This window comes from Phyllostomus hastatus, unplaced genomic scaffold (genome assembly GCF_019186645.2).
Source record: "Phyllostomus hastatus isolate PE091 unplaced genomic scaffold, TTU_PhHast_1.1 phas_scaffold_39, whole genome shotgun sequence".
Taxonomy (NCBI): domain Eukaryota; kingdom Metazoa; phylum Chordata; class Mammalia; order Chiroptera; family Phyllostomidae; genus Phyllostomus; species Phyllostomus hastatus.
In genome coordinates this window covers 13,965,207-14,109,385 of record NW_025334028.1, presented here as the reverse complement: position 1 = coordinate 14,109,385, position 144,179 = coordinate 13,965,207, and the positions used below count along the sequence as shown (strand labels likewise).

The 144,179-nt window shown below is 36.3% G+C and overlaps 1 protein-coding gene across 1 annotated transcript; it reads right to left on the bottom strand.

Annotated features, from left to right (window-relative positions):
• Window positions 1-46,257: 46,257 nt before the first annotated feature.
• Window positions 46,258-112,724, bottom strand: MMRN1 (multimerin 1). Its single transcript, XM_045819942.1, has 8 exons — window positions 112,070-112,724; window positions 91,996-92,115; window positions 86,883-86,989; window positions 75,096-75,206; window positions 73,668-73,841; window positions 66,923-68,905; window positions 48,252-48,398; window positions 46,258-47,109 (listed from the first exon to the last, which is right to left on the bottom strand). The coding sequence occupies exons 1-8, from the start codon at window positions 112,648-112,650 to the stop codon at window positions 46,688-46,690; spliced, it is 3,645 nt and encodes a 1,214-aa protein (XP_045675898.1). The 5' UTR covers window positions 112,651-112,724; the 3' UTR covers window positions 46,258-46,687.
• Between the last annotated feature and the right edge of the window lie 31,455 nt (window positions 112,725-144,179).

Here is a 144,179-nt window from a genome sequence, read left to right as displayed (position 1 = left end):
CCATGATGACAGTACAAAGATTCAGAACCAGGTTGGCCTGGCTAAAGGTCCATGGTTTCTCAATTGCTGAAAAACTTTGAAATTTTCTTGTCAGTTATGATAAAAGGAAATGATAAGTCAGATATGTTTCAGCAAAATCCTTTGTAGGATATAAATGATCATGAAATAAAGAAACAGAAGATGAAGAACAAGAGGATCCTTACAGAACACTGTTAGTCAATTGAAGGTGTCTTCAATGCCTAAGGGAGAAGCTATTAGCAATTAGCAAGAACTGTGTTGCAATTATACTCACATATTATTTGAATTAGTCTTCAGACACTTATTCTGTCTAGTTGACTATAACCTGTTCATTCCATAGTGCTTCATCAATGATTACAACATTCCATTGATCATAAAAGAGATAATTTGAGCTCAAGAGCCAAACTCATATTCATATACACAAAACTGGTGTACGATGCACTGTCCAGGCAGGAGTGTCTTTACTGAATGATAATCTGAATCTGATCTATGTTAGTTCTGCTATACCTTAAATTGATAGATGTCATAAAGACCTTATTTTGAAGGTGTCTCTTAATAACTATATTAAGATCAAATTTACTTTGTATGAACAGTTAATCACACTATAGCTCTATAACTGCTAGACAAATCTTTTGTGACATCATTTGGGGCAGGTTTTATTTAACCTGGTCCATAAAAAGTGAGCCCTTGCATTATGTATATAAAAAGTAATATTTAAATTATAAAGAATTAGTGATGGAATTTTTAGAAAGGAAGGATGGATATACTCTTTACAATTTTTATAATACTTCCCCCCCCAATCAGTGTTTTTAATAGCTATCTGGTGCTGCTTATGCAAATCTTTTGATTCTTCTGCATTAGCCACCACTCCCACTTTCGTACAACTCCAATATTTTCCATCCCCCTTTCAAGGAACTACTCAGTAATTCTGTTTTCTATGTGGACTTTGCCTTTGTGGCTTTATCTTGTTCTATTCTGCAACTCATAAAAAAAAATTAGGTAAACAAGTGTAACACTACAATAATTTCCTAACACAAAGTCAGTTTTAGTGTGTTCGATAAAGAATATATTATTGCACAGTTTAGAGAGAGCAGATATTTACCTATAAAATCAGGGCTGCTCCCTGTAGGTTGTAGTATCACAAAAGCTTTCGTCTCCAATTACCCAGAGTCTGGTTTCAAATATGCTTTCCTTCTAGGCAGGTTTTCTGTAACAGATCCTGTGCCCATGAGACTCTCCCTTGGGTAAAAGCAAACACAAAGGTACTTTTGTCTTCCTCTTGAACAGGATTCAAGGCAACAGCCCTAGTTTCTTTGCTTGTGGGTTTGCCAAGCCGTTCAGCATACCAGGAGGAAATAGAGTGTGTCTGTGTTCCTCCCACCTGCCAGACGATTCAGAGTCAAGTGGTAGTAAACCTCTGGGTGCCCACATCAGGCTTTCGAAGTCCAGTGTAAAGTCCTTAAGGGGAGTTTCAAAGAACCAATTTTTCCTTTGATTATATTTCTATGGGTTACCTGGTGTCACTTCCTGGTAAGGAAGTATATCCTGTATATCATATAGTGAAGGCTCATTACATCTCAAAGAAGGAGACTCAATTAGGAAACATGAATAAATACATAATAACATATTTGCACAGGTTAGAAGAAAATACTTTTTTTAATTTTTACATATGTAGATATCCAATGTAGTATGCCTTTCTTTCTTGTAAAATCAACAAATATTGACTGAACTCTTATAATAAGACATACACCACATGCTTCATATAGAGAAGGCATTTGTTCTATCAGTGAACTACAGCTTTTAGCAATTACTGCTTTGTTTGTGTGCAACTTGTGTTTCCTTGGTTATTTCTGCTACATTGGGCTTTATATCTTCTACCTTCCAACTTGTTTGGCAAAGATTTCCAAATACTATGTGCTTTCTTCTTTGTGATTTTCTGAATTTGTTTGTTGTTTATTTAACTTACATTATCCATCATGCTATCTGCTGTTTGCAGTTTCTCATTCTAATTCTGAGGCTAAACACTTTACAATTTTTCTCTCCAATTGTCATGTTTTTATAATCTTACAGCAATTACTCCTAATTTTTAAAGTTTTTATCCTGTGCTTACTGAATTCCATCCTTTATTCTCTCTTTTTTTCTTTCTTGCTCTTAGGTTTACATTTCTAGACTCTGATCCTGCTGGGCAACTGCCTGTTACAAAACACAGCACAGGAATCTCTTGGGAACAGCCTGTCAAAATTGTCTACTTGGCGATCGGTTACACTGCTTGGCAGGTGGCGTGTGACTGATCATTGCTTGAACAGAAATGTATTAAATGAATACGTGGCCACATTAGAGTCGCCTAAACAACCTTCTAGGTGTAAAGTAGCCACAGAGCAGAAAAATAAAATTATATTAACCAAAAGAAAAATTATCAGTGAAATCAAATAAAACAATGATAAAACCTCAAAAGATGGGCAAAAATACCCATGTTTTTGTTGTTTTGAGACTTAAATTTTGGGGGGTTATGAAATAATTTTGTATATACATGTGAAACAGCAGATAATATGGATATAACTATTTAAACTGTGATTTTTCAAAATGTTTTCTAATTCTCATGTTGTGTTTCTCTTCCATTTTCTCTCCTAATGTTCACTACAACTGACCTAGATACCCTACATCAAAAGCATTTAGTAGAAAAGAAAACATATGGCATTATGGGAGTAAAGTAGTAAGTGATAAAAACAACTAGGAATGTTACCTGGGCTCCTAATGAATGCTGGTGTTTCATTTTAAAAAAGTAGGTCCCAATAGTGTAACATGGTGTTCTACATTTATGTCTTAATAAAACCAGAAACTATTTTTTTATATGCATCGAATGAAGAGGAGTAAGGAATTCAATTTTGGAAAAACAGCAAAGCAATTATATGAAAAAAATCCTTTTTTGAACAGTGATTCTCTTATAAAACCAATAATTATATTTAATCACACAAATATTTGATTAAAAGTCAGCCAGATGGAAAACATCAAGTGTTGGTGAGGATATGGAGAAATTGGAACCTTCATACTTTTCAAGGAGAAATGTAAAATGGTACAGCAGTTTGGCAGTTCCTCAAAAAATTAAAAATAGCATTACCATATGATTAGCAATTCCATTTTAGATATATAACCTGGAAAATGGAAAACAATTACTCAAGAAAATAGTTGTACATGATTGTTCAGGGCAGCTCTATTTGTATAGCCATCAACTGATAAATGAATAAACACAATGTGGTATATAGACACAATGGAATATTTTTAGTAATAGAAAGGATTGAGGTACTGACGCATGGTACAACATGGATGAATCGTCCTGGCTGGTATGGCTCAGTGGATTGAGTGCTGGCCTGTGAACAAAGGGTTACCAGTTTGATTGCCAGTCAGGGCACATGCCTGGATTACGGGCCAGGTCCCAGTTGGGAATGCACAAGAGGCAACCACACATCAGTGTTTCTCTCCCTCTCTTTCTCCATTTCTTCTTCTCTCTCTAAAAATAAATAAATAAATAAATAAATAAATAAATAAATATGTATGAACCTAGAAAACATTATTATGCTAAATGAAATAAATCAGGAAAAAAGTCACATACTGAATGATTCCATTTATATAGAATATCCAAAATCAATAAATCCATGAAGTCAGAAAGCAAACTGATGCTTGCAAGGGCTGGGAGGAGAGGAGAATGGGGCGTGACTTGGTTAATCAGTAAGGGATTTCTTTTGAGATGATGAAAATATTTTGGAACTGGGGACAGGTGGGAGTTATACAACATTGTGAAGACACTAAATCCTACTTGTTCTTCCCTCTCTTTCTTTTCTTACTTAATTTTTATTTTAAAATCACCAAATTAGATATATGAGAAATTTTTAAATGATAGCTATAAAATTTTAAAATACTGTGGTTATGATCTTATATAGTATTTAAACATAGCTTCGTGATATATTTTAAAGATGTTCCATTATTCTCTATCCTAACAAGACCAATGGTTTTCTAATTTCTTTTAGCACATAATCCTGGTTTTAAATTTAATCTCATGGAAATAGAGATCCAAGATGGCATAAGAGTAAGTAGAAGCTATGCTAACCTCCTACCAGGACCAAACTGAAATTACAAGTAAATTTTAGAGAAATCATCTGCAATAAACAGCTAAACAATGGCAGGAGAGAAATCTTATAACCATGGACAGACAGAAGAAACAGCTTCACCACAACGTGACTGGTACTGAGTGCAGAGGAGAGTCAAAAGGGCTGGCTGGGCTCCCACAGGTGGCAGCTGAAGTGCTAGAGGAACATTTCAGTGGCCAGGGTGTTCCCTCTGAGAAGTATGGGGTCCAAACCCCAACCTAGCATCCCTAATTTACAGTACCAGAGCCTGAGAAGAACCCAGATAACATCCAGCTGTGAAAAGCAGCAAGATTTCTCTCTGCCAGGGACAGACAACTGGAAACTCAGAGAGCCTTTCAAAGGGAAGATGCGTAAAATTTCATTTTCAGCCAACTTACCTTCAGCTCTGGCAAAGGAGGGGCAGACTAGACTAGAGACACTTGAGGAGATACTAGGGATGGTGGCTTTGGCAGAGAACAGAGTGAGGAGCCACCAGGATCCTGGTGCAGACTCATCCACCATACTGCAGCAGCCATCTTGCTCAGGAAGCCCACTCCCCTCCAAGTAATATTAGCCTGAGAGAAGCAATAGCCCTGCCCACAGAAATTAATCTGCCCTGTCCTGTGGTGCTTAAGCCTGACTGCTGATTACAGAGTAAATAGATTAACAACTGAAGGAGTCAGCCATAGGTGGTACATCACTGATAGTCTTGAATAGGCTGCCTGAAGCCAGACTGGGACACCATCTGTCATCACCAGAGGCAGATCCAGGAAAAAAAAAAAACTGCACCTGCACAACAGCATACAAGATATGGTGGGCAGGATGACTCTCAGTCAGTGAGCCAGAAGGAATGATCCACCAAAAAACAACCCCCAAATAATAAAAACCCAGTTACAACTAAAGAGCAAACTTAAACAGCATGAAGGGCATCCCAAGAGCATCAAGTTCAGGAGATCAAGGAGAATGCACCACTGAATCCCACAGGTGTCCTACCACAGAAGGTAACACCATGAAGATAGGGAATCAAAGCAGATCAATCTAAGAAGGATAAACAAATAAGAAGAGTCTCCCCTAAAATGAGAAGACAAAGAAACAACACTCAATTTAAAGGAAAGGTGAAATCCCCAGAAAGAGTGCTAAATGAAATAGAGGCATGTAAACTATCAGACATTGAGTTCAAAATAATGATTATAAAAAAGCTCAATGAGCTTGGGGATAACTGTAAGGAACTATAAATAAACTACATGGAATTTACTGCAAACTACATCAGCATGAAATAGAACATGGAAGCTATCAATAAGAGCCAGGAGGAAATGAAAAATATAATTCCTGAACTAAAGAACACAGTAGAAGGAATTAAAAACAAGCTAGATGAAGCAGAGGATTGAATCAGTGAGCTGGAGGACAAGGTAGAAAAAATTCCCAGACAGAGCAACAAAATAAAAAAGACTCAAAAAGAAAGATGGGTTTAATGGAGCTGCAGAACAACATGAAACACAATAATATTCATATAATGAGAATACCAGAAAGAGAAGAAGAGGACAGCAAGACATAGAAAACCTGTTTGAAAAAGTAATGATGAAAACTTGCCAAATTTGACGAGAGAAAAAGGCACACAAGCCCTTAAAGTACAGAGGATCCTAACTGACATGAATCCGAAGAGATCCACTTCAAGACATCATAATTAAAATGGCAAAATTCCAAAACAAAGAGAAAATCTTAAAGGCAGCAAGGGAGAAACCGAAAGTAACATACAAGGGAGTCCTGATGAGGCTACCAACTGATTACTTAACAGAAATACTACAAGCCAGAAGGGAATGGCAAGAATTATTTTGAGTAATGCAAAGCAAAAGCCTGCAACCAAGACTACTCTACCCAGCAAGGCTTTCATTTAAAATGAAAAGTGGAATAACGAGCTGCCCAGAAAGAAAAGAGAAAAGGCTACAAGAACACAATCCACCAAGCCAGTGTTGTAAGAGATGCTAAAGAGACTGCTCTAAGAAGATGAAGAAATAGAGGAAGAGAGAGGAGTACAAGTACAAAATGTAAAAATGGCAATAAGTACTTACTAATAGTAACCTTAAATGTGAATGATTAAATGTTCCACTCAAAATACATAGGGTAGTTGAATGGATAAGAAAACAGGACCCATATGCATGCTGTTTATAAGAGACCCACCACAGAACAAAAGATTTCCACAGGCTGAAAGTGAAGGAATGGGAAAAATATTCCAAGCAAACACCTGAAAAAAAAAGCCAGGGTATCAATATTTATATCAGACAAAACAGTTTTCAAAACAAAGGCCATAGAAAGAGACAAAGGAGGATACTATATATTACTTAAGTGAACAATCCATCAAGAAGATATAACCCTTATAAACATATATGTTCCCAACATAGGAGCACCCAAATATGTAAGAAAAATCTTGGAGGACTTCAAGAAAGATATTGATAGCAACACACTCATAGTAGGGGATTTTAACACCTTATTGTCAACAATGAATATATCTTCCTAGCAAAGAATCAACAAGGGTATTATGGCACTGAACAACACTCTAGAGCAAATGGACTTAATTGATATTTACAGAAACTTTCACCCCCCAAAAGCAAAACATACATTCTTTTCAAATGTACATGAAGCATTTTCAAAGATAGATCACATGGTTGGTCACAAAACAAGCATCAACACATTCAAGAAAATTAAAATCATATCAAGCATCTTCCCAGATCATGGCTTGAAACTGGGAACCAACCACAAGGGAAAAACTCAAAAACATTCCAGTTCACGGAGAATAAATAACATGCTATTAAATAATGAATGGGTTAATAATGGGATCAAGGGAGAAATCAAAAGGTACCTGGAAACAAATGAAAATGTATGCACAACAGTCCCAAATCTATAGGACACAGTGAAGGCAGTACCAAGAGGGAAATTCATAGCACACAGGCCTATCTAAAAGATAGAAAAATCTTAAATAAACTACCTAACCTGACATCTACAAGAACTGGAGGAACAATAACAAACAAATCTCAGAGCAAGTAGAAGGAAGGAAATATTCAAGATCAGAGAAGAATTAAATGACATAGAGACTAAAAGAACACTTCAAATGATCAACCAACCCAGGAGCTGGTTCTCTGAAAAGATAAACAAAATCAACAAGCCTTTAACCAGATTCATCAAGAAAAAGAGAGGACCCAAGTAAATAAAATCAGAAACAAAGAGGGGAAATTACAACTGATATCAAAGAAATACAAATAATTGTCAGAAACTTCTATAAACAACTATATGCCAAGAAATTTGACAACCTGAGCAAAATGGACAAATTTCTAGAAATATGTAATCTTCCAAAACTGAATGAAGAAGCAGAAAGCCAGAATAGACTGATAACAATTAATGAAATTGAAACAGTAATCAAGAAACTCCTTGCACACAAAAGCCCTGGACCAGATGGTTTCACAGGAGAATTTTATCAAATATTTAGGGAAGAGCTAACTCCTATCCTTATCAAAATTTCCCAAAACATTTAAGCAGAGAGAAGACTTCCTAACCCTTTTTATGAGGCCAGTTATCCTAATCCCAAGCCCAGGTAAAGACAAAACAAACACAGAAAACTACAGGCCAATATCGCTGGTGAACATAAACAATAAAATCCTAAAAAAATATTGGGAAACTGGATTCAGCAATACATTAAAAAGATCATATACTATGATCACGTGGGATTCATCCCAGGGATAAAAGGATAGTACAATATTTGCAAATCAAGAAATGTAATACATCATGTAAACAAAACAAAAGGCAAAAATCATATGATCATATCAATAGGTGCAGAAAAAGTATTTGATAAGGTACAGCACCCATTTATGATAAAAACACTCAGCAAAGTGGGAATAGAGGGCACATACCTCAATATAATAAGGCCATATATGACAAACCTACAGCCAACATCATATTCAATGGACAAAAATTAAAAACTTTCCCACTAAGATCAGGAATAAGACAAGGTTGTCCATTTTCACCACTTCTATTCAACATAGTACTGGAAGTTCTAGCCACAAAAATCATGAAAGAAAAAGAAATAAAAGGCATCCAAATTGGAAAGGAGGAAGTAAAACTGTCATTATTCACAGATGACATGAAAACCTTAAACATAAAAAACCATATAGGCTCCACCAAAAAACTACTCAACCAAAAAAGTGAATTTGGCAAAATAGCGGGATACAAAGTCAACATTCAGAAGATGAAGGCATTTTCATACATCAAAATGAAATATCAGAAACAGAAACTAGAAAAAAATTTTCACTTACTACATCCACAAGAAAAATAAAGTACCTAGGGATAAACTTAACCAAGGAGGTAAAAGACCTATACTCAGAAAACTACAGAACACTGAAGAAAGAAATTAAGACAGATACAAACAAATGGGAGAATATACCATGTTCATGTATTAGAAGAATTAACATCATTAAAATTCTCATAATTCCCAAAGCAATCTATAGATTCAACACGATCCCCATTAAAATATAAAGGAGCTACTTCAATATTTAGAACAAAAATTTCAAAAATTTATATGGAACCAAAAATAACCCTGGATAGCCTCAACTATCTTGAAAAAGAAGAACAAAGTAGGAAGGATGATAATGTCTGATATCAAATTATACTATAAGTCCACTGTAATCAAAACAGTCTGGTATTGGCATAAGTAAAGACACACAGATCAATGGAACACAATAGAGAGCTCAGAAATAGACTCATATCTCTATGGTCAATTAATATTTAACAAAGGAGTCAGAAGCATAAAATGGAGTAAAAATAGCTTCTTCAACAAACAGAACTGGGAGATCTGGAATGATGCATGCAAATGAAACTAGACCCCCAATTTACACCATATACCAGAATAAACTCAATATTGATAAAAGACTTAAGCATAAGCCACAACACCATAAAAGTCCTAGAGGAAAACATAGGCAGTAAGTTTCAGATATCCCACATAGCAATATTTTTGCCAATACATCCTATAGGGCAAGGGAAACAAAGGAAAGAATAAATAAATGGGAACACATCAATATAAAAAGCTTCTGCACCACTAAAGAAAACATCACCAAATTGAAAAGAGAACCCACCATATGGGAAAACATATTTGCCAATGATACTGTGGACAGGGGTTTGATCTCCAAAATATATGAAGCATACGTAGAACTCAAAAATAGGAACACAAACAGTCCAATTGAAAATGGGCAAAGGACCAGAACAGACACTTCTCCAAGGACATATAGAGGGCCCAGAGACATATGAAAGGATGCTTAGCATCACTAGCCATCAGAGAGATGTAAATTAAAACCACCATGAGATACCACTTCATACCAGTGAGAATGGCCATCGTGAAGAAATCAGCAAACAGCGAGTGCTGGCAATGATGCAGACAAAAGGGAACCCTGGTGCACTGTTGATGGGAATGTAGACTGGTGTAGCCACTGTGGATAACAGTATGAAATGTCTTAAAAAAAACCACAGATGGAACTGCCTTTTGACCCAGTGATTTCACTGCTGGGATTATTCTCTGAGTCCTGAAACACCAAATCAAAAGAACCTATGCACTCCCATGTTCATAGCTGCATTATTTACAATTGCTAAGTGCTGGAAATAGCCTAACTGCCTATAAGTAAATGAGTGGATCAAAAAATTTTGGTGCATTTACACAATGGAATACTACATAGCAGAAAGAAAGAAGGAACTTCTACCTTCTGGAACAGCATGGATGGAACTGGAAAGTATTATGCTAAGTGAAATAAGCCAGGTGGCAAGAGACAAATACCATATGATCTCACCTATTATAGGAACCTAATGAACAGAACAAACAAAAGAGCAGAATAGAACCAGGGGCATGGAAACAAGGAACAAACTGACAGTGACCAGAGAAAAGGAGGGAGGGGGATAAGGGAGGAAAGAAGGGGAAGGGCCTAGTTAAAGAACAAGTATAAATGACCCGTGGACATGGACAACAGGGTGGGGAGTGAGTGTGGGAATGGGGGCCAGGGGGTAGGCCAGGCAGGGGAGAGCAAGGGGGAAAATTGGGACAACTGTAATAGAACAACAGTAAAAAAAGTAAAATAAAATAGAAAAATAAATAAATTTAATTTAATCTCATGGAGAAACCCAATATATAAAACAGATAAAAATGGAACTGATCTACTTGTATCTGCCTTTTTCCAAGTGTCCTCTCACATCAGAACACAGTTTGAAAACCACTACTTCAACCAGTTCCATAGAGTATTTAATAACATTTCTTGTTTTACTATTTCTACATAATTTGTTGAGACTATTACTACAAGAAAGGAAAACATATCTCATTTTTAGTGATACATGGACTCAGGAATTCCTTTAGAATACATTTAGTAAATTACTTCTAGGAAGTAAATTATACTTTGGTGGCATGAAAAAGATCATGTAATTCAAAAGAAAAACAATCTATGTCTTATTCAATTTTTCTGTTAGGTTTTGGGCATTCTGTACAGTTCGGTTCTTTTAAATATGTTTTTATGTCCATCAGGATAGGTCAGAGACCCATTTTTGGTCCCTTTCTCTGTTTTTCTCTATTTTTTTCACTAATAACCTCACAGATCATCTGCCAGTTATATCTTCAACTAAGCACATATGACAGCAAAACTCATTGTTGGGAAATTACCAGATAAAACATAATTAATCACAAGAGGAAAAGGCAAGGGCTGCATTCACTGATCTAACTGGAGCCACCAAGAATTCATTCTAACAAAATAAATCTCCATATGGAAGAGGACAAAAATTGAATTTATTGTGACTGTTTGCATGAAAATGTAACAAGGTGTCCTACCAAGATACTTATGCCCTAATTAAAAATTCAGAAGCTGACCAATATTTACTCTGGTGGGGTCCAAGACATCTAACTTCTGCAATCATTAGAGGCTGTAAATCTTTCCAAAACTTAATGGGAGCCAGGAAATTACAAATGACATTACTTGCTGCCCACCTGTATTATGGTTAAGCCATAGATGAAATTATTTAATACAAAACAGGTAACTTTGGAGAAGTCTACATCCTTCTGCCCTCCCACTCTCTTTCCCCTCACCCCTCCGACAGAAGACTGCTTTGATGAGTACCTCTGGAAAGCTTGTGTCCACATTATCCTCCTGCTGTGCATGCTCCTCTTCCACCTAGCTTCTTTCTTATCACTATTCATAATACCCATATGCAATGATCTTTTTATTACATCCATTTGGCAAAATGACATGCCTAGATCAATATAACTCCACCTATTTTTTTCCCAAATGGGAGATACTAAATCCTCACAATTGCATAAATTGGCAGTATGGCAAATTTATGGTGTCCAATCTTGGTAAAACAAACTCTCATTGCTGACTGTCAGTCACTCTAGGAGGCATTCTCTAAATCTGTACCATGTGCCAGGGGACATTCCATGCTCTGCTAATGTAGCTCTAAAGGAAAGAGTCCCTTTCCTCGTGATACTGACATTCCAATTGAGGAGACAGAGTATAGTCAAGTGAACCTATATAAACAGGTAATTTCAGTTACTGTTGAGTGCAACAAATGAAGTCACCAGGATGATCTGGTAGAGACATGTGGAGATTGTCACTTTGTCTCAAGGTTAGGGAAGCCCTCCCCCTCTTGGAGGAGGTGACATTTGAGTTCAGCTAGCAAAGTCAGGAACACATGGAAGCCACCTGTGAGAAAATAACTAGATTTGCAGTAGAATAGGGGTATGTAGGACAGGGAAATGAGGCCAGTGAGCTCACAGTAGAGTATTCAACAGTAAGAATGGAGTGATCAGAAGTGATCACACAGGGTTTCCTTGTAACCCATGGAAACAGTATTCTCAGTATAAGGTGTGAATCATGAGGATGAAAAAGGGATCCGGGTGGCTAACTGGGCTCAAATTTAACAACAAAAGCAGAACATAGCAGCCATTTCTGCATAGGAGTCTCAAGCAAACTGGCAGCAGAGCCTCTGCACTAAACTCTACTTCTGCCATCTGAGCCAGCCCTTACAAAGGAAATCCTGGAGACCTATTTCAACTAGTACGACTGAGGCTTTCTCCATCAGTTGGAGCTGCACAGTTCTGATGAATCAGAGCAGCTCTATTGGGACTAATTAGAGACCAGGTATGAAGACTTTTGTCTTTAGAAGCCTACTCCCCTCTGGGTAGGAGGCACAATTTCCACTGAAGACTCAATACTGTGCTGCTTCTGCTGGAGCTGAAACACTGAAGACATACATACACATAGTTCATACACATACTATATGTACATATATATCGTAGCTCTAAATACTGAGAGTGTTTAGAAGCAGTCACTAGCTCATTATTAAAGAAGACAACTAGCATCCAGATCTTGGTTTTTAAGTATATTCTTCCATTAAAGAAACCAGAACCCTTTGGAGAAGCTGTGATTCTAGGGCCATGACAGGAAAAATGCAAATGAAGTCTAGAGCATCTTGTGATGCCAGAATGTACAATCATGTTAGAAGAAAAAAAAAAAAAGAAAATAAACATGGAGATCAGGTTGAAAAGAAATGAGATCCAACCTGAACAAATTTTTTACTGAATTTATAGGGGTGAGACTGGTTAACAAAAACACACAGGTTTCAGGTACACAGTTCTACAACACATCATCTGTACACTGTATTGTGTGTTCACTACCCCAAGTCAAGTCTCCATCCATCACTACTTACACCCCCTCTACCCTCCTCCACCACCGTCCTGGCAATCCTCACTCTGCTATCTGTGCCCATGAGTTTCATTTCTCTTTTTTCCCCTCAATCCTTCCACTGTCACCCTCCCAGTGACCTACCCCCTCTTCTGACAGCTGTCAACCTGCTATCCATCTATAAGTGTCTATTCCGCCTGATAGTTCATTGTGTTCATTAGATTCCACATGTGTGATGTTATATAAAGGAATTTTTAATGGTCATATTTGGATGTATTTTTTTTTGTTTTCCAATAGAGCCACCTCTACTTATTCTGAAGTTAGAGAACTAGCCATCCATAATTTCTCACTTTTTAGAGTGTGAAATTTCTCACTTTTTAGATTGTGACTCAGGATCTTCCCAAAGTTCTGCATGATACAGTTCAAACACTCATCAGACTCATGGGAACAGGCCAATAATCTGATATCCTCTAGTCCTCTGAGAGAAAAGGGGAAGGGAAGTGAAAATGCTGTAGTACTTCACCAGAGTTTCTCAAAGAAACTCTTTCTTTCCTGTTCATTTATCTTCAAACCTTTAAAACTCAAATGGGGATGATATGGGGAGAGGTACTAGGCTAATGTTCAAAACTGATTATTGATTACCAACTTTACATACCCTGACTATATATCTAGCACATCCCTATGAAATATTAAAATACTTATAATCTGTTATGATCTCAAACTAGCAACAAGTTCTCAAACTTCGGGCCCTTGGTTAAACTTGAGGCCCAAAGAGTCCCATTTTCTTATTTAGTGATAAAAATAAACTTGCCTAATAAGAATCCTTTTCGGTTCTCCACAATAGACCTGAAAACTTTCCAAAAATTCTTGTGGGCCTCAATAAAAGCCCTTGCTTTATTAGAAAAATTAATCTACCAGAAACTACCTCAATTTTGCCAACTCAAATACAAATATACCTACCTGCCCCCACTTTCATTCTTCCTTTCATGGAGCACCTAAATTACAGGATGCATGTAAACCCATACCTAGATACATAATGACTATTCAGAAGACTACAGACAAGGAAAAACTTTTATGAGATTCCAGAGAAAAAAACACAGAAAGGAGGGATATTAACAAAGGACGAAGGGTCAAAACAACTTTGAATTTCTCCATAGTCACATTGAAAGCTAACAAGGTCATAGATAATTTTCTAAGATTGCTGAAAGGAAATTATTTTAAATTGACTATTTGAAATCAGTCTGTACTTAAACAAGGGTGAGGATAGAAAAAAGATATTTTAGTTATGCAGAATAGAAAAGAATTATGTTCCTGTACTCTTTCTAAGAAAGCTGGAGAAGGTGATCTATTAAAACAAATAACTAAAAAAATAGTAGAAAACATGGAATAGATTGTTTGGAAAGACATGAAGGTAATTCTGACCATGAGAGTAAAAAGAGCCTCTGGATGACATCTGTGATTCTGGCCAAGAGAGTAATGAAACTAGATTGGAGGGAGAAAAAAGAAAACCCCTGAAATTGACAGAGTGATTCATGAATCTGATAATTTAGGACAACATTTATACAATTGGCAAAGGGTTTGGGGCTGAATTACTGATGAATAGAGAGAAAACTAAGCAAGCAAACAAAGATGATTTTTCACTCCAGAGAAAATTCATCTGTGACTAGCATTTGCATAATTATCATAATAAAAAAAGAAATGAAATATTAATTTAATCAAACACATGACATAGCTGTCACTGGAGGTTTGATAGTGGGGTGGGTATGTGTCTATGAGCACAGGTGAAGAAAGTTAAATACTCATCTTGTACAGTAACCAGTGATCAAATAATTCCTAAAACTGATGGTATCAGGAAGTAGGAATGCAAACATGTCCTTGAGACTACGGAGTTAAGTACCACAGTCATCAACTTTAACTGACTAAAAGTGCCTATCGGAAAAAAGAAATGTGATAGAGGGGGTCAAGGAACTGCTTTTCAACTGTTACCAAGCTTATGCATTTGTTTGTCTTTTAAAAATTTCTGAGAGCAGATGACAGCTGGTGGGAAGGTGGTTAGCGGGTAGAAGGATTGAATAGAAAGGAAAAAGGACTCGTGGACATGGACAACATTGTGGAGATTGCTGGAGGGGAGGGGGATATAAGGGGACTAAATGGTCATAGGAAAATATACAATAAAGATTAAATAGAAAAATTTTTGTATATGTAAAATTTTAATGAAAGTGAAAAGCAAAACATATTGAAAACAAAATATTACCGAAGACTTACAAGGTTTTATTCCTCATAGGACTCACAGGGAGTAAGGGAAACAAGCAAGTCCTAAGCGCGTAGATAAGATCATGAAACAAGTTCTGTAAAGCCCTACAGAGGAAACAGTGTCTGATAGAGACCAACTGGAGGAGGTCAGAGAGAATTTCTCTATTTCTCTAAAGAGGATAAATGTAAGTTAAACAAGAATAAAAAGTCATGCCTGGAACATAGCAGGGGGTGGGGTTGGAGGAATGTTCCATGAACAAAGAACTGTCAATTAAAGACCTTGAAACAGGAAAAACTTGATGTTTTAGAGAAATTGAGGGAAAGCCTCAGTATTCATACTGGCTGTAATGGAAAGTTTGAGGGAACTTCCGGCAAGATGGAGGCATAGGTGGACGCACCGTACCTCCTAGCACAACCAAGATTAGAACAAAAATTTAGAGGCAGAATAACACCTAGAACTGATAGAGAATTTATCTGAATGGAAGGCGGACAGCCAAGAAGTTGAAGTAGACCCATTCACCCAGACAGGTCGGCAGCAGCGCTCGGTGATCAGGGAGAACTTGGCGCGAACTGGGCTCAAACTGGGTGCGAACTTGGCGTGTAAGCCATCCGGGGCACACAAGATCGCAGCGGTGTGAGTGTGCAAGCAGTGGCTGGCGGACCCAGTGAGGCAGTGATTGTGGACCAGGGCAGAGTGCACAACCCAGGATCCCAGAGAAGGGACTGTGTTCCCGGGAGAACGGAACTACCGCCATTGTTCCCTCCCACCCCCGCCCCCGTCTCCACATACAACGTCACAATCTAGTGACTGGGGTGCCCAGCCCAGGTAAACACCTAAGGCTCCGCCCCTCACCATAACAAGAGCGACCAGACCCAAAAAAAAAGAAAAAAAAAAAGGAGAGACAGGGAGAGACATGTTTCCAACAAAAGAACAGATCAGTCCCCCAGGACTCATCCTTTTGAGCGACTAAGAAATAGCCAATCTATCAGATGCACAGTTCAAAACACTGGTGATCAGAAAGCTCACAGAATTGGTTTATTCTGGGCACAAATTAGATGAAAAGATGCAGGTTACCATAAAAGAGATGAAGGAAGATACACGGAGGAGAGCCAATAGTGAAGGGAAGGAAACTGGGTTTCAAAACAATACAGTGAACCAGAAGGAAGATAGAAACAATCAAGCAGGAAAGCATGAAGAAATAAGAATTCAAAAAAAATGAGGAGAAGCTTAGGAACCTCAAGGACATCTTTAAACGTTCCAACATCCGAATTATAGGGGCACCAGAAGGGGAAGGGAAAAAGCAACAGATTGAGCACGTATTTGAACAAATAATAAAGGAGAACTTCCCCATTCTGGCAAAGGAAATAGTCTTCCAAGAAATCCAGGAAGCTCAGAGAGCCCCAAAGAAGTTGGACCCAAGAAGAAACACAAAGAGACATCATAATTACATTAGTCAAGGTAAAAACGAAGGAGAGAATCCTAGAAGCAGCAAAAGATAAGGGGACAGTCACCTACAAAGGAGTTCCCATCAGATTGTCAGCTGATTTCTCCAAAGAGACCTTACAAGCAAGAAGGGGCTGGCAAGAAGTATTCCAAGTCATGAAAGACAAGGACCTACACCCCAGATTGCTCTATCCAGCAAAGCTCTCATTTAGAATGGAAGGGCAGATAAAGTGCTTCTCAGATAAGGTCAAGTTAAAGGAGTTCATCATCACCAAGCCCTTATTTTATGAAATGTTTAAGGGACTTAGCTAAGAAAAGAAGATAAAGAAAAAACGTGTATAGTAAAAGGACAGCAAACTCACAATTATTAACAACCACACCTGAAGCAAAACCAAAAGAAACTAAGCAAACAACTAGAACAGGAACAGATCCACAGAAATGGAGATCACATGGAGGGTTAGCAACAGGGGAGTGGGAGGAGGAGAGAGGGGGAAAAGGTACAGAGAATAAGTAGCATAGAATGTAGGCTGAAAATAGATAGGGGGAGGGTAAGAATAGTATGGGAAATGTAGAAGCTAAAGAACTCATAAGCATGACACATGGACATGAACTAAAGGGGGGAATATGGGTGGGAGAGGGTGCACAGGGTGGAGGGGAGTGAAGGGGGGGAAATGGGACAACTGTAATAGCATAATCAATAAAATATATTTAAAAAAGAAAAAAAGAAAGTTTGAGATGAGTTAGGATAAACAGGAAGAGATTATATAAGACATGGATTTTATTTAAGATAATATTTAGAATAAATTAAGACATGGATTTTATTTAAGATAATATTTAGAATAAATTAGAAAGTTAAGTAAAACTTAATATTATTATTTGACCATGAGAGTAAAAAGAGCTTGGTACTTATTATCTTAATATAGATACAATTTAGAATAAATTAAGAAAGTTTAAGGCAAGTAAATATATCTAAAGATCAACCTGGTGGCCATGTGAAGGATGAACTGAACACAGGCAATACTGAGTTTGAGAAGACCACCTAGGAGGAAGCCCAGGCTAAAGGAAGCAGTAGCCATGGAAATGGAGAGACATTATAAAATATGCTTAAGCCAGAATGTCCCAAGTTAGATAGTGGATCCAAACTGGTGGCTTAAAGAAAGGAGTGTATTAAAGGAGTGTATTAAAGAGAGCCTTCAGACTTCAGGTTGGAGCAACTTGGTAGTCACCGTTTATTAATATAGGGAATGCAGGAGAAAGAACACCTGGAGAAGGGAGTGTGCAACTAGAAAAATAGAGTCCTTTCTGCACAATTTCAATTTCAGATGCCATTAGGTACTCAAGAGGAGCTTTGAATCTCGCAATTGAATTTGTGAATCTGAAGTTCAGATAAACCAGTCATGGAGCTACCAGGAATCAGAAGGCTTAAAAAGTCATGGAATAGGTATGAGCTGCTAGACTGAGTGTGTAAAGACAGAAAAGAGGAGGACTGTGTTTGAGCTCTGAGCAATTCTATAAATTAGAGTTCAGAGGTAAAAGAGGATCAGAAGAAGACCAATAGGAGAGTACGGTGATGTGGGAGTCAAAAGAGGAAATTGTTTTATGATGGAGAAAAGGAATCTGTTATGTCCAATGCTGATCAGTGGTAAAGCTAAGAACAGGACAGAAATGTTCCCTTTGATTTTGGCAATATGGAAGATCTTAGTGGCCTTGAAAAAAATAGTTTTATCAGAGTGGTAGATGCAAATAGGTAGCTAGAACTAGGCAGATTGGAGTGAGAAAGAGGTAAACAATTGTAGACAACAATGGAACAAGGAGAAAGAGTGAGTTACTAAAAAACTGTCTGTTGAATGAATTGGATATCCAAATAATCAACTCATCCCTCAGTAAATGGAGAATGGTGAACAGGCCACAGGATGAGCTGTGAGGTGGGAAATGACAAAGATCAGGAAGGGCCCATGTTATAGGGGACTTTAGTGTAAGTATCATAATTTAGACATTAGGTCAGTTGCATACCAGTAACAAATGCCTTGTTTTATTTTTTAAGGAAAAACATTTATATAAAGTAAAAAATTCAGAGCCAGTATCTTCGCTAGAGTTTGAGACATCGAAGCCCAGAGCTGTTAACACCCAGTTGTACTTTAGAAATTTAGTTTGTAAAAGCAAGTTATTCTGAGTGCTTCCTGAATTTCACATCTTCATTTGTTTCTGTGAGTTATACAATTTTAAAGCTGCAGGCAGCCTGTATTTGTTTCTTATGGCTGTTGTCATGAATTATCACAAACATGAAGGCTTTAAAAAACAAATTATATTTACTCTGGAGATCAGAAATCTGAAATCAGTATCACTGGGTCCAAATACAGTGTCAGAGGGCCATGATCCCTCCAGAGGCTCTAGGGAAGAATCTGTCTCTTGCCTCTTCTAGCTTCTTGTGACTCTGACATTCCTTGGTTTATGGCTGTATCAATCCCTGGTCACATTGCCTTCTTGCTCTTCTATATCATGTATCCATCTGTATTCCTCTTATAAAAACATTATGATTGCACTTAGGGCCCTTCAGGTAAACCAGGGTAATCTTCCCCATCTCAGGACCTTTACCTTAATTACATCTGACATATTGGGTAACTTGCACAGGTTCCAGGAGTTATGTCTGGGGAAGAAGGGCGTCATTTGGCCTACACAAGTGCTCAGAGAGTGTTTCAAGTAACTCTTATTTTTGATGAGGGAAAAGCAGGTGGAATTGAAGTGACCTGCTCAGGCACATACCTAATAACAGACAAGGCCGAGGCCAAGTGCCAACCTCCTTGCTACAAAAGTCTCACATAAAATTAGAAGCAGGACTATGCTTTTTTTCTGTTTTATGAAACTGGGTGTGCATAGGCAAACTGGAGATTTATGAATCACAGAAGCTGAGAATCAAAAATTCAAAAAGAAATAATAAATTATGTGGTTTTATTCAATGATAACCCTAAAAATTATGTTTAAGTTTTAAAGATGAAACTTCTTATTTATAGTGCTAATTCATGATTTAAAATGTTTTATTAGATTAAGAATTTAGTGTCTTCAGTAGGTGTTTATTGACAGGAATTTATAGACAAATTTCCTGACAGTTATGGAAAATTTTTGCCTGAAAAAATAATGTGTGAAAATAGTGGTGTAGACCAGCATTCCAGTGTGTTAGTAATTCATATAATTAAATATTATTTCCTCTCAATCACCTGGAGAGACTGAATTAAGCATTGTGTGGCCAAGATCCTCCTTGTTGAGAGAGCTGGGAAGGCTACTGGGATTTTTATGCTTCACAAATGATTTTTACAGTCAGATCAGTGAGCTCTATTGCACTTCATGTGTTTATACTCCACACGTAAGTTTCCTAGGCAAAGCGACAAAAAAGTTAAAAAACACTATATTAGATGATTAAGTTATACCACAGAAAGCATTGTCAGATATTGTTGCAAATTTTCCAAGTGTCACATTAAGTGAAAACACATAAAATATAAGAGAACATTCAAATTAAAGTTGGTTATTCCACAGTCACTCAAAGCTCTTATAGGTAAGGGTAATATTGGTGTATCTTGAAAATAATTGGGGTGGGCTTGATGCTATTTAGAATTATCATATGTGAATATGAATTGAGTAAGCTTTTCCAAATAAACATGTTTAGCCCCACTACACCTTGTCTGAAAGATAAGCTTTGACAAATATCATGTTAGATTCTTGCTTCCTCATTTTATGCTCAGAAAAAATTTTAATTTAATTCCTTTACATCCTGACCTTTGCTTGTTCTTTTAATCATTTTATTTTTAGTAATTCAGTGGCATGCACATTTATTTTATTGTGCTTCTATTTTGTATTTCCTTATGTTTTGCACATTTTAAAATGTTCATTGTCCCCTTGAATATCCTCTTTTATCAAGTTTCTATGGAAGACTTATGCCTATTTCTCTTTTAATCTTTATTATCCTTATTGATTGGTAGTTCTTTATATGTTCTAAATGTGAGACTATTTCTTCTATTATATAGATTATTTCTTCACTATCTTAAAGCTATTTTTGTACATGGCTCAATTATTAATTTTAATATCAAACATAATATCTAGTATTTAATTACAGTAGGCTATACCAACAATTTTTTAAAGGTTTTACTTATTTATTTTTAGACAGAGGGGAAGGGAGGAAGAAAGAGAGGGAGAGAAACATCAATGTGTGGTTGCCTCTCATGCACCCCCTACTGGGGACCTGGCCTGCAACCCAGGCATATGCCTTGACTGGGAATTGAACCAGTGACCTTTTGGCTCACAGGCCAGAGCTCAATCCACTGAGCCACACCAGCCAGGGCTATATACCAACAATTTTAATGCTCAATTTTAATCACATAATCAACCAGCTGAATGAATTTACATAACTATTTTGAAACACCTGGTTTATTGAAGAACATCAATCTTAAAATAATAAGCCTTCAGGTGTGGAACCAAGTTAGAATTCATTCACAATTATTTTAGTGAGCATTATGTGTTAGTGGAGCATAGTATGTAAGAGAGTGGATTTTGGCATCAGACATGGCTCACACCCCCACTCTGTCACCTAGTTCAGTTTAGTGAATAAGTTAACATAGTCTCTCAGTAACTTTTTGGCACAATAAGGATAACAATGTCTACCTGGTAAATTCATTCCAAGTTTTAAATTGTTAGTATATATAAAATGCCATTATATGTGTTATTAGCTTTAATATGTCACTTTTATGCCCTGACTAGTGTGGCTCAGGTGGTTGGGTATCATCTCACAAAGCAGAAAGTAGTTGGTTCAATTTCTGGTCAGGGCACATGCCTGGGTTGAGGGCTAGGTCCCCTTTAAAGGGCACATGAGAGGCAACCACACATTGATGTTTCTCTCCCTCTTTTTCTCCCTCCCTTCCCCTCTCTAAACATATATAAATAACAAACTTAAAAAAGTCCTTATAGCTGTAAAATCAATAAATTCTGTAAATTCATATGAAAGTGAGAATTATAAAGCACTATTCATGTGATGTATGGACGTTCACAATTTCACTTTCTAAATGACACTTGGGTACTTCATTTTTTAATTGCTTTTTTGAGAGATGAAAAATAAACTCACATATCATCAACATAACAACATCAACTAAAATATACCTTTGAGTCAACAATTCTGGAGACACCTTTATTCAAGAATTATATTCTATGGGTCTTAATAGTATGTTTAAAATGAATAGGCAAATGCTTGGCAATACTGACAATATGGTACTGTATATTGCCTGAGCAAATAAAAGCCATATTTAAGGCAATAACATATGCTGTATAAGAATGTGAGGGCCCATGACCAATCACGTCAAATACAATAGACAGGTCCAACAATGGGGAAGTTGACAGCATGCTGTTATCAGCATACCTGTGCAAGTGACTATATAGTACTCAGAAAGAGGCAGCCATCATGCTGTGTAAAGATCAAAACACAGATAAAAAGTTCTCATTAAGGTTTTTATGTTGGAGGCAATTGTGCAAGTGTGTTACCAGCACTTTTAAAAATGCTCTTGGCTGGAGAAGGCAAATTGCTTGGTAAGAAAGTAGAATTACACATTCCCCACAAACTATCCACTAGGAATGTTTTCTGCATGCTATTTTTTAAAATCCATAGTTAGTGTTTTCCAATATATACAAATGTAAAAAATGCACTATAAACAAGTTATATTGACCTTAATATCATCTCTTCCAAAGAAATTCACTCTCTTGGAACAATTATAGGTAGAGATAATAAGGATATAGATATAATGTTATCAATGTATATTAACATATAAATTAATATATATTAACTAAGATGTATATAATTGGCACATATATGTATACATACACATATGCATATAAATAATCATATATAGGGTGGCCATAAGAAAATTCTACAGGCTGAGTGGATTAAACCACAGGAATTTATATTATCTGGAAGGAAGGTGTCTAAGATCCAGATGTTGGCAGATTTTGTTTCCTCAAAGTCCTCCCTTTTGCCTTTGGAAGAAAGTAACAGGAGAAAGCCTAAATAAGCTGCTTTGCTCCTTAGAAAAATTATGGATAGGAGAGGAGTGAGCCAAGGCAGGGCTGCCTTCTGTTAGAAATACATGAAAAATAGAAGCAGGAGGAACCGGGTGATCTGATCCAAGTGCCTTTATTTGATGTTGCAGAGGCGGGCTGAGTTGGGTTGACTTCAGGACAGGGGGAAGGCAAGAATGGGGTTTTTAAAAGAGAAAGTGTGGGGTTTGTGAGGGGCAGGGGAGGCGATAGTCTCTTGTTCTTCCAGGCAGGTGCCTCCGGGTTCCAGGATGTGAGCCCGGACTGCGGGTTAGGTAAAGGGTGGGCTGACCCCCAGACACCTTCATAATGCCCCACTCACGCAGGGACTCCCAGAGCTCGGACCAGAGGGAGGATGTGTGTCTTCAGTGTGCAGAGCCCAGGTGAACCCAAGCACTTGTTTTAGATCTTATCCTTGTTTCTGCCTCCAAACACAGACCCCACATATCTGAATACCCCTCCTCTACAGCACAGCTGGGTCTCCTTTAACGCTGATGGTGAATGGGCAGTAAAACATTGCTGGTGAGGCTGTTACCGTGATCTGAGTGGCTACAGACAAAGGGTGGAATCCAAGTCATGATCAAGTCACGACACTAAAATGTGGATGGGGAGAGAGATACCTGAGACAAAAGGCCACATCCCTTGTCTCAGATCTTGGCTCACTTGTAAGAGAATAATTCAAGTTGGAGACAAACACGTATGGTAGAAATGAGATAGCAAGTTTATTTATGAAACACACGAGCACAAAGCTGCAAGCAGTTACTCAGCTAGTCTGAATGCCCCACACATAGAGGAAATGAAGTTGTTAGTAAGTTTGTTCTATACACTAGAGCAGAGCTACAAGTGGGCACTCAGCTAATCTGAATGCACAGACTATTGGGGTTCAGGGGTTATATACCTCAGCTGGCTTCTAGGTTCCCCCTTCTTTACCCTTGGGAATAACATACAGCTACAAAGCCTTTCTAACGCCTTCTTCCTGTATTATTCCCTCCTGTGACGTTCAGAGCACCCTGCAATCTTAGTAAGGTTTGTTACAAAGGCCCCTTTTCTCAGCACAGTCTCAAGGACTCTCCCCTTCTCCTGTGTTACTTTGCTCGCAATGCTCAGACACCAGCAGTCTTGCCAAACCCAGCTCAGGACTGCCGAGTTAATTGATAAGACATGTCTTCCTTTTGCTTCCAGCCTCCTGTATGAAGTTCTTTGTTAGATTGTAATGGTGAGGGCCCTGCCTGTATTTCCCCTCTCGCCTCTCATTCCTAGCTGCTGCCTAACATTTTGAAGTGGATGATACACTGGGAGAACTGTGTGAGGTCCCAAGGTGCCTGCTTTGAAGGGGACTGAGGCATCATTGTCCTATGTACAATGTTTCTTGCATCTTGTATCTTCTTCAACAAATGCCTATATTTTTCATATTATATGGCTAGATATTTTGGTCTTTAATCCTGGTCTTCTGGAACAGAGCTTTTAAAATTCTTATAAGTTCCTAAATGGTCAAGATTTCAGGAATGTGTGGTTTTTCATACACCACTTTTAACCCTGCCTGAATGTGTGTTAATTAGATGACTGGTGGCTGGAGCCCCTACATAGCCCAGGATGGGGGCTGGTTGCCAGAAGAACCAGCCATGTGATTGGAGGGTTGAAAAATCTCATCCCCACCTGCTGGACCTCTAGGGAAGGAAGAAGGGGGTTGAGAATTAAGCTAATCACTAATGGTCAAAGATTAAAAAATCACACCTAGAAAATGGAACCTTCATAAAAACCTTTAATGAAGGATTTTGAAGAATTTCTGGGTTACTCATTAGATGAAGCAGTATGAATCTCAGTCCACAAATTCAGGTGTCAAATCATCTCCCTTTCCCCTAATAATGGTACCTCCCCTCCCCCCAAGCAAAACCTGATACCTGAATTTAAGATCCCATACAGGGCACACAGTACCTTGGGAGATGGAATTCAGTCACTCCACTCAACCCTCTTCCGTCATTTCTGCCCTTGTGCACCTTTTTCTTTCTCTCTTGGACAGCAGCTCCCCCAGGCAGAGGCCTTTCTAAATCATTGGGAATAAAAATGTCTTCACTTAGTCCCGGATGGTGTGGCTCAGTGGATTGAGGGCTGGCCTGTGAACCAAAGAGTCACGGGTTCTATTCCCATTGGGGCACATGCCTGGGTTGCAGGCCAGGTCCCTAGTAGGGGGCGCCCAAGAAGCAACCATACATTGATGTTTCCCTCCCTCTCTTTCTCCCTCCCCTCCTCCTGTCTAAAAATCTTTTAAAAAATGTCTTCACTTAATTTGGTTTAGTCACTTGATTTATCATGGATTAAGAGACAATACAAAGAGTAGATATATCAGAACAAGTGAACTATTTTGAAATTGTTCCAAAATATCCACTTGTATACCATGGTAAGCTATCATGGCTCCTAATCCATGCAATGGATTGCACAGTTAATTCTCTGAAACAAATAAAAAGGATGCACCAGTGCATGGTTGTTTTTATATTGAGGAGAACTTACTGCTTTACACCAAAAAAAATCACTATAAAGAAATTAAAAAAAAATTATTGTTGACACTGTTATGGATAGACAACCCAGACCACTGGCCCACCCTTTCCCAGGGAGCTGAGGTGCCTGAAGCTAGGCAGACTGTGCCAAGCCACAGGGAGGAGGGGTGTTCCCCTGCAGGTGAGGCACAGACCCCCGATGCTCAGCTTATGGCATTGCCTGGTCCAGAGACATCATGAACCCTGATGGACACCGTGAGCAGTAGGGCACCACCTCCTCCAGTGGAAGCGCTGGTTGGGCTCAGTTGCAGTGGAGCATTGGCTCAGAGACGGGAGAGCTGCCTCTGTGCAGCCCCAGGCCTTGAGGAAGTGAAGCTGGGCAGCTATGGATGCAGCAGAGTCAGGGGAGTCTCTCCCAATGGCCAGAGGGTGATGGGGGAGGTTCTTACACGGAGCACACTGAAAGCTAGGAAAAGGAATGGATAGGACCCAGAGTGTACCTAAAGCTAGAAAGATACTGGTAATTGGATAAGGGAAAAGGCCCATTCCCCCTGCCCTTCTAGTACCTGATTCTCGGGGGACCACAGGAAGGCAGGACGTGCGCCATTGAAGTCAGAATCATGGCAATGGGAGGTTCTAGACTAAAGAGGCCTGGTAGTCTAGCCTGGGGAAAGAAGGGATTGGATGGAAAGTGGACCCACCTAAAGTGTGTGAAAGTTTAGGGAGTTAGTTTGTCATACTGAGAAAGCAACGCATCGTCCCACACTCAAAACATATAGTCCAGGGAAAAAGAAATGGGCTCTGCTCCTGCCTGTCACCCATTGTTCAGGACCTGTTCGTGGGGGGTGCACTAACTTGTCCTCTGCATGGGCCATGCAGCCTCAACAGCTTTATGGTCCATGGCCTCCAGGGGAAAGTCTCTCTCTTTGTCTCTCTCTGATCTGGTGAAGCATTCGTTGATGTGTTCATGTGCTTTCTCACCCAGAAGCATGTGACCTTGTGCCCCTAGCAGCAGCATAACCCATGGTGCCCCAGCTCCACAGGCAGCCTCCAGAAGGGAGGCTGAAGATGCACAGCAGCTAGGGACAAACTAAGCTGCCTGGGTGATCACTTAGTAGCCACCCACAGGCTCCAAAAGATGATACTTTGAAATGTAGCAGGAATCTGGACACCGCCTTTTACTTTGGTCTTGCTGAGGATGGCTGGGCTTGGTCTAGGTTTTGGGGAGAAGAGCTATGAGACAGGGCATCTCCCTTTCTTCCAGATTGTGCAGCATCAGAGTAGAACCTCTTCCCTTTTGCATCAGCACCTACCTCATGAGTTTGGCTTTTGTGGCAGTGGGCAGACAAACCTCCTTTTGTTGTTTGGTAACCACACTATTACAGATGTCCCCCACCCCCCGCTTTGCCCACCTCCACCCATCCTCTGATCCCCTTTCCCTTGGCCTTCACCACACTATTTCTGTGTCCATGGGCTATGCATATATGTTCTTTACATGATTTTAAATTATTAATTTTATAATTAAAAATTCTTAAAATGTTGAAAAGCTGAAGGAGAATGAGATGCTAACTATTTCATTGTGTGTCATAGTCTTTGGCCTTCAAGAAATCCTGAATGCCTCTAGATATCAAAAGGGCCCTCAGCTCTTTACTTATTCACAGGTTTCTCTTCTCTGGGAGGAAACAAATCAGGAATTATATGTTGAACTTAGACAATGTGCCAATCATCCAATTAATGTACATTAACAACAGAATTAAAAAGACAAGAGTATTTCACAGAGGGCAGTCTGGGGATTATCCTGCCACTGTGGCAGACTCCGGCCAGCAGAGTCTGCCTGTTGTGACTGAAGGCAAGAACAAATGCACAGGCTACAGCAATCCTGTGGAGAAAAAGGGGATGGCATGGCCACTCGCTCAAGGGGAGAGAGCCTCTGAGTGCATTGACCACTTTCTCAAGAGAAAAGCGCACAGACACTTGCCTAGACAAGCTTTTATTGTTTTTCTCAGGTTTTATATCAAAGAAGGATTTATTATCTATAACATAGAATATTGTTGTCTACATTTTAGGTACAATCAAGGAAATGAAAATAGCACATGCAGAAGGGAAGGGCGGTGAGCTGATTAGCTCCGTCCTTGGGAAAATTTACTCAGGCTTTGGAAACTGCCTTGAAGACAGGCAATAAACATCTACTGTTTCAGACCAGGGTGAGGGAGTTTTAGCAAAAGCAAGCCATAACAATCTGTATGCATTTTCTAGGCCCAATTCCCACGTGAAACCCTGGTTTGAGGGTCTGGCTCTTACCCACCACATCACTTCTGTAGGTTTTCTATACAGAGCTGAGTCACATTTGCCTGACCGAAACAAACCAGTTCCCTACATGCCACTGCGAATTTTATTAGATGGGGAGGGGAGTGGCATACATAAGAAGAAGTTAATCCTAAGGCCCATATAGTATTCTTAATATTAAGGTAAATGTATTTCCCCGTTATTTTCACCTGTGAGTTTAGTTCTGTCATGGAGAATCAGATAAGAAAGGCAATCTAAGGACTTGCTGCTGTTTATCGACACCTCCTTAAGAGAGTCACATTCAGGAGGGAAGGCCGTGACTCACATGGGGGGATGCTGAGGAGCCCCCCCACGAGAATTGTCAGGGGTGTTGGGCTCGTGGCAGTGAGCACGCCACGCCCAGCCCTCAACACTTGCAGTTTCCTACCAGTGTCCTCCAAGGAGGATTTGAGATAACAGTGTAGACCTCTTTCCCTACCACTGTCGCAGGTGAGATCTAAGATGAGTCTAAAGCCTTTTCATATTATTTAAGACACTCTATAATCTAAAGTGAAACACTGAAGTTAATCAGCGGTAAAATTTAGCAAATATAATCCAACTCTATCAATTATGCAGGTACTCACATAAGAAATATAAATGTATTGTTATAGGCTGAATTGTGCTCCACCCAATAAATTCATATGTTGAAATCCTAACCCCTAGTACCTCAGAATTGACTGTATTTGAAAATCAGGTACTTAAAATGTGGTTAAGTTAAAATGAAGGTCTTTGGGATGGGCTTTGAGACACTGACTGGTATCCTTGTAGTAAGAGGAGCACACACTCATAGAGGGCACAGCAAGGGGACAGCCACCTGGAAGGTGGCCCAGAAATTGGTCCCCTATAGGCTGTGGAACACGTGGGGCCAGGGCACTTTTTTATACACATTATAGGGTCTCTCGTTCCTGGTTTCAGAACATTTTTTAGATTCATTAAATATACTTTTAAAGCTCTCTCTCTCTCTGGAAACATCTGGAAGATGGAAACAGAGAATGCTTACTTCATCCACAAGATGCTTACTTCATCTCAGATTTTAGGGAATTAGAAGAATTGCCTCTTTGGGTGTGGACCAAGAGGGGAAGGGAGGAGACTCTGAATGGCAGGCTCAGGGAACATAGTGGAGCATGCTGGTGTCCCTCGTCTGCAAGAAAGGCCTCACCAGCTGCTCCCCACCCAACCCCCCACCGGCGGCCAGAGGCTCCTCTAGTGCAACTGGACTGGGGCGCATGACTGCTTCCAGCGTGAGCCCTGCGATGGCAGTTACTGTCATCGCTGCCTGTGGGAGCAGCAGACCCTAGGACTTCTATGGATTTAGTTCCCACACACTTGAAAGCCAGCTCCTCAGAGGTAGAGACTCACGATGGGTTGTGTGCATTTCTGGGCTCCAGTCTCTAAGATGCTACAGTCTGATGTAGCATGGGACGTGGGTCCTGACCTGTTTCCACTCTCACTACCAGAGATCTCATCTATGTGGATCTCATCGCAGATGTTGCTTCCCCTGCACAACCTTGCAGGGGTGTCCAACCCGCAGCCTGTGGGCCACCAGCGTCCCAGGATGGCTATGAATGTGGCCCAATGCAAAATCATAAATTTGCTTAAAACCTTTTTTTTTGCTCAACATTTTTTGTTAGTGTGTTTGCTTAATGTGTGGCCCCAGACAATTCTTTTTCTCCAGTGTGGCCCAGAGATGCCAAAAGGCTGGACACCCCTGGTCTAGAGTGATCTGGCAGTGCACCCCAGACGCGGGGCGTGGGGGTGTGTAGGGGGAGAGAGAGCAGGAGAAAGAGAGCTGATGGGAGATGACGGTGACTAAAAACCCACATAACACACCCCAGAGAGGATGGAGGCCTGTTTGTGTGACTGGTGTAAGCTCTAAGAGGACAGATAAGCAATAATGGAGAACTTCTGGGCGTGGTTTTGGTGTGCTATCTTTTTGGAGCAAGGGAGGTTCTATACAAGGATTCAGAGCAAGAATGCTCCCAGCCTCCCCCACCCCCCTGCAAATTGGGAACCCTATTTATAAAAACCTATGCCCTTCCATACAAATCTTTGTGTTATGTGTATACACGGTGAAAAGTGACCAAACCACATGCTATCCTGTTACGTAATCTTTTAATTAATCTGCTTTTTCTTTAGTGTCCTTTCCCGTGTGCTAGGGTCGAGGAAGGATATTTTTAATCAGACATTTGAAAATTCTAACTTTAGATAGATCAATCAACTTTTAGGGAAGCATCTTATCATTACTGAATCAAATGTTTTTTTTTAGAAATATAAAATGATTTCCTTCATTTTCATGCAATCTTGATACATTAGAACAGCTTATGAAATTCTATAGCTTTAACTTCTGCTTGTTTCATGTGATCTGTTATTTTGACATGTATCCTTAATATAATACTTGAAGCATCTATGAATACTATGTTAAAAGTGATTTTAAAAGGCAATGATCAAGATAAAATTGACTTTAAAATTGATTTATGTGAGAAATTCTCTTTTATCTTGGCAATTATTTTTTTCATATTCTTTTGTAGTTAACACTTCACACCCCAGCAAGTTTTTGTGTCCTAATAAACAAAAGTAAATAATGTAGCAACTGAAGTTCAACAAACAATTTCCTGTTGTATTTTCTTATTTACATACCCTCTTTTCCTATATCTTTCCCCAAACACTAATGTGCTAACTCAGAGCAGGGACATGTGCCACTTCTGAAGTACACAATCCAGTATGTAAGACTATTTTTATCTTTTTCTCTCAGTTTTTCAATCTGTGAGTTGATGCTGTGGAAGTAAGTTTATTCTGGCAATGAGATACCTTTTGTTCTATTGTTTCTGAACTCCACTATTTGAGCCTCTCTGTCTTCATGCACTGGCTTTGAGAAAAGCATGAACAGGAGTTTTCAGTATAGAAAGGTTTATTAAAGAATCGGCTAACCTGTAGTGCAGGCAAGCTTGTACTCAATAGATTACCCCATGGCGTGCAAGTTACAGGTTATTTTGAGCAATATCACAAAGGAGCATAGTTTAGGGTTTCAGAGCTGTGTTGGGGGCCAGTTGGTTGAAGGTGGGGTAAGGGTAATAAATCATTTCTTCAGGTCTTGAAGGAAGCTCTGAGGTCTTCTCTGGCATCCCTCTGTCTGGTCTCAATGGGAAAAGAGCCAGAAAAGAGTTTCACTTTATGACTCAATAGCTGAAGCATAACTTAGGTCAAATTGTTATCTTTAACCTGCCAGAGGTCCAGACCTTGTGGCCATTGGTCAAATTGTAACAGGGGAACCCCCTGGGAAATGGGGAAGGGTGGAAAAGTACCAAAGACATGCATTGCTGGGGGAACCGGGAGGATACATGGGCGACTCAGCAGAAAAGAAGTGCAAAGGACTGATGCTTGAAGATAGGGAGGTGACAATGGGAGGGATACACCTTCTCATCTATTTCTGCCACAAGGGACTATAGGGGTGGTTTTTCAAAGTGAACATGCAGAAAACACACAGTTTTTCTCTCCCCTACTGGGGCTGGTTGGACAGCAGCTGAAGGCCCAGGCTCTTGAACCCGCGTGCCTTGGGGGAACTGAGCCATCAGGAAGCATTCGCTGTGTCTCTCCTGGAGGGCTTCAGAACCTGCCCAGCCAGGGGTGCTGTGGGCTCTAGGCTAGTAAGAAGGGAGGGGAGGAGGCTTGGGCCAGGAAGGGTTTTGTGAGGTGGCTTGGGGGCAAGGCCTGCACCCCTCCTTCACACTGGAAGCCATCAGCGGCGGCCAACCATCCATAACCTCTGGAGGGACGCCCTCTCTCTGGCAGCCATCCACCTGCCTCCAACTTGAGCATGTCAGCAGCAGGCCCTGTGTCCCTCCCTTGCATGTCAGTAGCCTGTTTCTAGCCTGACACCTAGAAACTGCAGTTTCTAGCCTGACACCTAGAAACTGCAGTTTCCCGACTGCCACCCATGCACTCGTCCAGCAGAGAACCCCTCCCCCTCGACAACCCCCGACAATAGCAGTTCCTGCTATCATGGCCATTCCACTAGCTCCAGCCCAAGCAGAGCCTTAAACCCACCACATTAACATGTGGAACAGGGCTTAGCAGACCACCAGAGGGAAGCCATGAGAGGGAGAGGAAAACACACCACTAGTAGGACACCTGCATGCACAGATCTGAAGGATGAAAAGGATGGTGCTGTGAATGGGAGGAGAGATTCTTTGTGCAGCCTTGACATGAGCTGGCAGAAGGTGGCAGGGTGATTTTCTCTGAGGTGTTTTAAAGGAAGTGGGCTTTGAGGCAGAAATCTGCCATCATTTCAAGCTGTATATGAGATCTGTCCAGAAAAAGTCCAGACAATTTTAATATAACAAGAACAGTTTACACAACATTGATATAAACCTGGCAGCCAAAGAGAGTGGACTGGAATGTGCATACATGAACAATGATGACTTCATTGTACTAGTCGGTGGGAATGATAGATGCCATTGAGTGAGCATGTGTATTGTGTGGCCATGACATTCAAAATGACTGAGCAAGTAAAGCAATGAATCTGCATCAAATTTTACATTAAGCTTGAACATTACTCCATGGAAACTACTTGGATGATTCAGAAGGCCACAGCTATGGGCAACTGGTGATTGGCAGCTTCATCATGGTAATGTACCTGCTCAAGCATCATGTTTTGTGCAGAGTTTTTTGGTGAAACATCAAATCACCCAGGTAACTCAGCCCCGCTATAGCCCAGATTTGGTGTCCTGTGACTTCTGGCTTTTCCCAAAACTAAAATCACCTTTGAAAGGGAAGAGATTTCAGACCATCTATGAGATTCAAGAAAATATGACAGGGCAGCAGATCGTGATTGGGAGAACTGTGTGTGGTCCTGAGTTGCCTACTTTGAAGGAGACTGAGGTGTCACTGTCCTATCTACAATGTTACTTGTATCTTCTTCAATAAATGTCTCTATTTTTCATATTATACGGCTGGATAACTTCTGGACAGACCTTGTGTACCTTAATTAAAGGATTCCCTTTCTTTTCCACCAGAATGTGTCTCCAGAGTTTTTTCCTATGGTTGGCAAGCAGTAGGACCTCACTGACTATTCTGGAATAGCATGAGGTTGTCTGGTAACAAGATATTGGCTTTTGTTTTCTGCTTCCTCAGAGTTGCTGATTACCCAGGGGAAAGGCTGTATATGAGGGGTGTAGAGAGAGAAATATGATTCCTAGAGCTAGAATTCACAACTAAATTTAATCGAAAACCTTGATTTGACTATGCATTTTCATAAACTTTCTTGCTCTACTACTTATATTCATTTTGTTGACTCTTTTTCTTTGTTAAAACTCAAATCCAACAATAAGCAGTTATTGAGAACTTGCTAATTATGTCCTCTTCTTCTCTGTGTATTCCCCTTTACCCTTCACAATCTTCTTTCTAGCATAAAAATGCTAGGCAATTATTGAATATTTGCTAAGTCTTAAACTTCATATTAATGTTTGTGTGCATTGCCATATTTAGTCTAATAAGAATGAGTGCATAAAAAAACTATGGTACATTTACACAATGGAAACTATACAGCAGAAAGAAAGAAGGAGCTCCTCCTCTTTGAGACAGCATGGGTAGAACTGGAGAGCATTATGCTAAGTGAAATACACCAGTCACTGAAAGACAAATACCATATGATCTCACCTATAAGTAGAACCTTAATAACAAAACAAACAAGTGAGCAAAATAGAACGAGAGACATGGAAGTAAAGAAAAAACTGACAGTAACCAGAGAGGGGAGGAGAGAGATAATGGAGGAAAGAAGGGGGAGAGTCATCAAGGAACATGTATAAAGGACACATGGACAAAGACAATGGGGGGAGGATTGAGCATGGGAGGTGGGGATGGCTGGGGTAGGGGAAAGTGGTGGCGGGAAAATGGAAACAATTGTACTTGAACAATAATAAAAAATGCAAAAAAATGGCATAATTGAAAATAAGGAAAAGAATTCTGATACTAAGCAGGAAAACTTTTTATGCCTATTTATAGATAAATAGAATGAAACACAGAAAGGAAAATGTCAGATAACTTGTGATTGGAATTTGAACTCATTTGGCTCATCCCCATTTTGATAACAAACTCAGGTTCAGTTGCTTTTTGCTTCAAAAGCTCATACTTGAGAGGCAGGTGCTGATGTAAGGAAAGATGGTTTATTCAAGTATGGGAAGCCTTAGAACATGGAGGACTCCCATCCTAAACCCATCGTAACAGCACAGTGAAGGCAGAGGTTTTATTAGGAGGGAGAGGGAAAGCAGAACAAAGAAGTCAGGGAGTGGGAGGTTGAAAGTTCTCTACATGTAAGCCAGCACAGTCGATTCTGATTATGATCTCAAAACTGGTCCAGCAGAAGTCTGGTTTTCATGGTTTAAAGTCAGCCAGTCTGCTGGAGCAAGAATGTCAGGTATTTAGCTTCGTTTGACGTTAGTCCTTGAACTCTTACACAAATATGCTGTTTGTCTATGGGTTACATATTAGTCAACAATTTATCTTTTACAAAAACACTTTTAACAGAAATCACATTAAAAGATCGGGGGGGGTTGTGGGAGTAAGATTCCCCACCCTTCATGGAGTGCCTATCATTGTAAAATGCCTGTGAAACCTTGGGTGTGACTGACTGACAACTGATTTCAAGCTTTGTTAACAAGCCTGTTAAACCCTGATTAACCTGACACCTAAACCTGTAACTAATTCTGGCTAGAAAAATCGATTTAAGGTAAATAAATAATGGTATCAGAACTTTTAGCAACATTCAAGTTGTCAAACTATAGTTTACAAGTGATTCTTGTAGCTTTCTATTAGGTGTTAACCAAGTTCTATAGATTTAATTTAATCGTTACGCTAAATAGGTAGGTGGCTACAGGAAAGCCCAGTTATACGAGGGAGATGGTGTTAATGAACATTCAATATTACTCTTACTATTCCACATACTTGCATGTATAAATTATGCAATTATTTATGGAACCTTTCTATTTGGAGCAATTTTAGTTACTTTCTCAGGCAATATGATATATGCATAATTGCACATACCTATCACATACATCCATATGAACAATTCCCTCAGATTTCAGTTTAAGCATTAGCAATCAAACACAAAATAAATGTCTGCTGTATGTTGGTCATTTGGCTGTACCCTGCAAACACTGCAAACAACAAGAAAACCATTGCTAAGTCCTTGTGAAAAAGCTTCAATAAGTATAAGAAATAAGTGAGTATTGTAGGTTTCTGAGTCTGGAATTCTTTTTTTCTCCACTGCAGTAGCTGTGCCAGAATACAGATACTGAATGCCAGCATTTCATTGTAATAAGACGCAATAGGGAGAGTAATGGAGGAAAAATGGGGACAACTGTAGTTGAACAATAATTAAAAAAACAATATATAGGGTTTCAGAAATCTTTTCTTTTTTCAAATTTTAGTCATTTGCAAAATAGATTTGATTATTTAGAGGTCTACAACTTATTCTTTATTCAAAATGTCTATAATTTTAATCATGTTGTCTTAATTGCAATAGGTTGTAAATTTGCAAATAAAATGCCGAGAAGGGAGGCTGTAACAGATGTTCTGCCGGCACATGTGATTTCATCTGAGACAATTAAGCATTCGTCATACTTAGTCTCCATCGGTTGAAATGCACTGGTTTTCAATAACATGAGGTCTGTACATTCAAAAGGCTCTCATATCTTTGGTAATTTTATTTCTTACTGTGCCATTATCTTTAAATAGTGGCTAATTTCCTTAATTCATTATTATAAATAATTTTATTTAGTTGTGCATTATTTTTATGTTCCTTGGTTATAAAGATAGCCATAGTTTTTTATAGATGCAGTCAATGTAAAATTTATTTTTTGGTCATTCATTGTTTCTTTGGACATGAGAGGTATTTCACCTAATAAGTAAAATGCCATCTAGGTTTAAGCTGGATGCAATTTTTAAATAATGATGTTAAATTATTTCTTTGAAATGTACTACTCAGATGGCAATTTAATTTAATTTATTCAGATAGTTTTAGAATCCTACTGAGCAGCACATTAGCAATAACATTTTTATTAAAAAATACAATTTAGTCCAGATTCAGTACCATATACAGTGAAAACAAAAGTCACTGAAAATATAGTACACCCTGGGGAATGTTTTTAATTATTATTTGATCTTAGAAAATGTAGGTTAAAAGTGAAAGAAAACAGAACCATAGGACTTTATAATCAGTACATTTTTTAAATGATGGATCATAGAAATGTGTAAGAAACTGAGGGTGAGAAGGGGAAAGAAAAGTAAGAGAGCAAAAGAGACAAAATGAAAGTAAAAGAAGAGGAATTCAGAAGAAAGTAGAGGAAATACAGATAGAGACAAAAAGAAGGAAAAGAAAAGAGGAATAAGAGGAGGAGAAGGAAAACAAGAATGAGAAGGGCAAGTCACAGGGAAAAGAAGGGAGACACAGAAAGAGAAGCAGAAATATAAAACTTAAAAGACTAAAGCTTTTTCTTTCACTTGCAAAGCTAGACATTTTCCAGTTGACATTTAGAGGCTCAGGTAGAGAGTCAAGTTGTTGGTGAAGGAAAGGTGAATCCTGCCTTGAGGCTTGCTTTCACAGAAAGGAGTGAACCTGGGGGAAGAAATGAAGGGAGGCTCCTGCCAGTGGGTGACACATGCCCACCTGCCTGCAGTGAGCACGGAACGCTGTGGATGGTTCGTCAAAATATGAGAAAAACATATACAGAGACAACCAGGTTCTGTGGGAGAATAGGAACAGAAGGGCTACTCCTCACATGAGGAGTGCCTTTGGCCACCCTCTCTCCTGGAGGGAGCCCCGTGTCCATACCCAAGCAGATTTTTATTGAGAAAACAGACTTAGTTTGTGGATTCACAGTCTGGCAGAAAAGATCAAAAGACGTAGGCAACTTACAAAGGTGGGGACAGAACTCCTGCTGTGATTCTGGGCAAGGTTTGTGGTTTTTAACATATAAAAGGGCTACAGGTTCCAAAAGTTTCCTGCCTATGCTTTTAAATTCCAAGTTAATAACATCCTCCAGCAAACAGATCTTATAGGATCTTGCATATTCTATGTTCCAGGCCTGATCACCCCGGGGGTCCACCGTTTCTGGTCTGGGCTGCACCACCCCTGCAGGCCTGAGAAGGGCAGAAGACAGAGGCAGCCAGGAGACTTGGAATTCTCACATCTAAGAACAAAGACTCAGGCTTTGACAAAGCCGAGGGGACAGGGGTTGATGTTCATCACCCCTTCATTTACATAGCCCTGAGTCTCCTCTTAGAAGCCTCCATGTGATCATGCCTGTCTTAGACGTTTCCCTCCATGGGAAATCTTACCCGTCATTGGCTAACTGATCAAGCTTAGGAGGTTTAGGCACAGAACAGGCAGTGTTGATGCCAGGGAAATAAGTTTTGTCTCCTTCAGTGGCTCCTGATCCGGAGGTCTTTCACTCAGTCTAAGTCATGGGGGGTTACAGCTTCCTGAGACCAGGCAGGGTGGTCCCCAACAAGTGGGCTCTGGAGAGAAACAATTAGGTCTTGGCTAGTTCTCAGGTACTGCACACGCCATTTGTCTTCACATGAAATAGTCTTGGTTGTTGGCTAAATGATAGCAGTTGAGAAGCTCCAAAGGAATGCGAGGGGTTATGGAGAAACACAGGGAGCATGAATCTAGAGGTCAAAGTAAGATGTAAAGTTGGGGGTGGGGGGAGAACAGAATTGCCCATATAGTGTAACATCCAGAATATCTTGCTATTCATTCTAAAATTTTTTCATTTTAATCTTGGATGATAGGAAGGACAAACTAGAAGAATGTGCCTCTGATACATGTTCTGAGATTTTATAGAGTCTTTTCTCCCAAATCCACCCCACAGTTTCATATATATGATGTTATTCTTCTCTTTTCCAAGAGATGCATATAGAAATCAATGAAATTTTACTTTAGGTCTGAGGGGAAGTATGTTTGCCACCCAAGAGACTCCTTTTAAGATATTGATTATTTTAAGGTGGTTATTTTAAGAAAGAAAAGACACAGAAAGAACTTTTAACCTCTCCCTACCCTACCCTTTCAAAACTGGCTAAAAATTTTTATATAGATGGCCTGCTCCAGAAAGGGAGATAGTATGATAGATAACTATAGTTTAATAGGAACTCGGTGTGATAGGCAGGAACCTACCAAGGCCCTTTAATCAAAGTCTTCTCTGCATCTCATTGTAAAGATGGCCCAGCAACCATCTATTTACCAAACATTGGTTTTTCTATCTCCATGCAAATTGTCTCCTGACCTTTGAAGTCCAAATCTTCTACCCTTGCTTTCTTTTTAGCTCAAGATGGCATATACTGCCTCTGTCCTCAGGTCCCATATTCTTGGAGAACCTCTGTACATACATACATCACAAATTTGGTCATTTTCTCCTGTTAATGTATCTTGTGTTAATTTATTATTACTTCCAGCCAGAAGAATTTAGTAGAAGATACTCCCCAACAGGTGGAAATTTATTTTCCCATACCTTTTAAGAGATTTTGAGAGAAAAGCATATATTATTACAAATTGTTTTCTGATTAATATTTATATAGAACATATTTTATAATAAGGGCAATTTAAATTCATTTCAAATACACTACTTTAAGAAAAATTTTAAAAAATTATTGCGTTTTCTTTATGTTTAGAGCTCAGAGAACACATTAAACATTAAATATATTTGCTAACTTCCCACATTTATGTAGCAGCAATGCCAGTGTAGAAATTTGGCAATTCCACTACTGGAGCTTAAGCTGTACTTATTAAAAATGTGTCCATTTTACCCATGTATGCTTTTCATTTTAATGTATAAAGCTGCCTTTTAGGACTTCAGGAAGTACAGTGAACAACCACATTGATTATCCCTTTATGCCAGGAAATAATCTTGGGATCCCACTGAAAGAAAATTTGTGAGAATGCTATGATTTTTTCTTTGTTAGATGAATTGTCAAGTTTTTTTTAAAGATTTTATGTATTTATTTTTAGAGAGGGAAAGGAGGGAGAAAGAGAGAGAGAGAGACATCAATGTGCAGTTGCTGGGGGCCGTGGCCTGCAACCCAGGCATGTGCCCAGACTGGGAATCGAACCTGCGATGCTTTGGTTCACAGCCCGAGCTCAATCCACTGAGCTATGCCGGCCAGGGCTGAATTGTCAAGTTTCATGAAACAAGAGGGGAAATAAAATGAGAACTTGTAACCACAATTTTTGGAATTATGAAGAAATTATTGTCCCTTTCCTTCCTGGTTTGTGATGCTAATGTTAACATTTGCCAGAGAATGGCGATCTGCAGAGCACAATACAAGTCCTAAAATTTTTTCAAGACCTATTCATGATTTTCAAAATGGCAGCTGGAATGAGTAGAGACAGTAACAATTTCTCTACCATAGATTTACTCTGCTAGTGTTTTACATCATCCAGGCTAGATGGAAGTTGATTAAATGCTATCCTTATCTAACATCTCAGATGATTTTTGCTCTTCCATACTATTTCATCCTGTGTCTGGCAGTATTCTTTCTCTCAATACTGGCTAGTTTGACTTGAGTTTTTTCTCCTTCACCTTCTCACTGCCTTCCTCCTCCAGTTAGCATTCTCTTCCTCCTCCCACTCACCTTCCCCTTCCCCACCTGATTTCTGTTTTGCTCTTTCTTCTTCTTGTTCATCTTGTCTTTGCCATGCCTTCCCTGCCAGATGGCCGCCAGAAGCAATAGGGAAGGAAAATATTCATGAGTTTTCTTTCTAAAGTTTGTTTCTTTTGATTTTCTAAGTGTTGGGGAAAATGATTATGACTTTTAAACTGTAGTGACATAGGGAAATTAGTAACTTGTGGTTATGCACACTTCAAAAAGAGAATGGCAGATAACATTCTACATAATTATTTACTGTTGAAAGGGTCTTCTTCCTGAGGCAGTGACTATTTGGCCCTATTGCAAATAGGTGTTCCACTAGGTCTCTTGTCAAGATAATTTTAGTGCGAAGGTATGAGGACTGTCTTGCTGGAAAAACCGCATCAGTGTATTAAGTATTTAGCTGGTGTATGTAGCAACTGTTTGCTACAGCCAGAATGAGAATATTTTAAGAAATTTTGATGTCTTCATCAAAGGCTTAAAACCTCTAACAAAGATAATAACATTAACCAAATATAGTAGGTGTCACATTCTAATTTTCTATATTAAAAAATGAGAAATAAGGAATAGTTTTGGGTTGGTGATTATAAATTAAAAGTCTCCATTAAGTTGAGTAAAATAAGTTTTACTAGGAAATTTTTTAAATTTTTAAAATTTAATTAATGAACTTAAGGCATTTAATTTTTTCCCATTTCTTGCATGTTTCCAGCATTTACTGATCTCAGTGATGTTCTACTGGCTTCAATAGAACTTTATCTGGGCAATTGGGACCTGGCCTCGTGGAGTTCTAAGGGGCTCTATAGGTATCTGAGTCTTTCCATTGTCTAAAATCAATTACAGAATCAGTTTTCAGATATCTGTATTGCTCCAGTGATAGCTACAATATGTTTCTTAAATATAAGACTATTGAGTGTCTTTTGTGACACTCAATAATGCCTTTAGGGTATATGGGTGTGTGGTTCACAATGAGGTTGTTTCCTCAAATATGTTCTACTTGGAGTGTACCATGTGGGAAGAAACAAACCAAAATGATACAAAAATGCAATGATAGCTTTTGTTTTTTGTTTTCATTAATTGTATGCAGTAAAGTTCATTGTATGCTGTTAATTCCATTCATTGTTTGCTGTTAATATAGGACCCTATGATTGGCTAAAGCCCACTGATGACCAGTCAATGTGTTGACCATTTAAATGAAATAGAAGCAGAGATTATGAAATAAAATCATGATTCAAAAGTGTAGTAACAAGATTGAGAAAGGGTAATTAAAGTCACATTAAAAAGACATGCAATCTCTGGAAGGTCTTTTAAATTTCTATAAGTGGAACCTAATCAACAAAACGAACAAGCCAACAAAATAAAACCAGAGACTTGGAAATAAAGAACAAACCAACAGTAACCAGAGGGGAGGGGGGAGGGAGATAACGGAAGAAAGAAGGGGAAGGGTCATCAAGGGACTTGTATAAAGGACACATGGACAAAAACAACGTGGGGGAGGGAGACTGAATGTGGGAGGTGGGGGGTAGGTAGAGAGAGGGAGAGTAATGGGGAGAAAACAAGGACAACTGTAACTGAACAGCAATAAAAAAAAAGAGAATATGAAGGGGAAGACAGCATAAGGACTGAGGCCTTAATAGAAACAACAGAGATCATAATGCTACCAAATAAATACAAGCATAAATTCTGAAAAAAATAAGTTTTATTTACCAAATAATTTCCATACTTTTATCTTCCTCCTCAGTAGAATTAAAGGGATCTAAACATGTTAATTAAATAGCAAATCTACAATGGTACAATGAGAAATGAAGTATAGTGGGGAATCAAAAAGGGGTCGAGAATATGGCTGGCCTCTCTGTAGGATATTCTTTGTCAACAGCAGATTACTTTCTGGCAGCTCATGAAAATGAGTGCACATAGATATATCTGTGAAATTAGGATAAAAAAGAGCACATGGTCTTCAAATATATTTGGTGTATAAGTAGGAATTATCTTTGTGAAATTTTAATATTCTTCTTACACATTATCCATCTAGCCACATCAAATCATTTTGGAAATGGCTAGAGGTAGTGTAAATAAATGAATTTTTCTGACATATGTTTTCTGACCAATTACTGTCATTCTTAATTCACAAATGTCATATAGATCTTTATACATTTTAATAGTTTGCACAATTAATGCTTTTTAGATAATGACAGTGACAGCAAGGTAAATGAGGAGAAGTAAATCACAAAAAACTTTGGATACCATCTGTAATTGTCTGTATTCTGGTAAAAAGAATTTAGGGAGTCAATTTCTTCTTAGTTGCTAGAGTAAGCAAAGTAGTGTAGTATGTACAAGAACATGTACCCATTGGCTGTGTCATTTCATGCTTTCACTATTACCCTGAGTGGAATTGATATTTATTTGAATCTGAAAAAGAGAAAATCAAACAGGTGTTTGAATTCAAATTTTTGGATTTGGATTCAAATGCACTGAAAATATAATGAAGAAACCCACTGACTTCCACGCTGTGTCATGCAGCACTTTTAACTGATCTTCAGTCAGGTTGCTGTGTGTCTCTGTTTAAAGCTAATTACTAATAGGAGAGCATGCTACAACCAGGGTCTGCTTTAGGCTTATATTTTTTAAACTATGAAAATAACATTTTAAAATATTCTAAATATTATGGCATTCAACACTTGGTATCTGTAAAATATTTGACTAAATCCTGGGCTTTGGTAATTCATAAAGCAATCCGTGAATAATAAATGTAATAAAAACTCAAAAATTTGACTTTTTCCAGAGTTTGCGTTTGCGTGATTAAGATGTCACCCCAGAGAAGTGAACATGACTTTGTGATTGTTTTCTCTAGGCACAAACACAGTATAACTTGTTGAAGATTGTCACTGAGCTGAGGTAAAAGGGCTCAGCAGAAAGAGCTTTATATCGCAGCTTGGCTCACTGATGAAACCCTGGGTTCAAAATCACTGGGGCAGCCCACATTCTGCTGTTAACAGGGGAGATCAAGCCAACTGAAAGCACCGCCTAAGAAGGCCAGGCCTGACATTTCTGCTTCAATGTTTCTCACGGGTACCTTGCAAGGAATGAAGATAGGCAAAAAGTTTTGACTAATAAGATACATTGTTACATTAAAAATTGCTTTTAATAAAGACAAAAATATTGCTTGACTAGTTTCTAATGTGAAAAAATTGACAATAAACCATAACAATGCTTTTAAAAAAGGTACCAAAGTTCTCTACCCATTTTCTTCATACTTAAAAGTGCATAAAAAACCTTGTTTTTTATATTGCACTATATATAATTTTTATGTATTAGATAAATATGTTTATATTAGATATGTCAGATAAATAAAAACTTTGTTATATATGTATATAACTAACTGAATGTATACATAATGATATATTTTATCTATAATGTATATTATATATATACTGCATATATAATATAACTAAACTTCTACAAATTAGAAATTCACTTGATTAAGTAAATTTATATTTTGAAACAGATAACCAACAAAAAAAAACTTTCTCTAAGAGGATTAAATAGGCCTATCAACCAAATATCAATATGGCTTATTTTAATATTTCATAATCCCCAAATAATATTAGCCTCTTCTTCCAAAGTGAAATTTTTGACTGGTACAAAAGTGTACAGATGAGCAATATAGGTACACTTCGCTTTGAATATGAACTTCTCACTTCCTGGAGGTAACGAAAGTTTGGTCAGAGGTGCAGAAAAAGAGGGGCTAGTTACTAAAGATTCATTCCCATTCTTACTGAGCTACTTATAATGTTGGTAGTAGTAAGTACCCTCACGTCCCTGAATAATGTATTCCAAATGTAGCACCTGTCTGTAATGAGTTACTTGATATTTTAAAGCTATTTCTATTGGGATTTCTCCTGCATGTCACAAAATAGGTGATCATTAAATAACTGATGTGTGAATGGATGTGAGATTGTCATCAGAATTAGGGCCTTAGTGTACTTTAAGAGTTTGCTGGACAGGAACGTCTGGTGAGAGAGAAGAGCTCTGGAATTCAATCTACAAAATAAAAATTTGCTGTGTCTACAGGAAAAACATCTAGAAAATCCTGGTGCTATATTTTTCATTCATGGGCAAGTTTGATCACAACAATTAGAAATACATTGCTAAACTAATTACCTTACATTATGTTGAGTGGATTTTTTAAAAAAATAGCCAAACAATATCATACCAACTTAAAAATTATTTCAATGCTTTTTAGCTGTTAATGGTAATTTATCACTTGTGTACTTCTAAAAATATTTATAAAAGTAAAAATAATATTAGTAATTAAAATTCCAAACACCAAAGCATCATTAAATACTAAATGTTTTCATCTAATTACAAAACCAATTAACTAAATTGTGCGTGGCAATGACAAACACTGTCAAACTATTTACTTCCTTCTACTCTGCTAATATTAAAGGATGAGCAGGACATTGCACTCACTGGAATCTATGATGAAATGTATTTTTATAAGACAAAAATTCTGTTTAGTCTATGAGTCCTTGGAGAAAGAAGATGCAAAACAGTTTAGATTATGATACAACTTTAAGCAGGAACTAAATAAACTATCAAAACTTGCCAAATATTTTGAAAAGCACACATTTTCACATAACAAAATAGAAATTGTCAGTCATCCAGCCTCCACTCGTCAGCATCTAGTGCACAGCTTCCTGGATGCGTGAGGCTGCAGAGTGAGGCTTGGACATCAGAGCCTAGCTATTTTGACTCAGCATGGAATATTCTAATGGGTAATACTCCAGATAACAATACTGTATTTTACATTTGAAAATTGCTAAGAAAATAGATTTTAAAAGTTCTCACCATAAGAAAAAACTATAATTATGTAAGGTGGTGGTTGTTAACTTACTGTGGTAATCATTTCACAATATGTACATGTATCCAATTATCATGATAAGGTTATAACTGTATTAGTTTTATTACCTAAAACTAATATAATGTTTTATGTCAATTATATATGAATTTTTTTAAAAAAATTGCTCACTGCATATAGGAGACTGTCCTGCATGATGTGGGCCCAGCTCCCACTCAGAGATACACAGGACCCACGCCCATGGATAGGTTCTCCTGTGGGGAATCAGGCCTGCAATGTGCCTAGGCCGCTTTGAGTCTTCCTCTTGCTAAAAAACTCCCTCACCCTGAATTGAGGACATTTACTGCCAAGTAACCTCCTAAAATCCATGCTAAACCTTCCAAGGATGAGTGTAACAGTTTCAACCACTTTTGCCTTTTCATTTGCAAATATCCCTCTTCTGCGATGTGGTTAGCAGCATTGGCTCTTTTGTTTTCTGTAAAAGGTAACCACCTAAAGTGAACCTGTGCATAGTAAACCTGTAAGCGAACCTGTGCATTACATGAGTACCATCATGTAATATGCCAAGAAACCCAATAAAGGCCGGTCACGGTAAGGGCCGAGGCTTTTCCTCCCCTTGAGAGAAAAGCCATGCTGTCCCTTTTCCTCCACCAGACTCAGTAGTCCGTTTGAATGTCTCATTTCATCCATAATGACGTGGACACTGTGGTCCGGTGTCTGCATCAACTGTATACTTCCCTGCAGGGGTGGCTAAGGTTCATCAGGTTGCAGTTTGAAACCTCCTCCTAAATGAGTTTCTTACCTGTTGCAGGGTGCTCATTCCTCTTGGTGGTTGGCATCTTCCAGTCTGTGAATAGCCCGAGTTTGCTTACCCTTTCATCTGCTGCTGGACCTGTCTGTGGCACCTCATTTTGGATATTACAAATAAGCCTTCTATGAATATTTCTGTACAACTCTTTGGACATATGCATTCAAATTGCAGCAAATTTGAAAAATTTTCAAGCTTCTGTTTATAAGTAAATTCCATTTTCACCCTCAAGACTGGTGGCATTTAAAAATTGTGAGTTTTGCTGAAAGCATGTAGGGGATAAAAAGCACTATGTTACATGAACAAAATAGAACTATGGATGGGGAGAAAATATTTTGAGGGCAATTTAATAGTACATATCAAAATAAAAAAAAATCCTTTGTTCAAGAAATTGCCCATAATTTGCTGTTATATTAGGAAAATTACTTAGCCTATATATGCTTATTTCTTATCTGTAAAAAGCAGATGATAATATGCAGTATATATTTCACAGGCTTAATATGTAATTCATAGGATTACTGAGCATTGAACAAATTAATTAAAAAAATGCTTGTATACCAGGCCCTGGCTGGTGTAGCTGAGTGGATTGAACACAGGCTTGTGAATCAAAGCATTGTTGGTTTGATTCCCAGTCAGGGCACATGCCTGGGTTGCAGGCCATATCCCCAGTAGGGGGGTGCTAGGTGCAACCATACATTGATGTTTCACTCCCTCTCTTTCTCCCTCCCTTCCCCATCTCTCTAAAATAAATACATAAAATCTTTAAAAAAATTCCTGTATACAAAAAAATTTCATTATTATTTTTATTATTACCTATAGAAATCTATTCTTTGGAAATACTTTGTCAAATATATAGGAAAGTATTTTTAAGGATATTCACCACAACAGTATTGTCATAATAACACACTGGACAATTTCAATGGCCTTTGCTAGGGATTAATAAATAAATGGTGGTGTTTCCGTAGGAGGCAATATAAGGAAAGGGTAGATATGTACGCTGAACAAGATATGGCCTCATTCTAAATTCTGCCTCCATCCATAGTAACTGGAAATTGGCCCATTGATTAATCTCTCTGTGTCTCAGTTTCTTCAGCTATAAAAATGATAACAATAATACCACCTTATGAATCTTTGTAAGGAATTGATGAGACAGCACATGTAAGTTTCTTAGAAGAGACTTAGCATAGTGAGCATCCCATACATTGTAGCATCACTTTAGAGTATTTTGTACCCTGTTTAAAAATCCAGGCAGGTCTGCATGTGCTGTTCAAGAAGGACACCCTGAGGGGAAAGTTTCCTTTTCCCCTGTAGATATTGTATAATGGAGGCAAGTGAAAGAGTCACTTATATATCCTTAAACTTGGGTATAAATGTTCAAATATTTGTCAATTATTACTTTATCCTCTAATTACAGCAAGAGAACAATAGTTCTCTTTCTTAATTTTGATTACAAATAAAAATTTTAATATGTAAAATTGATTAACTCAACAGTAAATAATAAATATCAAAATAAAAAATGCTTTTTAGTCTTTGAGTAATTTATTTAAATTTGTGAGTTTAAGAAATACATGTCAGTATTTACATATGCAAAGAATAACACAAGTTAATGCTTTATTGGAAAGGCTACTGTGACTGACAGTGTTGGGTGATTACCATTTTATATTACTTTATATTGAAATGACTTAATATGAGAAAACAAAAGTAGTTATGCTAACACATGCACTTTGTTTTCTGAGCCACTGAATCTCTTTAGGAGAAAGAACTTCTTCATATTCAGATCATCCAAAAGATATCCAAATGACTTTATGAAATAAACAAATTTACAGCCTCAGACAGATTTAAAAAGTAGATTTTCACTTTATGTAGAAAAACTAAAAATAGAGCAGATGTGCATGCAAAGGTAGATAAAAACACTGGCTACTCCTGAGTAGGAGTGATAGTCACTCTTTCACAATGATTATGTGCGGTATAGCAAGTAACCGCTAAATGTAGTAGCTGGGGGAAATCTGGCTGGAATCTTTCCTTTCACAAGTCGTAGCCACACTTCCTGCCCATAATTTAATGCCAATAAGGCATCCCCAGTCAAAACCCTATCACAATGTATTTCACTGTTAATATTTGCAGATTCAAATGCAAGCTTGTCTCTTCCATCAACCACTAAAAATCCAGAAATATGACCACTAAATGACTCAATACTATACTTAAAAACATATACCCCAAGATATGGAATTCTGAATTTCCCAGTATTTGGAGTATATGAAGATCCATAATTGACATCTAAATTATTAAATAGAATAGGACCAGGTGTAGTCATTCCATATGTATGAGATGCAAAAAATGCCACCATTGGTGCGTATCTGTAAGATCCTTTGGAAAAATCTGTTAAAGGGAAAAATAGAACAAGTTAATTTTTGTTTTTATCTTGTTTTGCCTTTCTTTATATCCATAACATTTTACCTCAGGTACAGAAAGGGTGAGCAGGAGAAAAAGGTCATTCATCATATTTAACAAGGGTTGGTGTGTCTGGATGCTTCCCTGTCCTTTTGACTGAGTTACCTAAAATCACTTAGCATCTCTGAGCCTCAGTTTCTCCATTGAAATCAGGAAAGAATAATAGTAACATTCTACCTCTCTCATAAAAATATCTCAAAGATTAATTTGCATATTGCTTTGTTCTCTCCAGAGATAAAGGAATTCAAAGCCCCTTGAAGGAATTGACGCTGACATGATGTAGAAACAATTTTTCCAACACCTTGTCAAAGAGTATCTAGAGGCTACAAGGAAACCAAATGAAGTCGTATGCACCATAGAGACGTGCACCATAGAGATGTAGACAAAAGGAATTCTCTATGTAATTAATGCCAAACGTACTAACAAAGGCTGAGATTTAAAAATAGACTACAAACTTTACTTTTCACTTTCTGGCATATTAAAAGCCTGATTTGAATATGTTTTTTGTTCTCACTAAAGAGAATACATTTTAAATGTTGCATATATTTTCTTGTACAAAAAATCAGAAATGGTATATTCTTGAAGTAACTTTATAGCAACCAATAATTGCAAAAGTAAATGGACAAAAAAAAGACATCTTATTCTACTCAATTAATTCGAACATGTTCTAACAGTCCTTACCCAGTCAAAAGGTGAAGAGATGCTTTAATAGTAAGCACTTAAGAAAGCTTCATTTAAATGACTATATCTGATATGAATGAAAAGTATATTGTTTAACAGCTTTTTTGAGGGGAAAGCATTTATATTATATTTTAGGATGCCCAGGGGGTAAAAACTTGTCTCTATTACACTAATATTGAAAATTTCAACAAGTGTACATCAGTGAGAATTTACTAGACAAAATGATGTTTCTGCTTATAAATCCTGTGCATTATTCAACTAAGTTTCAGAAGTAACAGGTATTAATGCCCGTGAGTCTAGATTAAACAGGCTTAAATATTCATTCATAAATATTTCCAAAAACGTTTTTGTATGTGACATTGAACCCAAGGTTGTTTGCACTTCCTTACCTGGAGCTAAAGCATTGTCTTCCATGAGCCTGACAGTGCAGTTGTGACCAGTAAAAGGGTGTCGGCAGGCACAGACAAAGCTAGTCCTTCCACTTATGCACGTGCCCCCGTTCTGGCATGGGGACCTGCTACACACTTCTTCTGTTACTGAAAAAAAGGTCAAGATGAAAGAGGACAAAAGTGACCTACTTTCTGTGATCTCAAATTATAGTTTGTAGCACTATGAGAAAAAAATACTAAGACATAAGAAAAATGGGTTCTCACGTCCAGGCTGGCCTTCACTGTAGTCATGGTACTTCTTGAAAATCCCTTAACTCTGTGAGCTCTCTTGTTTCTTGGAAGTGGGTATAATTCTGTGTTCTATGCATTTATTTGTGTGGGAATATCAATATTTTTGTTAGCTGTTCACAGAATCATGTAAGTTTGAAAATGGTACATGATAAAGATAATATTTCAAATCATTGGAGAAGCAAAATATCTATTTAATACATTGTGCTTAGATAATTGGATACCCATAAAAATGTACATTCTATATGCATAAAAATACTAAATGTAAAAAAACCCTCATATGATTGCATTACAGTCAAATAAAAAATATCTTCATAGAAATTTAAAATTTTGGCAAACTTTTCAAAGCAAAGCAAAACAAAACAAAACCAAGAAGTTATAAGAGGTAAAATCCTGAAGTTTGTCACTGAAAAAAATTAAAACTCATTTGTAAAAAAAGCCACCATTATCAAAATTCAAAGATAAGTGACAGATTAAGAGAAAACAAAGTAACAGGACAACAATCTAGTGACTAATATCCATAACACATGAAAAGTCCTGACCAATCCAAAACAACAAAAAAATGTAACCCCCTAAAAACAGTGCAAAATAGGCAAATGATTAGAGCTAGCAAATCACTAAACAAAAACACGAAAGCTCATAAAAAATTTAAAGCTATCAACTTCACTACTGGTGAAGGAATGATAAAGTATCACCACCAACAGTTTTATATCAGGTGGTGACATTTAAAAAGACAGAAAATGTCCTGTCATGGTGGTATGAGAGAAAATGAACATTCGCTTAGTGTTGCTTCAGCTTCAATAGGTAGGACCTTTGACTAGCACAATTAGACCATGTTTACTAGGACTTAAAAGCTTTATTTACTTTGAACCAGAAATTTCTTCTGGTAAAATATAGACTCCAGACACACTTCCTACATATTCAAAGAGAATTGTTCAGGAATGTTCTTTATGACATCATTTGCATTAGTGAAATACTGTAAGACACCAGAATGAGCATTGATGGGGGACTTATTAAATGAAGTACAGTACGTTTTCACTAAGGAATATTAGACAGCAGTTTAAGAATGAGGACATTTGATTTATTGAAGACAGGAAATTCCAGTCCATGCATTAGATATAGAATAATTTTACTTGTTTAGAAAGCCTCAAATTATGAGTATGGTTATAAACATAATAGTTATGTAAATGCAGAGAAAAGGTTAGAATACTGATGTTACTGGCCACAGTTATCCCTATGGCACCACCTTGTGGTAACAAGCAGTTACAGTATATGCATTTCAATGATTTTTTAATTAGGATTATTTGCTTTGTTTAACATTTTTCTCAAGAAGTGTGGTCTATAAATATTTTATACACATTATATTTTATATTTAAATAACTCAAATTCACATAAAAATGTGACCACTAGATGCTTCTATAATTAGAATTTTTGGCAAAGAAGATATAACACAATTAAAAAGTGATTTAAATTATATTGGTATATTCTTTGCAATATGCTATAAACTATTTTCCCAACTAAGATACACATCAAAATGTTACATATGTGATATCTTTTAACAAACATTTTATGGCCTACATTTCTTTAACATTATTTCTCAACCATGTGAATAGGTTATTAAAACGTACCATTTGCTACTAGCTATCATTCTAAAATTGAGCCTGTTACTTTCTGGCTTTAAAAACTTCAGTATTTCTCCACTACCTATACTGAATTCTTTATGTCAAAGCACTGGCTTCATTTGCTTCCCTACTCTCTGAATTCAGCACAGTGATCAACTCACGGAATAGTATTCAGTTAATGTGCTTCACTGGGAATAAATCAACTGCACGGTAGAGTTGAGGGAATATTGACTTATTTATGTAACCTGATTAGCTTTGTAATTCTTATTTTCCCAGATGGGAAAATGCCCCTGTCACCTGTAGACTCTGCACTGTCCATGAATCAGGGATAAAACCTGTCTCTAGGCAGGAGAATTTTGGGAACTCTAAGAAATTTATTTTTCTGCATTGCTGTTAGCTCTAATGCGAGTCTACATGATTAGGCCCATTGGCTTCTGTTCAATATCCAGGGTGCAATTCCATTCTTCTCCTTGTGTCCCATGACCTCTAGAAACAGTCTTGCTTTTTTCTCTTTTTTTGAGTCATTTCATAGGGTGCCATTTATTTTAGTTTCTTGTAGGGTCGTTCATCTAGAGCAGGGGTCTCCTTGAGTCTAATAAGGGCCTGTACTTCCTCTAACAGCTGTGGTAGCTCAAGTTTGCTGAGACCACACACAGTTCACCTTTCAGGATATCTGTCATTGTGCCTATAGAGAATCTGCCTGGGGTGGCTCACCCACAACTCTGCACCTGCTGCTACATGTGTTTTATATGCCTCTCTTTGCCTTCTTGATGTTTGAGTTACCTCTGGTCTCTAGGTCCTTGCCAAAATAATCTACATTACAGTACATAAAGTTGTGCCTATGGCTCCCAGAACTGGACATGCTGTGGATTTAGTCTAATCAGAGCAAGCTATGGTAACAATTGTCATTAAGAAATGACCTCACACTTCTGTTAATATCACATAAGCATTAAATATTTATTATTTATTTTTGCATTTGTATCACACTGTGTCATAACAGGATTTCTATGCTCCAATGTCACTGGTGGTATTTAATACTCCATACTTATTTAACTCATTTTAACAAGAATTCACAATTATTGCTGATAATTAAATGTATCTTATTGCATTTGACTTATCATCTCTGGTCTTTGTTTTAGTTTTGTATGCAATGTTTTAACCACCCCTCCAGGCTTTGATATCATTTTCAAAGGTATGTTTTATGTGTTCATCCAAGGCATTGATACAAATATGTTACAAATCAGTGTCAAGTAGATAGCTGTATAATACATAACTACAAATTGATTGGCAGTGATTTATCAATTGAAAATATTTGTACTTTGTTATTCAATTAGCTACAAATCTCTTAGGAATCTTATCTGACGTTCATTTTTCTACTTGATTTCTAAAATACTTAAAAATTGTTAGGCACCTTTACAAATTTCTGTGCATATCTGTACTCAATAGGTAATTTGTTTTTGAATTAACAACAAAAGTAAGACTTCAATAGAATATCGTTTGCTTTTTGACATCTTTCCTATCCCTGTCAAAAGTCTTAATTACATGTAATTTCCTTAATTATTGTATGATACTCAGAAGTTTGCTTAATAAATGTCCTTCTTAATTCCAAGTAGGTGTGAGCTTTGTGAGGTAAGGGCTTAGATCTTTTATTTCATGAACTGCATGTTCCCACTGAACAGCACAGTGCCTGGTACATAGAAGTGCTAAAATGTCTTTCTGCAGATGAATGAACAAAGGAATAAAAGACTGACTAGATGACCACATCATTCTTACCCAGTATTTTATTGCTTCTTCACAGTTTCTCAAAATATTACAGTTTTCTTTTTTTAATCAACAAATAGCATTTATTGTGCAATTCCAATAGTTATTTGTGGTGTCTTAGTTTAGAGTGAGTCTTCATAGCCATTTCTACTGCCTAGTTTAGGCTAAAAGTAGCAATCTAGTTAGAGATCTATAAATTTCATGATATTTCTTCAAACATTAAAGGACTAAAAGTACTAAGGATTTATCATTTTACCAATATTCTACAATTACACAAGTCTGATATATTATTCATTTTATGAAATAATCAAAGTGATTTGATTATCGGGAAGAAAATTACTGAAAGAGTCCTTCCAATACAGCTATGACTTCTTTAAAACTCTAAACCAAAAGTAGAATAATGATGAAATAAGGATTTCTCAATGACCAGGAATGTGCCAACTTTAAGATAAGGCACGAACTGGTATTTTTATCTTTTTTTCTGTTTTCGCAGCATGCAGGTGGTATGATGCCACCAGCATGCTTTTCTAGAGACAGGGACTCATTTCAAGCATACTTTCCACAACTTTTCTACTTTTGGCTTCAAACCTTTTAAACTCTTTCTAATCCATTTATTTTCTTTAATGCAGATTAGTGCAAGTAGTTGAACAGTTCTGCCAACTCCACATCCTGCTGTCTGGTGCAGTAGTATAACTGATCTTTTAGTATTCATTTCCCTGCTCTGAGCATGACTAATATTACTTTGCCATTGTCTTGCAATGTTTCATGGGTCTCAGTTTGTTCTGGATTTTGCTTTCTGGATCCTGATAAATGTGCTCAAATCACACTTTTCCATTAATTCTACTTCCGTATTTCATAAATATCCATGTTAAATTTGAAATGGAGAGCTCTCTAAATTTTCAAATCCTTCTGCCTTTGCTAACATTTGCCATTCTTATTATATTATCCTTACTTGCTTAATGCATAAGCTCCCGGAGAAGAAACACTGTGTTGAATTTACCACTCTGTTTACTCATTCTTTCTCAGTGCCCATTCAGCATTTACTCAATAGATATTCAATAAATAAAATGAAGAGACACATAGTATTGATAGCTTCTACTTCATTCATATTTCTATTTATATTATAATAATGTTATATATAATACAATTTATATATTATTTTACTTTTATTTATTATTTATTTGAATTAATATTTAATTGACATTTTATTGTTTAGTTCTGTTTTAGCAATAAGATGTTATTTTTTATTTCTTTATTTAAACAGTAATTTTTCAGCGGGCAGATAACTGATCCCTGCCTGTGGCAGGATAGTTTCCAACAGATTAGTGAGGGGGTCTGCCATTGCCTCTGGGTCAGCTGTGTCACGCGCAGATGAAAGCATATTATACAAATCCTCTACAGAATTCTGCTCCGGCTAGTGTGCCTGCATAAAGATGGCACTTTGTTTATCTTTCATCCCGAGTATTTTGACTGTTAAACTATGACTCCATTAATTTTCAGTGCTATTATGTCTCCTCATTTATCAAAATTGTATCTATTAAATAAGGCTTATCCTTTTTTTAATATATTTTATTGATTATGCTATTACATTTGTCCCATTTTCCCCCTTCCCTCCCCTCCACCCTGTACCCCTTCTCCCACCCACGTTCCCCCCTTTAGTTCATGTCCATGTGTCATGCTTATGAGTTCTTTAGTTTCTACATTTCCCGTACTATTCTTGCCCTCCCCCTATCTATTTTCAACCTACATTCTATGCTACTTATTCTCTATACCTTTCCCTCCTCCCCTCCTCCCACCCCCCTGCTGCTAGCCCTCCGTGTGCCCTCCATTTCTGTGGTTCTGTTCCTGTTCTAGTTTACTTAGTTTCTTTTGGTTTTGCTTTAGGTGTGGTTGTTAATAATTGTGAGTTTGCTGTCCTTTTACTATACATGTCTTTTCTTTATCTTCTTTTCTTAGATAAGTCCCTTTAGCATTTCATAAAATAAGGGCTTGGTGATGATGAACTCCTTTAATTTGACCTTATCTGAAAAGCACTTTATCTTCCTTTCCATTCTAAATGAGAGCTTTGCTGGATAGAGCAATCTGGGATGTAGGTCCTTGTCTTTCATGACTTGGAATATTTCTTTCCAGCCCCTTCTTGCCTGTAAGGTCTCTTTGGAGAAATCAGCTGACAGTCTGATGGGAACTCCTTTGTAGGTGACTGTCCCCTTATCTCTTGCTGCTTCTAGGATTCTCTCCTTCGTTTTTACCTTGGCTAATGTAATTATGATGTGCCTTGGTGTGTTTCTTCTTGGGTCCAACTTCTTTGGGGCTCTCTGAGCTTCTTGGATTTCTTGGAAGACTGTTCCCTTTGCCAGATTGGGGAAGTTCTCCTTTATTATTTGTTCAAATAACTTTTCTACTTGTTGCTCCTCCCCTTCTGGTACCCCTATAATTCGAATGTTGGAACGTTTAAAGGTGTCCTGGATGCTCCCAAGGCTCTCCTCTATTTTTTGAATTCTTATCTCATCATGCTTTCCTGCTTGATTGATTCTATCTTCCTTCTGGTCCACTGTATTGTTTTGAGACTCAGATTCCTTCCTTTCACTATTGGCTCTCCTCCGCGTATCTTCCTGCATGTCTTTTACGGTAACGCGCATCCTTTCATCTAAATTGCGCCCAAAATCAACCAATTCTGTGAGCTTTCTGATCACCAGTGTTTTGAACTGTGCATCTGATACATTGGCTGTTTCTTGGTCTCTCAAAAGGATGAGTCCTGGGGGACTGATCTGCTCTGTTGTACACATGTCTTATGTCTTTCCCTGTCTCTCCTATTTTTTTTTTCCAGTCTGGTCGCTCTCATTATGGTGGGGGGCGGAGCCTTAGGTGTTCACTGGGGCTGGGCGCCCCAGTCGCTAGATTGTGACATTATAGTGGGGGCAGGGGTGGGAGCAGGGACAGGAGGGAATCAATGGCGGCAGTTCAGTTCTCCTGGGCCCAGACCCTTCCCCGGGCTCCTGGGCTGTGAGCTCTGCCCTGGTCCACAATCACTGCCTCACTGGGTCTGGCAGCCGCAGCTTGCGTACTCAGGGATCCCTGCTGCGTTCTTGCGCCCTGGATGGCTGTCGCGCCTATTCCGTGCCAAACTTTCCCCAATCTCCGCGTGCCGCTGACCCACGCCAGCCCCACACCCACTCGGCTCGTCTTCTCCTACCAGTCTGGATGTACAGGTCTACTTCAACTTCTTGGCTGTCCAACTTCCATTCAGATAGATCCTCTATCAGTTCTATGTGTTATGCTGACTGTAATTTATTGTTGTTCTAATCTTGGTTGTGCGAGGAGGTACGGTGCGTCCACCTATTCCTCCATCTTGCTGGAAGTCTGGCTTATCCTTCTAGTGCTCTAGAAATACTTCATAGGACCCTTCCAGCCATTTCTAGAAATACCAACATTTGTTTATGTTAAATTTTTTAATTCATTGATTTAGTTACTCATATTCTGTTCATGGGTGTACAGGTGGATGAAAATATTATTTCCAACTGTCTTTGCAACTTTTTCTTCAAATTATCACTTTCAATTTAGTTCTTATTATATTCATCTGTTGTTATTGATAACATTTTCTGGGATATTTTCCCAACTTTTTTAATCCAATCAATCAGCAATCTTTACCAAATGTATTAGCCCTGTCTCAAAAAATTTACCCTTCTCATCAAACTATTATTCTTTTATCTTAAGCCACGACCAAGGAGATTCAATATTTTTGTATTTGATATTATCAACTATTTTCACCTTTTTCTTCAGAGTCATAACCTTCAGTCAAAAGAAGAATAAAAAACACTGGCAAATATATCCAACATAATTAGTCATTAGAAAATGCAAAATAAAATCACAAGATACTATGAACCTATGAAAATGGTATAATAAACAATATTGACAATGCCAAGTGCTAACAAGATATGAAGCAATTTAAACTTCTCATGTATTACTAGTGCAAATGTGAAATGTTGGCAATTCCTCATAAAATTAAACTCTATTTATCTTGCAATCAAGCTACACAACTCCTATATATTTATTCAAGAAAAATTAAAACTTACGTTCACACAAAGTCTTGTATGTGAATGTTTATAACAGCTCTATGCATAATCCCCCCAAACCAGAAACAACCAAAATGTCCTTCAACTGGTAAATGGACAGTCTGCAGAATGCCCATACAATGAACTGCAGTAATAAAATGGAATACATGCAAGAACATGGATGAATCTCAAACATATATATACTAAATTGAAACAAGACTCAAATGCCTACACACATAGTATATGATTTCATTTATAAAATACTTTGGAAAAGATAAAACTGTAAGGGAAGAAAACAGATCTCTGGTTGCCAGTGACTGGGAGTAGAGGAAAGGGTCAGCTACAAATACACAAAAAGAAATTTGGGGGGTGGTGGTCTCTATCTTAATTGTAGTGGTGATTACATGACTAAGCATTTATCAAAACTCATAGATTTACATCAAAAACAGCACATTTAACTATGTAAATTATACCACAAACAAATAAACTTGTCTCTTTCAAGTCCCTCAATTTCCTACCTAGGATGTCAAAATCAGTGAAGGTGTATGCCAGGCTCTTTATTTTTTTGACTGCAGTATTCATATTTATTTATTTTTTAAATAAATAAATGGCCCTGCTCCTTGACTCCCATTTCGTCCCATTAACACTCATAGTTAACATTCTCATTATATCAGGGCTAGATGATTGTAGTAGTTTCAAAATCATTTTTCCTGACACTAAACAACCTTTGTCCATATAGTTTTGAAATGCATTTCCCTAGCACTATACAATGTAAACATCAGTGCATGTTAAAATCTTGTATTTTTAAGTTTTTGAGTGTTTCAGGCAAACTTTTCAAGAGAATTCAAAGTGTGCATGTGTTTACACATACACACATATAATACTCAGACACTGTCACAGACTGTTGTAGGTGATATACATTGATAGTCTCTGAAGAGAAATTTGGCAATACTTATAAATTTTGTTAAAATGTACATGGGCTTTAAACTATTATTTTACTTCTTGGATTTATCTTAAGGAAATAAAATTAGAGATAAGCACAAAGATTTCTCTAATAGTGCAGCATTACCTAAAATAATTTTGAAAGTGCCCTAAATGTTAAAAGTAGAATGCAAGATTGGAAATGTTGGCACATTCTTTCATGTGGTGAAGAGACAGTATAATCATCTGGGACATGAGAGGAGATAGAGAGCCTGGGTTCACATCCCGGGGCCAAAACTGAGGAACTCTGCAACTTTGTACAGGTTAGTCAACCCTTCTGGATACAGTATCCTCATCTGTGAAGTAGAAATAATAATAGCACCATGGACAGAAATTGTTTTGAAACTCAAATATTAACTATATGACGCAATATAAGCCTAGTACATAGTTTTAGAATACATGGGAAAAATATTTTGGATGAAAATATTAATCATATAGTAAATGCTTATGATAAATTGTAATTATTATAATTATTACATAATATGTATAATAAGATAAATAACTGACTTTATTTGAGGGCTTACTATGTGCTAGCCTATTTTCTTTGTATTTTAGGGATATTCCATATTTTCCATAATGAATATATATTACTCATAGAGCCAGAAAAAACATTTTTAACCCCTCCCAAAACTCCAATTGCCTTCTCAACACTGAAGCATAAGTACCACTTTGTGGACAGACATTCTGACGTTCTAATCATATTTGTCATTAGTCCCTGAAGTGGACCTTATGTTCTATTCCGCTCTAGTTCTCATTTGCACAATTTTTTCTATGTTATTTTGTTTACACAAGTCCTCCTTCTATCTCTATGGGATTATCCCACCTTTTTAAAAAAGAGTTTGAGTTCCAGGACACATGAGTTTTCCTTGTTCCAATAATGATTTCTTTTTATTTTTAAATGAGATCTCTCTCTCTCTCTCTCTCTCTCTCTCCCCCCCTCCTCTTTCACCTGCTCTCTTCCATATAAGAAATCTTCATGTTTATATCTTAAGTTTTATTCTTTTTCTCTAGCTATCTAATTTACTTCCATGCCCACAAGTAATCAGCCCTGGATACATAATTTCCAACTTTTATCTGATCCCAGATCCATATTACTAATGGACTTTTGAACATTTCTGCAGGGATAATAAATCTTTAATGTATCACAGACTAAGATTCTTTTTCTGTGTACATCTGTGCTTCCTCCTTGACCTTCCTATTTCTAATAATAGAATGATTAACTTCTCAATTGCAGGTACTTTATTTAATTTTTGGGGTTATTCTTTATTCTGAGTGTGTATTTTCAATTAGTTGTTTTTTTCTACTAAGGATATGTTCACATTTAACTAACATTTCCACATTCGATTTTATTCCTACCTCGGTCACCTAGTTGAGGTAATGATTTTCTCACTGCTCAGTCTGAATAATGTGCCTACATAATTATACCATGCTCTTGCATAAAAAATTCTTTAACTGTTACTAACAGAATGAATTTAAACATACTATACTCAACACAGTGTGAAAATGGTTGAATGAATGAATGCCCAGCTCAAGACTGCTTCTTGCATGAGATTTGCCCAAACACCCAGAGAAAACTTAAGAAGACACTAACCTTTTACAATAATGAACTATAACACTTATCCAACATTTAGTATAGTCTGTGGCTTCTTACTCTTTCACATTCAGAATAGTTTTATAATAACATAGCCTTCATAAACACATGACAAAAATTAAAAACATAAAATACAACCAAACATCACATTGCTCCACAGTACATCTTCCACTATCGAATTTTTCTAAAGCAAACTGACAAAGCTTCTGAGCCAGGGCCTTGCTTTCTGTCCCTTTCCTTCCCCAGTTTCTTGCAGATTTCACTTGTTTTCTAACAAATGGCATCTATCCCATTATCTTGTCTAATAATGCTGCAATCTGCTCCAAATACACCACAGTACCCTCATTTCCCTTACTTTTCTCTGATTTTTCTTTAGTGTGTAGCATTTATCACCTTTGAACCTACTAAGTAATTTATATTTTTATTCAGGAAGACAGGAATTTTTTTAACATTCTGATACACTGAAAGCATTTAGAACACTACCTGATACAATGTGGCACTTAATTAATACTTGTTAAGTTGAATAGTTATGAACTGTTATAATTTTCTAAAAAGAATAACAACATTAAAGATAGTTTATTTTGATTCTAAGACAAAACTGCTTAAATGAGTTTAAGCATTATATTTTGAGCTAATATAACATTGTATAATAAAAATGATCTTGTACTTTTCCTATATCTTTCTTTAATCAAGGACAATGTTTTAAAAACATTTTGAGGCAGATCTTTTTCTTTTTAAAAAAATCTTTTATTTTATTTACTTATTTATTTTTAGAGAGGGGGAAGAAACATCAATGTGTTGTTGCCTCTTACCCACCCCCAAATGGGAACCTGTCCCACAACTCGGACATGTGCCCTGACTGGGAATCAAACAGAGACCTTTTGGTTCCCAGGCCAGGGCTCAATCCACTGAGCCACACCATCCAGGGAATAACAAAAATCTTTTTCAAGCAAAATTCTTAGCTTACTGTTACACATAGTTTTATGAACACTTAATTTGCAACAAAGGTACCAAGCTTAGATTATATTTGACAGGTAATGCTGATGTTTCATTATTTTCACAGTTATTTATTATTTTTCATAACTTCTAATTTATGCTGGTAGTGTTAGAAAATACTTAGATGCTAATGTCCACATAAACCACGCTCATCCCACTACATCTTTGTCTCTTCTCAATATTCTCTCCTGACTTCCTTCTCCCCAGCTACCCTGTAAAGGTTGCTGTTGGCCAACTCTGCTCCTTTTTCTGGTCTCTCTGCAGCACGCTTATTCCCCAGCTTATCTTAATTACATCCAGAGTTTTAAAATACCATTCTTCTGACGATGTCTCTTAAATCTTAATTTCAAAATTTAACCCTTATTTAAGATGATAAAACCTAGAATATACAGAATTCTTAAAGGAGTGTTGATTGCCCATAAAAAATGACTTATTTTTTTGAAAATTTAGACATGTATTTTGTTTGCTATATCATTCTAACACATGACATACATTAACTTTCTCTGAATTCTTTAGTTCTCCAGTGTAATAATTTTATTGGTAATTTATTTTTGGAGTTGTAGAGATGTGAGTTTAGATCAATCAACAGTGATAACAATAAAATTCCATATGATTTTTCTCCTAAAATGACATTCAAAATAGAATAATTCAAATTAAATTTATAGTAAAATACTTATCTCTTTCAAAATCATTAATAAGCTGTGTATAGAAAAAGCTATGTATATACTATGTAAAAAACCTGTTAAAGTATGTTTTTCAAATTTCATATGCAGTTAACTTATGGCACAGCTATTATTTTTTAAATTTTATTTTCATTGTTTATGCTGTTACAATTGTTCCTGCCTTTTCTCCCTTTCCCTACCTCCACCCAGCCTCATCCTTTCCCCACCCCAAGCCAACCCCTGTTTTGCTGTCCATGTCCATGTGTCATGCATAAATATTCTTTGGTTAATCCCTTCACCATTTTTCCTCCTGTCACCTCCTTCCCCAGCCTCCTTTCTGGCTGATGTCAGTCTATTTTATGTACCCAAGCTTCTGTCACTTTTTTGTTCATTAAAAATACTGTAGCATAAAAAGACAGCTATTATTTTTATGCTACTTTTTCTTTGTCAAGATGCAAGTATCATGTTCACTTACATGGCTGTGCAACAAGTTCCTACTATATGACAATAATCCATGCACCTGCATTTTCATGTTTAATAATCAATACAGCACAAAATAATATCATTTTGAATTTATAATGTTCATGGATTGAATTTAATAATCAATACAGCACAAAATAATATCATTTTGAATTTATAATGTTTTTAATGTCCAGTAGAAAGACATTTATTCATTGCATTTGATTACATGCTAGTCTATAATCAAATTTTGTTTCAAGTCTTTGTTGTCAAAAAAAATTTTAAAAACCAAAACAGTTGAGAAATAGCTCGTGTGATTCTTGTTAGAGAAAACAACCCAAGCACATGCAGTGATGATGTAAACAGAGCCCAGTGCTCAGTCCCATTTCCTTCTATTAGAACATGTGGTATAGATTTTTTTGAGCTATGAGCATCAGATGCATGGGTTTCTGACTGTTCACCTTAGATATCACGGCCACTTCATCTCAAGACAAGGTTCAGAACAGGGTTGTCAATTTGTTGGCATTCTTTCTTCAACTGTCATCTTTCCCATGAAGGGGAACCTTATGAAACACTAGGGGAGTCTTTGTTTTTCTACCAGGGAACCATGAACAAAAAGTAGTTCATTTAATATTTGCTTAAACACCGATATGCTTTATTGACACAGCTGGGGAGGCTATCCCCAGCAGACAGGCTTGCTAATCAGTTTGACACAAAGAATATCTTAAAGATCATGAGTAAAGCAAAGGGTCAATATAGCAGGCCTGAGAACATAAGTAAGTACATAAGGAAGCCTGTATGTGGATTTCCCCAGACTCCATCTGTGTCATTTTCCCTTGCTTAGCTGTGCGCAGAACTATATGCTGAGTTCCAGGAGTGCTTCTATCAGGCCACCAAAATTGTGTGTGGCTTTGGAAACCTTATAAAACAGATCATAAATTCTAAATTCAAGCAGATATCCTTCAAAATTTAATTAGCTTATGTTAAACTGTTTTGTACAAGAGGCAATTTATTAGTTTTCTTGAGGTATATTTGAAAATATTAATTTTTATAGTATGGAAAAGCATATAAAGAGTAGAAAATATCTTGGGGAAAAATCATAAATTTTTGTAGATCTTTTCAATGTTTGTCAATGCACATGCACTTTATACAGTTAAACCTTTACATTTTGTATCCTATTCTTCTTGATTTATCATTATATAACTATAAGCTCATTTATAAGTGGTATGTTGAATTTAAAGCAACAAATGATGAAAGTAAAGATAGGGAACTACAGAATACCCTGAGTCTGTAAATGATGTTGATGTATGGAAATAATTATATATGAAATATTAAGTAATAAATAATATTACAGAAATAAAATATAAACCTTAAGTACAGCTAAAAAACTGCATCAGATATTAATAATGAACTTTCATGCTGCATGCAGGTTATTTCCTTTATCCTTAAAGCAAACTTGTAAGGTGGGTGTGTTATTCTTATTTTATAAATGAGGAAAGTAAGGTTTAGAAAAATTACTTATTACTAAGTAAATAAGTTGCCAAGCAAGCATAAATATGTTGCCAAGCAAGATTTGAACTTGGTTTCCTGATTCCAAATTCAGTGTTTTTTAGTCATCCCAACTGCTTTTATGTAGAGTTACAAAAATTTAGAAATGGTTTCAAAATCATATAAAACAGCTAAATATCTACTAGGTTCTTATTTTTCTTTTAAACTGCTTATATTCACAATAATTATAATTTAAAAATTTGTTTTGGGTACATGACCAAAGCTTTTACAGAATGTAATCTTTCTTAGGAAGAGTGAGGCAATAATTATGAATAAAAAATATTTATTAAAGCAGCACCAAATACATTTGGTATTTTTTGGGAAATAGTTGAAATAAAAAGTCAATTGTTACAAGCAGGAGACACGCATACCCAACAGTGACTGATGATAAATTACAGCAAGATTCAGCTCCTCCTGGTATGCAAGCAGCCAGACTCTCTGCAGAGACAATTCTGACAATTGCTATACAAACAAACCTTCCAAGATGAATTAAAACCCTCTTGGTGTCTACTGGAATATTATTTAGAAAAAAATATTTAATGAATCAACTGGAACAGCTTATCAGCATTGGCCTAGGGAGAATTATAATTAGTATAGCTGAATGTAGGAATGCCTCAAATGGAAGTGATAGGGAAGAATGCTCTAAATTGTGCCTTTCTGAACCAGTCAGAAGGAGATCTTATGAATAATTGATGGTGACTTTCAATGACAACTGCTTATTGGCTGTATCTAGAAACTTCAAACCAAGAAGTAGCAGCTTCACTTCCTCCTAATCAGTGTAGAGACAACGGGCAATGTTTGGATCCTCAAGAAAGGAAACTCCAGAGCTGGGAGTATTTACTCTGGCTGTATGGAATATTCAGATATGGTCAGACTCTTGAATAGATGTAATGCATCAAACAGAAGCAAAGGGAAGAGAACAACAGGTGAATATACTCTGCAGTGTCTTTGAGTACAGTGATTGAGGACTGAGTGCTGAACCCAACAGAACAGGAGGCAGGCTTAATCATGTACTAGTTGCAGGACCTTGGACAGGATACTTCAGTTCACCTATCCAGGGGTCAGTTTACTCATCTTCAGAGTAAGAATCATAACAGTCAGCTCATAGGTATTGTTAAATAATGTATAGAGTATAATTGATACAGTTCTTGGGATATAGTAAATGCTAAATAGTATCCAATATTATGTTATTATAATATTACTATTATTAGGCTTCAAAGTAAATTAGGTATTAAAATTAAGATTAAATTTTTAAAATACCATGTTCATGAGACTTTTCTTCCTACAAATTGTACTTATGCTGCAAGTGATGGTGGCTATAATCTGAATAATATTATTGAGAGATTTGTAAGATGATGATGCATTATCTTGTATCATTTGTTATATAGGGAAGCAATGTGGCTCTATTGTATTCATAACACAATAGCAAAAGTCAAAGGAAATGCAGCCAAATTTAGCCAGTGTTTCAGTGTGCTCCACCCCTGGTATAAAATGGGATGTCAAAGGAAGTAGTTGAGATTGCAACCGATTTATACTTATAGGAGAACTTTGCCTGAGTCCACTGCCTTCAGCTCTGTGCATGGACTTTACCTGCTCAGCTGTCCAATGAATGCCATCAGTTTTATGGTGTACAGAAGCAGAGGTGGCTTAATTAGCATGCATACCTATGCACCCACTTAAAATTATGTTACTGGTCCTACATAAAGTGAATATCTACCCCACATGTGAAAGTAGGTCAATACATCTTTACTACCCTGATATCTTTATTATCTTCACTGAGATAAAAATAAAGAACTATTAATTTTTAACTTTTAACCTATAAAAATTCTACTTACAGTAAATGAAGAATTAAGAAGCAATATTATCAGGGCATCATTATAAAAAAGAATCAGAACTGAGTTAATTATTAGGCCATTAGGCCCAACAATTATAAGTTCCTAACTGTAGGGAACCAATTTGTTTGAAGATGTTGATTGTGACTCAGCCCTGTAACAAAAGCTGACAGGAGCAAAGTGGTGGGCAGGAGTCAGACCCTCAAACCAGTTTTCCTATGGGAACCAGGCCTAGAAAATGCATACAGACTGTTATGGCTTGCTCTTGCTAAAACTCCCTTGCGCTGGTCTGAAACAGTAGGTGTTTATTGCCTATCTTCAAGGTAATTTTCAAAGCCTGTATGAACTTTCCCAAGAATAGAGTGTAATCACCTCACCACCTTTCCCTTCTGCATTTGTTATTTTCATTTCCTTGATTGTACCTAAAATGTAGATAGCAATATTCTATTTAATAGATAATAAGACCTGATAGAAATAATAAAAGCCTATCCAGGCAGGGGTCAGGATGCTCTCCCCTTGAGAGAAGTGGCCACAGGACTCTCATCTTAAGAGAGTCCCTGTACTGTCCCTTTTCCTCCACAGCACTTCTATAGTCTGTGTGCATTTGTTCTCACCTTCAGCCACAACACACAGACTCTGCTGGCCAGAGTCTGCCACACCTAACATGCATTCTTCATGCTATATAAGTCTACAAGTTCTTATGTTCTATTAAGCCTTTTAACTCAATTAACTTTGAATTAATATTCAAAATTTTATACTTAACTGCATAGACCCACGTATTTTTTGGTTTAAGAAAGAAAAAGATGCAGTTTGACTGGCATGTGATTACACATCCTGTAGATTTAAATGAAACTCCTTTGTAATAGCCACAGGAAGAGCAAGGATTAACATAGTAGGAAAGAGAACTATTCATTATTTTGTCTAAAATTATTATCATAAGAACTTCTAGATATTAAAGTGCCACCTTTCTCTTAGAAACACATATATCTAAACAATTTGTTCTATGATTCCACTGGGCAAGGTTAGTTCTCCTGGGTCAGATTAATTTAAAGGTAGTCATAAATAAATACAAAAATTTAAATACTCAAAAGACAATTCAATTTTGTGTATTTTGTGACTTTAAGTACTATCAAAACTTTTAGAGATTAAATATGAGTTATGTTAGGATAATGATCACCCTTTTATAGTTGAAAAGCAATAAACTTGCTTTTTTACAGAAATCTACCCAGAAAAGTTACAGAAATCTACCCAGACGGGTATAGAATGGAGCAGCAGATGCACATGAGAGGGGCACTGCAGTTTCCTGTAGTGGGAATCAGTAGCTATTCTCTGCACTGCAGAAGGCTATTCAATATTACTCGTGTACCGAACATGTTCATAAACCCTTCATACAGAGACTGTTAAGTAGTTTATACGCATTGCGTTGAATTTCCCTTCTCCCAGGTTTATGCCCCTTCTTTAGTGTTTATAAACAGCTGTTAATAGTACTGCTGCTCTCTCATTTTCCAAATTCAAAACCTGAGAATATTCTAGGTCTCTCCTTCCCCAAGTGCCAAGCACTGAGGCTGTGAACAGCTTATTTTTTTGTTTTACAATGATGCAGTCTACACCATATTTCCACCAATAAACTCAGTAAAATATCTATCACATTCCCATTACATAACAGGAAGACACAGTTTCTTCAGAGAGATGAATTTACTGAGGCCACAGGGAAACTTACCGAAACAATGAGGACCAGAACCGTGGTTGGTTGAGCCTCAGGTGATTAATTTTTCCACCTCCCTCTACTTCTGTTGTTTTATTTTCACAACATTTCTCACAACTGTTTCAACTACCTCTTCCTTTGATCTGTCTCCTATTGTTTTTGGCAGTAATGCCCTGACTGGTGTCTCTATTGTTTGCAGGCAGGCTATACACCACTGCTAGCTTCTTGCTTTTGAGGCCATTCTCACCTCCCTCAACCCTGTGTTCCAAATTTTCAAAGACCACTTTTTTACAAAATCATGTTTAAATGCCTTAAATGCCTTAGTGTTACAATGAGCATCCCTCTAAAATTAATATTTTGAAATCCTAACCCCCAAAGTTGATGACATTCAGAGCCAGGGCCTTGGGTGGTGCTTAGTGCATGAGGGTGGAGCCCTCATGACTGCAGTTAGTGCCTTGATGAAAGAGACCCCACAGAGACCCCTCGCTGCTCTCACTATGTGAGGACACAGTGAGGAGTCACCAGCTGTGAACCAAAAAGGGACCCTTACCAGAATATGACCAGGTTGGCACCTTGATCTTGGACCTCCTGGCCTCTAAAACTGTGAGAAATTTCTGTTGTTTATAAGCCACCCAGCCTGTGGTATTTTTTTTGACAGCCCAAATAAACTAAGATACTTAGCTGGGTGCCCATGGCCTTCTGTAATCTACCAAATTCAATGCCTGCTTACTTACACATTCAATTTGTCAGTCATTCAACAGATGCTATTGAGTTGTTTTTGTATACCAGACATTTTGCCAGGTAATGCCAAAATGAGTAAGATATAGTCTGGTCTTATTCATCAAGGAGCTTTCTTTAATTACCTATGCAGAGAAAAATGTTCCACAGAGGTGAATTTGATTGTTTTATGAGGGTCTTATTGGAAAAAATGTTAAGAAATATGTGGAAAAATATATATACTATAAGCACTTGTTTTATATTGATGACTAATTTATGTAAGACAGGATTCCTTGAAAAATTCAAGCAATATTTCAGTGATCTTTGAATTACTTAACTATTTACCCAAATTCAAATAAGTGCTTTTTATATCTTATGGTCTTGCTAAACTGTACAGATCTACTAAGTACCATTTAAATAGAAAGAGAGATTAAAACTTATTTTTTCACTAACTTACCAGGAGATAGAATGTTGTCGTTGTCTGTGTTTCTTTGGGTGCGGCTAATGAGGAGAGTGGTAACATTCACTGTTGGTTTCTTAAGTGCATTGGGTTTCTTCAGCAATGACTTGACTTGCTTCTGAGACTTGAAAACATTTGCAAGACTAGACAATGATTGATTTATATACAAAGTTAAATTAGATAGAGCAATTTGAGTTTTTATTTCAATTACTGATTCTACAAATTCTGTCAGACCTTTCTGCAGAAGCTGAACATCTGGTAGAGAACCATTTACCCACTTAGGTATGGTAGCGTTCAGTTTTGATACACGTGTGGAAGCATTATGACACACTGTTAAAGCTTCATAGAGAGTTTTGTTAAGCAAAGACAAGCTAATTGAAAGGTGAGTGGATTTTGTTTCCAGGGCCTTAAATCTAGAATTTAATACCCGCAGTTGGAGAGCCTGGTCTTTCTCATTTGTTGCCACACTACCTGGTTTTAGTGAAGTGTAATATGGGGTGAGTGTCCTGGTCACTTTAGACTCGATGCCTTGCAACCGCGCTTCAAAACGTTTGGAAATCTTTGTGGCTGAGAGCACTTTCTCCTCCAAATGACTCATATTTTCCTGGTATTGTTTCACTTGGGAAGTGGTTTCATTGATAATTTCATAAATCTTTTGTAAATTGAACTGACTTAGTTTTTCTTCTTTAGGAATCTCTGCAAGGGCCTTGGCAACTTGTAAAACAAAGTTATATCTCTGATTGTCATTGACTAAAATCTGAATGGAATCATTCAAACGTTGGAACTGAGGAATAAATGTCAAAATAGCTTCCATATTTTGGGTACATTTATCATTGGCCATGGGGTTGCACTTTATTGTACTTAAAGTCTCTTTTAACACATAGTTATCTTGAATGAAATCAATGGCATTATTTATAATAGTCATTGTCTTATTTAGGCCATCTTCCAATTCTGAGGCATATTCATTGATACGTCTGTCTAAGATATCATTACGACTCTGTGCTTCATTTCTCAGTAAGTTGTATCTCTTTGTAAGCTCTTTGATAAGAAAATGTAGACTGTTGACAGCACTAGTCAGGCTTTCCACTTTTTTCCTTATAGCTGTTGCTTCTTTTGGTTGTTCATATGCCATTGTCTTTGTAAACAATGCTCCCTGCTCCAGCAAGGGTTGAAGGATCTCCATATCATGAGTCAAATCATTTAGTTGCTCATTCATTTTATCAATTTTATGGGCCATGGGAAAGAGAACCTCAGCCAATGTTTGGTTTAAAACTTGTAAATTCTCTTCTGTGTCCATAATTTGAAATTTAAAATCATTTCTGCATTTGAATAACATGTCTTCACATTCATCCCTAAAAAATTCTTTCTCCATTTCAAAAGTAATGGTGAGATTGTTAATCTTGCTCTCTTGGATGTGCAAATCATCAAACATTTGGAGCATCATCAAACCTTGCTTCTTTATATTCTCAGGCAGAGTAGACAGGTACTCGGTGACATTACTGCTAACTGATTCAGCAGCTGGAACGCTCTGATGTGATACTTGTTCTGTTGATTCTTCATGTACTTCCTTCATTTTAGAAAGACTCTTATTGAAGGATTCATAATACAGAACATTCCTCCAGTGTTCCTGTTCTAGAGCATCTTCTAAATGAGTCTGTTTTGCTTCTAGTTCTTTGATAGGCTTCTCACATGTAAAAGACATTTCTTGCCTTAGATTCACAATGCGATTTTTAAGATCTAGTATATCAGTCAAAGTGGGCCTATTTTCTTGCATTAAAATAGACTTTTGCTGGACTGCTATTGAGACCATGGATTCATTTACTTGTCGAATGACATGTTTGGTGTCTTCAAGGTCCTCTGATAGTCTCGACACATTCTGGAAGAGCTGTGCTATAGTCTCTTGCATGCCCTTTTGGAAAATTTTAAATTGTTGTCTAACTATGTCCTTTACCAGATCATTAATGCTGTTGGATTTTAGATCTAGAGAAAGAAGTAATAAAAATAAACAATAAATGACATATGATTTTAATGATGTAAACTTTAGACATCTCTAAAAAAGATACATTTGAGGCCAAAAACTAATAGCATATAGTAATAAAAATACTTCTTGACTACACTTATAAAATTTTTTAACATTTCTGCAGTTTATAGAAGGTGATCATTTTCTTAATTGATAAGTCTGAAGGGGGAAATCAGTTGCAGTGCAGAATATACCAGAACCATAAAACTAAGTTTCTTTGGACAAAATACATGAGACAGCTACCACTGTCCTCAGCTAACAGGCTCTTGTGTGCGATGATTCTAAGTCTAGTTCTAGTCTTGTATGAAAAGTAACGACTTTGGGCTTTCTGCCTTAGTACATATTACCTGATGTTAGGTCATACTTGTGTTACTAGGTTTCTAGCAATTAAATTTCTGAGTTTATGTTTTGAGGTTATAAAAACTAATAAATTGACTACAGAGAATAATTTTATAGATTCTCAAATGAGGAATAATATGAATAGTCACAATATTCAACAATAGTTTATAATAATAGTAAAATAATAATAATAGTAATAATAAGTTTAGAGATCAATAAATCAAATGAAAACAGAAATTCAAGATATACCCTGATTATTATAATATGACATTAATTCTTAACCAAAAGAGAAGAGGCCTCTGCCCACTACTGGAACACATAGTAGCATCTCCAGTATTAGAAAGCATGGACTGATCACAGCCATGGATAGTTCTAAAAGTAGCATTAAAAAAAAAAGGAAATTAAAAAGAGCCCATACTATTTAGAACTATTTAGAATAGGAAATGAGTATTTAAAAATTTTAAAAATCAAAGTAAAACTGAATGAAACAAAATATATGTTACAAAAAACAGAAAATGAAAAAAAAAACATATCCTTGAGGCATGTTTATAATACACATGAAGCACATACAAATGGAAGATATGTCCATTCTGACATGTAAGCAATGATGCCAGCAACACAATACAAAGAATTTTAAACAATGAGGTCTGGACAGTGGGGCTTTATGAAATGAGTCATGGCTACTATGAAGCGTATTCAAAAAAGATGATTATAGGGCTAAAATATACAGCCTCTACGTATATCATTTGTTAGGGAGTTTCTAAAAATACTTAGAATGCAAAAAAGACTTACAGAAAAATTATTATGAAAGACAATTATACCAAATAAAATGTATTGCCTGAGCATCTTGATATTATTTAATCTGATACTAAGACAAAGTTGTAAATGTTTATCTGGATAAATATTTTCCTGGAAATACTAGATCCTAAATATCAATGTTGGAAATCCTAGACCTTTAATCTTTAGGGTCTAGGATTTCCAACATTAAAAAATATTATCATATATTTCTAAACCTAGTGAACACTGAAATAAATTTAAAAGGCAAAAAAGTAAGTAATCAATTTGTATATAATAGAAAATAAAACATGAAGCATGAAACAGCACTCAATGACACATAGCAGCAAAGCACTGAGGAAAGGCTAAATTAATTAGAGAAGATTACATAGCCACAATTAAAGTAACTTCTACTGAAATAGTCCTAGCTTTTGTATTTAATGACATAAATAATTATACCAGAAAGCCTTTCTGAAGTATTTTTCTCCAAATTTTACTTAGCAGTTAACCAGTCACCCATTTGTAAAACAAACCTTGAGTACATTCTATATGCTACACATAAATTGAGAATTGGAGAATTTGATTTCTGACATCATAAATAAAATATATTAGCTCTACTGAGTGTAGGTGATTTTTAATAGCAAAGTTATTTTTATTGAACTTTCTACAGGACCATTTAATTATTTCCTGTTTGTTAACATTATCATTAATTCTTATGATAACTTGATGAAATACAATAAAATACTTATGGTTAGAAATCAGACTTTCTTGAAAATTATAATCTTATTATTTTGGCTTTAAAATGATTTTCAAGATTGCAAAGGTAAAATAAAACTTAAGCATACTTGAATTAATGAATGAATTGTGGACAATAACAATAGGTGTTCAATTTCAGCAACTGAGAAATGATGTGATCTGAAAGTCCAAAAAGGAATGATAGTAGGGAAAAACACTATAAATAGGTAAAGATTAGTACAGAATCTTGATCAAAGTAATTAAGAAAATAGTAAACATTGAAAATGAAAATTAGGAGATCCTTTAGCTGTTATTTAATAAAAAATATATTGGGTAAAGAGTAAGAACTATCTGAAAATAGATAAGATTATTAGCTTAAAAACTTGTTTCAGGGTAAGAAGCTTTTCAGGTAACATATCCGTAATTTATAACCAAAGAAAGGAACATCTGTGCCAGGATCAGGTTTTGCAAAAATACATAAAAGTGATTTATGTTAATAATTTAATGGGCACATCATTTTAACCCTATTTGGTTCTCATGTGTTTCTTTTACTTTCTAAAAATGATATTGTATTTGGTGACTTAACAGATACACTTGATATTAGACACCTTGACCTGCCCCTTCTGTGGCTATGATTTATAACCTATCCATAACATTCAAACACCTCTTAAGGAGTGGGGGCATTTGATTTTGAACACTTTGTAGGGCTACTAGCAGATAAAGTAGTGTTTCTCACCTCAGAATTAGACTAACCAAGAGAAGAGGTTGTGGTTTTGCAGGGAAGCACAGTGCCTGGAAGAGTGAGTTTAGTTTTTGTTGCCCGTACCAACATTCATTAACTATAAGCCCTCTGATTCGCATAATGGTTATGCTCAGTACACAATTAATGCATCCTAATGAGGAAGGAATTTTGTTGCTTTATAAGTGTATACTTTTTTTCTGTGTTGCTGTCATATTTTTGTTAGTAGGTTTACAAGACGCAGGTGACAGGCCTAATTCTCTCAGGTTATGCTGTGTCTTTTTGACTTCCTTCTCATGCTATTACTTCAGGAAAAGTGTATTTCTCTCTTATGCTTGTCATCAGTAAATTTTAGCCATAGGGTCCATGCCAGAAATGTAGGACAGGGCCTTTCTCTCCATGGCTTGCTTACTAATACCAACTATTTACATGATTAAAAACAATCATGGCTGATTCTATACTGGTAGATGATATGAAATAGAAAATGCCAACTTTTTAATGTTTTACCTGTAAACCACAGGTGAAAATAGAAAAAAAAGTCGTGAGTGACAGAAATGGAGTTATACAGTCAGTATTTGTTATGTATAGAACAAAGTGAAAGGGACCAATAATCCTGAAACTTCAAAACAAACAATAAACCCAGTGAACTGAGAAGTTCCTAGTAGCCAAGATACTTTATTAGTATATCCATGCTTTACCTGAAACCACTCTGGCTAATTAATTCCCCCTGATTAATTTTCAATTAGTTGAGATGGTTTCTCTTCAAAAAAGCCTTCCCTGGTCTCCTGACACTGGATTTGTTGAAATTATCAATCAGACCTATTGTACCCTGTGCTTAGCACGACCACAGCAATTACTCACTATCTACAGATATCTATGGGGGGGGGGGGCAGAATTATGCTGCCCTGTCCAAGATGTCCACACCTAATTCCCTAGACTGGTGAATATGTTATCTCATAATAGTTGGCAAACAGGCTTTATGAGATGTGATTAAGGTTAAGAACCGTGAGATGAGGAGATCAGCCTGAATTACACAGGTGAGCCAATGCAATCCTTTGTGTCCTTAAAAGAGGAAGAGGAAGGCAGAAGAGTGGGTCTGAGAGATGGTAGAAGGACTCAACAGTTGTTGCAGGCTTTTGAAGGTGCAGAAAGAAGTCCACGAGCCAAGAAATGTAGTGGCCTCTAGAAGCTGGGAACAAACCTCAGTCCTACTACTGCAAGAAAATGAATTCTGACAACTTGAATTGTCCCATTGAACCCCCAGAAAGGAACACAGCCTGCTGCTTTAAAAGCACAAAATTAATTTAGTGGGTTGTCTTTTTGTTGATGGTTTCCATTGCCGTGCAAAAAAAACATTTTAGTTTGATGCAGTCCCATTTGTTTATTTTTTCCCTTTCCTGAGGAGACTCATAGATAGAGAGCAGACTGATACTTCTTGTGGAGGAGGTGAGTTGGGGCGTGGAGGGATAGAGCAAAAAATGAAAAGGGCTCGTGGACAGGGACAACAGTGTGGTGGTTGCAGGGGAAGGGCATGGGTGGAGGTGGCAGAGGGTGTATGGGGGATAAATGGTAATGGAAAAAATACAATAAAAATAATAGCTGTTAAAAATAAAAGCACAAAATTCAGGCAAAGCTGATTCACATTTATAAAGAAATTATTATTTCTCTGACCTGAGATATTTTAGAATATGTTTTATTGATTATACTCCAGGAGCTAAATATTATATCTTCATCAATATTACTGAGACAGCCATGAATCTAGCTATCATGTTAATCATCCCTTAATCTCATCTGTATCCTGAACTGGAAATGACAATAAAAATAGATTAAATATGGCTCATAGTCATATTTCTTTTAAATATATAGGAATACCAGTCAGTTAAGCTATAACTAGGTACATAACATCAATAAATCAGATGAAATATTTAGTCAAAGATCTGACTATATAGTGAAAAATATTTAGTTTTTTAAAAATTATTTTGGAAACTGAGTTATTAAAAATAACTTATTTAAAAATGTATATCAAATTAATATACCACCCAATCTAAAGCAAAGTTACCTAAGTGATAAAAGGTAAATGAGTTATTTGCCTTTTGTCTGAACTGAATGGATGATTTACTTGGTTTTACTTTTACCTTTTAGAAAAGATTGAAATTCCCTGCCTTTATTTTCATTGATTTTCTCTTCTAGGGAGGAGAATGTGTTCCTTACATCGGTCACAGCCAAAGAAATGTCGTCAATCTTGTTCTGCAAAAGGGTCAGTTTCATTGCTTGGTGGTTCATTTGGTCAGTCATTTTTTGTGCCACTGCTGTATGTGGAGAAAGAGAAAATTGAAAACATTAAAAAGACATATTTAAAACCTTTCAAATATTATGATAGGTTTAAAGGTAATTCAAACAAATAATGTTTGCACTATATATTTAAAAGTATAGGCCATATGCATTTAGCGAATGGCAACCAGAATTTTATACTATTTAGGGGTAGAAATTTGTAAGAAAGTTGTATAATAGTTTAGAGTTCTAATATTTTTAACTAAAATAGCTCAGTTTTAAAATCTTTTCTTCTCAGTAGATGAAGACATTCAGGGTCAGAAAATAAAAATAACTCAATTGAAAATAACTTGCTTGAGGTTGCAGAGCTAAGGCCTCACCACCTGCCTTCAGAGCCAGTGTGCCTGCATTGAGTATGTTTAGCTGTGTACTTGCATGTATGTGGCTGTATCTATACTCCGAGACCTTCGTCCTTTCCTGAGGTATTCTTTAATAGGAGATAGATCTCAGTTTAAATAACTGTATATAGCAATGATACTTTTAATGCCTTTTGAAATGCACTTCAGTAATTCAAGGATGATTTATGATATTTGATGAAGATACTGAATTTCCCTTAAGAAATTTGAGTATAGTTTCTAAGCTATATTCACCTGCATTCTTAAAGAAATCCCCTTAAGTCACATTTCTTAATTTGTTTGCATGATTTTGTATGACTATTCCAAATACAGTAAAGATGTTTTATCAGTAAACAAACTATGTTTCTAACAGATAAAATGAAGCCTAAAAGAAATGGTATTTATGACTAGAAATATAAGAACATATGTAATAGGACAGTTTTGGATCAACAAAAGATTCTTGTTGGTTCTTAGTCACAATTCTCTCCAGTCAGTGATCACCGTCCCTTAGTGATCTCCATCAGCCAGCAGAAGAAGCCTTCTAGCTCTCTTAAAAGAATCAAGGCATTCCTTCCATGTCAAGTGTCTCCCATGATTGCACTCTTTGGAGGATAAAAGTTTGAATTTACTTTGGAAACCTATGATTTCCTAGTAACAGCATTTGTATTCTGTGTCTGTGCACAGAGCTTCAATAATTACACAGGGTCTCTTCAGGCTGGGAACCCGCAGCTCAGCCAGAGGTTCTCTCAACATGCAGCACCAATAGCCAGGGGTTCAGAGGTATGTTAATGTATCACCAACAAACATTTGACAGCCAAGTGATTTCTTGTTTGGAAGTTGTCGTAAATAGCGTTGACAAGAATTGGGTTAGGGATGATAGTAATTACAATCCGTGACCTGGGTCACAACAGTCTTGTTGCTGCTGTCTCTGCTGCTCGGCTGTCCCTCCGCCAACGGCTTCGTGACTCTCAGCCTGGTGACTGTGTATCAAGTGCTGCTGTTCCTGGGCTAGACAGAAGCAAAAGAGAGGTGAGAGAGTTACATATTGAGACTGCCTCATTTTTTCCAGTCCTGAGCAATAATGTGGCTGACATGCATTTTCACATTTACTGAAGCATGCCCGGGTGACTGCAGAAGAAGCGACTTCGCCAGGACCCATAGGGCAACGCACAATTTCATTGATTTTGGAAGTGCAAGCCTCTCATTGTGTTCTGAAAAAGTATTCAGGTCTCCTTGCAAACGAAAGTGGTTGGTAGTTTGGGGAAACTGCAAACTGACAGGAATAAACTGCTGCATAATGGAGGCGACTTTAAAATTGGCTGTGTTAAAAGTCATAGCAGTTTTTTAAGTTGTCTACCCCAAAGGCTGCTTGTTTAACAGTGCAATTTCCAACTGGTGTCTACCTGGAAATGAGGGAGAGCTATGGATTCCTGTAATAGTGCCACGTAAGTGGTTTTTCCCAGATATTTAAGAAATACATGGGCTCAAAACCTAAGAACTACGAGTAAACTATTATAGGACATGCTTCAAGGGGATCAACCTGTAAAATCAGTGATATTTCAAAAAAAATAGAAAGCTTTATAAAATAAATCTCTCTGTTAAAAAAATTGCTTTCCATTTCCCATGAATCAAGTAGTATTTTATATGGCAATATAATTTTTCTTCGGGGAAAACAAGTAAAGGAAGACATTAAAAATATTCAACATATAAAGTAATATATATCTATAATTTGTAGACTTCTAATGAACAATTTTATTTTTTGAAGTCTGCATATCAGACACGAGAAAACAAGTGTTTGGTGTCTGTACTTCTTCCCACATGAAATTATGTACCAATGAAACAACACCTTTGTCACATGTCAACTATGCTCTCTAAAGCACATGGAGTTGTGACAATAATACTAAAGCATCTCCACTCCATAGAAACTACAATATATTTAACACTAATTTGAGGTAGTCTATTGTCAGATTGAATTTTGTGTTGCTTTTCTTCAGAGCATTGAGCTAAATCAATGAATTTCCACTCATATCCAAGGTTTTTGTTTTGATTTTGTTTCTTCCTGCCTCCCTTCTCCTTGCTATATTATAGATAGTCCTGCAGAACCGTGTATTTATTGGGTTGAATAAGACAATATGCAGCTTGGGAAAAAGTATACTTATTTGGGGGCTGCTGTATGTGGTAGAAAGTGTTAATTTTCTGCTAAGTCCTAGCAATAAAATTCTTCTGGTCTAAATTCAAGTTAACTCTTACAAATATATCCACTAAATAATTATACATACTTTTTAAAGGTTTTATTTATTTATTTTTTGAGAGGGGGGAAAGGGAGGGAGAAAGAAAGGGGGAGAAAAACATCAACATGAGGTTGCCTGTCACATGCCCTACACCAGGGAACCTTGCCCACAACCCAGGCATGTGCCCTGACTGGGAATCGAACCGGCAATCCTTTGGTTCACAGCCTGGCACTCAATCCACTGAGCTACACCAGCCAAAGCTAATTGTACACATTTTTAAAGTCAAGATTCCTCCTTAGATAATGTAATAAAGCATTTTTTTCTGGCAGCTAAAATCTGCCTACCCTAGAGGATACTTAAAGCAATGAACGGTTCTGGAACCAGGGTCCTTCAATCAGCCATATCAGCATCACCTGGGATCTTTTCTATATGCAATTTCTAGGCTCCACCCCCACACCTGCTCATTTAAAAAACTGAAGTGGGGCAGCAAACTGTGGTTTAACAAGCTTTCCAGGGGATCCCGATGTACACTAAAGTGTGAGAACCACTGGATGAGGGTGTAAAGATTAATCTTTCTTAGCAACTTTCCACCTCCCTACCTTCCCTGTTCTTCCCTGTTTCCCTCAGCAATGAAGGAGTGTTCATGATACAGACTTGTATGTATTTACAGCAAAGGAACAGGTGGGTTTATTGGGATGAACAAATGTTCTTCTTACGTTCTTACCGTTTTGAGCTAGATCACAGGAATACAAAAAGAGCTGGTGTTTTAAAGGCATACCATCACTTAATAGAGAGCAGGCTCTTTGTTAGGAAGCAACACATAATTACAGTAAAAACAGAGACTATATTGTTCTGTGGCACACAAACAAGGTTACTAGGAAGATTTCCTTTTCTTTTATTAACTTCACCATGTTATGGATTTTTTCAACATTTCTTAGCAATAGTGGTTTTTCATCAGGTCTGGAAGTCAGAAGCACCAGTGAACTTTGAAACACTAGAAGTGTGAAATGTTCTTTCCATTCCCCTGCTTGAAGATTCTGATTCAGATCAATTCTGGGGAATGGGAATATATATATATATATATAATATTTTAAAACTTTACAGGTGATTTTGAAGTACAACATTGCTTAAGAAGTCTGACAGAACAACTTGCAAGATTTTCTAGTTCTAATAAGTAAATTCATTGCTTAAAATAGCAGATATTTTTATATTAAAATTGCAATCTAGAAATTGATCTTTATAGATTTTTAAACAGCCACACACACTTGTTGATAACAAGAGCATATGGTAACGAGTTTATTTAACTCCAGTGAGTGAAAACCCAAGTCTCCCACCACCCACTCCATAGTGAAGTAAGCCTTTATGGGGAGGAGGTGAAGTAGGCTGAGGTGGAAGGTGTTTTCACAGTTCCATGATTATTCCCTCATACAGACAATTCCATTCTCTCTCTTGTTTTGACACAAGATTCCTGAGTATGTACTGCTAAGCCAGGAAGCATGTGAAGAGAGTTTGAGCCACCTTCCCAGCAATCAAACATAGAGCCCACTGACAATTCTGAATGTCTCAGAAATAAAAGGCCCTTTCCATGAAAAACCTAGGTTATCACTCGTCACTAGCATCTAGCAATGTTCTACATACCTCACCTTCAAGGTCATATTTAGTCAGTATGCACTAATGTGGTCTACCAATTATTTAAATGTTCAAATGAAGCCATACCTGTTGGCAAATATGTAATAATAAAGTATGATAACTGATAAGTTATTTATAAATATAAAATTAACTTGTTGCTAGTTAATTGTGGATGCATAATAAAGGATATGTCTTATAGAATAGATGCTTACTGGAATTCCTATTGTGAAATATCTGAGAAGTAAGTATTCTCAGAACTAACAATCTGCTGGGCCAGGCCCACAACAGGCACTACACCGAGTCCATGAAACATGCAGTGTTTTAGCAGAATCATCACATTATTTGGTGCTTACTTTAGTTTACTTGTTATTACATACTAATTGTTTTTAGTGCACAGTTTTTCACAAGTATTATTTGAGAAGTTATAATAAATTATTAAAACTAGTTAGCATGGAACAACTTTTGATATACAAAGTAACAACTGAATTCATTGTTCAGTGTTTGAATATGGCCCCTGGGCCTTACTACCCCGCCCTCACAGTCGAGGTGGGTTGAGGTATTCATGACCCTGACTGAAACGGAGAGATGTCAATAAAAATCACAAGCATTTTAAGTAGAGTTTATTTCTAGAGGTTCGCAATACTTTGCTAAAGTTTATTATAGCTCATAAGGTATTTTTATATTGTATTATTATATTCTAATGAAAACAAGTCTCTTATCTCACCATTTATAAAGTACTGCATGTTGTACATTGAAATGAATGTGGAGATTATAACACTATTTCATTTAGTTTCCTTCTCCCTTTGAGAAAGACTGGAAAAGCAGGGAATCACACCACACACTCACCCAAGAGTAGGCAGGGGTATTATAACTCCTCCAGGGTCGTATTTGGGTGGGGGCACTTTATCCTCACAGTTCTCTGTGTGCTGCCCAGTTGAGGTAAGATCCTGCATGTGCAGGAAGTGAAAACAAACCTGGGCACAAGGTCCAGTGTCAAGAATAGAAAGGCGGTAACTGAAGAGTTAAAACCTAATTTTCTAATGACCTTAGGGTCAAAAGAATTTAAAATAAATGTCATTATGTGATCTGGAAAAATGCTGTTTCTTTACAAACAAGGGAAAAGAAAGTGATATACTAGAGAAAGTCAGATTAGAAATAAAATCTAAAGAGATTAGAAAAAATTAAATCAATGACAAGTCATTTTCTTTTTTTTTTTTAAAGATTTTATTTATTCATTTTTAGAGAGGGAAGGGGGAGAGAGAGAGAGAGAGAGAGAGAGAGAGAGAGAGAGAGAGAGAGAGAGAGAGAGAGAAACATCAATGCGCAGTTGCTGGGGGTCATGGCCTGCAACCCAGGAATGTACCCTGACTGGGAATCGAACCTGGGACACTTTGGTTCCCAGCCCGCGCTCAATCCACTGAGCTACGCCAGCCAGGGCTGACAAGTCATTTTCTTTAGAAAGAAGAAAAAGAAATTGAAAGGGATAAAGAATAATATATAGAAGTATTGAATGAAAATCTCTGGTTTTTTGGTTACTAATTTTTGGTGATTCACTCCTCATTATGTGGATACATAATATATATGAAATAAAAAAGTTCTCTGTAATGTAAACTTTTGAAAAGACTAATTTAAAAGAAAATAAAATCAGAAAAAAAATAAATAAAAGAAAACAATTAGAAAAATACTTCAAATATTGAATGACAAAACTAATGTGATTTAATGCATGCATTAAACTTTCCCTTTGCTCTTAGCTATAGTTATGTTTAAATTAATTGCTGTAGGAGGAAATAGGTTATGGAACTCTTAACTTTAAAAAAAGCAGTAAACATCACACAAAAATCTTTGGGATTCAATTGTCATATGAACTTCTTTTCTCTGGAAATCATTGGACGGGGTCCCTGCCAAGGCTGTTAAAAACTTGAAATGTCTGTTTAACAAATTCAGTAGTTTGTTATCTTTTTCCAGCTCTGTTTGTTGACCTGGGTTCAATGCTTGCAATTATCCCAATTTACTGCTCGGGATTTAGCTGGTGGAAAAGTGCTGATAGAATCTCTGACAGTGGAGTCACTTTCCTGGAACTTTATCCTGGATGATTGATGCTCTTTATTTTTTCATTTAGCAAACTTTCTGTCTTCCCAAATGTATTCTCTACCACAAGGACTGCCACAGGTCCTAGGTTTTTGAGGCAATCTATCGCTTCGTGCACTTAAGCACAGACCTTTGCTTTGTCCCATGGGGCATAGATTTCTGGTCCTGCCTAAGAAATAGGAGCTGAGACAAAAAGGCATTTACTTGTGAACTTCAGATTTTTAAATAATTTGATATATTTAAAAAGTTGGATGGCTTTTTTCTCTTCTCCTAATACAATTACTCTTTTCCTTGCACTATAGACTTAGAGAAGAAAGCAAGGTTGGCAAATGTCAAGAGCTGCAGCTTACATATTAGGTGAATTTTTTTCCTCCCTCCTCTCCTTGGTTCCTTCCCTTCCTCCTTCCTTCCTTCCTTCCTTCCTTCCTAATTATACAGGTGTTATTTGTGAATGCTTTTTTTCCCCAAACCTTTTAGACAAATGGAGGAAGTCATTAATGGCAATTCAGTAATGAAGAAGTTTGCTCTCTCTCCCTTAGAACCAGAAATGTTCCTGTGTAACGACGAGAGGTTTCCAGCTGATCCTGCAATATTAAGTGAATGCTTGCGTGGTAGAGTTCAGTACATATATCTTTACTGAGATTTAGTAGTTAAATTGAATAAGGCAGTTTGGAGCGACAAAGACTTAAGGTACATGGGTTTTTTTTTTATGAAATCTTGTGATTTTATTGAGCAATGTGTTTACAGGAGGTGTTCTTTCTTAAAGGACATTAATCACCACTTGGAAGAATCAGATAGGCAAAAATACAAGAAATATAGGGCTTTTTTCTGTTTTAAATATTATAACTTTCATTTCATATTAATTTAAGTAATATTTTAAAATAATCTTATTGGAGAAACCCTATTTTAAAAGTGTTAGTTAAAATAATTGTTACATAATTTATTGAATTTTTCACAGTACTTGTGAAATGAAATGTTTTCATACACTCATAATGTATGTTAGGGATCAGTTATTCCAATAACTGAACAATTACATTTTTTCAGCATTTAGAATATCTGTGATAGACTTTATATAAGCATAATTTTATAAAATACTTTTTTTACTGTTTCCTATATAGATGATCTGACTAAAGCTGACTGGATTATTTTTTAAGAGATTTGCAAAGAAGTCTTTCTTTTTCCTCTCTAATCTAGCATTATTTGAGCTTAAATTCCTGTTCTTCATGGCATTAGAAAAAGCCACAATTTCCTTGTTCTACTTCAATACAGTATAGAGACACCTACTAGGAAAGCACATTATTGTAAATTTTATAAAGGGGTTTAAAAAGTGTTGTTACTAACATTTCAAAAAAAATCTCAGGTATTATATCACCAAATTAAATCCCTTTCTGAAGACAAACAATCTGACCTTCAAAAAGTATAACAAATGTAAAATACAACAAAACTATTACATTGCCATTAGATTGATGTTCCTCCTTTCAACAAAGTTCTATTCACTTAGACTTTTTAAAAATTGGTTTCCTTTTGAAAGTATGACTAATATTTTAAATAAGCTAACCTAGAACTTATTACAAGAATTTGGTTTTCTGAGTTACAGCAAAAAGGTCATATGTGAAAGTTCAGTAATCTTATAAACAGCACATTGTAGAATAAGACACAGGAAAGTTGTCCCATGGATTTTGAATTACCTTGTCCCTTCCTAACAGGTTCCGGATGGACATATAGAGGCAGAGGGAGAAAGAAAAAGACAGACCGGTACTGAGTAGAGAAGTAAAAGAGTATAGTTGTTAGCAGCTCCAATTTATTTCTATCTATTAATCACTTTTTATATAATTAAAAAAGATCTTCCTTCTGCAATATAATTTTAAAGGGAATCATTATTTTTATTTTGTTAAATTTATTTTGTTTGTGAGGAGGAAACTTGCTGAGAAAGCAGGGATTTGTGAAATTTATGTAGTATTTTATGATTTTCTGTGAATAAACTAGTCTCCTGATGTGAAGGACTAGCACTGAAGTAATTATCATGATAGTTACATAACCAGGCTATTCCACACCCTTGAGGGCTCTGAAGAGATTTAAAGATGGATCGGCTACACTGGTTATTCTTGCCATACATGGGGCCACTTGTCATTTGAGACAGCTTGGAGAGTGTTGTCAAAAGAAACCTGACAAATTTTTCTCCCGTATAAGAATAAAAGACTGTTGACACATATATAAAGTGGATAAAAGGGGGGGCTTGATATGTAATTAGATGAGAATCAGAAGGGGAAAATGTACAAAAACAAAACAAAACAAAACAAAACAAAACAAAACCCTGGGATAGATGAGATCATGAAGAATTGTTGAAGGGACAAAGGCATGCAGGAGTATTTGATTCTACCAGTGCATCAATCACACTAATTAAAAATTCAACAGCTTTTACTGCAATAAAATTGAAGAGCAGGCTGGTCGGAATATTGTAGGGAGCAATTAGGTTCTTTTGGAATTGCAATGATATTAGAATTAAGTGCATGAGAATATCACATAATGGGCATACTTGTCATCAGAAAAGGATTACAATAGAAAAAAAAAAGGAGCTTTCCACAGCAGATTAATCAGAAAAATACCTGAATCTGAAATTCTAATTATAGTATTGTAACAGAAGATCACAGTCTTGGACATTATTGTTCATGGGGATTCAAGGTAACAATTTATAAATCTAGTATTAAAGAATTCATAGGTTGCTGCCACTTAGAACATAAGGTGTCACTAAACAGTCAAAACTAAACTATTTGAATTCAATTTAAGTATTTCACATAATACTGTGAGAAAAGGGAAATGACAGTACATAGTAGACATTCAAAACTGTCAACCAGTCTTGCTTCTTGTGTGTACATTTATAATACTGAAATTCTTATTTGTTTCCTTCCTTGGTGTAGATACTCTATCATAGTGATTAATAATCGATTAGAGTTGACGCCTTTACAATATGGGCTTGAACGGTGCAGGTCCACTCATAAGTGAATTTTTTTCAATAAATATACAGCTGGCCCTCTGTATCCTCTGTCTCCAACCAACTCACGTGGAAAACAGTATTTCTGAGTGGTGCAGAGGGCCCACTGTATGCATTTTATTACTCCACTTCACATAGGAGACTTAAGCATCTGAGCATTCAGGTATCTCTGTGGGAGTCCTGGGACTAATCCCCTTGGAGTACTGGAGAGATGACTCTGGTTCAGTTAGCAGGGGAGTCAAAAGTTATACATGGATTTTCACCTATGCAAGGTGTTAGCTCCCCAAACCCCTGCATTGTTCAAGGGTCAACTATAGTAAGTATAAAAAAACAAAACCTGAAGCAGCAGCAGTCTCTATCAGCCAGAGCCTACCACATCCTTTGCCATGGACTTTGCTCCCTGCCACGTATCTGCATTCAGCCTCTCTGCACAAGGATGTGTAATGACTCTAAATCCCTAGAAACCCAGGCTGTGAACAGAGACCTGAATTTCTAGAAAGCATAATGGAATTAATATTTCTAAGAAATCTTTCTTCATATGAGAAGAGAAATATAAAAACCAATTTTAGGCTTTAGAAATATAATTCTAAGTACTGCCCAGACCTTTTAGCCATCTGTCAAATAGAGACTATAAATAAATATGTTTTACCACTGTGAGCACATCTGCACATCTCATGGAAGTCCAGAGTCCTATGAACATAGTGTCATACTTGGATTTGTTAAGAATATGCTAAATGATATTGTTCCCAAATATTTTGGTATAGATAATGTTTTCTTTAAATGTTTATTTTACCTGATTATAAATGAAGTACATATTCATGCTACACTATGAAAATATATTATTTTTTTAACATCTCTGAAAATCAGGCCAGACCTGGAACAAATAGCATTGCAATGAAATTTTTCTTTAGATTCTCATTGAATTGGGCTAGAAGAACCATATATATTATACCTACTGAACTGTAGGGTTCCTATTGCTTTTGTATTACAACTTTCTTTTTTCAAAATATGAATCATAATGGTTTCTCCACAATTACATTAATTGTTAATTGCAGTCTCCTAAACAGCTGATTAAATTCCCCACCATTGTTAATGGCCTTTGTTGTAATATTCATCCATTTAAAATATGAATGCTGATGCCATATACTATTTTTCAAAGGGAATTTGTTTAAAGCCATAAGCAAAGTACTAGTCACACGGATATTAGGTCACAGCAGGTTACTGTGTGTTTTATCAGCTTTGCCACCGGAAAATCCTTAAAATCTCAGTTGAAAAATGGCTTCATTAGGATTTTTTTTAAAAACCAGAATAATTCACACCATATTTGTATGTATTCTTTAAAACTGGATTTCATTTATAAACAATATTATTTCAAAAAATTGAACTGGATGAAAAAAGAGGATAGCTTTTTTATTATATTTTTAAAGGGTCATATTGAAGACTATACTTCCAGGGATAATTTCTATAGTTTATTACTAAAATGGATCATGTCAACAGAAAATCAAACTGTATGGAAGTCCAACAAGCAAGGAATTAAAGAAGAATCATTCGTCCAGACTGACAGAAGGGGTGGAGCCAGGAAGTCAGTGGAGAGGACTCTTGGCAAAGTTTCAGCTAGAGGACTGGGGAAGGTGAGGTGGCAGCCAGAGGACCCAGTGAGGTGACAGCTGGCAGACCAGGTGGGCCCACATTCACATGCAGATAAACTAGGAGGAACGACAGGGGAGTGAGACAGACCATGCAATCCAGGGTTCCAGTGTGGGGAAATAACACCTCAAAACCTCTGACTGAAAACACCAGTGGGGATTGAGGCAGCAGCGGGAGAAACTCCCAGCCTCACAGGAGAGTTTATTGGAGAGACCCACAGAGTTCTAGAACATTCACAAACCCACCCACCTGGGAATTAGCACCAGAAGAGCCCACTTTGATTGTGGGCAGTTGGGAAAGTGACTGAAAACTAACAGAGAGAGGAGCAAGCATCATTGACCCCTCTTGGACCCCTCGCCAACATACACCTCACAACACAGACATGGGTTGCCCCACCCTGGTGAATACTTAAGGCTCTGCCCCTCACTATGTAACAGGTGAGGAGACAAAAAAAATGGCCTAAATGAAAGAACAGATCAAAGCTCCAGAAAAAATACAACTAAGTATAAAAAGGCCAACTGATTAGATGCACAGTTCAAAACTCTGGTAATCAGGATGCTCACAGAACTGGTTGAATATGGTGATAAATTAGATGAAAAAAATGAAGGCTATGCTAGATGAAATAAAGGAAAATGTACAGGAAGCCAACAATGACGGGAAGGAAACCAGGACTCAAATCAATGGTGTGGACCAGAAGGAAGAAAGAAACGTTCAATCAGAAAAGAATGAAGAAACAAGAATTTAAAAAAAATGAGGAAAGGCTTAGGAACCTCCAGGACATCTTTAAATGTTCCAATATCCAAATCATAGGGGTGCCAGAAGGAGAAGAGGAAGAGTCATATTGAAGAGTCAAATCATTATTTGAAAAAATAATGAAGAAAAACTTCTCCAATCTGGCAAAGGAAATAAACATGCATGCCCAGGAAGCTAAGAGAGTCCCAGATAAGTTGGACCCAAGAAGAAACACAAAGAGACATCATAATTAAGTTACTCAAGATTAAAGATAAGGAGAAATCTTAAAAGCAGCAAGAGAAAAGGAGACAGTTACCTACAAAGGAGTTCCCATAAGACTGTCAGCTGATTTCTCAAAAGAAAACTTACAGGCAAGAAAGGACTAGAAAGAAGTATTCAAAGTCATGAAAGACAAGGACCTACATCCAAGATTACTCTATCCAACAAAGCTCTCATTTAGAATGGAAGGGCAAATGAAGTGCTTCCCAGATAAGGTCAAGTTAAAGGAGTTCATCATCACCAAGCCCTTATTATATGAAATGTTAAAGGGACTTATCCAAGATAAAGAAGAAGATAAAAAATATGAACAGTAAAATGGCAACAAACTCAGTTATTAACAACTGAACCTAAAGCAAAAAAAAACAAAACAAAAGTAAACTAAGCAAACAACTAGAACAGGAATAGAGCCACAGAAATGGAGATCACATGGAAGGTTATCAGTGGGGGAGGGGGAGAGAGGGGGAAAAGGCACAGAGAAGAAGAAGCATAAATTGTAGGTAGAAAATAGACAGGGGGAGGTTAGGAATAGTATAGGAAATATAGACTCCAAAGAACTTATATGTATGACCCATGGACATGAACTAAAGAGGGGGAATGTGGGTGGGAGGGGGTGTGCAGGGCAGAGAGCAATAAAGGGGGAAATGTGGGATAACTGTAATAGCATAATCAATAAAATATATTTAAAAAAATAAAAATAAACAAAATCTTTAAAAAATAAAAATTAAAAAATTAAGAGTCATGTCAAATAACAATTTGTTTAAAAATTAAGATTTCTGTTATTTTACTAAGCCATGCTTCTATAGCATATACTTAAGCAAAAAGTAACATATTTGATCAGATGTCCATTCATTTATCATGTAAAACTAACAAAAGTGAAAGGGGAATTTTAAAGAATAGCTTGAGATTTGGGGGTGTGACTATTACCTACTAAGTTAGGAAGCTCTGAAAAGGACCGGTCCTAATAGTTTGTTTAGATATTAATTAACTGGTTCAAAGAGGAAAATGCAGCTTTACTGGAATCAGTTGCATATTCTTCAGAAGTTTTATGCTTCTAATTATTATAACAAAATTCATATTAGATGATACCTTTTAGCTGACATTTTACTCCACTGAATCCAGGACAACACTTCCATTGCAATGAGGTAACGATTTTATGTTGCATCCTGTAGACGGTATTTGATATCCTTTGAGATCTAGAGAGGAGAGCAAATGGAGGAAATGGATTATTTGTCTCACATTAAATTATCAGCTGGAATAATGAATGTAAAGTGTTTGGGATGGTTACTGGAATATATTCAATAATAAGCATTCTCTGTTATCTGTTATTATTATCATTACTATTATTATTATATTTATCATTAATATTATTTTCAATCTTTGGTTTCTTTAAACACACTACAAAATATACTAAAGATCATATTCTTTGGTATTTTTAACTTATACCTACCATTATATTTCTAAAGATATAACTTTTCCCTTGATAATGGTCTTAATGAAACCAATATTAAAAGTTATTTTACTTTCAATTTTTAAATAGTTTGTGGGGATAATTTATTTCAATTCTTGTTATTTCTTATGTTGTTATAGTTAAAAGGATCCTTTTTACTTCTGATCAATATCAAACAACTTATAAGAAACTGGATATTAGCGATCTAACTGAAATAATGATTCTCACTCTGACTTTCAACCTGAACTTTCTCATTTCTCAAGTTTTTAAATAATACCATCTATTATTTCTTCCATACAGTACTTCTCTCTGAGAGAGAATGTGGAAGGGAAAGAGAGAAAGAGACAGAAGGAGATAGGGAGTAGAGAGAGGGAGGTCTAACATGAGAAAACATTTCTGAGAAGAAACCATGAAAGGGGAAATCAAGAAACTATAAGATTTCTTTAGCAATATATAAAAGGGGACACATTTAAAAATCTGAAACTATCTTCTGGAGGGCAGGCCCCTTGTAGTACAGGCTTTCCCCACTATGTGACTGTTCTAGGAACCCATCTGTGGCCAGCTGGCATTGTAAAATGCCACATCCAGCTTCAGTGATTTTTTTGAAGACTCTTTGAAAACATTTGCCCATTTCATGATGGGTGACTTATGAGCACACCTGCTCACGCCATGCTGAGTGTTCAGCAGTTTCAGAACAAAAACTGCATGACCCCCATGCTTCCCCCTCCCTATTTGCTTAGTCTCACCCCAATCGACCATTCTTGCTATTGTTGCCCCAATGAAAAAAGCCCTCAAAGGGAGATGTTTTACTGATGTAGAAGAGGTGAGGAAAAAATAGCAAAAGCACTAAAAGGCATCAAAATTGATGAGTTTGAAAACTGTTTTGAGCAGTAAAAAAAAGTCTTGATAGGTGTACTGCATCAAATGGAGAGTACTTTGAAGGTAACTGAAGTTTAAACATGTAAGAATAAGTGCACATATTTTTATAAATAAATTCCATTTTGGGGTATCTCCCCTCATAAATAGTGACTGATATAGTGATTGCAGATTCTATGTACATAAATGCAAATATTTTTATACTTATGACTTCAATATTTAGCTAATATTTATCCAATGAGTCTATGAAATTGGTATACATTATTTTGTTAATGTTCATATGAGTTCTATAAAGAAAACATTATTATTACCCTGATGTGCTAATGAGGAACCTGAGGGAAAAAAAGATGAAATATATGCACAAAGTTTCATATCTAAGAGATCAAATGGGGGCTTTAATTCACATGGTGTGGTTAACCTCTCCTGTGTGATCTAGAGTTTTCATGTACATGTGGAGATGCTGTTGCTACTTTCCTGAATGAATCTTGATTAAGTGGAGGAAATGTTTTATAACAGATTTGGCTTTGCTTTAGGATACTTAGATTTTAATTTCTGCTTCAGACTTGAGAGGTAATTAAAAATGTGTGAAGTTATTTAATTTTAAGATGAACCCTAAAGTTCTGGCTAAGAGAGGGGTGTAGGTAGATATGCTTCACTTCCTTGCACAACAAAAAGAAGGATAACAACCAATTTAAAAACAAAAAACAACCAGAACTGCCAGAAAATCAAACTGCATGGAAGTCCAACAACCAAGGAGTTCAAGAAACATTCATCCAGACTGGTAGGAGGGGCAGAGACAGGCAGCCAGGGCAGAGAGGACTCACAGCAAGGCCGGGGCTGGACCAGGTAGCCCCATATTCATGTGCAGAGAAGCTGGGAGGAACTATTTGGGAGCAAAACAAACCACACAAGCTAGGGTTCCAGAGTGGGGAAATAAAGCCTCAAAACCTCTGGCTGTAAAAATCTGTGGGGGTTGTGGCAGCAGGAGAAACTCCCAGTCTCACAGGAGAGTTTGTTGGAGAAATTCACAGGATCCTAGAACATACACAAAACCACCCAGCCAGGAATCAGCATCTAAAAGGGCACAATCCACTTGTGGGGAGTGAGAGAAGTGACAGAAAATGGGGCAAGAGCTGAGCAAATGGCATTTGTCCCCTCTCTGATCCCTCCCCCACATACAGTGCCACAGTGCAGTGAGGCGGGTTGCCATGCCCTGATGAATAACTAAGTCTCCACCCCATAACTATAATAGATGTGCAGAGATAAAGAAATATGTCTCAAATGAAAGAAAAGATCAAAACTTCAGAAAAAGAACTAAGTGATAAGGAGATAGTCAACCTACCAGATGCAGAGTTCAAAACACTGGTAATCAGGATGTTCTCAGAAATGACTGAGTATGGGCACAAAATAAAGAAAGAAATCAAGGCCATGCAAAGTGAAATAAAGGAAAATATAAAGGAACCAATAGTGATTGGAAGGAAATTGGGACTCAAATCAATAATTTGGAACAAAAGGAAGAAATAAACATCCAACCAGAACAGAATGAAGAAATAAGAATTCAAAAAAAAATGAGAAAGGCTGAAGAATCTCTGAGACAACTTTAAACATTCCAACATCTGAATTACAGGGGTGCCAGAAGGAGAAGAGGAAGAACAAGAAATTAAAAATTATTTGAAAAAATAATGAAGGAAAACTTCCCCAATCTGGCAAAGGAAATAAACATGCATGCCCAGGAAGCTAAGAGAGTCCCAGATAAGTTGGACCCAAGAAGAAACACAAAGAGACATCATAATTAAGTTACTCAAGATTAAAGATAAGGAGAAATCTTAAAAGCAGCAAGAGAAAAGGAGACAGTTACCTACAAAGGAGTTCCCATAAGACTGTCAGCTGATTTCTCAAAAGAAAACTTACAGGCAAGTAAGGGCTAGAAAGAAGTATTCAAAGTCATGAAAGGCAAGGCCTATATCCAAGATTACTCTATCCAACAAAGCTCTCATTTAGAATGGAAGGGCAAATGAAGTGCTTCCCAGATAAGGTCAAGTTAAAGGAGTTCATCATCACCAAGCCCTTATTATATGAAATGTTAAAGGGACTTATCCAAGATAAAGAAGAAGATCAAAAATATGAACAGTAAAATGGCAACAAACTCACAACTATCAACAACTGAAGCTAAAAAACAAAAACAAAAGACAAACAAAGCAAACAAGTAGAACAGGAACAGAATCACAGAAATGGAGATCACATGGAGGGTTACTAGTGGGAAGGGTTGGTGCGGGGAGAGTGGGGGAAAAGATACAGGGAATAAGAAGCAAATTGGTAGGCACAAAATAGATAGGGGGAGGTTAAGAACAGTATAGGAAATGGAGAAGCAAAGAAGTTATACGTACGACCCATGGACGTGAACTAAGGATGGGGGATGCTGGAAGGTAGGGTGTGCAGGGAAGAGTGGGAGAAAATTTGGAAAATGGGACAACTGTAATAGCATAATTGATAAAATGTACTTAAAAATATGATCTCTAAGGTTCAGTCCATCTCTAAAAGTAGGCTAATCATTTATTTCTACTTATTTCAGTAAATTATATTCAGTAAATAACTGTCCAGTGAAATATCATCTCCAGTCCTGTAGCTAGAGATAAATACAAAGTAAGGCAGTTGGAAAAAGGACTCTTTGGAGTTTATAAGGACAGATTCAAACAATTAGTTGCATTATTGTTGGAGTTAATGTCCCTGTTTTGGCAAGTGAATTTCTGGTATTGTGGCTCAGACATAACGGATGAGAAAGTGACAAACACTGCACACAAATTGAAATAGTGAGCAAATGGAGAGATGCCTTCAAAGGTGGAGAAAGATAAGTGTTCTGGTTGTTCCAAGAGATTAAAAAAAAAAAAGAAAGCTCACCTTGAACTCAGAGGGGTGGTACGATACAGGTGTCTGTGGTAATATTTTCATTACTAAAGAATAAACAAGGTACTCTTTGTACCTCATGTTGACAACGAAATTGTCACAAAGGGATTAAATGCTGAAAGCAGAACTGGAGCTCAGCTCTCCCAAATCCCTGAGATGTGCTTAGCTCTCTGGACCACGAACTGTAGTAGCTATTCCTCCAGGGACTAAGAAACACCTTGACTTTATATATTCTTACTGCACGATGTTCCAGATTGCCGATGTGTCAGATTCATTGCCTGAGTTATTTGTATGACAATTTGCATAACATTAGTCATCATGAGCTGAATAATAATTTTAGTTTTTATTGCAGGTTCTTCTGAAATATGCCCAGCTGAGCCACTGTGACTGTATGAATTTGGAGAATTTATCAGTTACTCAGCCTTACATTTTAGGACAATTACATAGATTTAAAGAAAAAATTTAAATGAAAACTAAACAACATGGGTCATTAAAATAGACACAAGAAGAAAGGCCCCACTGAGCTGCTTTGTTATACATACTTGCAATTGGTGGCTTTCCAGTTGCTGTCTTATCTGTATATAGAATGAAACGGAAATCAGGGATAAACCTTTAAAACCGTATATGAATTTCAAAGGAAATAAAGGATATGATAGTTGATAGAGGTATTGAGTACAAGTAATAGTGGTCATAAAAATAGAAACAAGCATGAGAATTAACATTTATTGAAGGCTTACAAAATACCAGGCACTAGCATAAGCATATTCTTGCATTATTTCAAATATTCTAAAAACATGCCCAGGAGGCAAGTATTATTAGTATCTATATTTTACTTATTCAAGATCATACATCTAGTTTAATGTGATGAACCTACTATACATGTGTATCTGGAATGATTAACTTTTTCTCTATATTTCAGGCCCTACATGATTATGATGCAAGAAATTACCATTTTCAAAAACCATGACATACCTCTGGGGACAGAAACCACTGTTCCAGCCACAGGGCCCTCTTGCACTTGGAACGTAAGTAACTTGGTTGTCCATTATCACTGTGGGAGACAATCTGGTATGTACATAAGCACACCAGTTCCTAAGGAAGAGAAAATTTTTATTACAAAAAATAATGGTCAAACAATTCTTTTTATCAAAATTATTTTCATAGGACCATATCTATTACTACAGTACTACAGATCAAATACCTTGAAATATTTATAAAATAGCTTAAAAAATAACTAGAGATGTTAAAAAACACATTTGTTACTGCATTACTGTACTCATGAAAAGTAAAGGAACACTGGGAGATCGAAGTAAGTTAAAAATAAATCACCCCTGGCTGGGTAGCTCAGTTTGTTGGATCATTGTCCCATACACCAAAAGGCTGTAGGTTCAGTTCCCAGTCAGGGCACATTACTAGGTTGTACGTTCCATCCCTGATTGGGGTATGTATGGAAGGCAACTGATCAATCTCTCTCTCTATATATTTCCTTTCCTGCTTCTCTAAAATCAATTAAAAAATCCTTGTATGAGGATTTAAAAAAAAAAGAATAACTCAGAAATAAAATCAGAACCTGTGTGATTTAGCTGAAGCTAAGTCAAAATCCAAGATTGCCCTTATGGCAAGTATCAGTATTATGACTGAGATTGACAATTCAGACCTAAGTTCATTATTTCTATATAATAACACATTGTATGTAGTGAGAGAGAAGTAATGAAATAAATTGTGTAAGGATCAAAAAGAGGAAAAAATAACTGTTTTTAGCAGCAGAAGATATGATGATGAAAAAAGAAAATATGAAATAGTCTAGATACAAATGATTATCATGAATAAGAGAGTTCAGCAATGTAGATAAGATCAATATAAAAAATTTTATAACTAATACAAAATGTAGCCATATCTTTAAGATCAGTACAGTTCCATATATGAATAAGAAATTTTAAAAAATGTTTACAATAACAAAAACAACAATATTATCTTACTAAATCCACCAAAAATTGTAAGATTTAATATATGAAAATTTTAAGCTTTATTGAAAAGCCAAAAAATACCCAATTTCTTATGTTCATTTATAGGATAATCCAATGTAAAGATATCAATTATCCTAAATTTAATAATTGATTCAATGCACTTTTATTTTTATTTTTAATGTGATCATTTCATTTCCTTTTTTTTATTATGGTATATTATATTACAGTTGCCTCAATATTTCCCCCTTTGTCCTTCTCTATCCAGTCCCCACCCCTGCTCCCACAGTCACTCCCCACACTGTGGTCCATGTCCAGGGGTCATTCATACATGTTCTTCATCCAGTCCCTTCCCCTTCTTTCTACCACTCCCCCCTCCCCCACCACTCTGGTGGCTGTCAGTCTGTTCCATGTTTCCATGTTTCTGGTTCTATTTTGCTCATTAGTTTATTTTGTTCATTAGATTCCTTTTACAAGTGAGATCATATGGTATTTGTCTTTCATTGACTGGCTTATTTACATCAACAGAACAGAATAGAGAACCCAGAAATAACTCAGGTCTCTATGGTCAATTAATATTTGACAAGGCATAAGCATACAATAGAGTAAAGACAGTCACTTCAATAAATGGTGTTAAAAGACTTGTACTGGGTCATGCAAAAAATTGAATGTAGGCCACCAACTCACACCATACATCAAAATAAGCTCAAAGTGGACAAAAGACTTAAAAATAGGTTGTGATACCATAAAAGCTCTAGCAGAAAACATAGGCAGTAACATTTCAGATATCCCACGTAGCAATATTTTTGCCGATACATCTCCCAGAGCAAGGGAAATAGAGGAAAAAACAAACAAATGGGACTATATCAAATTAAAAAGCTTCTGCACAGCTAAGGAAACCATTATAAAAATGAAAAGAGAACTGACTGTATGGGAGAACATATTTGCCAATGAAACACCAGATGAGGATTTAATCTCTAAAATGTAGAAAGAACTCATATGACTCAACACCAGAAAGACAAACAATTCAATTAAAAAATGGAGAAAAGACCTGAATAGACATTTCTCCAAAAAGGACATACAGAGGGTCCATAGACACATGAAAGGATACTCAACATCACTAGACATCAGAGAAATGCAAATTAAACCCACAACGAGTTATCAACTCACTCCTGTCAGAATGGCATCATTAACAAATCAACAAACAAGTGCTGGTGAGGATGTGGAGAAAAGGAAACCCTAATGTACTGTCGGTGGGTGTGCAGACTGGTGCAGCCATTGTGGAAAACTGTAAAACTTTTCTCAAAAAATTAAAAATGGAACCACCCTTTGACCCAGCAATTCCACTGCTGGGAATACACCTGAAGAATCCTGAAACACCAATTCAAAAGAACCTATGTACCCCTATGTTCATAGTAGCACTATTTACAATAGCCAAGTGTTGGAAACAGTAGATGAGTGGATTAAAAAACTGTGGTACATTTGCACAGTGGCATACTATGCAGCAGAAAGAAAGAAGAAATTCCTACATTGTACAACAGCATGGTTGGAATTGTAGACTATTATGCTAAGTCAATGCACTTTTAATCAGCCTTAGTCTGATACAAATTTAATAAGCTTATTTTATCATTTTATGTGGAATAAACTAAAAACATATTCTAGAAATTTCTGGCTCTGTCCATACAAAAGCATCAGATTTACCTCCCCTTGGTAAAGATTATAAAGCTGGACAAGATATATAAACCAACAGTTTTCAGATATTAGACAACAGACAAAGCAGTGATGTGATTATTTCACGAAGGGACACACATGCAGGATTTTAAATCCATATTCAATTTAATTTTCTGCCTGGGAACAATTTTCAAGTTGCATCTTTGGGCAGACCCCAAAAGAGAGAGAATACTGGGTGAAGAAAAGAGAGACCTGAGTTTGGGCCTGCTGAAGTGGTTAGAATGTCTGGCAAAAGTTATGTGAGATAGGGGCAGGTCATTCTAAAAGTCAACACTGGTGTTCCTTACATCTTGGGCTGAATACTGTGCTTGCAAAGAGTAGCCTTTACAAGGCTTGCAGAGAACATTTTAGGGAGCTGCATGAGCTGAACTGAGGTCTCAGATATCACTAAGTAGTGGAGAATTCTGACCAGCCAAGGAGCAAAGTTCTTACTGAACATTCCTCACCATTTACCTCAATAAATGAAAAAATTATAAAATGTTTTTGAAAGAATTTAAAGGCAGTCTAAATGAGTAGAAAGTTTTCATCAATTGGAAGACAATATCGTTAAGATGGCAACACTTCCCAAACTAATCTACAACTTCAACATAATTCAGATCAAAATCCCAGCTACCATTTTTGCAAAAATTTAATGTTGTTTTGAAAATTTATATGGAAATGAAAGAAACTCAGAATAGTCAAAATGGTACTGAAAAAAAAGGACTAACTACTTACATTAGTAGTTAGAATCTTACTGCAAAGCTACAGTAATGGAGACTGTATTTTACCTGCATAAGGATAAAGTACAAATCAATGGAATAGAATTTAGGGTTCAGAAATAAACTTTATGTTTATGGTTAATTGTCTCTTGACAAGGGTGCCAAGCAATTCAATGGGGAAAGAATTTTGTCAACAAGTAATGGGATGACAAATGGATAGCTACATGCAGACAAATGAAGCTGGACCCATATCTCATACCAAATATACACATTAACTCAAAAAATGGATCAAAGACAAGTAAGAGCTAAAACTGTAAAGCTCTAAGAAGAAATCATGGACACACACAACAGTATGGTGATTGCCAGAGGCAAAGGGGATGGAAGGAGGGAGGTGAGAGTAAAGGGGGGTAAATGGTGATAGAAGGAAACTTGACTTGGGGTGGTGAACACATAATACAATACATAGACCATGTACTGTAGAATTGTATACCTGAAACCTACATAATTTTATTAACCAATGTCATCCCAATAAATTCAATAGCAAATAATGTCAGTGTTATAAGACAAGAGCCATAAATTCGTGCAGTCTGAAAACTAAGAGTCAAAATTATATTTATTTGCAGAAAAGATGAGCTTTATGAGGAAGACCATAATCTACAAACAAAACTACTGGAGGTAATAGGTAAAGTTAGCAAGGTTTTAAGATATAAGGCCAATATAAAAAAATCAACTCCTTTTTTAAGTAGTAACTAAAATACAAGAATATGTAAACCTGACAGATTTTTGTTTATGTGAAGACATCAGTAGCAATTTGAAAAAAGAGGCCATATATCTGGAGAAGATATTTAGCACATATGAAAGTATGTACCAAATTCCTATCAGTAATTAAGATAAAAACAAGAAAAAATAGAATAGAAAAATGGACAACCTATTTGAACACGCATTTTACACACGGAAATACCAATGGCCACAAAAAGCATAAAAATAAGACCAATTTTGTTAGTATCAAGAAAATTCAAATTAAGATTACTACAGAATAGTATGTCATACCTCAACATATGCAAACATTGAGAATTTGACAATCTCATTTGGTCAGAGGATATACAGAATTGAAATTTCTTATATACTATTGGTGAAAGTATAAAGTGGTACAACCCCTCTGAAAAAGCTATTTGTTTATATCATGTAAAAATAAACATACATACGCTTTTGACCCAGTGGTCACACTTCTAGATACATACTTACTACTGCACTTGTATACCTGTAATCATGTATCTGAATATAGCAGAAAACATTATCCATCATTAACAGAACTGAAAGTAACTCAAATGTTCATTTACCATAGAACAGAGAAAGACATTGTTATGCTTATTTAATGGATATTATTCACCAGTATAAAAGAATAAACTGTAGAATTACCCAATAACCCAAACTTATAACAAACTTTGGTGATACAAGCAAGTTACAGAGGAAATACAGTATGATGCTTTTTATATAAAGCTAAATAATAAAAGTTAATGATATATTGTTTAGTGGTATATGTGTAAATGGTAAAATTATATTTAACAATGCATCTACTTTGTATGTATCAAATATAACAGTTTACAATATGATTAAGAATAACAAATCCTATCTTATAGATTCAGCTGATTTTCTGTTCTGATCCCCATTTTTTATCAATTAAACCGTATCATTATCTATAACTTTCTCAAACCAATTTCTGAAAGTTTGGTTATATTTACTCATGAATGTTCATCCTGTTCAACATGTAAGGTGGTGTAGGAATATGATTTGACCTCATTCCAAAGAAGCTGAGGCAGCTTCTTTTGCAGCAAAGTCATTTGCCACAAAAATGTTATGATTGGACAAAAAAAGCCTTTATTAGAGCACCTGTGTTTTAGATGGTATTTTGGTGGAAGCCATGCAAAATGATGTATTTACAGATAGCCCACATCTTAAGAAAGTTTAAATTGAAAACATATATTAATGCTACACACAGAGTTGTAGGGAATGAAGAGGGAGTTAAATGTTAACTATTAAATATGTGCCAACACAGAGCACATTATTTGCTACTGCATAAAAATACTAAAAATAAATCATATAAGAAAGTAAATTGTCAGACATAAATGGATGAAACCTTGTGGTTTTGAGAGCATGGAAAATTTTTGTACTGTGCTTGTGATACATGACATAAGTTACTCCTCTAGCTCAAGGCAGACAGTAGAATATGCAGACACTACTTAGGAAAGAAGGAGCATCCTCATTCCTGGTTGCAATACCAGGTATTTTATCACCTGAAATATCCTATAATGAGTTAGAGAAAGTCCTCAACAACTATAGGTTGAATGAATAATTGGATATATACGGGGCTTTTATCCTCCTTTTCTAGTTCTATGACTATTTTTTGCATTGTGAATACATATCTTGATACATTTAATTTGTAGTTTTTTCTCTCATCTATGACTTAGATCCCCCTGCCCCGCAACCTGGGGATCAGAGATGATTTGCAGAACATAGTACTAAAGGAAGTGTTATGTGACTGAAATCAAACCACTACAAGTTCACATCAGTATGAGATGTATGTCTCTGATTCAGTAGAATGTAAGAAATCTACTCTGCTTAAAACTAAAAATAACAAATAAAATGATGCAAAAATCAACCTGACTGTTAAAGACCAAAGAGAAAACACACCAGGGTAGAGCCACTAAAGCTAGTAATCATCTGCTTTAGGATAGTTAGGCTTCTTAGAACCCAATGTTCTTTTACAAATAAAGCTGAATGTGTCATTCATCCCTCTAAGACAGGAAAATTGAGCAGCATCTATCTTACTGTGCAACATTCTTTTGAGTTAAAGGTTTAAAAATTCAGTTCCATAAAGACATGAAAAGACCCTTTGGCACATTTTGTTAAAGCGTGGTGGTACTTGCAAAAGTAATGGAAACAAATAACTGGGAAAAGCGAGAGATAAAAATAACAAAGATTTGAAAGTAAGAGACTACATAAAAAATAACTTCTTTTAAATAATTAGATTCTTGGTGCAAATCCACTGATTATCCCAATTACAGTGAGTGACTAACTTCCAGAGAAGCATAGTTAAACTGTATGTCACATGGACGTTGGCTGAATGACTGTGGGGGGTAAAATGTGAAGCAGGGAAATGAGCAGTACCGCTCTCCATACATATGCTTGGTTTTGAAAAAGAAATAGATGGATGTACACATACTGGCAGACAGGCAGACATATATACATTGCACACATACAGATAATGTGTGTGAGCATAAATAACAGGGTCATCTTCAGAGATCTTTTAAATCCTGAGTAGTAAAACAATCTCAATACTAAAACAGTAGAATAGGCAAAAAGCCCATCAGCAGATTGCTCGTGGTCCAGCAACCTTTGATCCAGTATAAATGGAAGAACTATCCACAGCCAAAGATCCCCTGGTGTGACTTGTAATTAGATTTATGCTATGATGCAATAAGCTCATTAAGGGATGTTAAACATGTAAATACAATTTTAAAATCAAAATATCCAAAGATAAAAGTTTAAAAATAGAAAAATACGCATGGTAAAATGGCAACAGGCAGTATAAAGACAAATGTAATGATCCAAATGAGAAATGTGCTTAAATCTAGAAATCCTTTGTAGCTTTCCAATCTGATTGTGGTGGATGGAGAGCAGTCACTTTAAAGTGGTTAGATTTCCATGGGGTTGTAACCCTCCAACAGCAGCCTGCAGTGGGGAGTCTCTGTAAGTGTAATAGCACTGTTGCTTCTGTGCAGCTGCATGTACTGAAAAAGGCTGTGTTGATTTCTTGGTTTTCCAAGTTAATAGGTAAAAAGTTTTTCCTAGGGCAGTGATTTTTCAACCTTTTGCATCTCATGGCACACATAAACTAATTACTAAAGTTGTGCAGCACACCAAAAAATACACTTTTTGGTGATCTGCCAAAAAACTAGGAACAGCTACTCTTGTGTTGGCTGTTGTCATTTTTTTTTTTTTATTGACAATCTAAGGGAAAATAGGCTAGTGCCTCTGACTGAATACTCAGGTACTGCATGTTTTAAAAATTCTTGCAGCACACTAGTTGAAAATTGCTGCTCTAGGGGAAAGCAGACATCTTTGGTTATTGACAAACTCGAGCTTGCAAAACACACAAAACAGAAGGTAGAAAAAGGATTCTTATCTGATTTATACTACTTGAAATCTTGTGGATAATGAACTAAGAGAGGGGTTATAAATACGTAATCTACTGTACTTTTGATTGACACGTTTTAGAAATCCCATCTTCCAGGGAGGTAGTGAAAAGATTAAATTTACAAGAAAATTTCATAAATTGGTCATTTGCCACATGAAGTGTACACTGATTTCACAATAGCTCAATCATATCCATTCTCATCTTTAGCACAGAGGAGACCAAAGCAACAAATAATTCATTTAAATAGTGGCCATAGCAAATACCTTCTTTCAGACAAAAAGACAATAATTTGCACTGTTCATTTATACTAGTCCTTAGAACTCAGACTGATAAACTGCTTGTCATCCTGTTGGTAAAAGGTTGAACATTTAAACTTTGATACTGACAGCCTGTGGCTTGAATTGACAGAATGTCATAAAAACACTAGGTTCTGAGGATACTCACTAGAAATCTCAGTAAACCACCAAAATTCCACCATAAACTAGCCAACGGTATGTAATTTTCTCTTGGAAATTGGATTTACAAAAGAAGTAAAAACTTATTAAAAACATGACCACCTTTGCTATATTCAGATCATGTTTATCTCACCATCATTGAATTTTGTGGGGATTTAATTGCTGTGTACAGAGGTTTAGCACAAAATTATGTGATACACTGAAATTTCATAATTTTGCTGTTAGTAATAGTCAGGTAGGTTTTTTTGTTGTTTGATGCATTTCCATGCCTTTATAGCTTTATAATAGCTTATGAGGAACATAAGATAAATTAGTGACAACATAAATTAATTATTCTTTTTTTTTAAATGTTTTTTTTAATTAAATAATTTATTTTTAGAGAGGGAAGGGAGGAAGGGGCGGAGAGAGAGAGAGAGAGAGAGATAGAGAGAGACATCAATGTGCGGTTGCTGGGGGTTCTGGCCTGCAACCCAGGAATGTACCCTGGCTGGGAATCGAACCTGGGACACTTTGGTTCCCAGCCCACGCTCAATCCACTGAGCTACGCCAGCCAGGATAAATTAATTATTCTTGAAGGATTAATTATTTTTCTATTTAAATTAAATTCCATGGGAAACTTAGTCCTTTCCCTTGGGCATTTATTAATTCATTAATGCATATATAATTGTTAGATTTGTAGCCAGCAGTTATCTTTAGGTACAAAGAAAAGAAATGGTTATTTCTTATAAAGATCTCACACCTTTTTAAGTCAGAGAGGCATGGCTGAGTGTTAAGTAAAGTCCGTGAGGCTGATAATATTGAAAAATTCAGAGAATTCAGTAGGATCTTTAACAAAGAGAATAGATGTATGTATCTTCCCAATTTTTTGCCTCAGAGACATGGTTCCATTTTGACTTCTTTCATAACATGATAAATTTGTCTTAACCAAAACTATGTGTGCGGGTGTTTGTGTGTATACATCAGGTCAATAAAAATTTCAGAAAATGATTTGAGAAGATAATTATAATCATTTATATTCAATTCATATGATGAAGCTTACCTCTCAGAAGAAATATATTCAAAATGTCTCTATAGTCTTAAGAAGTTACAAACATAAATATTTCCCAAATGTTATAAAATCTTTATAAGAATTTCAATTTAACTAAAAAGGGAAGACATTTATCAAAGTATTAATTTGAGATACTAGAATTTACATGTAGCTTACCAGTCATAAATGAGAAAGTAGTCCAAAGAAAATATATACAATATGAAATAATAAACATCAGAAATAAGTACCAATTTAATAAAAAGAATCTGGATATGTAAACAACACATCAATAAAGTATTAGATTTGTTTATATTCATTTTTGGCTAATGGTCTAAAAGCTAAGTTTCTACAAATACTAATCTCCTTAAGAAAATTAACTATTTGCAAACAAAAAAATCATGTTTGGAATTTATTTTACTTTAGTGTTAAGTCTCCTTATACAGTCTGTCTTTTTCCAAAATGCTACATAATATTTCTTTTAAATCACATAAATAAATATTTGAAATAAATTAGTTTTATAAAAGAATCATGTTAATAAATATTTGAAACATTTTGAAAGGCAATCATGCAAAGCTCAGACCATGGGAAATGTTGATACTTTAATTTGCTGGTTAATTAAGGTTTTAAGAAGAAACCTCTTTTTATACACCATGTTTTGCAATTAAAGTCTTTTGTCAGCCCTCATTAATTAATCTTCCATAGTAGGCACAGTGTGATGAATATAATTGTGTTTTTCAAGATAGATGACTGTTCAGTGCCTCAGAATCACAAATTCTTGTGCATGTACCATATTCTCTGTAGAACTGTAGGAGAATGAGCTGAACGTATCCCCATCCCAGGGTGTACATAAAGCTTTCTTTTTGGATCCAACCTATTTTCCAAGTTAAAGCCAATAATAGCACATTTTAAGAGGTACATGAAATTAGATATGTACAACATATACACAGGGAACAATTTTTAAAGTTACTTCAATACAATCTTTCTCACAAATTTGTCTTATTTCACCTAGTTTCTTCCTTCCTTCCTTCCTTCCTTCCTTCCTTCCTTCCTTCCTTCCTTCCTTCCTTCCTTCCTTTCTTTCTTTCTTTCTTTCTCTCTCTCTTTCTTTCTCTCTCTCTCTCTCTCTATTTCTTTTTTTGTTTCTTTCCCACACATTGTGACTTGCACATATTCAGGGACAAAAGTAAATTGTTTGCTCCAGCAGGTGTCGGGCTTTCCCAGTGTGCAGACCATGAAGTTTCCAGAAAGGCAGGCTAACAAGAGGCTGTGATGCTTACTTCTGTACATAATCCATTTTTTTCCTGAAAATGGACTCTTTCAGCATTTTCCCCTAAATTATACATTTTTAAATAATATTTTCATATTAAAAAATAAGGTATGGAAATATAAAAATTCCTCATTTCATTACCTGGACTAAATATTTGTGCAACTCTAGCATGTTTAATACAATATGTACTTACATATTCAGTAGTCATTTATTGAGCAGAAGTATCAAAGGAGTAAAATAAAAGGGAACTGAAAAAATTGAGATACGTAATATACTCTATTAAGTATTAGTTTTCACTACAGTAATACAAGGGATGCATTTATTTCCCAAGGAGATTTAAAAAAGACTCTTTAATGGTATGGTTCTCTTCAGAATTTTAGAACATGGGAGAATATCCCCCTTTGGATGCCGGTAGGCCTGACAATAACTTTGCAAGCTGCACCTGCTATAGATCAAATATTTGTGCCCCCATCCAGTTCATATGTTGAGATTTAAATGCCCAGTGTGATAGTGTTTAGAAATGGGTGCTTGGGCATGATTCGGTCATGAGAGCACTCCCACGTGATGGGATAAATGCCCTTATAAAAGAAAGCCTAGAGATTCCCCTCACCTCTTCTGCCATAAGAGATTAGAAAAGCTTAGAACCTGGAGAAGGCCCTCACCTCTCCATGTTAGCAACCTGATCTCAGACTTCCAGGTTCCAGAACTGTGAGGAATAAATTTCTGTTGTTCACAAGCCACCCAGTCTGTATTATTTTGTTACAGCAGCCTGAATGAACTAAGACAACAGAAAAATTTTATTGATCACATTTTTATATCTAAAATCTACTCATAATTCACAGAAATAAGCAGAAAAGTGCATATTCTGAAAGAAGAATTAATTTAAGGTTTTTATAATTTCCAAGCATTAATTTTAAAAGTCTGATATTTAAATTTTTCCATTTACATATAGTCTAACAAAGACTCATAGAACTTATAATTTTACATATTATATTAGAAGTCATAGTTCATTTAATTTAAGCCATTACTTGTACATACAGCAAAATATGTAGCTTGTAGAAAAAGAATAAACAAATGAAATTTTAAAAGAAACCAAATTACTAAACTCAGCAAATAAAATATTTATGTTGTTTCTTAGCTAACTTTTATTTTTCTTCTGGCCCTTTTCATTAACTTTTTACCATATTTATGAAGATTCTGTATATAAAATTAAAAATTGGAAACCTCTCTAGGCTAGCCCTGGCTTTTGCCCTATCTCGCTTCTCCCTTTTATTAAAAAGGAAAACAAAAAGAAAAGCAAAACAATAACACCTCCTCAGGAGTGTGCAGATTTCTATATTGCCCAGATTTGTAGCTCTGGTTGATCCCTACCCTAAACTCCAAATCCATCCAGAGTTTTTTTGAGCTCTTTCTGTGTGACTGGCAATGCTGTAAGCAGTGATAGAATAGCAAATAAGGAAAGTAAGGTTCCTATTTTCAGGAAATGTATGTTTTGCTGTTGAAAGACATAAAATACACAACTGTTTATATAAATAGACCTAATAATTCCAAATGCTTTTATGAAGAAAAATAAGGAGGATGAGATAAGGATGGCAACTTCACATTGACTAGTCAGAGGAGGGTCTGAAGAGGGACATCCAAGTTGCAATTTCACGAGGAAATGAAGTCCCTCATTCTAAATGCTGAAGGAAGAGCATTCTAGCAAGAGCAAAAAGAAAGTTTCCTTGAGATGCGTGTTAACTTGACCTGTCCAGAAACTCAAAAGAAGGCTAGTGTGGCTGGAGGAAGTGAAGCAGAGTGAGCTTGGATGGTAATGGGAGAGATCATAAAGATAAGCAGACTCGTGTCAAGTGACACAAGTGGGCCATGGTGAGGATTCAGCCTTTTATTTTAAATGTAATAGAAAGCTACTGAGTGATTTTGAGCATGTGAGTAAAATACAATATTCCACAGATTTTAAGACACACATCTCTGAAATAAAAAATATATCTTGAAATCAATGGTATTTTTCAGTATCCATTAATTTCATTTACATTTTGATTTTTAATATGGAAAAAAGTGATATATAGTAAAAAATCCCTAAGTCTAAGAGATAATAAATCTAAAAATTCTAAAAAATAATGATGACATACTTCCCTTTCTTATTAGCATGTAATATAACATGTCACAATAGATAAGTCTGGCCCTGGCCAAGTGGCTCAGTTGGTTGGAGCATCATCCTATATACCAAAAGGTTGCAGGTTCAATTTCAATCACAGCATATACCTAGGTTGAGGGTTCTATCCCCAGTCTGAGTATATACTGGAGGCAACTGATCAATGATTCTCTCTTATATCAATGTGTGTGTGTGTCTCTCTCTCTCTCAAATCAATAAATATATCCTCAGGTGGGGATTAAAAAATTAGATAAGTCCTACATCCAATGAAATGCATTAATAAAATGATTTAAAAGTTTAAACACCTTAAATTTAACAAATGTCATATGTCAAACCTATTCAATAAAAAAATTAAAAGATCTCTTAATTGGGTGGAGCATGGTAAGAGAGGGTTCTTACAGAAGGTAAGAGTAGACATGTGGACAAGTTGGGAGACTAGTGGAAAATAAGGGAGGCTAGGAATAGGATGGTGTGATGAAGGTGGAGAACAGCTGAGGAATCTGGAATATACTGGAAAGGGCATCAAGAATAATTCCTGATGAAACACATCAAGGCTGGGAGGGAAAGAAAAATGTCAAGAATACATCCAAGGTTTCTAGTTATGAAACTAGCCATTCACTGAGATGGGGAAGATTCAAATCCAAGTTATGTGTGTGCAGGGGTTGGGGTTGTAAGAGAAGTTAAGTAAGCAGCTGATGTGTACCGATATCTCATTTTACCTCTTATCCTCTCAAGGAAGGCTTACTTACCTCCAGTGTAGGCCATGCACCTTGTTACATATTCTCATGAGCTTCATTCAACATCAGCATTTGTTATTACTGTTTTTCCTCCCCATGTCCTTCCTACTGGTCTGTAGATTCCATGAGAACAGAACACTGGGAGTTTTTGTTCACTGTTCTACCTTTAGCACAAGCACAGTTCTGGGACAGATTAGGTCCTCAGCAAATACTAGTTCAATGCATAAATGCATTAATCCTAAATTCTTCTTTTAATCATGGTTAGTCAAAGTGTTTGATCACTGACAAAAACCCTGCTAGACAGAAAACCACATCTAAGGTGTAGCCAGGAGTCACTCCAATGACTCCTAAGTCATTCCTAGCTAAGACTCCTGGCTAAGATGAGAAAGAATACAAGATGAGCCAAAATATTCCCCCCAAAAAACCTATAGAAAAAAGTATTTATTTAGAATCATTATAAAATTTTAAGAGCAGTAGGGAAAAAATATGTTATTTTCTAAATCTCAAATTATCTCAAATGAGTTAACTCAAATTAACCAAGCTTTATCTTAGAGAAATAAAAATATTTCTTTTGGAAGGATTACTCTTTATATTCACATATTGATCCATAAATTTTATATTCAGTTTGTTAAATATTGTGTGCCTATAAGCCAGAGACTGCGCTGGCACTGGAAATATGTCCCTGTACTCAAGAAGATCACAGGTTTATTATAATACACTTTTGTAGTGCAGTCACAGAAGAATTCAAAGAGAGCTATATGAACAGTTAGAAGAGTCACCTAACAGCCTGAGAAGGCTCCTCAAAGTATTACTATAAGGTGTAAAAATGTAGGTGCTGGGAGAAGAAGACCAAAGAGGGAACAAAAGTAGGTCTAATAAACATCATATTGTGAACCAGAGAACTACAAATTTTAATGACCACAGAAGATGAGGCTGAGGAGGTAAGCAGGAACCAGAAAAGGATGGCCCTGTGTGACTAACAGGGTAAGAAATCTGGCCTTTATTCTGGAGGCAAAAAAATACCTTCTAAAGGCTCATAAGCAGGGAAATAAACTAGTCATCTTATTTTTCCAGTTGGGTTAAAATACTGTACTTGCTAAAGGAATATAATATAGGAATTGTGAGCTATGTCTCTTAAACCAGCTAGCCTGGATTTGAATCTTTGCCTGAAATGGACTAAGTGATCTTAGTTAAGTTACTTAACCTCTCTATAAAGAAGTATGTGGCTGCTGTGGCTTAGTGCATTGAACATGGGCCTGTGAGCCAAAAGGTCTCCATTTCAATTTCCAGTCAGAGTACCTGTATACATGTAGTCTGTACATGTTCTGTTCTGAACATGTTCTGTACTGTACTCTGAACATGTACATGTTCTGTACATATTCTGTACATGTTCTGAAAAAAATTTAAAAAATTCAGAGCAGAACTAGGAACAAATTCCATAAAGTGGTTGCTTTTAGTATTATTATTTGCTAATCAAATGAAAATATGAAGCCTTTTGACCTTAAAAGGCTTCTTTGCATCAACACTGTGTCCATAAAAAAGACTGAAGCTTTCTATAATATTATTATTAATTGCATGTTCTAATTAGCAAGAAGTCTTGAAGACTTGAACCTCATGGAAAGGATTACCAAAAGAAAACCTCAGGCTTGCCCTGGCTGGTGTAGCTCAATGGATTGAGTGCCAGCCTGTGAACCAAAGGGTCACTGGTTGATTCCCAGTCAGGGCACATGCCTGGGTTGCAGGCCAGGTCCCCAGTAGTGGGTACATGAGAGGCAACCACACATCGATGTTTCTCTCCCTCTCTTTCTCCCTCCCTTCCCCTCTGTCTAAAAATGAAAGAGAGAGAGAGAGAGAGAGAGAGAGAGAGAGAGAGAGAGAGAGAGAGAGAGAGAGAAGAAAGAAAGAAAGAAAGAAAGAAAGAAAGAAAGAAAGAAAGAAAGAAAGAAAGAAAGAAAGAAAGAAAGAAAGAAAGAAAGAAAGAAATCCCAGGCTCTTCAGCACCTCAGGCTATAGAATCTCTCAGTAGAGTTGGTACTTTTCTCTAGAAATAATTTAATATTATTTTCATGGGAAAATCCATGGAATAAAGTGTAGTTTAGTAGGTTCCATCTTTAGTAACTTGTTTCCTCTTAACACTACATTTTAAAAAATGTGATTTATATGTTGGTGCTTACTTTTTATATAACATATTCCTTGAAAACAGAAATTATTCCTATTTTTAAAACTCTGTATCCCCAGAGATTAGCATAGTGTTAGGCATATAGTAAGCAATGTATAAAGAATGATCAAATAAATAAGGTTTCTCTTCAAAATTTTAAAAGTGAGGTTTTTGAATTAAATGACTAGAATTTACTTAATACTAGAATTATTTAGATAAAATCAAAGGCATGGATACATGGAACAGACTGACAGATCTTAGAGAGGAGAGGATGGGGAGACTAGAAGAGATTAGCCAAAGGGCATATATGCATATATGCATAGCCCATGGAAGCAAATGACAATGCAGTGAAAGCTGAGGAGGGTGGAGGGACTGGAACTGAGGTGGAGGGGGGCAAAAGGAGATGAAATGGGGGACGTCTGTAATGGTGTCAACAAGAAAAAAGGAAATCAAAATAAAAAAACTAGCATTATTTTAAGTATCAATTATTAGGTTTAACTATGAAACAACTATATGCAACTTTCTATAGGCTATGTAAATTTTAATATTTCAATCTGAATCATCTTCTCTTGATTATATTTCTTATTCAATTGAAAAATCCCTTGAAGACAACATCCCTAAAATTTTTTCAATAATTTCTTGAGTACCTAAGAGTTCTATATGATTGGTTTAAAATATTATATTATAGAGTTTAACAAAATATGGTTAATAGCAATAATCATGTAAGTGACTTAGAAAAAGCTCTCCATAAGTGACATTATTATTTAATAGATCACACTCACTCATCACTAAACATGAGAAAGTTTAATTTATATCTATTAAAATGTCTATTATAGACAAAAACTACTCACCCAAGTTGAACATTTTGTAATTTGTAGCATTTGTTTCACAGTAAATTGGGATTTTTCCAAATTCCACCAACTACCAGTATATGTTTTGGGTTAAAATTTACTTAAATATTTTTAAATTTTCTATAACCACTGAAATACAATGAATGAAAAATACATAAATATGAATCAATTGGCTTGTATTTTCTCCCAGTGTTTCTTCACCATTAGATCAACAGCAGCTTGGACACAATGTCTTTCACATAGCAGGTGTAAACTACTGTGATTAGTTTGAATTATGTGTTATAGTTAATAAGGGATTTAACTAAAACTCCTAAAGCATTTTTTGATATCATAAAATTATTATAGGTAAAAGGTATTTGAAAGGTTAGTTTCATAACACTAAACTTTTAGTATTCTAAATACACAGATAAATTAGATGAATAATAAAAGTAAAATATTGACCTGCATTTTTCACAGTTTTTTTGGGGGGGGTCCTTTTGAAAGTCTTTAATTATACTCTTTTAAGTTTTGTTTTATAAATTCACTTCAATAATTTAATTCATTGCTCTAACTTCAAATTGAAATCAATTGAAAAACTGGCTTTTCTATCCCTCGCATTCATGATGATGTCATAACTCAATATAACAGCACTAGTAAAATAGGATTTGTTGAGCATCTCTCTCTGAGAGGAATGCATCTAAGCATGGTTTATCAATTTGAATCTTGCATGATTAGCCTGCAAAGTTATATTTTTTTACTTGTACTCCTGATACCACACCTGTATTTTCCATATGAAGAAACTGAAGTTCAGGAAGATCAATTGACTTGCTCAAAGTCATGGGTCTAGATAGTACTAGAGCCAGGGTTCAACCCAGGAGTACATAGCTTGATTTTGATAACAGTATATTTTCCACAATACCAGGTTGTTTCAATTTTTATATCTGTTTACATCCCAACCATATTGATATTTTTTCTTTCATGTTGTGGGTATAGTTCTGAGCAAATCAATATACCCTTGAGTTGAACTAACTACACTAACAGTCACTGTGCTGTTACATTCTTTGTTAGTAACTATCCCAACTAAAAGCACCTCTGCAAGTGACTGACAACTTCAATTAACATAGGATTGCTGACTTCCAGTTAAGATGGTGGCAAGGTAAACATGGCTTGCCTCCTCGCACAACCACATCAAAATTACAACTAAATTACAGGACAAACATCACTCAGAACTGGCAGAAAATGAGTTGAATGGAAGTCTGACAACTATGGAATTAAAGAAACCACATTCATCCAGACTGGTAGGAGGGGCAGAGACACAGAACAGGCTGGTCCCACATACATATGTGGTAGATGAAAATTCGAAAGGGATATCTCAGGAGCAAGAAATCCCAGCCCCATACCAGGTCCCCATCCCAGGGTACCAGTGCCAGGAAAATAAGTCCTCGTATCTTCTAGCTGCAAAATCCAGCAGGGATTGAGCCACTGGAAGAAACTTCTGGAGTCTCTAGCAGTTCCTTTTAAAGAACCCATACACAAACTTACTCAGACTCACAGCCTTTGAGCTCCAGCATGGGGTAGCAGCTTGAAAGGTACTAGTGGCATTCAGGAAATGCCTGGCATCAAGGTGGGAGCCAGAGTCAGCTCTCTCTGAGACAGAAATGTGGGCAGAGCCAAGAGCTAGCAGACAGATGCCATGTCTGAGACTCAATCCCACCCAATTTACATCTGTTAACATTTGCTTTTCCATATGAATGGCTGGTCTTGGCTCAAGCTTCACAACTTCCTAAACCCTTTCAAACAAATAACAGCTGGCTTCAATGAGCCTCCAAATACTGTACCTCTTGCTAAGTGGCCCAAGGCACAACACTAGCAGCAGCCAGCCTAGATTTACAGCTTGGATTCACCTGGGAATCTCCAAGCCCAGCACAAGTAGCAGCTATCTCAGATGGCCTAATACCTCAGGCAGGGTGACCCCAGGCAAAACACAGGTGGGCTGACCTTGGCCTGCACCACATGGGAAATGCCAGAGCCTGTGTACCCAGTGGACAGCTACAGAACATGTCAGAGCACCACCATCCCTCCCCCGTACAGCTGATCCTCCACAGAGGGTAGAGGTTGGTGGTCAGTGGTCACATCAATCCTTGCAACAGACTGGCCTGGGGAAATCCCTCCCATAGACCTGCCAACAGCAATGAAGGCTCAACTACAAGAAGAGGTTGTACTCAGACCACACAAAGGGCACACCTGGAGAAGCCAGCTTGAGTGATAAGAGAGCCTGTGCCGCTGGGCCTTTTAAGACACCTACTACATTAGGCCACTCTACCAAGACAGGGCATCATAGCAGCTCTACCTAATACATAGAAACAAACACAGGGATCTGCCAAAATAAGGAGACAAAGAAACATGTCCCACATGAAAGAACAGATCAAAACTCTAGAAAAAGAACTAAACAAAATGGAAATGAGCAATCTATAAGATGCAGAATTTAAAATATTGGTTGTTAAGAAGGCTCGAGGATCTTAGTGAGGACCAAAACAGCAAAAAAGATCCAGTCAGAAATGAAGGATACACTGATTGAAATAAAGAACAATTTATACAACAGTAGAGTGAATAAACTCAAGAATCAAATGTATGATTTGGAACTTAAAAAAGCAGAACACAACCAATCAGAACAACAACAAAAAAGAATCCCCCCAAATTAGGATAGTATAAGGAGCCTCTGGAACAACTAAGTATTCCAACATTTGCATCATTGGGGTCCCAGAAGGAGAAGAGAATAAGCAGGATATTGAAAATCTATTTGAAAAAGTATTGAAAGAAAGTATCCCTAAATTGGTGAAGGAAATAGACATGCAAGTCCAAGAAGCAGAGAGAGTCCCAAACATGATGGATGTAAAGAGGCCCCCTCCAAGACACATCATAATTAAAATGCCAAAAGTTAAACAGAGAATCTTCAAAGGAGCAAGAGAAAAGAAGTTAGGTACCTGCAGGGGACTCCCCATAAGGCTGTCAGCTGGCTTCTCAAAAGAAACTTTGCAGGCTAGACGGGATTGGCAAGAAATATTTAAAGTCATGAAAAGCAGGGACCTACAGTGAAGATTGCCTTACCCTGCAAAACTATCATTTAAAATAGAAGGGCAGGTAAAGAGCTCCCCAAAGAAGAAAAAAAGTAAAGGAGTTCATCATCACTTAACCATTATTATATGAAATGTTAAAGGAACTTATTTAAGAAAATAATATCAAAACTACAAGGAATAAAATTTCAATAAATACATACTTGTCAAAAGTTGAATCTAAAAAACAAACTAAGCAAATAAGAAGAACAGAGACAGAATCATGGATATGGAGAGCATTTTGATGGTGGCCAGATGGGAGGGGGATGTAGGGGAACGGGTGAAGAGGTGAGGGGATTAATAAATACATATATATATATAGATAGATAGTTACAGAATAGCCAGGAGATATAAAGTACAGTATAGGTTATGGGGTAGCCAAAGAAGTTATATGCATGCCCATGGACATGAACAGTGGTGGGGAATTGCCTGAGGGAATGGGGGTGCTGGGTGGAGGGAGACAAAGGGGGAAAATTGTGATAGCTGTAATGGCAAAATCAATAAAATATAATAAAAAATAAAAATAGAATTGCTGCATTTTGTTTGTTCATCTCTTCCCCATTACATAAGATAACCTTATCTTCACTGAAATATGGTTTAATTTCACCCTGAACATAAAAATCATTTTCTGGGAATGAGATAGTTTAACTGTTAGCTTGTAATCTTATAGATCTTATAGTTAGGGAGAAAGAGAAGAAAAGAATGTTTCTTACTTTCCTCTAGTCGTTTCAAAGCTTGACTTTTGATAGTTGGTTCTCTGGCTTTCACTGGTATCACCTCTGTTGAGATACGTTCCCTGAGGGGATTGATTTCCCAAACTGCCAACTGAGTTTGGAGAAATCACTTGTTGATTCGACTTTCTGGCAAAGCTCTGAAGAAACTTCAGTGTGGAGTTGGAAAGAACCGCTGACTGTGCTCCCGGACTGAATTTGATGCTAGATTTGGGTTGAGATGGTAGAGTTTGCAGTTTTAACTCCCTTTCTGTCCTCTGTGTGGATGTGAGGGCTGGGCTTCTCATACTCTCTGGAGAGGCTCTTGTCTCTGAGGGAAACAGTGCTGATTGTAGAAGACCCTCTTCGGTGGTTCTTTCCTCAGTGGCCATCTCAGCTGACATGATCTGAGTGGTTGGAAGCATTTGGAGACTTTGTGTTTCATTTAAAGGAGCTGAAGCAGAGGTCATGTTCTTCTGAGAGTTTTCACCCTCAGATGTAGTCCAAGCCTGTGTAGTGTCACTAAGCCCAAAGCCCCCACTCCATATACTAGAAAGCAGGACAAATAGCCTTGCTCCCTTCATCTCAGTAGTTTGAAGCAAGAAAATTCATGTAAAATTGGGGATTTAAGTCCTTCTAGCCTTTTCAACAGCTGCTTCCACACTGAATATGCTAAGACAGAGCTCTGCCAATGAGATGTGTAGAGGAAACAGGTTTCTGTGTTTTGCAGTGGACTCAGGAAGTCTGATTTCCTGTTACTGTAGGTTTGTTGTGATCTGTGACCTCTGGTAGGATGGATCTATGGAAGCACTGACGGGTCTCTGACGAGGCTAAGGATAAATGAGAAAACACAAGCGATTGTTATCAGGAAAACCCATGAGAAAAACATAAAGTAAGTTTGCTTCCCTAGGTACACTCATGTTTCATATGTTGCTGATTTGGAAAAGGAACTTCATGTTGATGATGGGGAGTATGGAATTTGTTTGGATGAACTGAATGAAAGAGTTTAACATTTTGTTCTGTTACACAAGGAAATTGAGAAAAAAAATTGTGACACTTCTTTTCCACTGTGCCCCACCAACAGAGCCACATTGTATTCAAGTGCTTGTACACATGCTCACACATAGACAAAACTCATTTGCAGTGTCTCCACCCTTTTTCACATCACAGGCTGAATTACTGAAAAAATATTAAACCCTATTTTTATAAATACATTTCAGCTATACTGTTACTTGAAGTTAACCTTGATCATAAGTAATAAAAAGGAAGAGCATAAATAATTGAATTATATGGGTATACAAGGAATTCACTTTAAATTTGCTCTCAGAACTTTTACTATAACTAATTAATGGAATGAATAATCAGAATTTTACTTCCTTTGCTTTCTAATTCTGATCTTCTAGTGGTTGGGGGTAATTAGTATTTTTACCACTAAGGATGTATGAAGAAACTGTGAAGTCACAGGAAAATTACATTAAAATGGGATTTTATATAATGCTTTTGTGCTTTTACTGCAGTACAAAAGTATACTAGCTACCACTAATGGAAAACTAAATTGAGCAAATGCTTTTTTATGGCTGTTTTTCTAGTAGATACACTTTATGGGATTGATTTATGATTTCACTACTCTAGCAAATCTCTGATTCTCAGACTTCAATTGAACTCTCTCATCCATAAAAAGTTCTAAACCCTAAGTTGGCTTCATCAAAGCACTCTCTTTGGTACTAAGATTATGAAGGAAAGCAAGAATATTCTTGGCTTTCAATTTGCTTATGTTCTATTATATGTTATCTGCAAAATAAATCCATATCTTATTAATCTTCCTGTCAACCTCTGTGTCAGGTGTTGGACACTTGCTAAATATTTAGTCATGTAACATTTGCTTTCAGAATTGGAAAATGTGAAACCTAGTACCTGTTTGGTTATGCATTATTGCTGACATATATTGAACTTTTATTCCTAATCCTACATACAGGACACCAGGATTTGCAATAAGGCATTTTTTTAATGAATTACTAAGAACTCAGCTATAGTCCTTTTTTTCTTCTTAATCTTCCCCATTCATTCCTATGAGTACATTGTTGACACATTAGAGAGTATGTTATATAGGGTTATTAAAACTAAGACACATTAACCAGCCACAACTGCAATTGAATTTGATATGGAGAACAAAGCTTCTGCTTCTCAGATATCCCACAGACCAATCTCACAAACCTCTCATTAGTAAGAGAGCAAAAACATCCAGGAAAGACAATCCAGGCAGCAATTAGTTACTAAAAAGAGCAAAAAACCTGCATAATTTTCAAAGCACAAATGTAGTTTTTAGTACTGAGAAAAAGACATTACAGCTTCTTTGTCTGGAAAACACACAGGCAACTACCTTTAGCTTAGAGCAGAATAGTAATTGGGAAAAACCCAAGTCAAATTTTTCTATTTAAAGGTGTACATTTTAAGTCCATTTCCTTAGATTTAGTAAAAGTAAATGAATAGGCTCTCCAGAAATTTTACAAAACAACCATAATAATGGCACATATATGTCTTAAAGAAAAATATCTTGGTCTTATTGAGGACAAGTGAATTTTAGTGGTAAAGGGTCACTTTGGATCTGCAACTTATAGTAAATAGCCCTCAATGGTAATACAAACTGAACTGAGCTAAGTAATTCATTTCACCTTTTATAAGGTATTGACCAATAATGACTTTTGGTTACCCTCATACTAGCTTCCAAAGACCTTCTGATCAAAAGGTCAAAGGCACTGTATCTCATTTTCAGTCCACTCAGCCATCTTGTACTGTAACTCTCCAGAGAATCCCCAGTTCATTTGATGGTTTTTGCTGTATGGATTATCCCTTAATTAAAGACATAAACTGGTCAGTACTCCAGATGCCCTCTGAGGCCTAATCTTACATGCTGCTTTCTGAAACTCATTGATACTCATCAAATAACAATTAAGAAGAATAATATTTCTGGGATTACAGCCTGAAGAATACTTAATCCATTCTTCTAGCTATTGTAAATACTATCTTCAGATTAAATTATACCATCAGAGTTCTGTATACCTGCACCCCATCATTCTGCTATACACCCATTGCCTACTAGATTGTTTATATTTAATTATGTTTTACCCCATTGACACTTATTTACCTTAGTAATTTTATAAGACAGAAGCTATGAAACTCATTGCATTATGTGATATCAAGAGGTTTTTATGTCATTTTTCATTGTAGCATAAACAGGACAGAATATATATTGCAAAATAGGTTCTACCTAGGTGATGAGCTAACATGTTTATTTTCTTTTTCCCTTATGATAAATTCAAATTGATTTTCTAATCACAATAAAAAGCAAGAATGTTTATTAAGTTGAAATACAATATGTGAGTTAAAAGAGAATCTTAGATTGAGGAGTTCACTGTTTGCAGACTATGCCATGTATTATTTAAAGTCATTTATTGGCTGTAAGAATTATTACTCTTGCCCTGGCAGGTGTGGCTCAGTGGATTGAGTGCTGGCCTGTGAACCAAAGAGTCACTGGTTAGATTCCCAGTCTAGGGTACATGCCTGGGTTGCAGGCAAGGTCCCTAGTTGGGGGTGTGCAAGAGGCAACCACACATTGATGTTTTCCTGTCTTTCTCCCACCCTTCCCTTCTGTCTAAAAATAAATAAATAAAATATTTAAAAAAATACAAAATTCTAAACTTTTTTCAGTTCTATGTTGGTGGAAGAGTATTAAAAACTTGTTAAATTTATGTGTTGACAAAGGGGTTTATAAGCATTCAGTAAAAGGACTGGGGGAAGAAAAGAAACAGATTTACATGTGATTTTGATGAGCCAGTGTGCTAGTAAGTTAAATTTGATATATTTTTTAACTATCCCAATTAAGCTAGGTAAGTATTCCACTCTCATTTTAATGTTAGACAATTAAACTTAAAGAAGTTAAATAACTCCCTAGGGTAACACTGATAATTGATAGAACTGGGTTATCTCTCAAAATATTTATTGAGATATGGCTTGCTATTAGTTTGAATTTATGAAATTAGAGGGAAAAGTTTGTGTTTTTATAAGTTTGTTTTTAGTCCAAAGTTTTCAGTTTTTAACTTTTGTTGGGTGCCTTTTCAGTTCCTGTGCAATACTGTAATGGATGACATCACTGTACTCACGGTGGGGCAGATAGCATACCCCTTTCATTTGCCAGACCAGAACCTCCAGGAGAGCAGAAGACTGCTATATCACCAACATCTAGAACAGTGTTAGGTAGGCATCCAATAAATATTTGTTAAATAAATAAATAAGTAAATAAATAAATAAAACTGAATGTACTTCTACATACAGTAATAGCATCTGTCCAGGAGCTGGAAGAGATGTGCTACTTCTCCAAATGTAGCACAGAAATAAATAAGCAATCTAAATAAATATGTACTCACCATATGAATACAGCTTAAAAAGTCTCCTACAGTACTCTTTTGATCAGATCGCCTCTTGTAAGTCTTTTCTAAACAAAATTTAGAAAGCCCATTGTTCTACTTCATCTGTTTTCAAAATAAATAAGATAGTTTATTTTGAAACCATCACAGACAGATGAGAATCATAAAGACTCAGAACCATATAATAAAGGATAATTAAGCAGTAATAATTCCAGAACAATCTAAGATATGCAAATAGATTAAAATTAAGAATGAAATTTAGGCCTGAGTGGGTGGGTTATAAAGGGAATTATGAAACTATAATGAATATAATTCTTAGTATTAAATGAGGGAAGCATGTTAGTTTGCAAGAAACACCTATGTTTTCCTGATATTAAAAACTTGACTTTATAATGAAGAACATAAAGAATACATTGATAAAAATGATCAAATATCTCTCATAAGAAAATGTCTATATTGGTTGTTTGCAAGACTACTTACTCTATTGCTTATTTTATATTTTTTCTTTAAGTAGAACAATATGCTTGAAATAAGAGTTAATTTTGAAAGTTTTTGAGGCTCATTTCTTTTAAACATTTTACAAATAATAGTATTTTAATTTCCTTAATGAAAATTTATGTTGGACCAGGGAGTGATTATCATTTATGACTTCTGCCACAGTAACTAGGGAATAGACACACATTTTTTTTATTCCTCTTGCTACATCTAAAAATCCTGGATTCTGTATGTAAAACAAATATAAGAAGACTCTGAAAGGCAGAGAAAGCAAAGCAGGCTGGCCAGCAGACCCAAGGAACAACAGAGCATTGAGCTCTCTGGATTTTCTTTTTGCCTCTGGTCTGCCAGACTGGGTACTGGAGAATTTGACATACTAGAAACATCAGCGGTACAAACAATGAGAGCCCCAAAGGAGAGCCAAGGACTAGAAAATTACCAGCTTACAAAGATAGAAAACTTTTTAGGCAATAATTACCAATAACTAGTCTAGTCCCACTTAACAACTTAAAAAAAATAACAGAAAGCAAAAAAATGTGGTCCCACCCCCAGCCCTAACGGCAAAGGTTGAATGAATAGCTTAGATGTTCCTACCTAGTGACGAGGTTGTCACTAGGTATCTATCTGGGCTTTTATCCCTTCGCTGGGGCAGTGTCAGAGACCCAGAAATTTCATCCTCAAGAAGGCTCCACTTAGTCACTGCCATGGCCTTCCAAAGGCCAGGTAAAGGGCATGAGAACTAAAAGAAAAAAAAATACCTTTGAGGCATGTCAGGCCTTCATCAATTAATATTCAAAGGTCCCTTGAAGGCCGGAAATAAGGCAAGAGGTTGGAGAGGTACTAATATCCATGGTACAGAAATACAACGGTGGATCTTAGGGGGAAAGAACAAGCCACAAGATCTCCCACAGGATTTTCATCTCCTCTTCACCCCACTGTTAAGGGGAAATTCCCACCCTTGGTTATAGGGATGACTGAACACATGAAACCTGACACCGGATGGATGAGATGGACAGCAGTTTATGCATATACTCACAGCCTTAGGGTGGGGGTGTGGGGCAGTAGAACACCACACACCACACAGCAGCTGTACTCAGGAACAGAGTGAACAACCAGGGCCTGTAGGAGGTAGGCTTCCTAATATCAGGAGTGTGGGTCGATCACTGGCTCCCACTAGGCGATGTGATTGGCTTGTTTAAATAACTCTACAGACTGGAAGGGAATTGAAACCCACTACTCATGTATAACCAGAAATTCTGCCTGGTCCCCTTGATAAGGAAGAATCTTTGTCTAAGGGACCTTATCCTCTGGAGCAGAGTCGGGAAGGGAACTTGTGGTTTAGCCCATCCGGGGCAACCCCCATCTCTTGTCAAGCAGCACATACATTGCATCTTAATTTTAGTCCTTATACCACTCAAAGATCAGAAAGTTTTTTTCTTGTATTGAAAAGAATAAAGAACTCTCTGGAGGATTGCCTTGCCCAAATGTCAAGTCTAGTTGAAGGTAAAAACTTGATCACGCTCTCAAAGCATTTAACAACTGAGCTGAGTTAAAACTAATTAAGGCTACAATAACTTTAGAATAGACCTAGCTCAATTACAAATTGGTGTGACTCAGTCCCTACAGTGGGGGCCTGACAGGAGAAGAGGTAGGCCCTTCTCTGAGGTAAATGTTATTTACTAAAGATCTTTTAGTAAGATCTTTATACAGTAAAGATCTCTCATACAGTAAAAAAAAATATGAGACAAATGAAGAAATTGTTTAAAATGTAACTCACAGTCAAGAAAACATCAGAAGAAAAATATCTAGAAAAGGTCCAAATATTAGAAGTATCAAGAGGTGAGGGGATTAAGAAGTAGAGATAGATAGTTACAGAATAGCCATGGGGATGTAAAGTACAGGACAGGAAATGGAGTAGCCAAAGAACCTATACTCATGACCCATGGACATGAACAATGGTGGAGGAACTACCTAGGGGAGTGAATTGTTGGGTGGAAAGGGGGAAAATTGGGACAACTTTAACAGCATAATAAATAAAGTATAATTTTAAAAACAAGTAAAATAAAATAAGTATGGTACAATGGGGTAAAGAATGTTGGCAACATGTGTTGAATACAAAGGGAATTTCAGCAGAGACAAAAACTTTAACAAAATATCAAATGGAAATGCTAGAAATGAAAAAAGAAATAAAAATATATTTGATAAGCTTAGTGGCACACAGGAAATGTTTTTAAAACATTACCAGTTAATATGAATTCAGATCAAAAGAAATTATCCAGATTGAAACAAAAGATAAATGTGTGTGCAAAAGGAAAAGCATCTGAGACCTGTGAGACACTTTCAAATGGTTTAACTAACATGCATATAATCGGAATAAACCACAAAGAAAAATAAAACAGAAAAGGGAGAGATTAGGATAAAAGACATATTTATAAAGATAGTAGCTAAAATTTTTCCAAATTGATTAAACTTATCAACCCAAATACTCAAGAAGTTCAAAAACCCCAAGAAAAAAATTATGCTTGGGTATATTGTATAGATGAAATCTTAAAATACAAAAATAAAAAGAAAATACTGTAACCACCCAATTAAAAAGAAGTCACATTACATAAAGTGTATAAAAATTATGACTAACTTTCAACTAAATACAATAAAAGAAGACAGCAAAATGACATCTTTGAAGTACTAAAAGAAAAAAATAACCCATTAATTTAGAATTCTACATCTAGTAAAAAATATCCTTCAAAGTAAAGGGGATATAAAAACACCTTAATAGACAAAACCTGAATTTGTCTCCAGAAGACCCACATGCTAATATATTTGACAATTTAAATGAAATGGATATATTCTTTAAAAAAAAAACTAAAATTGATAGAAAAAGACATGAAAACATCTAAAAACCACATTCATAATAAAACTTACTAACAAAGAAAGCTCCAGGCTCAAATGACTTTACTAGTAATTGTACCAAACATTTAAGAAAAAAATATCACAAGTCTTCATGGACTCTTTTCAAAAATAGAAAAGACAACATTCTTGACTTTATTTTTGAGGGTAGAAAAATTCTAATACCAAATATTACAAAACCAAATACTTCCAGAAAAAACAAAGCCACAGGCTAATATCCTTCATGGACATGAAAACAAAAATACTGTAACTAAATACTAGTACTGTGTAAAAGGATACTATATCATGACCACATGTGTTGTTGTTTTTTTAAAAGATTGTATTTATTTTTAGAGAGAGGACGGGAGGGAGAAAGAGAAGAGAAACATCAGTGTGTGATTGCTTCTTGGGCGCCCCCTACTGGGGACCTGGCCTGCAACCCAGCCATGTGGCCTAGACTGGGAATGGAACCGATGACCCTTAGTAGATTGGTCAGGGCTCAATCTACTAAACCACTCTAGCCAGGGCCACATGGGGTTATTACAAGAATTCAAGGTTGGTTTACACTCAAAATTCAAGCTATGCAATTCATGATGATACAATGGGTCTAAAGTAGTCTAACAATTTCTAAAAAGAACTGAGTGAGTGGTTCACACTACATGATTTCAAGACTTATTCTACAGTAATCAGAATAGTGTAATATCAGTGTTCCTAATAATGTAAGACTAAGAGAGTATTCTCTAAAAATAGAACTCTAAAAGAAAATAGTAAACCCACATATCAATGCACATTGATTTTTGACAAAAGTGCCAAGTTAACTCAATAATTAAAAAAAGCTTTTTAACAGCAAATACTAAATCAAATAAATATGTAAATTAAAGGACAATTTTCACTTGTAATCTATTCCAATATCAAAATTAATTTAAGATAGATTATAAACAATATAAGAACTAACCTATGACCCTCAAGAAACAAACATAAAATAATATCTTTGTGATCTTGTTGTAGAAAAGATTTCTTTCGTAAGACACAGAAAACATGCACCATAAAAATAAATGATACAAGGAATTTTTTTCAAAATGAAAAACTTCAGCTCATCAAAGCATACAATTAATAAAATGAACAACAAAACCTCCTCTTGAAGAAAAATAGTAAAAATTTAGATATTTGAACAAATTACTCATCAAGAATATAAAATAAATTCCTATAAATCAACAAAAGACAAACAATCAAATGAAATAAATTGGCAAAAACCTTGAACAGACACATAATGACAGATGATATACAAAGAACCAACAAATACATGGTGCTTAGCATAGAAAAGCAACGCAATTCAAACTATGTAGATCATTCCAATTAAAGATGGTTGGGTTTTTATTTTCGATGGTTTGACTTATGGTTTTTTACTCTGAAATGGTATGATTTGCATCCAATTTGCATCCAGTAGAAACTGTACTTTGAATTTTGATATTTTCCTGTGCTAGCGGCATGGGGTAGATAATTACTTGAGTTGCAGTGGCAACAAGCTTAGCTCCAGCCAGCCACATGACAATATGGGCAAACAACTGATACTCTGCAGTGCATTCACTGTGTTAGCAGATGACTTATACAAAATTATTCATAACAGCTTTATTCCTAATAGGAGCCTTAAGAAAGAAACAACTCAGATGTTCACCAAGATATAAACGAAGCACTGTTTTTGTAGTAAAAGGGAATAAGTTATATATACAGTAATATTAATAAATCTCAAAGTCAATATTGTTGAATGAGAGATTTATAGACAGAAAAGAATACCTATGCTACAGTTTTACTTATATAAATCCAAGAACAGGAAATACTAATTTATGGTGGTAGAAATCAGAAAGTAATTTCCTCTGATGGTAAGAGGATTTCTTGGAAAAAGACATGGAATATCCTCCTGGGATGATGGAGATATTTTTCATTTTACTATGGGTTGTGGGTACTGAAGATATATAATTGTCGAAATCATTGAAGCACTTAAGAGTTGTGTTTTCTTGGTGTGCAGTTGACACATTAGTTTTTTTAAGTGAAAGAAAAAGAGTTTAATAAGCTCAAGATCAAGAATGTTCGCACCCTCCCAGCAGTGTGTCACTTTTTCCTAAGCAAGTGAATGAGCACATCTAATATTTATATTCATCTGTAGAGCAAACATGATCTACAGGGCAGGATATCAACAAAAACTGAGTTAATATTTACCAAAAATGCAATATGCCTGGAACACAAAATGAAGGGGAAAATATAATAGGACACTAAGAAAACTCCACTGTTAGAATCAGGACTAAAAGCTAGTCTTTCTAAACCTAGTTCTGTCTTTGCATACAGTCTTGTAAAACCTCTAAACTCAGTTAAATTAAGAGCTTAAAAGATTTAGTTTAATTTTATTAAAGGAGAAAAATACTAAGTATTGTTTCTAACAACATATATTTACATATTTACTGTTAAGTCAAAATAATATTTATAAAATGATTCGATATTTATAAAAAGACAGAAATGACAAAACCTAATAATAAATCATTGAATAGAAATTCAAAAAAATTTTTCTACCATAACAAAATCTACCTAAGGTAGAAAAATTAGGAGCCAATAATATCATCTTATAGGAACTAAATTAAAGATGTATGGTCATTCACCAAAATATGAAAGTAATCTTTCTGAGAGGGTTACTTTTCCTAAGCGAAAGGAAATTGGTTAATATAATACCCTAACTTAAATCAATAGCCTAAATCTGAAGACATCCTGGCTGCTAACAAACTGTAGTTAGTAATAAATTTAGGAAATGACCAGATGTTATAAACAAGTGTTATAATTAGAACAGAAATAGCTCACAAATTACTTTATATTCATTTGAAGTGTTCTCAGTAATTGTGATGTATAACTTATACCCAGCTCCTTCATTAGCTTAATTATTTCTGTTCAGCTTTCAAAAGCTAAATTAAACATTGAAAAGTAGCCCTGTTACCAAGCAGACTGGGGCCCATCCAGGTGACACCTTGGTGAATGACCCAACAATTAATGCTGGAAGGAGCAAGTATTTATTTACAATATTCCAACCTTTGGAGGGGCAGCTCAGAGCATCTCAGCTCAGAGCCCTCCTTTCCCATGAGATCTAGCTCTTCCCATGCTCCTCACCAGGCTACCAGACAAATAACATCCCCAAAAGTTTCCCATGTCCTTATCTGTGCAGTATATAGAGTAGTACACTGTCATCAGCCTCTGTATAATACTCCAGAAAAGCATGTGCTGTGTTATTCTGGATTATGGTGAAACTCAGGAAAGGCACAGATCTTAATAACCCAGGTAAAGCCCAGGGTCAGCAGGACAGGACCCTGCAAGGAAGTCCTTTGCTGCTCCAGAGTCAGCTAGAGCAGGCACGATCATAGCAGCAGCAAAACTTCCTTTCTTAGTCCAGGCCTCCTTCCTCACTATAAACTACATAGCTCCTTGTTTACTTCTTCCTTTTCACTGCTCTCTTTCAAACTGTATGGAAAAATCCCTTACTACAGACAGCATGTCTCTTCCCTCACCACTACTCCCTGCATGGCCAAGAAAGAATGGCTGCCAAACTTGAGTTTAAACCTTCATCCTGAGCTTCCTCTGTAACCCCATTTCTGACTCCTCCCACAACTGGCTACATCTGCCCATTTTCCAGTATCTTCTGCCTTTCTCTGGCTACAGCACACTCCAGCAAGCTCCTCCAGCTACATCACAAGTCAAAGTCACACCCATTTCCCTTGCTCTGAGTGGGCAGGCTCAGCCATTTAACATAATTATGAGGCTGGCCCAGTTGCCATAGTTAGGTAAAATCTCTCAATGGTCATGCTTGGCTTTTCCATTTCCCAAGCCAAGGCTGTGGGGACATTTTTTTTTCTGTATTTCTGGGAACTTCTCAGCCTACCCCCTTTCTGAACCTTGTCCCATACCCATTACAGCCTTATAGAGATGGATTCAGTATATAACTTAAAACAACATATCAATGGATTGAAGAAGTTGTACAATGCTTCACCAGGTAAAAACATGAATCAGTACTAGATAAGTCATTACTAGAGTTGTAGCAATAGTGTTGATTAGAATAAGACATCTTACATTCATCAGGGGTAACTTTGATAAATGCAAGACATTTTTAATTGATATTCCTGTCGAGGTAGGAGATAGACCAGAAGGAGGAATCTCCAGAAGTACCCCAGGGCTAAGATAAAGGACATCAATACAGGACAAAGACCCTATTCTAAGACCAGTTGTTCCCACTCTCTGGAAAAGCGCTAAATCATGGTGAATCATGAATGCACCTGTGCAGAAGATGCTACATGACCCCTGCTTCATTATAATAGCATTATAATAAATTAACATTGTGGGACCCCCTTCCCTGGTGGTCAATCAAGGAAAATCATGGGAGACCCACATGCACAGTAGCTTTAAAGTAATATAACTACTTGTACATGTGCAATAAAAGCCCGCCAAAACTAGCCAGGAAACATCCACTTTATAATAGAGGAACTCTATTATAAAGAATCTCTGAGGTCAATCTCTGCTCAGAGTTGGCTCACTTCCATATCCTGTGGAATGTACTATTGCATAATAAATCTGCTCTCTCTCTCTCTTTCTGATATAAACTCTGTGTGTTTGGTTCAATTCTTTGTCTGTGATCACCAAGAACCTGGATATCTGTGCCCACCTGTAACACTGTCTTGGTCCTTCATTTAAAAAAAAGGCATATAATTCATTCATACACACATTAGCATTCACACAAAATGAGAACACTCGCTTTTTCAGTTAGAGGAATTCATTTTAACAGCATAAGTATATATCCAACATTCTGAAATTTTGAAGATCTCTTACATCAGTCTAAAAAAGAGCCATATTCCCTTGGAGTCTTTTAATGCCTTATAATAAGTGGTTCATAAGTTAACAAATGTATTGCAAATGTGTTTGCTTCAAATTTAAAAATGGAATTTTAGTTTTCAAGTATGTATTTAGCAGATTGAAATTTAAACTCAACTAGATGCTAGCATATATTCTCATAAAATTAAGAAATTTCCTCCATTGGCAGTTACAGTTCATTGCTTATTTTGCTGTATGCAAATTTGGATATTATGGGTTAAATTAAAGAAAAAGAAAAGGAAATTATCCACTCAAAATATCCCTATGCACATCAACAAAGGAATTCTCTGGATTTGCATTTCTTCAGAAGTAGCCAACATGTGCTTTTCCCTCAGTTTATCAGTGTTTCTCTTACCAAACCCCAGTAGATAATGCTCTCTCTCCTGAATACACCCACCCTACTTTAATAAATCCCATCTTTTTTTGTCATATTCTTATGGAACCTTTACCTCCTAACCCTTTATTTCTTTGAAAACCACTTTCAGCACAGTGTAGAAAGAAGGCAGCATAGCAAATAATACATGTTTGAACCTTAAACCTAAGATCTTTTTCCTCACATCTGTCTGTCATGTACTACTGGTATGACCTTAGACACATCCCATGATCTCACTGAGCTTTAGTGGTCTCTTCTGTGTTCTTCTTCTGATGATTATATGGGTTGGTATGGAGGGGACTATCATAACATAAAGCAGTATACTGATACAAATTGAAATATTATTATACCAAGAAGCCAGGGCTGTACTCTATCAATCCTCTGCTTATAATTTCCACTATATTTTCTCTCTTCTTGCCATGGCAAATGCCTGGACCCACCTGCCTTTTAATTTCTTTGTGCTTTAAGGGAAATTATTCTTACTCTAAGCATTAGAAGCCTTTTTTGTGGCTCATGTGTTCTAAAAATTCTGAGACAGATTATCAATTTTCTGAGTTGTCCTTTCTTATGCCAATAGAAGGATAAGTTAATAATGATTTGCATTTTCTGGATAATTATAGTTGCTAGATCATTATGGATTGATTCTGTGCTAAGCACTGCCTTAATTGGTATATAAAACTGTGTTATTTTATTTACTTTCTCTAACAATCCATGATGTTGTGATTTATAACCCCCACTTTATCAAGAAGTCAAGCAACTGCCCAAGATATAGCAACTGAAAAGTGACATAACTGATCTTTAAATCCAGGTCCTTTAGCTCTGGGGCTTAAAATAAACCCTCTACCTCAGTGAACCTTGTGTATTAATTTAGATGTTGAATTTATATTGACACATAGAAAATAATTACTATTCCATTATAAAACTGATAGAGCAAAATACAAAGCTTGGTTTCAAATGAAAAAAAAAAGCAGTCTTATGTGCAAATGTACCAGTTTTTCTCCCCACACCCCCCTTTAGTTTCTCTACCCAGAGCAATCAGAATTTCTGTAAAATTAAAGCAGCAATGTAATATATCCAAAAGATTAGTAGGTTCACAGCATAAAGTCTGCGGATTTAGTAGATGATTTAGCCTATCAACTAAAGGAATTGCTAAAAAAATGACTGTTCTATAAGCAGTAATAACATTATAACAGTTTTCAACATAAATGCTCTTCTTCAGGCTATTTTCATACATATTATTAAATTCTGCCAGAAGATTTTCTGTACTTATGGGTTATGTCAAATGCCACATATTTTAAAGGAAAATGAATGCTTTAAAAAAATTCATTATACATTCCACCAGGTACTAACACTATTAGTATTCAAAATAGAGCTGTAATCTTAGTAGAAGTGATACTAACAAACTTTTTTATTATTTAAAAAAACACTTCAAGCAGCATGTTAGTTTAAAAAATTATTGATAGCTCTTACCTTAATATACTTTGCCCATAGATATATACTAGATGATAACACTTGAAAACTTCTGTTGGCTTCTCTTTAAGCTGTCTTTAAGTATTCTCTTATTTTCAGAGCCAGAGAAACAGGAGCTAAAGAGGGGCAGGGGGGAAAGAATGGTTTCAAAAAAGCCAGGGTAGCAATACTCATATCAGACAAAATAGACTTCAAAAAAGGGTCATAAAAAGAAACCAGAATGTCACTTCATAATACTCAAGGGAAGAGTCCATCAAGAAGACATAAACATTGTAAATATATACACATCCAACATAGCAGCACCCAAATACATAAAGAAAATCTTGGAGGACTTCAAGAAAGATATTGACAGCAACACAATTATAGCAGGGGATTTTAACACCCCACTGTCAAAAATGGACAGATCTTCCAAACAAAATATCAACAAAGATATTGTGGCATTGAACAATACCCTAGATGAAATGGACTTTACTGATATATACAGACCCCTCCATCCAAAGAAGCTAAATACACATTCTTTTCAAATGTACACAGAACAATTCATATTAAATTACCAATGACATTTTCACAGATAGAGAACAAACATTTCAGAAATTTATATAGAACCATAAATGACCTTGAATAGCTGCAACAATTTTGAGAAAGAAGAACAAAGTAGGAAGGATCACAACACCTGATATAAAACTATATTACAAGGTCACTATAATCAAAACAACCTAGTACTGGCATAAGAACAGACACATAGACCAATGGAACAGAACAGAGAGCCCACAAATAACCCAAGTCTCTATGGTCAATTAATATTTGACAAACAGGGAAGAAGCATAAAATGGAGTAAAAATAGCCTATTTGACAAATTGTGCTGGTATATTTGGACAGCTACATGCAAAAAAAAATGAAACTTGATCACCAACTGACACCATACACAAAAATAAACTCAAGGTGGATAAAAGACTTAATTATAAGTCATGACATCACAAAAGTTCTACAGGAAAACATCGGCAGGGAATCTTAGATATTCCATGCAGCAATATCTTCACCAATATGTCCCCTAAAGCAAGGGACATAAAGGAAAGAATAAACAAGTTGGACCTCATCAAATTAAAAACTTCTGCATGAATAAAGAAAATAGCATTAAAATGAAAAGATAACAAACTATATGGAAAAACATATTTGCCAGTGATACTTTGGACAAGGTTTGATCTCCAAAATATATAAAGAACTCAGGACTCCACTCCAGGAAGACAAACAACCCAATTAAAAAATGGACAAAAGACTTGAACAGACAGTTCTCCAAGGATGACATACAGAGGGCCCAGAGACGTATGAAAAGATGCTCAGCATCACTAGCCATCAGATAAATGCAAATTAAAACCACAATGAGATACCACTTCACACCAGTCATGAGGGTCATCATAAACAAAGTAATAAGCCAACAGTGTTGGAGAGGATGTGGAGAAAAGGGAACCCTAGTGTACTGTTGGTGGGAATTCAAACTGGTGCAGCCACTGTGGAAAACAGTGCGGAATTTCCTCAGAAAACTAAAAATGGAACTGCCTTTTGATCTGGCAATTTCACTGCTGGGATTATATCCTAAGAACCCTGAAACACCAATCCAAAAGAACCTACGCACCCCAACGTTCATAGCAGCACAATTTACAATAGCCAAGTGCTGGAAGCAACCTGAGTGCCCTTCAGTAAATGAATGGATCAAAAAACTATGGTACATTCATGCATTGGAATACTATGTGCATCAGAAAGAAAGGAGCTCCTACCCTTTGCAACAGCATGGATGAAACTGGAGAGCATTATGCTAAGTGAAATAATCCAGGCAGTGAGGGACAAATACCATATGATCTCACCTTTAACAGGAACCTAATCTACAAAATGAAAAAGCAGGCAAAATATAACTAGAGACATTGAAATTAAGAACAACATGACAGTAACCAGAGGAGAGGTGGGAGGGGATAAATGGGGGAATGGTTTCAGGAACTACTATGAAGGACACATGGACAAAACCAAGAGGAGATGGAAGCAAAGAGGGAGGTGGGGATGGCTGGGGTGGGGAGAAGTAGTGGGGGTAAACACAGACAACTGTAACTGAACAATAAAATAATTAAAAAGTAAATAAAACAGTGCAAAAAATTTAAAATAAAATATAGTTTGAATTTCACCTGTCTTCTCAGGGAAATATATGTTGCAGAAAGAAAAACTGTATTTTCAAATAAAAAAGCTTCAATATAAAAAAGTAATGAAAAAATAAAAACAAACAAACAAAAAGAATTCAACAGAGTTAAAAAAAAAGAAAAGCGTGCTTTCAACAGCCCAGCCATTGGGCTCTCCGTGAATGCCTAGCAACAAAAGCCCAGAGAGCAAGAAACTGAGATGCCTGAGGGCACTGACCCTCAGTGCCAGGTATCCTTCTAGTGTTGAATAGGATCCCTAGAGCTCTCACAAGTCTGGTAACCAACCTGAAGGTTTGGTCACTGCTGTAATTAAAGTGTTTTAAATAACATAAGGCTAAGAGAGTTTTCTCAAAAATCTTATGGTGTTACATTTTGTTAATAATATTTAAGCTACTATTGAAAAGAGGCATAATATATATCTTATATATTAAGATTTTGCCTTGATTCTACATGATTTAGAAACAAGGGGGGAAAAGCAAGCTAGGGTAATCTGCTCTGGCTTTTTTTTTATTAATTTAATCTTTATTATATTTTTTCCATTATAATGTAGTCCCCTTATACCCTCCTCCCCCCAGCAATCACCACACTGTTTTCCATGATTAACACCATTCCTGGTGCCTTGGGTTGCATTCTTGAGAGCATTTCATAGTCAGCCACAGCTCACTGATAAAATCTCTACTCTTTGTTGAAGCATTCTACAGTTTCTTATACAGCTCCTGTGAATGGATGAAAAATGAACTGTTGGGAGTCTGCATTTCATGCAGAATTTTTCTGGAGCATAGAGAGGTTTTAGTGTTCTCAATCCCTTTACACTCCATTTCTGCCTCTACTTCATCATTTATCACATTTCCTCTGCTGAGAAAATAGACCTTCCTCTGCTAGCTGGTGGAAGGGCCTTGTACATCGTTGTCTTTTTAACGCCTCAGGCCTAATCTTGTGCACAATTGGTGACCCATAAACATGTGGTGTTTGCTTCTGTAGTGGAAGCTTTTACATAAATTTGAGTTCTTCCCTGCCTATATTTTGCTTCCTAAGATTTTTTTTCTCTCACTGATCAACTGAGACTCCCCAACATTGCTCTTTTTTGAAAAGCAGTCTCCAGAGATCTGTCTGAAACCCTTTGAATTATAGAGGCATGTAGGTAAAAATTTCATTGTATCTAAATTTCAGTGAGTTTTCAATGTTCTTCTTTTGAGAGACAAATATATATATATATGAAAAAAACAACAAATAGAACACAGTGGTCTTTATTTTCAATGAAGTATTTCATTAGCTACCCTGCCTTTATGAAATGGGGAAAAGCATAGCACAGTGTCATAAATCTCTCATATGAAATAATCCAAAATTCTATTGTTACAACACAGATGGTGGTGGGGGGAGGCAAATGATATACTATTACTGAATGGATCCTACCTAGTGCTCTGGAAGTCCCTCCCACCCCGTACTATGTTTACCTTGCCTGCTGCCAGGGAAAAGACATATCTTAATGCCAGAGACTGGTGAAAAGGAAAGGAATTATTTATTTAAAAGTTATACAGACTTAAAGTAATGACTTAATGTCTTCATTAAAATACTAAAGTCCTTAAGAATACCCACAGATTCACACAGTCCTTCCTCCTCCCTCTGCCCAGTCTGGGGTATCATACCTCAGGAAAAGAAGTAGATGGTTCCCAGCACCATCAGCTGTGTTACCACTGCAATCTCCAGTTAATCCAAAACCATATGGCACCTTCTCATGGCCCACCAGCAAGAGTCCTTTCACCCCTTTCCTTACCTGCAAGGTCTCTCCTGCTTCCTAAGCCATGTGGCAAAAGGGAGCACCCCAAAGCCATGCATGGTCTAGACTCTCCAAAGCCATATGATTCCCAAAAAATCCCAGCATGGCTGCCACACATGGATTTAAATCCCAGCACCAATCTTCCTCTGCTTCTTGCAATTTCCATTTCCAATTCTTCCCACAATTGGTTATACCTGCCAGCATTCCCATATTCTTCTAGCTTTGCTGGGTTGCCATAGTAAGTCTGGGCAGGCATGGCCCCATAGCATGGAGTCAATCAACTCGAAGCTCTTATGCAAGCACTGTAACCAGGCGGAGTTGCCTCAGATTTGCATCCTGGGTTGAAGTCACTCTTATCCCCCTGGCCACAAAGCATGGCCACAGCTATTTAACATGTCCATGAAATCAGTTAAAACTTATATAGATATGTTAAATGACCATGCCAGAGGTGAGCTGCAAAGTTGTTGCTATGCAAAACAGCTCTTAATGGCCCTACTCCATGTGTCCCATTCCTCAGCTCAGACTTGTGGGGGTGAGGACATCCTATATATATCTTTACTAATATTTCTTGAACACCCTGAGTTTTGGACCCCATTACAAATCCCTATTTGGGCCCCCCTTTGGCTGCATCCTATAATACTATCACAGAGGTCTATGAAAGTACAACCTTAAAAGTCATGATGAGATTGCTACCTCTGGGCTCCACTAGCCTCTCCTATTTAGAGTCAGGATAGAAAACTTCTGCATTGCTTTAGAAATATGTTATCCCCCCACAAACAGAATGTATTAAGTAATAATTAATCATAAGTAAATAGAAGTATTTTTGCTTCAACACTAATGTTTGACATAAACATTATATTTTAAAATAAATGCTGCTTGGGTGAATATATTTTTACATAAAATTTTTAAAAGGCAAAGATATTTAAAACAATAATTATTCATTAAAATAAAAATATATAATTGTCCTCATAGAAATATATAAACCCAAATATGTGAATTCAACAGAGAATATGGAAAGAATGCACGGTACTGGTCATAACAAAATTGAGATTATATTGTACAAGTTATGTTAGTAAATTTTGTATCTTTACTCAAATATTTAAAAAGCATAAAAGTTATTAATATTAACACACATTTACTAAAGCACATATTATATATAACATCTACATAGTATTATATATACTATATATTGTACATATGCACTTATATACATATATGTATACATACATAATATATACACATATACACAATATATGCATATAGCATATAGAGTATACACATACTTTAGTGTGTGTGTATATATTTACCTCATATTAGAGTTATTTGGGATACATATATGTACAATAAATAAATAGGTAAATAAATACAAGATAACTAAATTTAAAAATAAATAAATGAATGAAGAGCTATAGGAGTTTACTCAGATGTTACATTTTATTCATTCCTTTAAATAAATTTGTGTGTGTGTGTGCGTGTGTATAGAAAGAGATAAAGAAAGAGATACAGATAGAGTCTCTTTATGGAAAAGTGAGCTCCATGAGGTGAGAAATTGTCTTCTTATATTATCACTTTAGTGTAGCAAATTTATGAGTTTATTATGTAATTGTTGAAAGTAAGTTTCAAAAGTAATGACAAGTTTTATGAAGCCTTTTCAATACTCAAATATCACTTGCTCTAACGTACCCAGAGGTAATTTATGTAAAGTGTTAATCAGATTATGGACTTTCCCCTGTGTAAGGCCTTTTCTTTTCCACTGTGTGCAAAACACAGCCCAGATTCTCAGATACTGAATGACCCTCTCACCACTTCCCACTTCTCTCACACCACCCTTTTCATCACTTACTGTATCCTAGTCCTACAGGAATTCTCTCAATTCTCAGACTTTTCACTTCTTCATTGGACAGTTTGGGCCCCCTTTTCCATTTTTCCCAAGGCTGCTACCTTTTTTGTCATTAATTCTCACCTTACGTAGTTCCTTATTTCCTATGCCTATCTTCTTCAAATACACATTTCACAACTAGACATTCATTTATTATTTATTTCCTTCTTACCACATGTGACAATTAGCTGTTATCTCACTTATTTATTCATTCTTATTAATTCTCCCAAAGGAAACACTAAATTCCATGATGCTACATGATATGTCTATCATATATTCATTTTATTGTATTGCCTGGCATGCTACTTAACATACAGCAGGTACTTAATAAGAATTATAAGTGAGTACATGAGAAGTAATTTCTGAATACCCATAGCTCTTCATTTGTATTTCCCTTTAAACATTTAATCCTTTCTGCCTTGTGTTAGAGCTATATGGAATGTAATTGGATGAGAAGGTCCTCTTGTGTCCAGGGCAAGATGTGCTTTTCCCGTTTCTATCCTCCATTGCACAGAAACTGCCAGCAGTCTGTGGAGGTAGGCACCGTGGTGTACAACCCAGGTCCTGGCTCAGGAATGAAGGATTACTGTCCCATCTGTGTGAGGACTGCCCTCTACTGTCAGCCTTCTTTGGGAATTATCTTAGCTGAAGAGAAGTGTCTTGGCCAATGTCATACCTCCTTTCCAGGAGCAGCCTGCAGCAAGTGACCAATTGTTGGAATATGAGGACTCAGCCTCCTCACTCAGACTAGGGACAGTTCTGAATGGTGTTGGCTTACGTCTTTGTTGGGACTGCAGAGCAGCTCAATGTCCCCCCTACCCACAATTACTCCTTTCTTCAATCTTCTCTAAATGTTGGTCCCAAAAACACTCTAATAAACTTCCTTGGAAGCAATCAGCACCTCAGAATCTGCTTCCCAGAGAACCTGAATTGCAATACCTACAAATATTTATTCCCCTTTTCCCATAGTAATAAAATCCCTTATTTTTAGTTGTATCATCCAGAATTAAGGCTGTACATACTAGTTTTCCCTGTGGTCTGTTATGACTAAGTTTAGTGGATTGTAAGCAGAAATTGTGCATCCAATTGCCCAAAAGTGCCCTTAAAAGAAAGAAATGTACTTGCATCTTTTATTGCTTTTCCTCCTTCCTCCTGAATGGAATATCTGGAGCTCTGATAATCATCTCGAATCATTATAATAACTTGAAATTAAAACCTGTGAAGGACAAAGCAGTAGGATGCATTAGGCTGGGTCTTGAACATTGTGATCTATTGTTCCCGTCATGGCTTCACTGACCACGTCCAGGCTTTTTGAATAAGACGAAGAAGTAAATGCCTTGAACAGTTTAAGGCACAGTTAATGGGTATTTTCAGTGACTGGCATTCAACTCAAATGCTGACTAACATAGTAACTGACACAGATCTTCAAACATTGTAAAATGTCTGAAAATAATTTTGAAAATTAAACCAATAAATTAATAAAAGCTATAGAAAAGTTATGATTTAGGCAAGTTTTCACTATGAGTATGACTTAGATAATTGAGGAACAGAAGAAGGCAAAGTTATTTTAACAATCAGATTATTTCTTGACTGGCATCTTAACAATTTATATTTAAAGGCAGTAAAAAAGGCAATAGAAATGTTATGCTTTGGTTTAAAAGACCTTGTATAGAACTGTAAAATATGTATCCTCCTTTCAGTGCTCCAACTTTCCTCTTCGTTTGCATCTCTACCATAAATATAATTTTAGACTTTCTTAGATGTATTTCATAAGATCTAAGAACATGGGGTGTTCTATATGATCCTCTAAGAATAAATCCTATTAAAATGATTCAACTTGGAAAAGAATAAATCATGTTAAAAAAGTTGACATTCCTCTCTGCATTGGTGAAAATCAATTGGTTCTACTGTGCTAATAAAAAATAACTTTAACTTTTCATTGCAGTGGAAGGAAAGTAATAAAATTTGGTACTATAAAAGTGATTTTATTTATATTAGAAAAAATATTTAATCCTCATTCAATGATATATTTATTGCCAATAGAAAGAGAGGAAGGCAGGGCAGCAGGAGAAAGAGAAACATCAATGTGAGAAAGAAATATTGATCAATTGCCTCCAGTAAGCACCCAGGCCAGGGATCATACCCACAACCTAAGTATGTGTCCTGACTGGGGATCAAAAACATCAAACCTGTAACCTTTTTGTGTATAAGATGATGCTTCAACCAACCAAGCCACCTGGCCAGGGCTATATTAGAAATTTCATCGTGATAAAATATGTTGCTATTCAAGGGAAGAAAGAATAATTCTTGTTGTTGACTCTGGAGTCAATCAAATCTGGATTCAAATCCTGATTCTATCATTTATTTGCTGTATTATGTTAGGCAAGATTCGTCAGGTACCTGTATCTCAGTTTCTTTCTCTCTTAAATGGGGATGTACATAGTAATGCTTTCTTGACATATCACAGCCTGTGGTAAACTGACTTGGATCTTTCAGTTTTCCTAATTCTTGACATCATGCTACTTATTTTTAAAATAATACAATTTGGCATAACCCATCTTTGCAACTTTATTTATGTCCTCAGGAGCCCAAAATCTCTCTCTAGTAAGCCTAGTCTACCCAGTATCTCCCCATTTTTCACATCTACTTCTGTTCCTACATGACTCCAAAACAAAAACATGAACAATGTCTTCATCCTTTTGTTGTTGTTTATTAATTTGAAATATCTTTCTTAAAAATAATATAGAACTCACATGCTATGAAATTTACCTTTTTAAGTCTACAGTCCTATGCTTTTTAATATATTCACAATACCCATTAGCAGTAAGTTCCCACTCTGCCTGCCCTTGGACCCGTAGCAACCACTAATCTTTCTGTCACTCTGCATTTGCCATTTCTGTACACTTTCTGTAAATGGAATTATACAATATGCAGGCTTTGGTATCTGGCTTTTTTCACTTATCATAGTGTTTTCCAGGTTCATTCTTATTGTAGCATGTATGAGTACTTCACTCTTTTTTATGGCTGAATAATATTTGATTGGATGTGTATATCACACTTTGTTTATCCATTCATCATTTGATAGACATTTGGGTTGTTTCTCCTTTTTGGTTATAGTTAATAATGCTTCTAAGAGCATTTGTGTATAAGTGTTTGTTTAGACGTATGATTCAATTCACCTGATAGCTGAATTGCTGAGTCATAAAATAACCCTACAATTACCTTCTTGAGTAGCTGCCTCACTTTTTCATAGTGATTGCACCATTTTACATACCCCCAGCAAGGCACATGGATTCCATTTTCTCTGCATCCTCACCAACACCTGCAATTGCTCATCTTTATGACTATATATTTGTTCTGCCTGCCTGCTTTTAAACTTCTACCCAACAGGAGTCAAGGAAAGTATTTTTAGTCAAATTGTTAACTATATTACTACAGATGTTCTTCCTCTCTTCTGGGAATTTCCTTTCCCATTTTACATGTCTTTCCAGATTCTATGAATGCTCCTCATTTACTGTCTTTATAAAGACAGCTAATGATTCTAGTGCATAATTATTTTTTCTGGACTAATCTATATGGCACATGTTATCTACACTGCCCATTTATTGTATTTACTGTTCCACTTTATCATCTTCTTAGTGTCTATTCCTTATCTTCCCAACTCTGTATGTTACTTGAGGTGTAGAGCTGTGTCTCACACTCCTGAGCATCCCCTAGAGACCTTAGCATGTTCCTGAATACGTATAGTAGGGCCAAAGTCCTTTGGAAATTGCTTTATTATTAAGTTAGGATTATCACACTTCCCCAATCTCATGGCTTTTCCCCCCTTTCTCTGATAAGATAAAGTGAAGTCTTTCAAGTAAATTGTTGGACATTTTAAAATTATTTGTTTATTCTAAGTCCATTTTCTAATAACTTGGGTAGTTTTGATAAAATTTAGTACATTACTACCAAGATGCCCGACTTTGCATTTGTGTTTCAGTTAGCCATTAGATAATTATAGCTAAGACAATTAGGTAATTGTAGCCAAAATAAGAGAAAAAAATTAAAGTCAGCAATGTCACATATTTCCATTTTTAATAGATTTGTGTATCACTGTGAATATGGTAAGAAAGAAAAAGGAAAAGGAAAAGAAAAAATACTCCATAAACTCCATGTTTTCGGACACAACCACATGTCTCTGCTTTTCTTTATAGAAAACCAGTGGGCTTTATAGTTCATGTGCCTACTTCCTCATCCCCTAGTATCTCCATACCCCCTCCTTCAAGTAAGATTTTCAGTGTTTCCTGTTCCACTTGAATAAATCATCCTCAAGATCTCCCAACCTAGCTCCATAGTGACCTATTGCTTGCCCAATACTAATGGTCAAATTTTCAGGCCTCATCTTATTCCATTTATCAGCAGTATATGACATGGTTGGTGACCCTGTCTTTAGGAACACATAATTTATTCAGAATGTGGGAAGCACTGTTGTCCTGAATTTTTATCTCATTTCACTTGCCACTCTTTCTCAGTCTTTCTTTTTTGTTAATCATTCTACTCACATAAACCTCTAAAGATGGAATGCCCCACAGCTTATTACATGGCTATTTGCATTCCCTGCCTCCTTCCAGTACCCAGAGAGTCATCTTGTATCTGAAGATTTTAAGTGCCACCTATGTGAAGGTGACCCCAAAATTTACATCTCTAATTCAATATTCTCCCTTGAACTCCCAGAGCCATAGAAAATTGCTTACTTGCATTCTGCATGTAGGTTTCAAAATAGAACTTTTTATCCCCAATCTCCATATTAAAACAAACAACAAACATGGGTATGGCTGGTGTAAGGTGGAGGAATGGTGCGGGGGAAATGGAGACAACTGTACTTGAACAACAATAAATAAATAAATAAACAAATAAACAAACAAAACAGAGAGCACCTCTCCTCTAGCTGTCCACTCATAGTAAATGACCACACCCCATCCATTTCTTTCTCTCACAATGCACATCTGCTACACAAATACATGTGATACCTCTACTTTCAATGTATATCTGGAGTCTAACCTATTCCTATGACATCTAAAATTTCCAATTAGTTTAATCCACTATTTTCTCTCCCCTGACTTTCCTGATCCTCACTTCAGCTCTGCTTTCTCTACAATGAGCACTAAGACAGTCAGAGTAAACTTTTGAAATGTAAGTTATATTATAAAACTGCTTCTTAAAACTACCCCATGACTTCCTATTGTAAAATCCAGGTCCTTGTCATAATTGAAGGCTCCCCATGACTCTCTGCTTGATCTCATTGTCTTTTATTGTCCACCTGACCTTGTTCTCATAGCCATACAGATGTTCTTCCTGCTCCAAAAATACATCAAGCCAATTCCCAGTTCTGGACTTTCTATTTACTGTTTCCATTGCTGTTACTTTTCTCCCTTACATTTATGTCTTTTCTGACATATCACCTTTTCCAAGTGTCCTTTAATGACCAACTTATTACATCTACCCTTGTGTATCAGCCATAGCTCTTTGCTGCAAATAATAAAACTCACAATGGGTAGTTTAAAAAAATGAATTAAAAATATTAAGTAACATACATCATATGAACACCACAACTCATTGCAATGACTCTGAGGCCCCATTCACATCAATATTTGGGTAGACTGAATACTAGAATTGGCCGGCAATGTTCCTGAAAACCTGGATTCCCCTGCCACCACATTAGTCAAGAAACTCAATGTCCCAGATGAAACAAATGTCTTCATATTACGTATTAAAATGTAATGCTAGTGGACGTGTTTGGCAGAAACCAAGATATTGCCTGTATCCTGGACGAAAGGTAGCTGAGAATGTAAACTTTCTGTTTTGCATTTTTTGAAAGGTCAAAAATCATAATGCATAAAATTATCAATACATAATGTGAGCGGTCAAAAATATTGGCCAGCTTTCAATGATGTGTTCATTTTATACTGCTTTTATTTTTTATCGCATTATCACTCTCCATTATTGTAGAATGTATTTATTTATTCCTGGGTTGCCTCTTCATTAAATAAATATCTGCTCCCTGGGAGCAAAACTTCTCTCTGCTTTTACCACTGTACATTCAAGTCCCAATATAACATGATGACATTCTATGATTTTTTTGGCACATAGGTGGACATACTAATATATTTCAACTTGGAGTTGAACATCATGAAAACTGTCTTTCATTTACAACACCAAGTTTCTTGAAAAATACAGGTGGCTGTTTCTTTAGGAGCAATATTAGCCAAGGTCCTGGCATCCATATTAGTCTAATTTTCTGATCCTCAATTTCCTCATCTGTAAAATGGAGATCACAACAGTACCTGTTACATAGAATTGTTATAAAGTAAAAAGGAAATAACCTAGGATTAATCTTTTTGTTGCAAAGTATAAATGAAATAAATAACCTAGGATCAGGGAAAGGCTTTCCATCTAGAAAATGTTCAATGAAAATTAAAGTTATTATCAATAATAACATCTAATTTATCTTTGTATATAACTAAGCAAAGTTTCCTTTCTAGAAGGATGAATTAAACTATTCTTTTAAGAGATAAATTCTTGAGAGAACACAATAACTTGTTCTTGTATTTAAGGCATAAGTGAGTTGAAAGCAATTTTTTTCTATGAAATAATATGTAGAATGGCTTTACCAAAAAGAATTCAGGGACCACATCAAACCTCTGCAAAAAAGGAAGAAAAAATATGAAACTACCAAAAAGTAGTTAAAATACAAAACATACATGTAGTTAAAGTTTATCTGTGCAAGTGGAAAGTCATACATTATTTCACATTTAGAGCATACCTGTGAAGGTGGAAAACCAGTTCCAACTGTGGGAAGTAGGTGTTACACTATCCAGTGTCAGCAAAAGAGCAATCGATCTACATGATGAAAGCTTTACATGGTGACTTGGATATCTTAGAATTTTTAAATCCTCTCTCCTTCAAGCTTGGAGGACATAAATAAATTTACCATGATTCAGCATGTGATTGTTAGAAAAGGAAAAGAGGATGTTTAATTAAGGTCGAGCCTCTTTTGTTCAGTCAGTTCAGGTTCAATAGCATGCACTGAAAAATGACACAAAGTCATGTTTTTCTGATATTGATAAATGGAGTCAACAGCATCAAATCATTTTCTTTATTCTCTGCATCAAGTAGTTTGCTATTGAAGAGAGTTTAATAAAGGAAGTCAAATCTCAACACATGCATGAAGATAGAGATGCTATCATTGATTCTAAGGTGAAGAGAGACAGACACACACACACACACACAAAGAGACAGAGAGAGAGAGAGTTTTAACTTTTATAAAAACGCATGTGTAACCACTAAGGAAATATATAAAGGAAAAATTGAAGGCTTTGTACAAATCCTGACAGAGTTTATTGCTAAGTCTTCATATGACCAAGTCTTCATATAAATCATATAGCTGTTTTGTAAATGTGTTACAATAATGTTGGAACTAAAATCTAACATTCATAATTGTAATACATGGAATAAACGCTTATTTGAAAGAATGGTGGGCCTCCATTTGTTCCTACTGAGACCATTTTCATTTTCTTTGTTGATATTACCTGGGCTGATTTCTCTCTTTCTTTTCTCTAGTTACTTCACGTAAAATGTAAACATATATAAACTGTATGTATATAAGCTAAGACCTCTCTGATTGAAATAATAATAATAATAGTAATAATAATAAAGCAGATCAATGATTTAGGTGATAGTATAACAAATTAGTTGTATTAGTAGTAAAAATAATAAAAATAATACTGATGTATTATTTTTGAGCATCTTCATTTAAAGTTACAGATAGTATATCATTTAAGATACTTATGATTAACCTCTTGATTCTCTCTCTAATTTAGTTCTCAAGAAGATTAAGATATTTTATATTAAGATGCATTTAGGGCAAAACTATATAAACAGTAAAATTCTCATTACTCTTTAAGAAGTACCATTGGATTTATTTATTTATTCAAATAAACCAATTTCAAAACACATTTTGAAAAATCAGGAAAATTTTATTATGGTCTGGGTGTTAGATAAACAAGAATAATCTGATACGGTTACATGTGATAATGGTTTTGTAGTTACATAAGAATAGGGCTTTAATTTTATTGATACAGACTAAAGTAGACACATTAAACACATACTAAACACATTAAAAAGAAATATGCCCTTCAACACCTGATCGTGTCTCTCCCTCTGGCTGTGTGTGGGTCTACACCAGATTCCGATGTTATTATCTCAAGGCCTTTGCATGGGTTGTTCATTCTGCCAGGAGCACTCTCCCCCGGGTACCCACATAGCTTGCTCCTTCAGGTCTTTCCTTGATTGTCACATCACTGAGACATTCCCAGGCTATTTCATTATATTTACCACATTTTGCCATGTGTAATGCACACTTTTTGCCCAAATGTTTGAGGGAAAAATAAGGATGTGCATTATACATGGGTAGTACTAATTACATATTTACATAAATGTTTTTCTTTTACTTTTTCTTTTTTTTTTTAGAGAGAGGGGAAGAGAGAGAGAAAGGGAGAGAAACATCAATGTGTGGTTGCCTCTCATATGCCCCCTACTAGGGACCTGGCCTGCAACCCAGGCATGTGCCCTGACTGGGAATTGAACCTGTGACCCTTTGATTCACAGGCCGGCCCTCAATCCACTGAGCTACACCAGCCAGGGCTGTTTTTCTTTTTTTTTTTTTTTTTTTTCCAAAGATTTTATTTATTTATTTTTAGAGAGGGAAGGGAGGGAAAGGAAGGGAGAGAGACAGAGAGAGAAACATCAATGTGTGGTTGCTGGGGTTTCTGGCCTGCAACCCAGGAATGTACCCTGGCTGGGAATCGAACCTGGGACACTTTGGTTCCCAGCCCGCGCTCAATCCACTGAGCTATGTCAGCCAGGTCTTGTTTTTCTTTTATTTATGCTTATGCATTAAAAGTGTAACTCTAGGAAGCAATATCAATATCTGTATGCAAAATAGGACCCTGAAATATGGTAATCTGTTTTGTTTCTAAATGTAAGTAAATAAATAATTGAATTAAAAAATTAAAACCAAAGATCTTTTTCCTGAAAGTTTGGGTCAAAAATGTGAATGTGCACTATACACAGGAGAGCATTATACACAGCCAAATAATGGTATTTGCTTTTGTTATTATTTTTAAATTGAAGCATAATTGCAACTAAAGTTGTAAGTACAATTTGATATTTTGATATGAAAATATCAGAGTGAGAGGATTAAACCCACTAACACATCCATCATTTCACACACTTACCTTGTGTGTGTGTGTGAGAGAGAGAGAGACAGATGTTCAGCAAGTTTTAAATGTACAATACAGTGTTATCAACTGTAGTCACCATGTTATACCTTCAATATGACTATTTTATTTAAAATATCAACATCCACTGTCCCTGCTCCCAGTGTTTCTTATCTGTTTCACTGCTTTATTTTTCTTTGTTTAAAAATTTTATTCTATCTTTTTACTTTTATTTTTATTTTTTTTATTTATTTTTTTTAAGATTTTATTTATTTTTATTTATTTATTTTAGGGAGAGAAGGGAGAGAGAGAGAGAGAGAGAGAGAGAGAGAGAGAGAGATATCAATGTGCGGTTGCTGGGGGTTATGGCCTGCAACCCAAGAATGTACCCTGGCTGGGAATCGAACCTGGGACACTTTGGTTCCCAGCCCGCACTCAATCCACTGAGCTATGCCAGCCAGGGTCTTTTTATTTTTATTTTTTTAAAATTTTTATTTATTAGCCCTGGCTGGTGTAGCTCAGTGGATTGAGCACGGGCTGCGAACAAAAGTGTCGCTGGTTCGATTCCCAGTCAGGATACATGCCTGGGTTGCAGGCCATGACCCCCAGCAACTGCACATTGATGTTTTTCTCTCTCTCTCTCCCCCTCCCTTCCTTCTCTAAAAATAAATAAATAAAATCTTAAAAAAATTATTTATGTATTTTTAGAGGGGAAGAAAAGGAAAAAGAGAGGGAGAGAAACATCAATGTGTGGTGTGTGGTTGCCTCTTGTGTACCCTTTACTGGGAACCTGGCCCTCAACCCAGGCACCTGCTCTGATTGGAAATTGAACCAGTGACCCTTTGCTTCACAGGCCAGCACTCAATCTACTAAGCTACACCAGTCAGAGAAAAGAAGCCAGCTGAAGTGATCAACTCTTTTTTTTTATAGAATTTATCATCTTATATACTATACAGCATACTTATACTTCGTTATCTGCCCCTCCCTGAAAGAATGTAAACTCTATGAAGGCAGAATTTTGTTCCTGCTCTAGTCACCACAATATTTCCAGTATTGCTGAACAAATCAATAGGGCAGAAAGCTAGAAGAACAGAAATCCAGAAATTGTTATATTTTCTCCTGTGGTTATTAAGCAAGAACTTGGAGAACAGGAGAGGGTAATGAAGGAAGGAGGGCAGTGGTGCAAAAGCGGCTCCTCCCAGACAGGCCAGGCAGCACAGACATTCTCCTTCAAAAATATCTCAAAACTTTTTACAATATAAGATTCCATTTGAAACATAGCTTGGCTGGGTGGGGAATTCTAGAATAATAGTTTTTTATTTTACTACTATAAAAAGATTACTCCAAAGTCATCTAGCTTACATTATTTCTGACCAAAACAAACCAAACTAAAATAAAACAAAACAAAAAACAACAAAAATAATCCACTTACATCCTTGTCTTTGTTCCTCTTCAGAGAACATATCTATTTTTCCAGCAAGACATTTGATAATGATGTGCCCTGGTATGTTTTTCATGTTCCCTGTGCTTATGGTTCCTGACTTGTGGGTTTAAGGTTTTCATTAAATTTTGAGAATAAAATGACCACTGTTTTTTCAAATACATATATATTACATTCCTCCACTTTTGAGGATTTTAATTGCACATATGTTTGGCCACTTAAAATTACCCCAGTTTGTTGATCCTTTGTTAAATTTTTTAAAGATCAGTTTTCACCCTGTCTTTCATTATGGATAATTTCTACTGCCATGTCTTCAAGTTGACTGATTTTTTTGCACTGTTTTATGTGCCATTAATCCCATCCGGTATATTTACCATCTTAAATACTGTTCACTTTGGGTCTTCTTTTATATCTTCTATGTGTAGACATATCTTGTTTAATCTTACCTCTAGTTTATGGACCATATGGAATACAGTCAAAACTGTTCAATAATTTTGTCTACTACATCTGTCTTCTTTGTCATTTTAGGATCACTTTTAGATGATTTATTTTTCTCCTCATTATGAGTTGTATTTTTCTAGTATGTTTCCCTGCTGGGTAAATTTCAATAGTATGCCAGACATTGTAAATTTTTCTTTGTTGGGTGCTGGATATTTTATATTCATTTAAATACTCTTAAGAATTGTCCTAGGATACATTTAAATTACGTAGAACTTGTATAGTCATTCCAGTTCTTGCTTCTAATCTTTGTTAGGCAGAACCAGAGAAGTATTTAGTTAAGGCCTTCTTTTTTCCTGCCTACTGAAGCAAGACAATTCCTAGTACTCTAATGCCTTGTGAAATATGTTATTGTCCATTCTGGGTATTAACAGCAGGCACTGTTCCTGGCTGGATGTGATCTTAAGAATTTGTTCCCTCTGAATATTCTGCATGGTTCTTTCCTCGTCCTCAGATTGTTTTCTCATATGTATAATATATGCTCAGCAGCCCTTCACCAAATACTTGAGGATGGCCCTCTCCAGA

Coding starts and splice junctions, on each gene's coding strand:
- MMRN1 (XM_045819942.1), bottom strand. CDS start 112,650: ATGAAGGGAGCAAGGCTATTTGTCCTGCTTTCTAGTATATGGAGTGGG. Junction 73,842..75,095: donor ACAAGACTGTTGTGACCCAG/GTCACGGATTGT, acceptor CTCCACATACAG/CAGTGGCACAAAAAATGACT. Junction 68,906..73,667: donor ATTTCAATCTTTTCTAAAAG/GTAAAAGTAAAA, acceptor TTCTTTCTCTAG/ATCTAAAATCCAACAGCATT.